This window comes from Cryptomeria japonica, chromosome 3 (genome assembly GCF_030272615.1).
Source record: "Cryptomeria japonica chromosome 3, Sugi_1.0, whole genome shotgun sequence".
Taxonomy (NCBI): domain Eukaryota; kingdom Viridiplantae; phylum Streptophyta; class Pinopsida; order Cupressales; family Cupressaceae; genus Cryptomeria; species Cryptomeria japonica.
In genome coordinates, this window is record NC_081407.1 from 775,708,708 (window position 1) to 775,852,886 (window position 144,179).

The following is a 144,179-nucleotide window of genomic DNA, read 5'->3' on the forward strand; positions in this document are numbered from 1 at the left end:
GATTACTCTATCTTCACTCGAGTCAATCAGTGTTGGGGTCTTGACTAGCCTAAGTCCAGGTGGCAATTTGTTTTTGATTTTTTTTTGGCACTCCCCTGTTGATCCTAAGAAATCTTGTTTTAGATGGCTTCTACTTCTGAAAAAGTTAGCTGTTGGTTCTTTTTTATCTGTTGTGGGTCCTAAACCTATTAGGTGTGGAGTGTGCAATGTCCAAGAGTCTTTTGAGCATCTATTTTTTGAATGTGAATTTTCTCGTGGTGTGTGGTCCATCTTCCTTGGCTCTCCTATTGTCTAGAACCATCGTCTTGGTCCTTCTTCGAGTGAAATCCTTGCTAGTTTTGTGGAGTCCTTTGATCTTAGGTTGAACCAATTCTAGTTTGTTTTGTCTTGTGAAATCCTATGGCTTCTCAGGAAAGAAATAAACATAGAGATATTTCAAAACAAGAGGAGGGGGCTTATTAGGTTTAATATTAAACTCACAGACTTTTACATTATGTCTCAAGTTTTTGTTGTTTTAGATATCTCAAAAGACAGGTTCATGATTCTGGTCCAGGAGGGTATTCTTCAAATTTGCAAGGCAAATATCCAGTCTGTTCAATACTTTAAGAAACACATGGACATGTTACACCCAAAGGAAATTGATGCATTGGCACAGTATATGCAGAGACTCGAGATTGAAGATGCAAATGGTCCTTCTCCTAGGACTCGAGAGAATATTTTAGGTGCTCGTTGACTAGTATTTTTCTATATTTATACTGACACAGAAGGAAATTTTGTTGTACAAAACCTCTTCTATATTGTATATGATATAAAGCTAAGTGATCTGACATATGACAATGGCCATTTTGGAATTACAAGTAATGATACTCTAGATAGTGAATGCAGGCCACCAGTCTGATTACATCCTTGGAATGGATATGATGTATATGAACTATATTAATATAAAAAAAAATCATGGGGGGGGGGGAGAACATTTCATTATTTTTTACAAATAAAAAAGAACCTAGCCAATGTTTGGAGAGAAAGTCCCTGTTCTTTCTTGTTTTTTGTATTTTCAAGAAAGAATTGTTTTGAGATTAAATTTGAAAGGGGTTTATTGGATTGGAGTAGGAATTTGGAGGCCTTCAAGTTGTCCAAGAATTGTACAAATTCGTTTGGTATGCTGGAAGTTCTTTGCTTTTTCATTTTGGAGAAAAATGAGGTAGGGCTTCTCATATCCTTTTTTTATTTCTTCATCTTTTGAATTAAAATTTGTTGTAAATTGATTATAGTGTGGTTTTAAGCATTCCCCCTCTTTAAATATTTTCATTTGAATGAGTATATTATTTGTATGTTTTATATTTGGAAAAGCATGGGTTTATACGAGGAAATGATGCTAAACTTTCATTGGATTATCGGAAGGAAATTTTGAATGCATTTTTGTGTTGTTGGGTGCATGGAGACCAATGAGTTCTCTTAGATTTTGGTTTTTTAATCTTTTGAGGTGTATCAATGGAGGATGGCCTCTTGGATTGGTTTTTATTCAAAAAGTGAATTTTATTCAAAAAACAAAATTTGGGTGTTTTAACAACATAGTTTAATGTGGAATGCTATATTTATATTTGACATTTTTTTTTATTTGGATTGATTTGATTTTGTCTTCATTCAATTATGGTCACGATAGGATAAACTTAAAATCAAGGGAAAAGGGTTAATCAAGGTTAGTAAAATGATGTGTAATTTATGTACCTTAAGTATATAGTTTCAATTTGAATGCAATTCAATATGTCATTATAGATGCTTTATTCTATCTAAAAATTTATGGAAAAGGATTAACATCAATCTAATAAATTATCTTCAATGTTATCTACACAATTATTGGCATGAAATAGATAATATAGGCAACTCTATAATATCTTCATTTGACACCCTAGTTGTAGTATGGATATTAAGAACAAGGATAGATAAATATAGGATTACTTATGCCAAAGTTGTTCTTCTAGTGTTTGATTCAAGAGTACCTCAAGACAACTGATGATGAACCACTTATTTAGACTTTAAGTGACATAGATTAATGTATCATTTCAAGGGAGAACTATAATGCCATGATTCATGATCTTGGTCATTATCATATATATTTAGATATTTTTATATTACCAAGTAGTTTTATATTATTGACCTTGAGTAGTTGAGAATAAATTAGTACATTATTTATTGAAAAAATAATAGTGAGTGAGGCTAGAGTTAGGTTGGAAGTGATCTAGAGGATATGATGAGTTAGGGCCTTTTTTTAATTAAAATTTCTATCACAAATCCATAAGTTAACCTCTCGGTTGAACCAATTGAACCTAATATGATACATATGGCCATAGCTAATATTTTTTCTTTAAAACCCACTTTAGGTCACATTCAATTGATTCACCTTCTAGGAAGATGAAAAAAACTAATGGCAAAGAGATAGGGATGACATTGGCTCTATTAAATGTATTTAAGCACTAAGGTTAATTTTTTTTTGAAGCTTTTGATCCATTAACACTTCCATTGAGTCACAAGGATCTTATCAAAGATGAATAATTGGAGATATTTTAATTACTAATGAATAGGCATAGTTTCACTATTAAGCATTATGTAGGAATACAAATCTTCTCAATTGAATTAATACATGTGTTGGTTAAAGTATTAATCACTACAAGTCCATGGTTTTTAGAAAATTATTCATTGATATTATAGAAGGTGAATATAAATTTAAACATGGATATATATATTTTCATATGTATAATTTAATGAAATGCTAGTGATTTAGGAGTTCCTTTGTCATGTTGCGAGCAATTGGTACAAATGAAAACGTTAATACAAATTAAATGTGAATGATCTCTTAGCATGTTCTTACTAATTGAATTACTTAATTTACACCTCTTCCATATCGCAGTTTGGGTACATTAGTATCTTAGAATGTAGATACACTATGTTGTACTAGATTTCATCACCTTGCTGGTTTTGAGTTGTTGGATGATCTCGAGCAGATTGACGGTTCTTCGTGTCATGAAGAACTTCAAGGAAGAAAAATTTCTTTGTGGTTGGGTGAAAATGTGTTCTATTAATGTTCTCACCTACGGTGTGCTCGTGGGAGATAGATGTCAGAATCTCCTATCAGGATTATCACCATCTATATACATTGTGTATTGTAGTAATCAATGTTATATGAAATAATTTCCTTATGTTTGCCTATCTCTTGGCTCATGTACTTTGACAATACATCGAAATATAATTATATGTGTCTATTATATATCTATTTGATCAAGTTGTGTTAATGTGTTATTAATTATGTGTGAGATTAAGTGCAATTATCTAATTTAATATTTTAACTAAATGGACGTCCTTACAAGCAATGTGGTTGAACTTATTTTTTATGTTACAATATTTCAATAACACAAAGAAAGGGTGTTAAGATTTGGAATTTGGAAGTGAGACAAATTTACATGAATATAATGAATGTGAAACTAACATCAACTAATATCTATCCTGATAATATATATTATTATTTATCACATCATAAATCTTATTGTAAAGTTCCTGTAAAGCAATATTTTATATTCCTTCTTGATTTTTTGGTTGTGGATGTCTTTTGTGGTACAAAAAATTGTTATGGGCCTTAAAATAAGTTTTTTTTTTAATGTAATGGACATAAATTTAGGTAAGAGATGTGATATTGATAGCATAGAGAGTAGATGAAGATGGTTTCTACTTCTTTTAAATCAATAGTGGGCGTGGGAGATGCAAAAACTTACACTATCTTGCATCCAAAGCTATGTTTTAAGTGCTTAAAAGATAATTATTTGGCAAATAAAATCAATAAGAAAGTCAATATGTGAGAGATAATAAAGTGTTTCAAGCATAACCAAGAGAGGAATACCACAACTATATCCTATACAATAGATCCTTAATAATAGTGTACAATTCATCAAGCTGGAATGTTGTAACGTGATGCATGGTAGTCATGGAGACGATTTCCTAAATTGTATATCATAGTTTTGTGTGCATGACTCTTTGAGCATTTTTCTTGTCTATAAATATCCTTTTTCTCTACTTCTAATGGGTGGTTATCACCCTTATAAATTGTCTAGGGGGTAAACTTGGAAAGGATAGCTCACTCGTTGCTTAATTTTATTTTTACAGATCATTACTATATGTAGTAGCATGTCTAATTTTCTTTCAAATAAGACAAATAATTATTTGTGCTTATGCTCATGAAAATATATGTTGATATCCTTGCTATTAATCATTGGACTATATTCTAAATTTATGAGGAATATTATATAATCTTTGGCAGATGACAAATTCATAATAACATGGTTTGTTCTTTGCACCAATAATCAAGATTAGTCGGTTACTATTTTACTAACTATTTTGGTATTTATTTGGTGATATTATACCCTCAAAATGTATAGTGCAAGTGTTATTACATGGATGGTGTAATACTTTAATAAAAAGGCTATCTTCTATGTGTCTTTGAATTAAAAGGGTGAAATATTAAAGTAGTTATTGAAGAATCAATATGACTTTCAATATTTATGGAAGAGTTCCAACTAGATACATGTAAAAGTATCATCTTACTTGAAATTGTTTTCTTTTTTCAAAGAATATCATTTCTAAATAGAGAAAAGCACATTGAAGATCACAGGCACCTCACCAAAGCGAAATTATTTCATCATAAAAGTTCTCTCTAGTTCCATCATAAAAGCACATATAAGATCATAGGCACGTTTTATATATTGGAATCTTAGTTATCAATTATTAAAACCCCTTTCCAATGATTTGATTTTAGGTGACTCCATTTAGGGGAGTATACATGACACCAATTAGTGGCTAAGTCCTAGATGTAAGAACTAAAAGGCACAAGACCTTTAGGTATTATATGCTCCAAATTCAAATCAATGATTGACCTTAGGTGATGCCATTGAGGGGTGGTGTGCATGTCAATGACACCATCTAGTGGCTAAATCCTAGTTTTAAATCCTATGGGTAGACATAAGTAAGTCCTAATAGGCATAAAATAAGACCTATTTAAGCATTAAAATGCCCTTTAAGATGGTTGGTAGGAATAAGTAAGTCCTTTATTATTTTGAATACTATAGGTAGGCATTATTAAGTCCTACAAGCATATTTGTGCTAAAGTCCGATAGGCATATTGTAAATTCTTCTCCTTGTAAATCTCCCACTTGTAAAAGCATTGAATTAAGTCTTACAGGTACTATGCAATGAACCTCGAGAGATGCTAATTTGATGGGATCACAACTCCAATATAATGTTTTATAAGACCTTGAATACCACCATTGTTAAAACCTTAGGATTATAAATTATGATAAGACGACTTTCTTGTAGTCTGGATTGCATGATCTCAATGTTGGTGTATATTTGGGTCCCTATTTATCATTGCCATAGAAGACGTACATTACCGATGTACTTCATTTTTTAATGGAAATTGGCATGTGATTCCCCCTATTAACATTAAGGGTGTGTGTTAGAAGATAATTTTATTAATGGTCAATACCCTTATAGCATTTATATAATGTTATAATACAAGATTATTAAACCTTGTATATTATATGTTTAATGAGCATATCCCATTTGAAATCATTATTAGATTATTAATTATTTATGAATGGGGGTTGTTGAAAAGTTGTGACTAATGTTTCCACCCTTCCTCCTATATTTTAAAAAGGTTCTCTCTCATATGAGACAGAGAGAGAGTAAATTTGGATATTTGTAGTGAGTTGTATCACTATGCACAAGAGGCATTAATGGCCACATGGAAGTATTCGAGGAGTGTCCCTAGGTTATAGTCTATTTTATGATAGTCTACATTTGTAATTATTTTAATAAAATGATGTTTATGGGGTTTTTTTAACCTAAAAGGATTCCCCATGTATATCTTGTGTAATGTGTTAATTAATGGTTTTATAATTCTTAATGCATTTATTTTGTATATTTTTTACAATGATTATTATCCTAAGACCCTAATTTCTAATTGGATTAGACCACCCCAACCCTTTAGAAGCAAACCAAGTAGGTGGGTCCTTTGTCCAACCAATAACAATGGACTTGTGTGTATCTATCTTAGACCCAAAGACCTCATGAAATATTTGTATCCTTTTGACAATGTTATCAAAGTTTGACTCCAAAAGCTCAACAGAAAGAGAAGCATCATCAATGAATTGCGCATGTAAGAGTTGATCTTGACTAGGAATCTTGATGCCCTTAATTGGTGGAGAATTTTTTTTTTATATGAGAATATAATGAAGTGCATCTATTGCTATGACAAACTAGGTAGGTGCAATGGGGCACCCTTGCCTAATAGACCTTTGAAGAGTTCTAAGGTCAGACAATTTACTATTAACTTCTACGATGGTGGATGAATCCTGGAAAAATATACTAATCCATTTTCAAAACTTTGGAGGGAATCCAAAATTTCTCAACATTTCTAAAATAAAGGACCATTCAATCCAATCATATTCTTTTTCAAAATCAATGAGAATCAGGGCTACATTCTACCCATCCTACTTAGCTCAATGCATTCCCTCCTATCTTGTTATCCGGTTTCTCAAGATGTCTAATGGTGGGATTAGGGTTTCAAAAATTAAGATAATAAAACCACTAATATCACTCAATTAATTAGTAATTAAAAAGGGTGGTAAATTCAATAGATCTAGCCATAATTCAATTAGGGAAAAGGGTTGAAATCCTAATTAAGTTTACTTATTAGTTGTCTCCCCTTTTAGATCGAAACTGGATTTGAATTCTAAATTTCTAGGGTAAGATAATAGATAAGTGAAGTAAAATAGTAATAAAAAAGTGTTCCAGATGTCAAATAGAGCCATAGGCAGAGATCTGAGAAGATGAAGTGAGTTAGAACCTATAGCTGAAATCTAGGCCGAATTGTCGAGACTAAGGCGGTAGGTTGTCCTACTCCTGCAACTTCTAGACAAGCAAGTGGGATATTTTCTAGATTAGGAAGAAATACAAGATCCACTATTGAAAGATCAAGAAAAACTCATGGGGCCAAGGTGATAGGTCGCGTCGGTCCTCCGCTTTTCGCTGCTATAAAAGTTGAACCTGTTTGTTGTCATCTATTTTTTTAGAATCTTCAATCACAACTCCTAAATCAATTTACTACATATAGAAAGTGAGGAAAAGAGGTTATGGATAAGGGTTTTCCTTGGGCCAAACCCCATTTTATGAATTAACCTTGAATTGAATTGAAGTAGAACATGTGATTACTGAAGTACATGTTGGGAGATATACCTCAGATTTACAATGGTTGATAGAAATATTGATTCAATGCAATGCTCTTTAAATGTAATTACAAACACTAAATGGAATAACATGACAAACACATGAACATGAATGGCCTAATTAAACATGCATGCTTGCATGAATATTAATGTGACTTTGCTCTATGATGCTTGAAGGATATGGTGGGATAAAATGTTGCCTTGAATGTCTGAGAATGTTGTTGGATGCACAACTAATAGGGTATGAGAGTGATCAATTTCTTCTAGGTCTAAAATGAGTTGATATAATGTCCTTATATATGGTTCCCTAGGTAAATTATTTATTATTCCAACCTCCAACAATCAAATGGAGCCATGGGGACCAAAAGTCATCGAGGGGAAATGTCCACCCTTATTTGAAATGGGTCATGTTTAAGGAGAACCAAGGTGGCATGACACCTTGGTCCAAACAATGGTACCACAATTCCCTTGTCCTCCAAAATTAGGACAAGCAACCAACAAATGAAAGGGGATAACCCTAGGATGGGGTCCACTTAGTTGTGCACACAAGTGACATCAGGTTTGGAGTAAAAAGGGGAAAAAACAAGCCTAGGGGAATGGAAATAGGACACACTAAAGTAGGAGCACAAATATGAGGTGTGAAATGTACAAGGTTACAATTTACAATATTGCATTTAGCCCCCACTTTAAGGGAAGTATGAGAATATACAAATACTCATGATAAAGTAGAAATATGACAAAGAGAGAGGTGAGCATCTAGGAGAGAGATCACAAGGAGATAAGTGTTGGCATTTGATTTTCATTGATGTGAATATTTGTTGGATGATGATTGTCCCAAAGTGAAGATCAGATTGGTTGAGATGGTGTTGTATCATGTTGGCAATTTGAGTAGATTTGATTGTATGTGTTCAAGTTGAACAAGCATGGATCTAGCAAAGAAATTTAATCAAAGGCCACATAAAAGATAAAGAATATAATGGAAGTTAACTATTGGACTTGTAATTGCATAGAGAAGACAAAGGCCATAGAGTTGGTAAGACATTGGGTGAAAAATATTGACTTAGAAAAAGTGTTGTTGTAGTATAACATAATACACTATGTTAGTCACATGCAGTTACAGGTATAGCATAACACCCAGTCTTAGTCAGACTACTAGAAACACTAGCTCGACACTCCACCCGACAGTCCACAGTGGATACCTCCTACACGCGAACCATTTGTGAGCACATGAGTATAATGATAGGTCCCACCATCCACTATGTTGTTGAGTAAGATATGAGGGTTAGATAGACAATAAAAAGCCTTTGTTGACTGGTATTTGAATCAGAAAGAAGCATACATATCAAAGAAGATTTCCAATCTAACCATATAATAAAAAATGGAGTAAATGTAAGCAGAGTTGCAATTGATCGATTACTCCCAGTATGGGGATTGTGTACCATGTCAAACCAAATAGTAGAGGTGGTTGAGTAAAGAAGGAATGTCTCATTTATTGTTAACTACTATCAGTCTAAAGAAGAGACAAGATAGATCATTTAGGGGCTCAAGAAGTTTTGTTTTTTATGAATTTCCTTTTGGAGGGAAATTTTGTGTAATACATAATTGAACAAGAAATGAAGTGAGTGGATAGGATAAGTTTGAGATGGAATATGTGTAGGGTTAGGTATGCACAGAGGTGAATCTGATGTAAAAATAGAAAATATAGAATAAAGAAAAGAAGTTGGGGCGTAGAGAAGCAGTCTTAGAACATGACTATTACATAGTGGTGAGTAGGTGCATAACTCGAGAAAGCTTTAGCACATAAAAGATCATCTAATAGTTTAAGAAAGATTGAATAAGAAGGCGTGTCTTAGTGAGAAAGGGATTTTGTGGAGAAAAGAGGTAGTGGAAGCACGTAAAAAGAAGGATGGGGATATTGTTGTATAGAGAGCTGTAAAAGGAGGTGTTGTAGAGTGAGCTCAAACTCTTACGTAGAACACATATACAATGTGTGAGGTGCAATAGTGAGAGGGAAGTGAGGAGGTAATAAGTGTGAAGGTGTTGTGTGTGAGTGAGAGATAAGGAAGGTAAAGGAGATATGTGAAAAAGGAGGATACATAACAGAGAGGAAAACAAAGCCATAAAGAAGCTAACTCAAAATGTGTGGATAACACGAAAAAAAGTAGGCATCACATTGAAAAATATTTCATGTAGAGTAATCAGAGGTGAAGAAGATATAAGACATAGCTAAGAACCAAAGTTGAGAGCAAAATAATAAAGGACCAAGAAGGATTGTCATTTCACTCTTGGTGAAGATCAAGTGAAATGTGTTGCAAATGATGAGTATAGTAGAGGAGAAATCAATGTAGGATTTGAGAAATACAAATCCACAGAACCCAAAAGAAACCTGCATGCAAGAAACCTGTCACAGAGAAAGAGAGAGAACGAATACAAGGGTTTTGGCTCTAACAAAGAGAAAAGATGTATTATTAGAGAAAAATGAATCAAGAATATGAATAATACAAGAGATCAATCCTTATAAAGGAGATCAACACCAAAAGGAAAACCTAACCCTAAGGTGTGTGCATTTAATAATTAAATATTAATTATTAAATGACTAATATGTGCATAAAGGGAAATCTTAAGAGGAGAGCAAAGTTAATTAATTACTTTACTCTAACACCCCCCCTTAAGATGAGCTACAATGCAGCTACAAACAATGCAGAAGAAAGCAAAGGAACTACAATGCAAAAGAGGGTCCTGGCAACAAGGCTTGATGAGGTACCCGAATACAAGAAAATCTCTATAAAGTGGAGTAAAGGAGAAAACCCAGTGGGAAAAAACTCCTCTCCAAAAAGAGATAAAGAATCATGCTGAAAAGAAAACATGAAGGAAGGAAGGCCTCACTGAGACCCCCCAAGGACAACTTCCTTCACTCCAAGCATTGAGCGCAACTGAAGATAGCGCGGAGATGCCAAAGGTTTAGTGAAGATGTCAGCAACCTGCTCCTCTGTAGGAATGTACTCCAAGATGAGAGAACCATCCTGAATCAACTACCTGATGAAGTGCATGTGGATTTCAATGTGCTTTGTCCGCTGATGCTCCACTGGGTTGCGTGAAATGTGAATGGCACTCTGGTTGTCACACCAAAGAATAGTGGGATAATCTGGAGGAAACCCAAACTCTGTCATCGACTGCCGAAGCCATAAAACCTCCTGACTGGCTAACACTGCTGCATGGTACTCAGCCTCTGTAGATGATAATGCAATAGCAGACTGCTTCTTGCAAGACCATGTAATAGGACCAGAACCAAGGCAAAAAATGAAGCCAGACGTAGACTTGCGATCGTTGACATCACCAGCCCAATCGGAGTCAGTGAAGCCAATGATATGAGGGGATCCTGAAGAGTAGTGAATACCATAATGTGTGGTGCCCCGAATATATCTCAAAATACGTTTGGCTGCTTACCAATGGCTCTCATGAGGATCATGGGAGAACCGAGAGACAAGGCCAACCGCAAAGGAAAGATCAGGACGAGAATGGGTCAGGTACAATAGACTGCCAACCAACTGCCTGTATAAAGTGGGGTCTACTGAAGGAGTAGAGCAAGTGGAAGACAAAACAACACCTGACTGAAATGGAGTGGGGGCAGACTTGCAATTAAGCATGCCAAATCGCTGAAGCATATCAAGAGCATACTTCTCCTGAAAAATGGAAATCCCATCCGAAGACTGAATAACCTGTAGACCCAGAAAGAAGTGCAAGAGACCAAGATCGGTCATCTCAAACTGCTCCATCAAAGCTCTCTGAACACTCTGAATCATGGAGGACGAGCTACCTGTAATGATGAGATCATCTACATATAGCACTAGAATCAAAAGATCACCCTCCTGACGCTGAATATAGACTGTGTGATCGGAATGACAGCGTGTGAAGTGCGAGGAAAGCAAGGAGGAGTCCATCTTCTCATACCAAGCCCTGGGGGCTTGTTTGAGACCATACAATGAACGTCGAAGTCTGCAAACCAAAGAAGTGTCCTGCACAAAACCCTGAGGCTGCTCCATATAGATCTCCTCATGTAGGTCTCCATGCAAGAAGGCACTCTTCACATCCATCTGAAACACTGTCCATCCCTGTGAAGCTGCAAGTGAAAGTACCAGGCGTATAGAATTCATCTTGGCAACAGGAGCAAAGGTCTCAGAGTAGTCAATACCCTCTACCTGAGAAAACCCCTTTGCAACAAGACGGGCCTTATACTTATCAATAGAACCATCGGCAGCATACTTGGTACGATACACCCACTTGCACCGAACCAACTTTCTTCCCTTAGGAAGAGGACAAAGATTCCAAGTATGATTCTTCATCAAAGAAGAATACTCCTCATCCATGGCCCTATCCCACTCTGGGTGTCCTGTCACCTCTGAAAACTTTTGAGGATCATCTGAAAGGGTATGACTCAAAAGACTAGAACCAGATGTCTGAGCACGAGTGCGACGAGTATCTAAAGGATCACCTGCCAAAGAACTAGCTGCATCAACAGTATCACGGGCCCACTTCGGCAAAGACAGAGCAACTGGTGGTGGTGGAGATGGTGGATCATGATCTACATCATCCTCAAGAGATAAGTAATCCTCAAGAGATGAAGAGGAAGGAGTAGGCAATGAGGGAGAAGCTGGTGATGGAGAATCCATCTGAGGATAGCACTCATCAAACTGGACATCCCACCGAAACAAGACATCTCTGGAATCAGGATCAAACAACCTGTATGCCTTAACATCCTCACAGTAGCCAACAAATATGAGTGGTCGGCTCTTCCTCTCCATGGCTATCCGCTGAGCATCAGGAATAAATGCCCAAGCCTCACTACCAAAAACTCAGAATGTAGAAACATCAGGCTTGACATGGGTCCAAGCCTCCTCAGGAGTCATATGTCGTAATGCCTTATGGGGCATCCGATTCTGAATATAATTGGCACAATTGACTGCCTCAGCCCAAAATGAAGAACTCATAGCTCGAGACTGTATCATACAATTTGCCATCTCCCGTAAGGTTCTGTTCTTTCTCTCAGCAACACCATTCTGTTGAGGGGTATAAGGAACTGTAAACTGATGTTGTAAACCATGCTTAGTGCAAAAATCTTTGAAAGCCTGATTTACATACTCCCCCCCATTATTTGTGCGTATCCTCCTGATAGAAAGTCCAGATTGCTTCTCCACAAATGTCTTAAACTTCCTGAAAGAGTCAAAGACATCAGACTTGTACTTAAGAAAGTACACCCATGTACGTCTGGAGAAGTCATCAATAAAAGTGAGTACATAACGGGCCCCTGAAAAAGGAGGAGTCGGAAAGGACATAAGATCACCGTGTACCAACTCTAGGGCTGCCCTAGCACGAGAGGCTCGACCCTTAGGAAAAGGATCTCGATGATGTTTGCCAAGGACACAACCACGACATACACCATTTGTACAAGAAATCTGTGGAAGCCCAATCACAAGTGCCTGTGTACTCATCTGTTGTAGATATCTGTAATTGACATGACCAAAACGCTCATGCCAAAGCCTGCTCACTGAATCTGCATGTGCTATAAGAGAGGAACCAACAGTGTCTGAACTCTCAAAGCCATCAAAACTATATAAGTGAGATGCAGAATCCACACTCCCAGTAGCCACAACCAAGTCAGGATCATGAAGATCTTGAATAACCACATCATGTGGAGAGAACTCAACTGTCTTACCAGAGCCAGAGTGGCAAATCTGATAAACAGATAGAAGGTTTGTCGAAATGTCAGGAACCAAAAGCACATCCTGAAGACAACCACCATCCAATGAAACAGTACCAGAACCCTGAACGGAAAGTTGTGCTGAGTCACCAACTGCAATATGTCTAGTGCCTGTAGGAGCAAGAGTGGTGACCAAATCCTGTGTGTGTGTCATATGGTGAGAGGCACCAGAATCTAGAATCCAAGTGGATGCTGAGGACAATGCTCGTGCAGAAAGAGCATGACCTTTCCCTGTGGGCTGTGAAGGAGGCCGTGGTGCACTAATATTATGCTGTTGCATGGCTTCCTCCAAAGCCTCTAAACGTTTCCAACACCTGGAAATGGGATGTCCTTCCTTGCCACAAAAACTGCAAGGATCACCTGATTTCTTCTTAGTCTTGGAGGAAGACTCACCAGACTTTGAAGATTTGCCTTGTTTAGAATTGGACTGTGGTTTTGAATCAAACTTAGGTGGTGGCTTGGAGGGATTCTCACTAGCCTCTGAATCTTTCTTAGGCTTCGGTTTCTGCTTCTGTTTTCCTTTGGAGGACTGGGCTACCAATGCTTGGTTCTGTGAACCTGAAAGGGAATCCAACTGCTTAAGCTTAGCTTGCTCACGAGTCAGACGATCACAAAAGACCTCAAAAGAAGGCATGACATGGCGAGCACCCAAGGCATCCATGGTGGAATAGAAGGTCGAAGAGAAGATCTGAAATGGACCCCGAAGCTTGGAGAGAATCAGGAAAATGCACTCTGTATCAGTCTTAGTCTTACCACAGCCCTGCAAGATAGATCTTTGCTATTTGAACTTCATCAGAAAGTCCTCAATAGAAGGAAATGAATCAGGTACCAAGGAAGTTAACTCTGCCTCAAGCTGCAAAGCTTTGAACTCGTTGACAGTACCAAAAAGTCCTTCAAACTTGATCCAAATGGCTCGAGGAGTGATACAACCCTCAAGATGAAACTGGAGACTGTCGGAAATGTGTAAAGACATCAATCCCATAGCCTGATCCATATTGTTCCTGTGCTGCATAATCTCAAAAGGACGTGTCAACTGAGGCTGAACCTCATCCAAACAGGACCATAACCCTTTTGACTGGAGAAGAGTCATCATGCGACCCTTCCAAGTGTGGTAATTATGCGGTGTGAGAGATTCAATAGGTCTGTCTGCCATCCTGTGAACTGTGCCTCAACTGCTCTGAATTTTTAATTATTATTAAGTGGTCTTTCAGAACTAGACAGAAGATGCAGAAGGGGGTTTGATTTTTTTTGTATTGGTGTTTGTAAATTCTGGTTTTCTGATGTAAATAACAGAAAGCAAGAGAAAACACCCCCCCACAATGCAAAAAACTAATCCCCAGTACAAACTGAAAGCCAGAAAATGATAGAAAGCAATAATGGGTTGAGACAAAATTTGGAGCACCTGAAGAATTTTCTGATGAAATAGACTATAGATATGGAAAAAGCATAGAACCACCTTTCCGACGCCTATTCGCTTTCGAAAAACGGAGTCCGTATGCAAAAGATATGGCTCCTGGAGTGCAAAAAACTTGTTCTGACTTTGACTGGCAAAAAACACTACAAAATGACAAAATCAGAGAAAAAGACATGCATCAATTAGATCGGGCTTGGAACCAGCTTTCCAACGCCTATTCGTTTTCAAAAAACGGAGATCGGACGCCCAAGTTATACCCGATTTTGTAAAAACAGCTTCAAAAGAACCTAGATGGGCCCCTAAGTCCTCAAGGGCTTAAAAAAAATCAGCCCCTGGTCCTCTGGGTGACCAGGGGCGGGCGCAGGAGGCGGTGGCGCGGGGGCGGCGCGGCTGGCGGCGGGCGGTGCGCGAGCTGGGCGTGGGCGATGTGCGGGCGGGGGTTCTCGACGGGCGGCGTGGGGGCGGTGGCCGCCGGGCTGCGCGGGCGGCTGCGCAGTGCTCCCAACTGGCTGCGCCTTCCTCCAAATTGGCTGCGCTTTTTTTAAAATAAAAAACTGCATTTTTTATATATTTTTTTTTATTTTTTTGATTTTTCACCTCGGTTTTTGTGCCCTAGGGCCGTACGGCCTTGGGGCAAAATTTTTTTTGCCTCCTGGAGTAACTGTGTCCAAATCGGACCAATTTTATATGGAAATAGGGGTTTTTGGGCGCTACGAGCTCAACGGTAAGGTCTGTTTGGGCTCAAAGTGCATCAATAAAAAAAAACCCCCCTATTCCAAAATAAAAAATAGAAGACAAACACAGATCTGATGCAGCCAAAACCTGGATCTCAAAATCTTTCAAAAGTCTGAACAAGCTGCAGCAGATCCAGCTCTGATACCATGTAGGATTTGAGAAATACAAATCCACAGAACCCAAAAGAAACCTGCATGCAAGAAACCTGTCACAGAGAAAGAGAGAGAACAAATACAAGGGTTTTGGCTCTAACAAAGAGAAAAGATGTATTATCAGAGAAAAATGAATCAAGAATATGAATAATACAAGAGATCAATCCTTATAAAGGAGATCAACACCAAAAGGAAAACCTAACCCTAAGGTGTGTGCATTTAATAATTAAATATTAATTATTAAATGACTAATATGTGCATAAAGTGAAATCTTAAGAGGAGAGCAAAGTTAATTAATTACTTTACTCTAACAATCAAGAGGTGAGTTAGGTGTGAGTAGCAGAGACATAGAACAAGTAATAGAGTAGAATATTGAAGAGATTTATGAAGTGCGAACTCTGTTTCTGAGCATGATATTGACAGAGAAAAGAAAATAAAGAAGATAGAGAAAGAAAGATTGTCAAATGTAATTTTATTGAAGATCAAGTGAAAGGTATTGATAGTAAGCATAGCAGAGGAGAGGTTACGAAATAAGATTACTGTGAGAAGATGAGATGCTAATAATGAGTCACAGATCAAAAGTTTGAAGAAGGAGATGCATAAAAGTGAATTTTGATTCTATGCACAATATTGGCAGTGCAAATAAGGTGAAAAAGGTAGAGTAAAGAAATGAAGAAGGTGGAGTGTAAAGAAATGAAGAAGGTGGAGTGAAGAGGTGTAGAAAGAACCCAGGACAAGGTGATACAACATGATAGAGAGAATGAAGTATAAATAAGAAAAGAAGTGAAGAAAAGATACAGTTCAAGGTATCAACAGGTTAGAGAGTTTAAGAGGGGTGTAGAGGAATGAAATTAAAGCATCAACATAACATAGAGGCAGACCGTGCGTAACACTATGAACAAGCAACAAAACAAATGTGTTACAAAACCTCATTTGTAACAAGGCGCTTAATTATAATTGAATGCCTATTTATTGTATGTCATCTGAGTGGGTGCTCAAAATAGTGGTTGGTTCTCCTTTGGGTTGGTGTTCATAAATGTGTAATCAAAATTTTACTTGTGAGGCTAGATAAAAGCAGTAGTCTTTAGCAACTTTTCTCACTAAGTTTTTTTCCCCATTGTGGGTTTCCCTTGTACACACTATGTTATGTGTATCTGATGTCCATGTGTGTTTAGTGTTTCATTTTGATATTCTTGCTCTTTGACTGAAATGTTTTAATAGTTTAATATCAAGTTTAAATATCCATTGATTCACCCCCCCTCTCAGTGGTCCATTTGTGTTCCTTCAATAATACATCATTAATTTCAAGGAACCAAGCCCCCAATACTAGGATCTTAACTCGTGTAATCATATGCAAGGATATACAAAATAGGACAAAGAGACAAAAAATCCAAACAAAGACAAATAAGGGCAAAAGACACACAATACAAGGGGTTAATACTAAAAACAAAAAGCTCCAAGTCAACTAGTTGAAGAGACCGCGATATTCAAAATTTCTTACTCACTAATGTCATTCTCAAAATGCTATTACAGGAACACAAGTGTTCACATGAAAATAGAAAGAGCATGCATCGAGTGGTGAACCATGATCCAATATGTAGCAAAGATATGAGCTCATGGGAAGGAGAAAGAAGGGAACATGGACGCCATAGGCTAGCAAGCTATATTATGATAGGTGATCCATGAGAATAAAAGAAAGAGAGACTATGGAAACCATAGGATAGCAAGCTAAATTATGCTAGGTGATCCATACGAACATGAATACCGATGGGACAATAAGTTGTGTTATGTTGTGTGATTCATGTACAAAAGGAAATTAGAAATAGTCTAGCAAGTTGTGTTATGCTAATTCCACTCATCTAAAAAATGTCACACAAGGAGGGTTGAATAGTCTAACAAGTTGTCTTATTCTAGTCAACCTACCTTAAAGAAGTTGGAAATGGAAGAGTGAAAGGTCTAGAAAGTTGTTTTATACTAGTCAACTCACCCTGTTGCATATGTCATCGTCTAGTTTGGACATTAAAACATGACATCTAAGACTTTAGGTCTAGTTCCAAGCATGCAACAACCTGTATAAGACATGCAATTGAAAATTAATATGTATGAATTCAAGAATGAAAACATTTTTTCTAAGAATTAGGTCTAGTTTTGAGCATGTGTACCCTATATAAGACATACAAAATGACTACTCTAGTTTCAGGAATGAAGCATACCATCTAGGAGTTAGGTCTAATTATGAGCATGCAATAAACCATATAAGACATGAAAAATGACAAACAAGCAAGGAAATCCATAATTTGAATTGAAAATATAGTACAAGGAGGGTGTTATGTATTCCCCCCTTAAGATGTCAACACAGTGCTATGTTGATGCCTTCAGGAGGCTAGAAACAAGGATACCCACCTTCATCACAAAAGAGATATCCATTAGTAAATAATGTACATAAATCCAAGATAAAGAGGCATGACTCTTATAATAAAGGAAAAGATGGTTGTGAAAGAGATATCTTGCAACCAATGGAAAGGGAATCCTTTGTAGGAGAAAGAGGAAAGAGATATTTACTCAAAGAGGATATTTTGAACAAAAATAAAATCATTGACCGAAAGGAAGGAAGGATAAGAAGAATTCATACCTCCCCCCGATTTCTAGGTAAATGGAGTCTTGATGAAGGGTAACACACTTTTGACCCTTGGTGAGGGGTTCGTTTATAATGGACATACATTGTGAAGTGAAAATGAGGCTTTACTCAAGGATACACACCTCTTGCATAAGAGAGAATCCTTGGTCAAACAAACAACTTCACATAAGGAATGATATCGTATCACAAGCAAACACCACTCATCCTAGGAAATGTTGATCCTTAAAAAGGATAGGAAATAGAAGATAGAATCAATGCCCCACAAGAATAAGGACAAAAATAAAGATGAGACTTCCTCCAAAGAGAGATTACACATAAAAGATAAAAAACTTCAAATAAAGAATAGGTCCTAACCAAGGAACACACATGTATTCGCATGAAGGACAATTCAATATGAGAAAGGACACCAAGTTATGAAAAATACAACTCAAAAGAAGAGGCAATCTTTGAAAAGGAGAGAGAATTGAGTATATGATCTTTGTCCCCCAACCAATGATACAAGGAAGAATTATGTTGTTGTCCAAGGATGAATGGAATTGATGATGCATCACCACACATGACAAATAGCTCCCAATAAAGTTAAATTATTGATGTCATAGGGTGTGGAGCAACATAATAAGGTCAATGGAGTACTAAGGCACTACCTCTTCACCAAGAAAAAATGCAAGATTGGTTGTAAGTGTTGGAATCTAAGAACATTGAGAGGGGGGGGGGGGGGGTGAATCAATGTTCTACTAGTAATGTTAGTTTTGAACTTATTCCTTATTAACTGATCGATAGTAAATAAAATTAGAATGCATACACCAAATAACACAAAGAAAGGAAACACCATAACATGAAGATTTATACATGGAAAACCCTGGAAAGGAAAAAATCACGGTGGGGCTGATACACACAATATCTATATACTTGATCAAGGTATACAAATATTACATAAGAGGGTATGCACATGCAAAAATACCAACCGCCTAGAGCTCACCACTCAAACATAAAATAGGAAGTCTCACTGACTTACAAAACATTTACAATGTTTATAAATGAAAATGAACTTATAAATAACATCTAACCATGTTGGATAAGTTCCGGTGAATTCTCTGATATCCTCCTCTATATATCGGTTCTTTGATGCTCTTTTCTGCTACTGGTTATGCTGTGCATATGAAATTACACACAGTCTCTTTCAATCGCTGACCAAAATGTATACCCAAAATCACTGAAATATTCGCTACCAAAAAATCGCATACCATCACATATTTGATCTATCGCTGAAGGGATCTTCTTAAATACCCTTCTATCTTTTCCATGTCAACTTCAATGAGAAATAAAACAAGTTGGATATCGGTTCATAATGAAAATCAAACATAAATCTAATGACCATGTAGGCCATCACATGTTACCACCAAAATCCATGAAGACATAATTGGGACCAAAAGGTTTCCTTAGTCGGGTCCTATCCACTATTGGGTTCGATATACATGTTATTGGGATGAGACTTAGTTGGGATGTAGTGAATGTCGGTGCTGGTGCCGGTGCCGGTGAGAAGCAATGTGAATACTAATACCGGTTAGTGCAATGAATGTTGGTTAACCAAATAGCGAAACTATTTACCCTAAGATGATGAGTTGCCATCAATGACAACCCATGATGCCATTAACCTTATCAGATGAGTGTCATTTTCCAATAGTGATAACTATGCAAGCTCAATCATATTGGTGTTGAAAAAATTCTTTAAAAGCTTTACAATTTTCAAGAGGATGGTGAAAATGAAAATACTCATCACACTATTTATTCTTATTATTATTTTTTTTGAAAGGAAATATAACATGCTTATCACACGTCAATCTCCAAAAGATTCTTGTAGCTAATTTTCCTTGATTGTCAATATGGCTAGGTCTTGTCTCTTCAAATGTACAACAAGGTATGCTAGTGGAAGGAGAAGTATTTTTTCTTAAGGAAAAAGAATTGGTAAAAAAGGATGATGATGATCGAATTTAGAAACATGTTTGGATGGACAATAGTTTCTATGTATTGTGAAATAATATTTAAGCATTTGAACCTTAAGCGCATCCTCAATAGATATTTGAGAGTTGTGATATCCTAGGCCTTCTTTAGTAAATTATGTGGGAGGGTCTACATGGATCTTAATTCCTTGTTCATGTTTTCCAAGTCCTTGTCCTCTATATCCTTGTTTTTAAATCACATCATATCCAATTACATAAGATGCTATCATACATATATTTAAAATGTGTCATGTGAGGATAATGCGAAGGGACAAAGGGATGACTAAGTGAAAAATGAATTTCCTTAGTAGTAATATTTTCCTTTCTATAATCATTAGTCATGTCTGTTCGATATTGTTACTGCTAGGATATATTGTTGTCATTAATGCCAACATATTCCTGTGATTTATTGCTTCAGTGATTGCAGATTAGTTTATTAGAATCATGGTTCAGGATATGGAGTATTTATAGTATCATTATATCTTTCTTTATTGGTTTCAGTGATTTGGAAGCTTAATTGATAATATCATATGATACGGTTTACAATTTTGTTCTTCTCATCAGTGCTTTGTAGAGTTCGATATTTCCTTTGGTATATTCCGGTGTGATCAGATCTTGAGTTGAGATTTTGGGAGATTGTTTGGGATGTTCATGTGTATTTTCATTTTAGATGGATCATGATTTGGTGCTACTCAAGTCATCTTTCCTCAAGGTAGTTGTTGTTGCTTGAGTGTTCTTGAGTTTCAGATGTTGATCGATGAAGATTTGATAAGTGGTGCAGGTGCAACTGTTATAGATGATTCTAACATGTTTGTTGGTGTTTACTAATTATTTCCTATTCGTTTTGATGATATACATTGGTTGTTGTGTATAGTTTTGATGTTTTGTTTATTCGTTGTTGCTATTCATGCTATATGAGACCTATTTGGTGGTGTAGCATGTTGCGGTTGATCTTGGTGTGATTTTCGGTGGTGTTGTGTATTTGAGAATTTGGTTTAGGTCCATGTTATGTCATGTATATCATTATATTGGTTTGGTGGTCGATCTTTGTATCGTGTGATGTAATTTTGTAATTGTGGGTTGAGGGTTTGGTCGACCTTGTTGTCAAGGTTGATGATCTATATATATATATATATATATATATATATATATATATATATATATATATATATATATATATATATATATATATATATATATATATATATATATATATATATATGGTATAGTCATCTAAATTTGGTGTTGAGGAAGTTTCTACATTATCAAATAATGGTAAAGGTGAAAACAAGTGAATACATCCTTTGGCATTGTGATTGATCAAAGATTGAAGTGTTACTAAGCAGACACATGTGCTTAATAGGGACTGTCATCAGGCATTTATAGATGCTATTCTTTCATGATGTGACTTTTGTTGGCTCTGCATCATTTTAGTTCATTTGATTCTGGATTGTTTTCTGAGTATTTTGTAAGTCAGTGCGACTTTTGTTGGCATTTGCATGAAGATTGCATTGATGATCTATTATGTTGTCATTGATGTCAATTACAACCAGTATTAATGTTGTAATATTATTGTTTTGCAATTGGTAGGTGAGCTAGTGAAGGAAACTGATATTACTTGAGAAAGCAGTGAGATCAACCGGAAACCCTACCTATTGATGTGCCAAACCCTAACCGATGGAGCTTGGTGAATCGGCTGTATTGGTTTATGATCAAATGATGAACGGTAATGATTATGCCATGTATGCATGTTGTATGTGAAGAGTTTCAAATGGTTTTTGGCACATAGAGATAACAGTTTTATCTTGGGATCGAGTGTGTGCATTGCATGAAGTGGAAACCGCGTGATGAATTACAGGGATCGATGAAGCGCTGATCAAGGAGTGATCGAGGTTATCTTGAACTATGTAAAATGATTGCTATGTAATCCAATGGTCATACTTGAACTGATTTATTTGTAATCTCTATGAGATCTTAGGTTTGTGATGTGTTACCGACCTATTGTTTTGTTTATAAGGTCGATGAGTTGTTTTGTTGTAGTGTTGGCAATTTTGGTTAAGTGTAAGAGTGATTGGTTGTTGAACTAGAAGGTGCATTTGTAGTATGAGTGAAGGCAGATAGAAGCATGAAAAGGATCTGATCAAGCAGAGTAGTGTTATTTATCAGATCAACAAACCCTTGTTGTTCTGTAACAATTACAACAGTCAAATCTCATAACCGGGTAAGCCTTAACAAGCTTAGTGCTATCAAAATCCTCCAACTAGGTGATCCATTAGCTTGGATTTCAAATCCTCTATCGAGGTTACTCCTAATAGGGTATTGCTTCTAATAGGGCATTATAGTCAGCCCCTTAACCAGGTGGTCCCTAACAGGATCTGTTCTTAACATGACTTTTTGTAAAGCTTTAATAGGCTTGACTCCTAACAGGGCGAACTTCAGAAGAGTTTAGAATACTTGTGGTTATTCATCCCCACTGTGGTTTTTCCCATTTGGGTTTCCATGTGAAAATCATTGTGTCAAGTGGTGAATGGTTTTTGTGGTTATGTTTGGTATGGTTAATTTGCTTAGCTGTTAAGTCCACTTAGATATGAAAATATGTCCGACAGTAATATGAAATGTGCTTTTACTTTTGTCAGTAAAGTATTTGGATGTTTTGGTTAAATGGTTTGAGAGTTTCAGATTTGTTTACTGTTATTTTGATATGCCAGTCAAACTGGTAAACTGTCAATGCTATTGAAGTTTGTAGTTCAATGTTTGAACTAGTTAGTTCTGAGATTGGCTTGGGAGGTTGCTTTTTAATTTGGTGAAATTTTAAGTCAGGTTTCTATCTACTGATTCACCCCCCCTCTCAGTAGTTCTCTAGATCCTTATTGATCCATCATACCATCAAATTCCTTGTAAGGTAGTGAACCTTCCCTGAGGGTTGTAGCCTTCTGTGTTATTGTATTTTCAGCAGTGAGATCTAGGCAGTGAGTTTGAATGCATGTGCATTCCCCCTTTGTAATCATATTTCACATACTATTGCAAACTATCATCTTATCGTGGGTAGGTTCCCACCGTGGTTTTCCCCTTGAATGAGTTTTCCACATCAAAATATTGGTGTTGTGTGTTCTGCTTTCAATTTGCTTATCTTTTTTGTTGATGCAGTTGATTTGATTTGCATTTGAGGTTAAGTTTGTCAATCTGGTGAAAATTGATTCACCCCCTCTCAATTTTTCTTTGTTGTTGTTGCCAACAATTGGTATCAGAGCTAGATCCTCTGGAAGAAGCTTGACCGCTTGAGGAGATACGAGATGGAAATTGGATATGTTTTCTTTAAGAAGGAGAGTTTGAGATTTGATGGAAGTAATTATGCTATATGGAAGAACTGGATGGAGGTGCACTTGAAATGTCTTGGAGAGGAATACAGGAAGATTGCAAAGGATGCCTATTATGTTCCTTAGAATGGATTAGTTACTTCTGCTAAGATCAAAGATGTTGAAAACAACATTAGAGCTAAGGAAGCATTGCTAAGTGCCTTGACTGACTCTTAGATGACTAATGTGATGGGACTGCAAACTGCTCATGAGATTTGGCAGAATCTTGAGACCTTGTATGAATGAGATAAACAAATCAAAGTTGCTAAGTTGCAGAGTTTGAAAGGGAAGTATGAGATGTTGAAGATGGGAGAAGATGAGAACATATCAACATTCATGGCTAAGATGAATGACCTTGTCCTAGGAATCAGATGTACTAGTGGAACCCTTGAAGAAGATGAAATTGTTGCTAAGGTGTTGAGATCATTGCCTCCCGCTTACAAACATAAGGTAGTTGTTATTGATGAGATCCAGAGTGTGACTATTACGACAAGGGATATGTTGGTTGGAAATATTGGTGCATTTGAACTGAGTGAGTTTGGTGAATCACATGGAAAGTCCAAGACAACATTTAGATAGTCTGTATCCGAAAGGAAGAGTATGATCCAGATGATTGCAAAATATCCAGATATGAAAGAGAGATAAGAGAGATGGAATAGAAAGAAAGAGAATTGGATGAGCTTGAAGCATTCATTGCTCAGAGATTGCCTAAAGGAGTTGGTAAGTGCAATGGAAAATTGCCTCTGAAATGTTTCTCTTGCAATAAGATATGACATTTTGCTTCTAGGTGTCTAGAGAGAATGGCTAAATATGATAGGCATGATAAATTTGATAAACATGATAGGAATGATAGATATGAGAAGCATGAGAAGCCTTACAAGCCTAACCAAAAGTATAAACATCAAAAGAACTGTTATTATGCTGTCGATGAAGGTGTTACAGATGAAGAATCAGAAGGAGATGAAATTGTGTTTATTGCTATTAAAGAGGATGGACTGATACCTATTGATTCTACAAGCTGCAATATTGAGGTGAAAGCTTTAGCTGCTAAAGTTGAAGAGAAAGATGAATGAGTGATTGATAGCGGTTGTTCACATCATATGACCGGTGATAAAAGCAAATTTGTGAGTATAGAGAATAGTAATATTTGGAGATGACAAAGCCTATGTAATTCGTGGTAGAGGTTCTATTTCCTTTGATGGTAAGTATAACACTGATGATGTATTGTATGTTGAAGCATAATATTTCAAGTGTTGGACAGATGGTTGACAAAGGTTATGATTTGCAATTCAAGAATGGAAAATGCAAGATCCTAAATGCCTCCGGTATATAGATTGCACCAGGAACTAAGACTGAAGGTAATAGCTTTCATTTAAATGTTGATGAGAAAAGTTGCTTGATTGCTCAAATTAATGAAAGTTGGTTGTGGCATAGGAGAATGTGTCATGTTAATTTTGATTCAATGATTAAAATTTGTTCTACTCAAGTTGTTAGAGATTTGCCTAAAACTGTTTAGTTTGTTAATCCGGTATGTAAGGAATGTCAAACGGGAAAGCAAACAAGAACTTCTTTCTAAAGTAAGAAATATACATTTGATGGATTGCTAGATCTTGTGCATATTGACCTATGTGGACCTACAAGTATAAGAAGTGTGTAGGGTGATAGATATTTAATGTTACTAATTTATGATTATTCCAGAATGATGTGGGTTATCTTTTTGAGGGAAAAAATAGAAGCACTGGACAAATTCAAGGTTGAAATGTATGAGATTTGACAAAGGAGGAAAATTTAGTTCCGGTGAGTTTGACTCATTATGTGAGAAGCATGGAACTAGAAGACAATTATCTGCTCCTAGAATCCCACAATAGAATGGAGTTGTTGAAAGGAATAACAAAACTATCTTGGATGCTACAAGGACTATGTTGATGGAAGCGAATGTATCGAAGATCAATTAGAGAGAAGCTATTAGAACTGTTGTTTACACTTTCAACCAAGTGCATATAAAAGGTGATACTGGTAAGACTCCTTATGAGCTATGGTTTGGTCATGTTCCTACTATGAGATATTTCAAAATTTTTGGAAGCAAGTGTTATATCAAGAGAGACGAGGATATAGGAAAGTTTGATGGAAGAAGTGATGATGGAATTTTCTTGGGATATTAAATAAAGAGAAAAGCCTACTGGTGCTACAACAAGAGACTAAAAAGATAGTGCAAAGTACAAATGTGAAGGTTGATGAGAACTATGGAAAAGAAATTAGAGCATGTGGATTTGATGATGATCAAAATGTTGTTTTAGCACAAATTGAGACAAAAGAATTGAAGTAGAATGATCTGGTAGAGGCAGTTAAGCCAGATGTTGTTGTTCCTAGTGAAGAGAGGAACGTGAAAATCAAAATAATCAAAAGACTCTAAGGTATATAAGATTGAATCACTTTGGAAATCAAATTAGTGGTGATAAAAGTAAAGGTGTAATGACCAAAAGAAGGCTAGTTGCTGAAGAGGTATGTTTGATTTCTAAAATTGAACCTAAAGATGTTGAATCTTGCAAAGATGAAAATTGGATAAAGGTTATGGAAGAAGAATTGAATCAGATTGAAAAGAATAACATATGGGAACTTGTGCCTAGACCTAAAGACAAGAATGTGATTGGTACTAAATGGGTATTCAAGAAAAAATTGAATGAAACCGTTGAAGTTGTCAGAAATAAAGAAAGATTGTTATGTAAAGGATATTCACAAAAGGAAGGAATTGATTATGAGGAGACTTTTTCTTTGGTAGCTAGACTTGAAACTTTTAACTATTGCTTGCATATGTTGCCTATAAGGATTTCAAGGTATATCAGATGGATGTCAAGTCAGCCTTTTTGAATGGTGATCTTAAGGATGAAGTCGACAGTGAGAAACTTGATGGATTTTCATTATGAGATGATGGAGTAGTCTATTGAGCTGGTTATAATCATGATTTGTTTGTTCTAAGGGGGAGGGTAAGTTTGGTTTTTTGTTTTGAGAACCTTTGTCATTTATGTCAAAGGGGGAGAGAAATCATGTGAAAAACTATCTTATCTGATGTTGGTGAGTGTGATCTTAGGGGGAGTTTGTTGGAGATGTTTTCTTTCTTTGCATTGATTATTTTTTGCGTCCATATATTGCCATCAATGCCAAAGGGGGAGATTGTTGGACATTGTTGCTGTTAGGATATGTTGTTGCCATTGATGTCAACATATTCCTATGATTTATTTCTTCATTGGTTGCAGATTGGTTTATTGGGATCATGGTTCGATATATGGAGTATTTCTACTATCATTATATCTTTCTGTATTGGTTTTAGTGACCCGAGAGCTTAATTGATCATATCATATGATTCGGTTTACAGTTTGGTTCTTCTAATCAATGTTTTGTAGAGTTCAGTATTTTCTCCGGTATATTCCAATGTGATTAGATATTGAGTCAAAATTTTGGGAGTTTTTTTGGGATGGTCACATGTATCTTCATTTTATATGGATCATGATTTTGTTCTATGCAAGTTATCTTTCCTCATGGTAGTTGCTGCTGTTTGAGTATTCTTGAGTTTCAGATATTGATCGATGAAGATTTGATAAGTGGTGTTGGTGCAATAGTTACAAATGATTCTAATGTGCTTGTTGGTGTTTCCTAATTATGTCCTATTTGTTTTGATGATCTATATTGATCGTTGTGCATGGTTTTGATGTTTTGTTTATTCGATGGTGTTGTTCATTCTATATGAGACCTATTTGGTGGTGTAGCATGTTGTGGTTGATCTTGGCTTGATTTCCAGTGGTGTTGCATGTTTGAGAATTTGATTTACGTCCATGTTATGTCATGCATATCATTATATTGGTCTGGTGGTCTATCTTTGTATCAAGTGATGTAATTTTATAATTGAGGGTTGAGGGTTTGGTCGACCTTGTTGTTAAGGTTGATGATCGGTATATATATAGATGGTATAGTCATGTAAATTGGGTGTCAAGGAAGTGACTACATTATCAGAGAATGGTAAAGGTGTGTTCACAAGCGAATACATCCTTCATTCCTATTGAGCAGAGATTGAAGTGTTTCTTTGAAGACAAATGTGCTTAATCAGAACTTTCATCAAGCATTTGTAGATGTTATTCTTTCAGTTCATTTGATCTAGATTGTTTTCTGAATATTTGGTAAGTTAGTGCGACTTCCTTGTAAGATAGTGAACCTTCCTTGAGGGTTGTAGACTTCCGGGTTATTGTATTTTGAGAAGTAAGCTCTAGGTAGTGAGCCTGAATACATGAGCATTCCCTATTGTAATCATTTTTCGCATACTACTACAGAGTATCATCTTATTGTGGGTGGGTTCCCACCGTGGTTTTTTCCTTCATCGGGTTTTCCATGTCAAAATCTTGGTGTTGTTTGTTGTGCTATAAATTTTCTTATCCTTGTTGTTTCTGCAGTTGATATGATTTGCATTTGAGGTTAAGTTTGCCAATATGGTGAAACCTGATTCAACCCCCCCCCCCCCCTCTCAGTTTTACTTCATTATTGTTGCCAACAATGTCCTCTTTGGTAAATTTGGAAGGGGGGTCATTTAAATCTTCATCTTTTCTTAATGTTATTTGTGGGGAAAGATCATGAATAAAATACATAACATCATCTTGTCTACAAATGTGTTGATTATTAGGATAAGCCCTTGGAGAATAAGGAGGATCTAGAGAGATTGATACACCCATATTTTGACCTTTCCCCCCTTGCACTAGAGTATGTGTATGAGAACAAGATGGTGTCACATTTTTCTTCAATGCTTGCTCTCCATTAGAGAGATCAATGATAGGATTATTGATTATTTTCTCATTCTCATGAGATACCCTAGGATAGGTAGAAGTGTTAGCCTTTTCAATATCATCGATAGGATTATCATTACCTACAAAATCTTTTATTTGATCTACATATGTAATGAATTTTCCTTAAAATATCATCATAAAACAACATACAACATTGATAAAAGCTTTAAGAAATGATTCAAAAGTAGGGAATATATTTGAAGTTCTAAAGATGTCATATGCAAGAATACTATGAATGGAAATAAGTAATGTAAAGTGAAACAAACCATTATCCAACACATGATTTTGATAAATTTAACTAAGAAACAATATAATCATGTGTGAAATAGCAAACCAATCAGATTTAGTGAATTCCATTATAGAACACCCCAAATCAGATCTGAAAATTAGAAGATGGAATTATAAGATACATTAGGTTCATGGAAATGTAATGGTGGGGAAATTAGGTTTTCACCAATTAAGATAATAAAAACACTAATCTCACCCAATTAATCATTCATTAAAAGGGAGGTAAATTCAATAGATCTAGGCATGGTTCAATGAGAGAAAAGGTTTGAAATACTAATTAAGCTTATTTATTTATTGGCCCCTCTTTTAAAGTCAAAATTGGATTTGATTTATAAACCTCTAGGGTAAAAAATAGAGAAGTAGAGTAAAATAGTAATAAAAAACTATTCTAGATGTCAAATAGAGCCACAAGCAAAGATTTGAGAAGAGGAAGTGACTTAGAACCCGTAGCTTAAAATTTAGGCGAAATTATTGGGACTAGGGTGGTAGGTCATCTTGAACTGCAACTTCTATAAGGAAAGTGAGATCTTTTCTAGATCAAAAAGACATGCAAGATCCACTTTCGGAAGATCGAGCAAAATTATTAGGACCAGGGTGGTAGGTCACCTTGGTCCTGCGCTTTTCATTCCTATCAAAGCTAAACCTATTTGTCATCATCTATTTTGTTGGAATATTTGATTTCAACCCTTGAATCAATTTATTAGAGACAAAAAGAGAGGAAAAGTGGTTGTAGATAGGCGTTTGCCTTGGATAAAACCCTGGTTTAGGAATTAAACTTGAATTAAATTGAAGTGGAACATGTAAATACTTAAGTAAATGCTAGAAGATATACCTCAAATTTGCAATGGTTGATAGGAAGATTGATGAAGAAATGTTGTTTAGATGTGATTATGAATGTTGAATGCAATAACATGACAAACACATAATCATGAATGACCTAATAAAATACACATGCTTGCATGAAGATTGATGTGACTTTGCTTCATGATACTTGAAGGATATGGTGGGATGAAATTTTTTCTTGAATACTTGAGAATGCTTGATGGATGCATGAACAATAGAGTATGAGGGTTATCAATTTCTTCTAGGTTGAAATTGAGTTGATAGGATGCCCTTATATAGGGTTTCCCTATATAAATTACCGATTAGGCCAACGTCAAACGGTCAAGTAAAACCATGGGGACCAAAATCAATTGAGGATAGGAAATTATTGCTCTTATTTGAATTGGGTCTTGTTTAAGGAGGACCAGGGAGATATGGCACCATGGTCTAAATAGGGGCATGATGTAACACCCTTGTCCTCCAAAATAAGGAAAAGAAATCAACAATTGAAGAAGGATAGCCCTAGGATGGGCTCAACTCAATAGTGCACATCTAAGTGACATTTGGTTCAAAGTAAAAAGGGGCCAAAATGGGCCTAGGGGGAATGAAAATAGGACATGCTAAAGTAGGAGCACAAATATGAGGTGTGAATTGTACAAGGTTAAAAATTACCACAATACAAGATGCATCTCTTTTTAATGAACCTAGTTTGAGTCACAAAAACAACTTTCCCTAACACAATAATCTTTATAGCCAAAATTTAATAAGAAACATTTAGTAGCGTAATGGGCCTCCAATTTCTAATCTAATTCTTGTCACCCTTCTTAGGGTTTTGTTTAATGATACCTTTGTTAATGTTCACCCCCAAGGAGTTGTTAGAGAATGAAGACTTATAGAGTTCAAGGAGATCTGATACTATCCATTCCAAGTTTCTTTTATAAAACTTTTTAGAGAGTCCATCTTGTTGGAAGTATGTGTTGTTGCGGTTGTCATTAATGTTAAACTTGTTGTTCCAGATTCCTGTATTGGTCCGAATTGTCTGTGGTGCAAAGATATCTTATTGTTTTGGTGATGAAATTGTTCTATTGGTTGTTTTGGAAGTGTTTTGGTTCAAAAAATGTTGCTAATGTTGTTTTTTATTGTTATCTTCTTTTTATATAGTCTTGATATCGTGGATATGATAATTTTGTGATTCAAAAGTATCGTTGCATTGTCCAAGTGTTGTGGCAGTTTTCATAGTTGGTTGTGATATTCTATGTTATATCTATCTTTGGGTCTAGATATGATTTGTGGATGATTTCTTGATGTATTATGGGGTTTCACCATAGCGTGTGAAGATCTATATTGGAGTTATTTGCATTAGAGAATATGTTTTGATCGTTAATTTCTTATATAGATGCGTAGCATGTTGGTATGTTATTTGTTATGTTCTGGTGATTGCAGATTGGTGAATTGATCTTTGGAAGATGTGTTTTGGTCCCCTCTTTCTCCTGGAGTGGATCAACGTGTGTTTTTTTGGTCTGGAAGGTATATTTTGGTTTAGGTCGACTTGGTTCAAGCTTTGATGATCTATCTTGTATATAAGTAATGTGTACTTGATTGAGTTGAGTGGGGAAATGAGTAGAATAATGAGTTGAGGTGTGGAGTGTAGATGTGTGATGTGAAGATAATCAAAGAGGTTTGGCGAAGAGTAAGGAAGAAGAGTTATGTTTGAATGATATGCAAGTTGTATTGAGACTATGACAAAGATATGAGACAAAGTGTTGGCAGTTGAGGTCTAAGTTGTGTGTGTTAATGTTGGTTGCTTGATGTAGAGTTCAAGCACAAATTTATGATCAGGAGATCCTTCTTTTCAAATCATTTTTTTTTATCTTCCTCTATTGTAGTTAGCTTCAAGTTTCCAGGTCCTCTTTTGTATCTTGCCCTGTTGCAATTAGCTCTAGGTTTGCAAGTCCTCTTTTGGATCTTTCCCCAATAGTAGTTAGCCTTGGTTTGCAAGTCCAGAAAAGTGAGCTCTTTTCATTGTAATATAATATACTCAGTGGATATGTTTTTGTGGGTAGGTGCTCACTATGATTTTTCCTTGTTTGGGTTTCCCACATAGAAAATCTTGGTTTTAATGTGTTAGATGTGTGTGATTGTTTAATTGTTTATGTGTTGCATTAATTTATATTTTGGACTAATTCATCCTCCCTCTTATTCTTGCATTGGGTTCAACACATATGAGCCTAGGGACTTCCCATTCACGAGGGATCTTATTGTATCTTCTATCTCTTGGCTTGAGATATCCCTATCCAATTCCTTGGCATCCTCTTCAACCTTTTTAAGAATCATTTTTAAGCAAAGATCTTTAGCCTTATGATTCTCTCCTTGTTGGTATGAAGTAAAGAGATTTTTAAAGAAGTTTTGAAAGGCTTTTTTCAAGAATTTTGGATCACTTGAGCTTTGGCCACTGTGAGAAATTGGTCCAATAAGCTCCCTATCTTATTTATATTTTATTACATTGAATAAATACTTAGATCCCCTATCACCTTCCTTAAGCCAATTCATTTTGGATCTAATTTTATACCCTTGAAATTTTTAGTCATGATTTTGTTTAGAAGAGTCTTTGCTCTTATAAATCTAGCCTCCATTAGCTGATCATGCTTATTGTTATGTATTTAACTTCCAAGAATCAAGAGTTTTGGATGCAGAAAATTATCAATTTTGTTTCTATCAAGAGCTTTATTTTTGTAAATAATTTGGATTAACTTTATGTACACCTCCACCAAAGAGGCCCAAACTTGAAAAGGATTCTTCTTCATATTGAGACCTTTAGTGATGAATATAACAGTTTTAATAGCACCTAGCCTATCCTCATCATTCAGAAGGGAGACATTAAGTTTAAAAAGGCTAAATGTATTGGCACTTAGAGGGGAAAGAGAATCACCTCAAGTGACAGTGGTAACAATGGGAGAGTGAACTAACATTGAGGTAGGAATAATAGAGACTGGATTATCCCCATTCAACCCACTGAATGAATGGAAAATTGTATTGGCATAGAATCTATCAAGCTAACAATATATTCTATTAGGAAAGGTTTTATTATTACACCATGTATACTAAATGGAGTAGGGGAGTCTATCCTCTTATATAGTGAATCAAACAAATTCGAGGACTTCTTCAATTTTTATCAAAACAATTTATCTCCTTTCCAGCAGGCATATTTTCTATTTTTCTTATCCTCTTTATTGTCTACCATGTTAAAGTCACCAATGAGAATATATGGGATCTTTGGAAGATTGGTGGCCATCCAATTCCAAAGATTATACCTTTCTCTATAGTCATTAGATGCATAGAAGGAACAAATGCCAAATATTTTTGCTACAATTGTTAAGGATACCCATACAAGTTTGTTACAAATAGAGGTACGATGTTGGTTAACATTGTTACTCCACTTAGGATTTATGAATATAGTAGTACTACCCTTCCCTTTTTCATAGTATAAAAATGATCATTTTTGCACCTCTCTAAATGAATTTCATGGAATTCTTTGCTTGGAATCCCACCACCTTGACTTCTTGCAGACATTAAAAGTTCATATTAGTCCTTGGATTATAAAACACCCTTATTGCATACTTTTATCCCTAGATTCCAACCCCCTAACATTCCAGTTGCAAATATTGAAATTCATTAAGGATGAAGAGGGGGGAGTTTTTTTAGATTTTTATAGAGTATCAAAACACTTAGGGATTTCCTTACCTTTTTTAGTAACTTAATTCTTAGACCTAGTGTAGTGTCTACCCTTGACTTGACTTGTTTTGACTAGAGTTGACTTTTAATTCATGCATGATAGACATTATTGGGCATAGGCTATTTCAGATGATTTATATGATGTTGACACTATTGTTATTGATCGTGTGATTTATTAGACACTATATACTTATTATGTGATTGACTATCGAAAGACTACATCGATCATGTGATTTGATGAGCATAAGTGCTGATGGATTTTACATGCCTTACTATAATCTTGAATTATACTAATCATGCACTTGATGATGTTTTTATGTATTGACCATATTTAATGATTATCTATGATGAGTTGATCTTATAGTGTGTTTGATTGTTGTATGACTGTCTTCGGGATAGAGACAATTCCACATCACTCATTGTGAGTGGGATGTGTCGTTGCAATTCTCTAACCCTTGTCTGCTATAATATATATATTGTAGTCACATAAATCTATCCAGTTTAATTAAATGAATATTTTCTATTTATTTGATTAAAAATCCACTAGCCATTAGTTAATTAAATTAATATTTAATTAATTCATCTTCAAACATTCTCCTATTATTCAAATAAATTATTCAATTTATTTTAATTAATTCATTAAATCAAATTCACAATCAATTAAATGAATAAATCATATTTATTTCATTTAATCCCCTTTTCCTCTTTTAAATAAATTAAATAAAACATTTATTTAAATCATTTACCCCCCCCCCCCACTTGCATTTTCCTACAAATGCAACTTGCACGCATTTATTGAAATAAATGAATTTTATTTTAATTAAAATCCTATTTTCCCTCACCCACCAAATCCACTTGCATTCCTAAACCCCCTTCTAGATTCTTCTAACCCCTTCCTAATTAGCCTAATCCATCCCCTAATTATTGTCACAATCCTAAGCAACTTGAAGTCACTTCTCAAAGACTTCAAAGTCTTTGAAAAACATTAAATGCTTTGTGTGTTCAACAATCTAACCTCTAAAGTCTTCCAAGACCACTAATGGCTCTTACATGACCATTTATGACTCTTACATAACCATTTATGGTTATTTCAACTTGCACTCATGTGTCTCCTCAAGCATTTATTGCTTTGACCATGGTTATCCCTTTTGCCTTTGCACAAGAGTTTATCCATTGGATAAAAGCTTTATTCTTTGAATAAAGAATTTATTCATTCAAACCAATCTTGACTTTAACCCCCAAGTTAACCTTCAAGTCATGCCAGGCATTAAATGCTTATTCCCTCTCCTCTCAACCCATCTCATGTTGACACTTGTCATCCTGGGATTGGGTTGAAAGCCTCACATGGATCTAAAATCATTCAATCCTGACCCTTGTTGAGATTACTCAATCTCAACCATCCATTGCTCCATTTTTCCTATAAATAGAGCCCATTTCCTCATAATCCAGATCTTGAAAACTTGTATGCATTTAATCTATAGTGAATTCTAGAGAGCATTTAGCATTTATATTTACTCTTTTTGATTAAAATCAACACTAGACTAGATAATAATCTCATTTTCTAGCTTGTTCACATTTGCATAGTATTTTAGAGTAGTCATCTACAATCTTGAACCTCCATAAGCATCCATAGTGCAAAAAGCTATTGAGAGCTACACTAATTTGGAACTTGGAGAGGAGAGGAACAAAGGAGAAGGAGCTAAGAGCATGTTAGGAGGTATTTGGAGATGCCTCATTATATTCACTTTCCTAGTTAAATATTCTTTCATGTTCTTGGTGTCTCTTTTGATATGCCCGCTTAGGTTAATCTTTGGTTGAATAATACTAACCTTAACCCTTGTTTCTTGTTGTTTGTGTGTGTTATGCGACCACAGGTTTTAATCTAACTTGTCAGTTTTGCAAAGCATCATTTGGTGAACCTGACGTGAATCTAAACACCTAAAAACTTTTTTTTAAAAACACAACTAACATGTTTGAATGTTGAACTTGACACACAGGTCGCGCTTTAGCACTTTTGATCGCGTTGTAGCACTATTGCAACTTGACATTCTAGCACTATTGTCTCAAGTTTGGCACTATTGACCTTTATCTAGCACTTTTGTGCTTTTTTTGGCGCATTTGTCATTGTTTTGACGTTGTTGTATTTGCTGTTAAAATTCTACTTTTAGCGCTTTTGTCTTTGTATTAGTGTGTTTGTGTTAAAATAGCGCTCCTGTTTTCACACAGACTAACGCTATTGTAATAGAACGTCGTAAGAAATGACATATAACCAATGAAATAAATTTGCTTAGGCTTGTGGAAGCCCACCATGTTTTCGGTTGTTTCTAACGGTTTGCTCCATGTACAGGTTTTAAACTAACCATTTTTAGTTTTAAAATCTAAAACACTTCCTTTTGGTGCTTTAAAAATCACAAAAAAAAAAAACAACTTTCATTTCCTTGCAAGATAGGATCACTTCTTTTTTTTGGTGCTCTAAAATTAACAAAAACAAACTTTGATTCTTGCAAGTTAGGCTCAATTTTTCTTTTGGTGCTTAAAATTAACAAGGCAAATTTATTTCTTGCATCAAACTAAAAATTCACAATCAACACTTCCCTTTTGGTGCAAATAAAAATTCACAATCAATTTGTCTTATTTTGCAAATGATTTTACTTCATGCATACGTGTTTCAAATTAAGTTGACCAGGATTTCAATATTCTAGTTTACTCGAGGATTTTTGCATTTGAAGTTAAAAAGAACACCATGATTGTTGGAGCAACATCTCCAATTAGATAGAAAATCATTGCAATGACAAGTTAAAAAGAACAAGTGAATTTCATGTTTGGCACACTTGTGCAAAAGATTTGGTCGAGTGGTCCTACTTCTAACACACACTATCCTCTCCCTTGGCTTTCGTGGTCCTAGGTGCAAGAGAAAAGTGTTAGTAACACTCAAATTTTTATATTTTTAAGAGAGGCCTGCCAAGGGATCGTTACTCTTGGGAATGACCTCGCACGCTAAATCCTTCGAGCTGCTATAGAAATCAGGTGAGAGTGAAAGCTGTAGCCTTGGGTATAGCTATTCCTATAGTGTAACTTGCTGAAAGGACAAATGAGCCCCACCACAAGTTACAAGGCTCTTAAGTGAGTCACTGTAGAATGAACTTATGTTCAAAGACATCAAAAATTACTAAACACCTTTACGTAGTAGCCCACCCATTCTATTGATTGAGGATATTTGTGATATAAATCAGTGCAAGAGCATAGATGGTTTTGCTCCCAAGATACTCACCATACATAGTTCCTTGAGTAGAAACATAGCTTTTTGAAAAGTCCCTTGTGGCTTGATGAAAGTGGTGACTCCCCCATCATAGGGATCATCTATTTTTTATGCTCGTGCAAGACTTAGTATATCACATCCTTACCTGCCACGACGGGATTCATAAGGTATGTAGTTCCAAAGTTGAAGAAATATCAAGACGTGGGCTGAATTTATCGCAACTGGCCATTTGACATTAGGGATAAAAAGTGTTTGAAGTGTTTTCATTTTAATCAAGAACAAGTACAAATTGAGCTGACTTCATGCTTTGGAAAGAAAAACACCTTAAATACACTTAAAGGAAAGGGTCATAAAAAGTCCAAAGATTGGGTTGATCTAGACCCATACTCATTTGTGCCTTTTGAGGCAACATTCTTATGTTTGTGTGCTTGCTTTGTTTTCTTGTCAAAGAAACATCATAAAATCCCAAATTCAGAACAAGTATTCATCCAACCAAACATTTTTTAACAACCAAAAGATCAACAAAAAAAAAGAGAGCAAAGAGTATCAAACTATATGACCATTCTTCACATCTTGAGAAAGAAGAATCTTCATCAACACATCAACTAGAAAAGAATACCATTGAGCTCAAAGGCTTTGATCAAAAGGAGGAATTTCTTCTATCTAAATAGACAAATATTTGTCTCTCATAGAGCTTTTCTACGTCACATGTGTCTATACTTTCAAGGGAAATCAAATGAATTTGATCTAGAGGCATTAAACCGCAGAGCTTTTATGCAACATAGAGCTTTGATTTATCACAAAAACCAAGGAGGCAAGATCAATCCCAACTTCTTCCCAGACATTTGTATCACATACAACATAGCTCGAGAAATGCCACCAATGCCCGAAATAGAAGAGGTAGAATTTGTTCCATTTGTGACACAAAGCTTTTATTGAAGTTAAGCATTCCATCCGTTTCTCACCTTCACCTCATCACTTCATTTTCAACTCTCAAAACATTAAGAGGTTCTTGTCCTAAGTTCTCTTTTAGATATTGCTTGAATCAAACACAACAAATCACTTTTTAGATTGTTTCTACATCTAGGATAAGCTCATCCTAAGAGACATATCTACGCAGGTTAAAACTAGTTTATGAGTGAATCCTCTCATTACTAGGTGGTTAAATCTATAACACATCTTAGATTTCTCTAAATCTTATCACATAAAACCTTATCAAAAACAACAAGCAATTCAAGAAGAAAACTTTGGTAACATCCACCTTTAAAGTACAAAAACAACAAGCAATTCAAGAAGAAAACTTTGGTAACATCCACCTTTAAAGTACTAGAGATCCATATGCAACACACCATACCAACCATAAATCTTTCATTTCATCAAACTCATCATCATTTTCACCCAACTTCAACAAAAGCTTGTAAACAACATGGCTCATACCAGGTCACGATCTAGACAACAAGAAATTGAAGAGGAAGAGGAGGAAAATATCAATGAGTTTCAAGAAGCCCTTGGAGGAAATGTAAATGATGACAATCCAGGCACTCCCACTCCTGCGGCAATAGAGATGTCACAACACAACCCTCTCTTCAATAGGCTTTTTGATGAGATACTCAAGAGTAATGCTGACGCTCACTTTTTAAAACTTGCTCAAGAAGGAGCCAAACTACCCTCTGACTTTGATGTTGCACAACTAAGACAAGCATCAGAATGCCAAAGTCGTAATGAGGATGAAAGAGGTAGAGAACACATCAGATACAACCTTCATCGAGGTAATCCACCTCCTCCTCCTCCAAATGAAATAGACAAGTTGCGGCAACAAGTCAAAAATCTCGCCCAACAACTTCATAGTGGTGTGAAAACTAATCAATTTTCACTCAATGACATTTGTCCCTATCCCTTTGATAGGAATCTTCATATGCCACCTTTTCCACGAGGGTTCGAAACACCCAAGTTTGAAAAATATAGAGGAAAAGGAGATCCTAGTGATCATGTTAGAGAATTCCATTCAGCTTGCCTCGAAGTGGCATACAAGGATACATACCTAATGCACCTTTTTCCCCAAAGCTTGGGAGGAACAAACACATCATGGTTTTCTCGACTACCCGATGGCATTAGGACATTTGAAGAGCTAGTTTAGAAGTTCTTGGCACATTACTCACATAGCATTGAACTTGATATCACCATGGCTAATCTATGTGACACTAAACAAAAACCAGGTGAACTATTCTCAATCTTTCTGCAACGATGGTGTCAAATGTCTAGCAAACGTTCTCTTCAGTTACCTGAACAAGAACTAGTGGAAATATTTATTTCCAACTTAAACAAAGAAATGGAGTTTCACCTGGATGTCAAAGACACATACTCTTTCAAAGGCATGATCACCAAAGGCTTAAAATGTGAGCGGGCCCTCATCAAGAATGGACTTATCAAAATCTACAATGAACCAAAGGATGGCCCTCGTCCACGCTTCAATAGTGACAAACCAAGTTTTTGGAACAAAAACAAAAATATCGTCAATGACGGGGTTGTGGATGCAAGAACTATCGAAAGTGCACAACCTGTAGTTCGATTTGCAGGACAAAATCCCCCACCTCAGACTAACACAGTTGCTCCTCCAAATCAAGGCCGCATCACATCTCAAGATGAACCCAGACCACGTCAACAAAAACCAAAGCAAACATACACTCCCTTAGGGGAACCCATCGAAACAGTATTACGACAACTGGTTTCCCAAAATCTGGTAACCCTACCCAAAACATCAAATTATGAACCTCAAGTCAAACCTTCATGGTGGAGGGATACTGAACATTGTGATTTCCATCAAGGGAGAGGACATAAGACAAGCAATTGTCACAGATTGAAAGATCTTATTCAAGATCTTATTGATCGAGGTGAAATTGAAATCGAAGGACATGACCCTAAAACAACAAACAATGATCATCTTATGTTTAAAAATCCACTTCCATCACAAGATCAAAGAGGTCCTTCTACTTTAGGGAGACACATAGATACCACCAATTATACGCAAGTTGCGTATAATTATACTGTGAATCACCTATATGATGCTAATGAACAAATTGCAACTATAACCATAAAAAATCCCAGCTCTGCTTGCAATGTTGTTACACGTCGTAGCAAGATTACTATAAAAGCAGCTCCACAAGGCACCCATCTATCCCAAAGCAATATAACCTTGTGGAACAGTTAGACAAAACACCCACACTAATAGCTATCTTAGAGCTATTGCGCCTATCTGCATTCCATAAAACAATCTTGGATCAAGCTCTCCAAGAGGCGTCAATCCCTACAAACCTAAATACAGATCAGTTCCAAGCCATGGTTTGAAATCTAAGGTCATCACCTTGTCTCACTTTCTCTGAAAGTGACAACACATCCTCATAATGCCTCACTCCACATTGAGGGGTTTATCAACCAGCATAGGATCAAGTGCATCTTGATCGACAATGGAGTAGGCCTGAATATTTGTACTCTACAATTAGTCATAGCTTTGGGATATGCAATTGAATCAATGGATCCTCGTAAGAAGATCACAATCAAAGCCTATGATGATGCCGAGCATTCATCCAAAGGAGCTGTGGTACTACCAATCCGAGTGGGCCTGGTGGTGAAACACATTATTTGTCAAGTCCTGGACCTTCCTCTGCCATACAATTTATTGTTAGGAAGACCTTGGATACACGCCATGCAAGCTGTTCCATCCACCTACCATCAGTGTATCAAGTTCCCACATAACGATGCAGAGATCACAATCCCGGGCAATGCAAATCCCTTTGCATATTGTCATAATATAAGTCATCTACTAGATATTACCATTCCCAAAAATAGAGAAGCCATCTCCTCCACGTCATACGTAAGTCCAGCCTCTCTTTTCAGTTCAAACACCACTATACCCAAGCAAGAAAAGATCAAAATGAAAATAGCAGAGGAAGGTCCTGGGGAATACAATTTGAGCAACTCTTTTGTGTGGGATAAATGCCTACTTCTCCTAGAATGCATGGTAAACCTCAACAGTTACTTCAAACACCACCGATCACGCCAGCATGTACTTTGATGCCTTTCATCCTTGGAAAGAGTTAAGAAGAAGAAACTAGAGATGAGGACTTAGCAGAATGGATCTATAAAGATCCCATCACCATAGATATTCCACAAGCTAAGCTTCCCACAGATCAGTAGGGAAAAGGCCTTCTCATTATGCAAAGAATGGGTTATGATGGTCAAAGTGCTTTGGGACCTTGCAAACAAGGAAGACATGAACCGCTGTAGCTGGAATTAAAGCCCAAGGATAATGCAAGACTAGGCTTTCAAAAGGAGATCCTTCCTAAGCTCAGATTCAAAGGAAAACCCAGCCAACCTCTATATCAACCTATTACAAAGAGGTCACCTCTAATTATAAAAGCAGCATCAAACGCCATAGCAACTCCCCCACTGAGGCTAAAAATTCCAACACAACCATCTACAACGCCAATCATCCCACCAAACAAACCAACAATCCCACCAACAACAACCATAATATCAATAGCACCATTAGCATCAGCAATTGTATTGGAACCCACAACAGTATCAACAACATCAACAATTCCAACAGAAGAAACAGAGTCAACACTACCGATACTTCCCGTATCAGATTCGTTGATCCCCATCATCCTTCCTGCAGCACTGCTTATTTCATCTACACAGGTACATCAATCGATCACACCTACAGTGTTTAACTCAAAGGACATCCCAGTATGGTATAGTAATTGGATACTGGAAAGTGACTAAGAGACCGAATCACATGAATGGGAATTTGATTCCATCCAGCTTAATACTTCAGATGAGGAAGACACATCACTACCTCCACCCCGCAAAGACATCCCTGTTTACAGAGAAGCACAGATAAAGACCTCTTGGGTTCCTGAGCTGGAAACTTCTTACACAGACCCTACGTTACATCCTATGCCTGATTCTGACAGGGAGAGTACCATAAATGACCTTCACCACAACGTCTTAACCCTCACTGACACATCTAACGAACTTAGCCTAATTGATGAGGTAATGCCCATTATCCATCCTGAACTCATCGAATGGAACTAGCCTAATCCCCATGTCTTGACCATTTCCAAAATGATGAGGTGATCATTGACTTTTTAGAACTACGGGATAGCATACCAAGCGGGGATCACAAAGCTGGATTCACCATTGAACTTAATAGTGCAACATACTTCGGGGCAGATGCCATACCTTTCAGCTACAAAAATATAACAATAAAACATGGATCTTCCAGTGAAAACCACACCGTGGCACTGTTTGATCCAACAAAAGTAAAAAGAAAGAGCGTATCCACTGGTGAAAACCTCTTTGAGGCGCTTGAGGATGAAAGGTTTGACATTCTCCCTGCTAGTACACAATAGGAACGAACAACGATTCTCATCGAGGAAACAAAAGAATACAACGTGGGGACTCCTGAAACTCCTCACCACATACATCTGGCATCTCTTCTAACTCGAGATGAACAACCTAAATTTGTAGAGTTCTTTCAAAAGTGTCAGATCAACTTTGCATGGTCATATGCAGACATGCCTGGTCTTGATCCAGATTTAGTCATGCATCACCTCACCATAGCAGAAGGAGCCAAACCTGTCAAGCAGAAGCTTCACAAGATGCATTCTCAGATTGCAGTACTAGTCAAAGAAGAACTTAAGAAACTCCTGGATGTTGGTTTCATTAGACCAATTGATTATGTAGATTGGATATCCAATATTGTGCCTGTCGGCAAGCCAAATGGGGGCATTCGTATTTGTACTGACTTCAAAGATCTAAATAAGGCATGTCCTAAGGATGACTTCCCCCTACCAAACATTGACATCATAGTGGACCTAACAACAGGACATGCCATGCTTTCACTCATGGATGGCTTTTCAGGATACAATCAGATAAAAATCACACCAAAGGATCAACATAAGACAACCTTCACATGTCCATGGGGCCCATATTGCTGGAATGTAATGCCTTTCGGTCTCAAGAATGCAGGAGTGACCTATGAACGAGCAATGACCACCATCTTCCATGACATGATGCATACTATAATGGAAGATTATGTTGATGACTTACTAGCAAAATCACTCACCAAAGCCAGTCATCTAGACATATTAGATAAAATTTTTGATAGACTGGAACAATATCATGTTCGATTCAACCCAAAGAAATGTGTCTTTGGAGTAACCTTAGGGAAGCTTCTAGGATACATTGTCTCAAGCAAAGACATTGAGGTTGATCCAGCAAAGGTCAAAGCAATCATGGACATGCTACCTCCAAAGAACATCAATCAACTAAGGACATTACAAGGACGACTACAATCCATCCGAAGATTCATTACACAACTGGCAGATAAGTGTCACCCATTTTCACACCTGCTACACAAAAACATCCACTTTCAATGGGATACCAGATGCTAGCAAGCATTCTAGATGCTTAAAGACTATCTCATGAATAAACCATTGCTGATCCCACCAGATCCGAGCATACCTCTGTTACTATATATATCAACAACAAATATGACATTGGGTGTACTATTGGCACAACACTATACAGAGGGGAAAGAGTGTGTTGTTTACTACATCTCTTGCACACTGGTTGGATATGAACTCAATTACACACCTATTGAGTGAGCTTGCCTAGCAGTAACCTTGGCATCCACTAAAATGAGGCACTATCTGTTGACCCATAAAGTATAGCTCATTGCAAAGATTGATCCACTAAAATACTTACTCAGTAAAGCAGCATTAACAGGCCGCTTGGCAAAATGGGTGATGATTCTAAGTGAATTTGACATCGAGTATGTGGACCGTAAAGCTATCAAAGGATAAGTTATTGCAGATCAGTTGGTCGATGCACCACTCATAGGCGATCATCCTCTCATTTCCAACTTTCCAGATGAAGAGATATTCATGATCACAACAACACAACCATGGAAACTATACTTTGATGGTTCATACACTAGGCATGGCTCGGGGGCAGGCATTCTGTTTATCACACCTCAAGGTGACAGTATCCCAAAGTCTTACAGGCTCACATTTCCATGTACAAACAACATAGCAGAGTATAAGGCCTTGATCATAGGACTCAGGCTAGCCGTACAATGGAAGTTACAAGAACTACAAGTATATGGCGACTCCCAATTGGTCATTCGACAAGCAACAGATGAATATGAGACCAAGGATGATAAACTCACGCCATACAAGCAAATGGTGGACAATCTAAAGGCATCATTTACTACTATAACCTTTGAGCAGATACCCAAAGATCAGAATCGAGCTGCTGACGCTATGGCTACTATCGCATCTCTTCTAGATCTTCCGCATAATTCAACATGCTACAAGTTCTTGGTTGAACAACTTTGGATTCCCGCTTATGATATCCCCAAATCCAAGATGATATGTCACCTTATCGGTTCCAAATCCCCATGGTACGGTGAATTCTACACCTATCTCCGCGATCACACACTTCCTCCTAACCAACGCAAAACCTTCATTCGCCAAACCGCTCGATATACCATTATTGCTGAAACCCTATACCGATGCAGTCTTGATGGTACTCTCCTTCAATGTTTGGAATAGGATGAGATAAAAAAGGCCTTGGAAGAGGTACATGAAGGAATTTATGGAACTCATGCAAGCGGTCCGTCACTAGCCAAGAAACTCCTGCGCACTAGATACTATTGGCCATCTATGGAAGAAGACTCCTACTACTTTGTCAGAAAGTGCAAGAAATGTCAAGTTCATGGAGACTTGATACATGCACCAGCACAGGAACTGCAACCAATCACAACACCATGGCCTTTTTGTCAATGTGGTCTTGACCTTGTGGGTAAAATTCATCCATCTTCATCCAACGACCATAAATTCATTATTACCGCCACCGAATACTTTACAAAGTGGATTGAAGTTGTTCCACTTACCCAAGTTACTGACAAGCAGATTGCCTCATTCATCCTCAATTACATCATCTGCCGGTATGGTGTACCCATGTCCATCATCACAGATAACAGACTTCCATTCAAAAATCAAGATGTCCGTGAACTCTGTGAGAATTTTCACATCCAACACCGCTTTTCCACCCCCTATTACCCACAAGGCAATGGTTAGGCTGAAGCATCAAATAAAAACATATTGAGAATCCTCAAGAAGAGAGTCAATGATGTCGGTCATGATTGGCACGTTCAATTGAATCCAGCACTATGGGCATATCGAATTAGCATTCGAACCCCTACAGGCGCAACTCCCTACTCACTCGTCTATGGTGCAAAAGCTATCTTACCTATTGAGGTCGAGATACCATCTCTATGGGTTTCCTTGCACAATCTCATTGATGATGAAGCATACAAAGTATCACGTCTCCAAGATTTAGAGTTACTTGATGAGAAGCGACAAGCTGCATACAATCACCTCAAGGCCTATCAGCAGCACATGAGCAGAAGCTATAATCATCGAGTTAGACCTCATACTTTTGAGGTAGGTGATCTTGTTCTTCAAGAAAATCCTTGTAACCAACCCAATTGCGAACATCAGGGAAAGTTTGAATCAAACTGGCTGGGTCCATATGTTATCACTATTGTATTTGGGTCCGAGGCATATCAGTTGGCTACTTTAGAAGGAGAACCGCTAGCAGATCCGATCAATGACATGCACCTCAAACGGTTTTATACATGAACTGCATAGAGCATCAGGCTCCCATACATATCGGCAAAACACCAAAAACATTCAAAAAAATGTCCTGAAGAAAATACAAAAACATCAAAATAATAAAGAAAAATCATGCATCCAAATAGTGAACAACCACTCCAGTGGCACCTTGGGTATTTACGATGGTGAAAACCTGGCAAATAGGTGCCACTCATAGCAGCTATGGCTCCATTGTCTTTTAGACTTGTGGTGATCACATTCATTTCATTCACTCATCCATCCGCCCAAACCATGGCTTGTCATTGATCTGCAATCAAGAAAGTCCTTCATGCGTCTGGCATCCCGCTTTCTCATAGTCAAGTCTAAATTGGGCGCAATGCCCTTAACCTATTGATGGAAGTGGATTCTACATTGTTTTGTGATTCATTGAGTTCTTCATTCAAAACTATCTAACAAAATACCAAAAACATTCAAAAACAATCACAAAATCTAAAAACATTGGAAAACAATCATCAAAGTCCAAAACATTCAAAAATCACAAAATCCAAAAACATCAAAAAACATCAAAAATCAATCAAAAGCATGGCACCCCCCCCCCTCTCCCCCCCTCGTACATACATTTTCAAAGTAGATACCAAACAAACATTGTGACATACTCCGAAATGACCACTTCTCAATCAACCACACAATCAACATCAACACTCAAAAACTGTCTTCAACAAGGATGTATCCTTCCTTACCAAAACAAAGACAAGATGACATTTTCTTTGACAAATTTTTTTTGTTTAAGCTATCAAATACTTGGTTGCTTTGTGGGTTATTTATATCAGGATCTTACAACATTGTTTGTGTATCTTCTGCGAATTGTTCCAATGAAGTACTGGGGCATGTACTAATGGTGTCTACATGGGAATTTCACTAAGCTACGTGATCTTATGCACAATATAGTCACAGATCACTACGGCTTGCTGACTACAACGTATACCTTGACCATATCAGCATGAACCATTACCAAGGATCCATATTCTTTATTCTTTATGTATATACTATTTGCTTACAGGAACAATGCTCTTTCTTTGGTTCCTCCTACCTCACCCAAATTTGGATAAAGGTTTTTGTCTCTTATTAAGGTATGAACTTGTCTCAGGATATGATCAACCCAAGATCAAGGTGGACGATCCAAGTCATGCATGAACGGAAATGATCCTTGTCTGTTTCACAAGCAATACTCTGGTCAACTTGACCCATTATATCAAGTTGTTTGTATTAACTTGCTATATCAAATCCATGTAAGCAATACTCTGGTCATCTTGAATCATTATGTCAAGTTGCTTGTATTTCCTTACAACATTTTAAAGCTCGATGATGAAAAATAAAGCACTATGGATTGTCATTTCATCTCATCTGTTTATATTGCATTCTGTTGCATATCGCCCATCCATTTACTCATTCATATATGTGATTTTTGTATGCAAATGTGAACAAAATTACTGTAAGCAGTTATACAAAAATTGAGCTGGTTTTTGGATACAATCGCAACTGAGTACTCTGATACATCATCAGTGCATCATGGAAAGTATAAACAGCCGTGCATTCATCTATCATGATCATATCATCATCATTACATTTAGTTGCATTCACATCAAGTACATTTCATATCATTTTAGTGGTTTAAAAAGCATATAGTTCATTATCATTTATTAACATTAGTCTTCTTATATCATTTCATCATTGCATAATCATGATGTTTAGATTCATTCATATAATCCAATTGTCCTTGATTGTATTAGCCATTTACTATGCATTCATTTAGTGTCAGTTATCAATTATCATTTTATCATCCTTTATTATCCTTTATCATTTATCGTTGCACACATTCATTTATCTATTCATTAGTTAAAAAATGCATTCATTCATCCATTATTAAGTGTCTTATTATACTCATTTTAGGATTCATTTAAATTGCATTCATTATCCCTTTTTAATTTCATTAAGGTGCAATTATTAACCATAAGTTGCATTAGCATCCCATTATCATTTTACTTAATCATATTTGGGCATTTGGAATCATAAAAACCATTTGTTTCCAACATTGGTTCGTAAATTATAAACATATGCATTCATTTAGAAATCATCATTTAAACATTTGTACTTTACATATGTTTATCCATGTTACATTCATTTTTCAACCATATAGATGCATATCCATGAAAGAATCATTCATTCAAAGCATTGCATTAGCATCATTGCATATCATTATCTCATCCTTGTATTAATATAAAGTACAAGATACTATCATAATCATCATTTTTTATGCATACATCATCATCATGGCATTACATACATAAAGAAATACATCAAACAAATCATGCACGCATACATAAACCTACATCCACATGATTAGCATCCAACATCATACAACGAATGCATCTAAACATCATAAAGCATAAATCATCATAAAAACATGCATATAGAAATCATCTCATAAACACATACATATAGAAAAGTACAAGTATCCATCTAAGCATAACTCATAAACTCATCATCCTGCATAACATCTATATCATCACAAAAATATGGGATCTCCTCATATATATCATCTCATGTATCAGAATACAATGAAGTCTACAAAATCGGCTACCAAGAGCCATCCAAGACATAGTCCAAAATGACAATGTAAATACATGCATACAAAATGCTCTCTTAGATGCCACTTTGACCAGATGCTGCACCACCATCACCACCTGCTCCCCCACTCATCCCTGCACCATCCGATCTATCTCTCTGTGGAGGCCCCATCAAACCCCCACTAGCTTCTGCATCCCCTGACCTATCTCTCCGCAGAGGACCCATCACACCCCCACTGCTCTATATCCTCTGAGACCGCTCTGACCTAGTTTGCTGCATCTATGAATAGCTCAGTGCTCACTGACTAGCTGGCACCACCTGCTCATATAATCCCCACCAATACTCTATCTCAGCCTGTGCCCATCCAAAATGTCTCATCACCTCCCCAGTAGGACACTGTGCTCCTACTCCAACCCGGACTCTCTCCTACAGCTTTGCTAATCTCTCCACCACACTATCCTTCTCCCGCAGCACTACAGTCAGCTCCGACTCTCATGCAAATAGCTGCACATCTCTAGCTGCAACCTCCACCTCTAGATCCTCCACCTGTGTCTCGGCTGTTGTCAGTCGAGTCTGCAAATATAATGGCATATGATCCTGCAGATCACCACCCCCTATCGCTCCCTCCCCTCTATCCATCGGTATCTCCCTCTCCATACTGATAACTCAATGATGAATGAATAGTACCAAATTGGTACTGAGAGGGGGGTGAATCAGTACAGGCAAAATACTATCAAAAACTGGTTTGTCAGCAAATACTCCAAGTGACTGGCAAGCAGTGACACTGGTTGAAACAAAGTGCAACCGGTAAGACCCTGAACAACTAAAACAATCATAAATTGGTTACTCACTAGGCTTTCCTCTTAACTCAATACTATAGTACCATTACACCCTCATGCACAAGCAGGTAAACTATCACCGGATCTTCACATAGTTAGTTCAATATGTTTTGTAGAGAGGCATAAAACATAGAACCATCATATGCTCAACAGGTAATAACAAAGCATCACAAGATAAAAGCATCACACATGACACACATATTTTTCACGTGGAAACCCAATTGGGAAAAAACCACAGTGGGGATGAATACCCACAAGCTTCTTTTTGAACTCTTTAGAAGTCCGCTTTGTTAGGAGCCTTGTCCTGTTAAAGACATTACAATAGGTTCTGGTAGGAACCGATCCTGTTAGGGATCACCCAGTTAAGGGATGGCTATAATACCCAGTTAAGGGTTAAACCTGGTTAGAGTTACCTTGTTAGAGGATTTTAAGAACTCAATAGCTAAAGGATCTCCAGAGCTCTATAGCTTCCCAGAACTCAATAACTTCAAGTTACCCTGTTAAGGGATTTGTATCAAGCCAGTTAAGGCTGCCCTGTTAAGGGATTTCACAACTGTTGAAGTGGTTAAAGATCAATAGGAATTACAATGATCTGGTAACAACACTCAATGCCAATGCAGATCCGTTTTGGCTCCTCTCCACCTTCTGCACATTCACTTTGCAGGTATCTCTTCTCTCCTTTGGTCTGGCAAGATTTACGTATCACTTCCATAGGATACACACATACAACTTTTGCCAACAACTCTGGAGAGAAACACAACATCGATCTTATAGGAAACAGACAGGTCGGTAGCAAAAACCCTAAACCCTAAACCTGTTAGGTTAAGCAATTCAAACGGTTCAATCCTGACTGTTGAATCATACTACATTAAATGCAACACTCTTGAATCGATCTCAAGACATTCTCCATCGTCCATTATCCACCGATTTCATGGCCGCTGATAACCCATCACGTGTTATCACCGTTTGACAAACTTCACACATTCCCAAGGTGGATAGGGATAGTCTTCTTCATGCAAGATCCTTCCCGCGCACAGGGCTTATGTGGCAACACAATCTGTTCTCCGTTATATTGCTAACTCATCACACAAAGATCACTGATTGAGTTGCACAGGCTTGAGGTACTCCAACCGAAAATCCTGAAGTGGAAACTACCTACCAACCGGTAGTCACACAATGCTTCCATGTGCCGATTCCCATAACTACATGCTGGTTCACCTTGACATGCCAGTTCATCTTGAACAAATATACCACTTCACTTTGGCATATATACCGATTCATACATATGCCAGTTCTCTCTTCTCACATATCACATGTGCCGGTTCACATCATGTCACATATTGACATCAATGACAACATACAATATCATTATGTCTTCATACCTATTCACATAATGCCAACAATCTCCCCCTTTGGCATTGATGGCAATATACAAAGATATCTCTCTGCTTCACATCTTCTCCCCCTTTGACAACAATGCCAAAGTGGAGGCACAAGCATCCCTGTTCCATTGTGGTGCTCCCCCTGAGGAGTAGCATCCTTCAACACATCAATCAACAAAAGTTTGACTATGCAATACCTGACTGATGTGGAACAAATACTTTTAGTTCACCACCTGAAGGGGCAGTACCCCCAATTCACCTCTTAAATGCACAAATGTAGTCTTTGGAAGAGGCTTGGTGAATATGTCTGCTAACTGCTTCTTACTGGAAACATGTTCCAGTACAATCTCTTTATTCTGAACCTTTTCCCTCAAAAAATGATACTTAAGCTCAAAATGCTTGGTTCTAGAATGTAAAACTGGATTCTTTGAAATATTGATAGCACTTGTGTTATCACAGAATATACTTACCAGTTCAGATACAGGGATTTTGAAACCATTTAAAACATGCTTAATCCAGATTGTCTGAGTGCAGTTCATAAAAGCTGCAACATACTCCGCTTCCGCTGTAGACTGAGAGATACAACTCTGCTTTTTACTCATCCATGAGACCAGTCTACCACCGAGAAAGAATGCACCACCGGTTGTGCTTTTCTGGTCATCCACATTACCTGCCCAATCAACATCTGTGAATACTTTCAGAATGAAATCATTGCTGTATGGGTCACAATCCATAGTCAACTATTCCCTTCAGATACCTAAGAATCCGCTTGACTGCAACCAAGTGGGATTCTCTTGGACTTTTTTGGAACCTTGCAGTAATGTCAACTGCATGTGCAATATCCGGTCTTCTATGCACTACATAATGCAACTTACCAATCATTGATCGTTATTGCTTCTCATCAACCAATGCAGAATCATCCTCTGTTGACAATTTGCAACCGGTCACCATCGGTGTACCAACCGGTTTGCTATCTTCCATGCCAAAGGTCTTCAACACCTCTTTGACATATTTCGACTAAGTGATAAAGATTCCATCTTTCATCTGCTAGATCTGTAGTCCAATGAAGAACTTAATCTCCCCTATGAGTGACATTTCAAACTCTTCTTCATCTCATCAGCAAACTCATGACTCATCTTGTCATCTCCACCAAAGATAATGTCATCAACAAAAAACTCACAGATCAGGATCTGATCTCCTTCAGACTTTAAGTAGATATTGCTATATTCACTTGTTCTTTCAAATCCAATCTTCACAAGATGGGAATGTAGGTGCTCATACCATGCCCTAGGTGCTTGCTTTAGACCAGATAACGCTTTATGTAGCCTACATACCATGTCACTGTCTTCATATACGGAAAACCCATCTGGTTGCTCAATATACACCTCTTCTTCAAGTACACCATTTAGGAATGCAAATTTTACATCCATTTGATATACTTTGAACCCTTTAAAAGCTGCATATGCAAGAAGCATACAAACTCCTTCCAATCTGGCTACAAGAGCAAAGGTTTCTCCATAGTCTTCTCCTTCTTCTTGAGCATATCCTTTGCACACCAATCTGGCTTTATTCCTAATTACTGTGCCATCCTCATTCAGCTTGTTTCTGAACACCCATTTGGTGCCAATGACATTTTTATGCTCCGGTCTGGGTACCAAGGACCATGTACCATTTTTCTCTATCTGATCAAGTTCCTCTTCCATTGCCTTGATCCAGTCTTCATCTTCATGAGCCTCTTTGAATGATTTAGGCTCCAATTCAGAGATCATACATGAGTTTTCTCTGATCTTTCTTCTTGTAAGAATTCCTGCATCCTTATCTCCTATGATCTGCTCAGGATCATGATTCAACTTGACATACCGAGGAATGGTCTTGACTGGTTCTTCTTGCTTTTCCTCTTCATCCTCATCTTCATCAGTATCAACATTCACCGGTTCAGGAACACTGTTACTGGCACTTGGTTGATTGACAACCGGTTCCCAGAAGGTTGCAACCGATTCATTTACAACTTTCTCACTGTCAGTTTCCTCAATTTTCTTAGAGGATTCATCAACTCTTACATTGATACTTTCCATAATTCTCTGAGTTTTGTTGTTGTAACACTTGAGAGCTTTACTCTTGGTGGAATATCCTAGGAATATTCCCTCATCACATTTAGCTTCAAATTTGCCCTGATGTTCACTCCTCTTGATGTAACATTTGCTACCAAATACCCTAAAGTAGCCAACCACAGGTGTCTTACTGGTCCAATACTCATAAGGAGTTTTGTCCTTACCTTTCTTGATGAGTACCTGGTTCATTGTATAGACTGTAGTGCTCACCGCTTCTCTCCAAAAGGTGTGAGCTACCTTTCCTTGAATCAACATGGTTCTAGTTGCTTCAACCACAGTCCGATTATTCCTCTCTGCTAGGCCATTTTGCTGTGGAGTCCGGGGGGCAGACAGTTGACTCTTGATGCCAAATTCTTCACAATACTTGTTGAATTCACTGGAAGCGAATTCCCCTCCTTGATCAGTTTTGAGACACTTGATTCTTTTACCGCTTTCCTTCTCCACTAATACTATGAAAGCCTTGAATTTCACAAAGGCTTCAGACTTGTCTTTCAAGAATGTGATCCACATCATTCTTGAGCAATCATCAGTGAGAATCATGAAGTACCTATCACCCTGCACACTTCTGGTTTTCATAGGACCACACAAATCAGTATGCACAAGATCAAGCAAGTTGTCAACAGTGAAAGATTTATCTTTAAAGGTTGAGGAAGACATTTTCCCCAATTGACACCCTCTATACAAGGTATTATCCGGTTTGCTTAGCTTCGGCAACCCTCTAACTACCTTGATCTTACTAGCCTTCACAATGTTATCAAAATTTATATGGCAAAGTCTCCTATGCCATATCCAACTATCATCAAACTTGGCCATAAGACATGTACTTATATTTGTATTCAGATGAAATAGGTTACCTTTGGTCTGCATGCCGATGGCCACCAATTCACCATCTTTTCCTTTGATTCTACAGACTCCATTCTTGAATTCTAGAGTGAGGCCACTATCATTCAGCTGGACAACACTCAGAAGGTTGTGTTTGAGACCATCAACCCAGTACACATTGTCAGCACTACTCTTTCCATTCAGAGAGATGGACCCTCTGCCTTTGACCATGCATGGTGCATCATTGCCAAAGCAAACCACACCACCATCATACTCCTCCAAGGATAGAAACTTGCTCCGGCCACCAATCATATGGTGAGAACAACCACTATCAATGATCCACTCATTAGAATTATCAAACCGGGAGACAAGAGCCTTCTTGTCTGACACATCTTCTTTCACAACAACAAACACAATATCTTCATTTTCTTCATCCTCTGATTCTTCATCTGTGACACCTTCATCAACTGCCACAAAACAGTTTCTTCGGTTTCCTCCTTTGAATTTCTTGAACCTTTATGGTTTGTCCTTTTTATCGCCATTAGGGCAGTTTATAGCAATATGTCATATCCGGTTACAAGGAAAGTATTTCAAAGGTAGCTTGCCTTTGTATTTACTGGTTCCTTTAGGAAGTTTCTTAGCAAGGAGAGCTTCAAATGCCATCAAAATCTCTTCATCATTCATTTCTCTACTCTGTCTAGGTTCACCACTAGTGCTAGCTTCTTTTCCTTTTCTGGATGGTATAGCAAAGGCTTTAAATGCTGATTCAGTCTTTTGAATACTGCCATCAAAACTGTTTAGCTCATAAGCTGTCAACTTGGCTATGATGGAGTCCAAGGATACCTTAGTCTTGTCTATTGATCTCAGCATCTATGAATACTTTCAGAATGAAATCATTGTTGTATGGGTACCACAATCCATAGTCAACTGTTCCCTTCAGATACCTAAGAATCCGCTTGATTGTAACCAAGTGGGATTTTCTTGGACTTTTCTGGAACCTTGCAGTAATGCCAACTACATGTGCAATATTCGGTCTGCTATGCACTACATAATGCAACTTACCAATCATTGATCGGTATTCCTTCTCATCAACCAATGCGGAATCATCCTCTTTTGACAATTTGCAACCGGTCACCATCGGTGTACCAACCGGTTTGCTATCTTCCATGCCAAAGGTCTTCAACACCTCTTTGACATATTTGACATCTATCAGCTGATCACGTAGCCCTTGTGTAGCCGGATGTCTCTCGCGCAACTATAAGACGCATAGATCCTCCTGCACACATGCATCAATCAATCATCATCAATTGTTTTGTTTCAAACTTTCTAAAAGTTTAAAGCTAGACTATCAACATATACTTTGATTAAGTATCTTCGAGTCTCAATAGGTGGGCAATCATGGCACACCTAGACTTCAACAGGCATTTATCCTAATGACCTAAGTCTCATTAGGGCTGCTACGGTTCAAAACAACTCTCACTTCACATCCCTATCTATCCATCATTAGCATCGGGAGATTTTTGTTCACACAAACTGGGACATCTTTTTTCCTAAACAAAAGCACTAATTTGCAAACAAAAGCGCTACTTTCTAAACAATAGTGCTAATCCCCTAACAAAAGCGCTTAATCAACCATATAAAAGCCCTCAAATTACAAACACGCTACAACGCGTATACGACAGCGCTGCTTCACAACGCTCAATTGACCCTTCAATAGCGCTACACAAACAATAGCGCTCAAACATGCATACAATAGCGCTCATATTTTCACAAGCGCTCAAACAATAGCACAATAGTGCCATTGTGGCACAAAAACGCTAATTCATTGAACAACAACACCAAAACATAGTTTCAATGATATTGTCCCGACTCAACTCAGACTCAGCGAAAAACATGTCAAAAATGCATAAAATTCAAAATTTCAAATTTGCTTACTACTGGTCCGTAGTCCTCTGGCCGCTGGAATCGATGGACTCGCTCAAATCGGTGCTCTTCAATGGGTACTAACATCCTGACTGCTGCTTGCTCCTCCAAAATGTCACTATCAGAGCTCTCAATTCCCTATGGTCACAGATTCAAATGACCCTGTTTTCACACCTTTCTCCCCATATAAACCCTTCGCTGTACCCCTAATTTTCCCCCACTCACTGCCGTGGTCCCCGTGAACTTCCCAAGCCTCCCATTTCTCCATTTTATCCCCGATTTCTTCCATTTTTCATCAGTATTGCTAACTTCTTCTCTTTTATCACCCTGCTAATTTTCATTCTTTTTCGAGAGATCGCTCGATTTTTTGAAATTTATCGGCCCACCTCTCGAGGGGGCATACCACCCATTAAATCTATATTTTATGGGGCATTTCTTCACACCTATTTTTCTTTCTTTGAAACGACGCGATAAACCGCACCGTCTCAAAGAGAGGCAAATGTAGTCACATAAATCTGTCTAGTTTAATTAAATGAATATTTGCTATTTATTTGATTAAAAATCCACTAGCCATCAGTTAATTAAATTAATATTTAATTAATTCATCTTCAAACATTCTCCTATTAATTAAATAAATTATTCAATTTATTTTAATTAATTCATTAAATCAAATTCACAATCAATTAAATGAATAAATCCTATTTATTTCATTTAATCCCCTTTTCCTCTTTTAAATAAATTAAATAAAATATTTATTTAAATCATTTATCCCCCCACTTGCATTTTCCTACAAATGCAACTTGCACACATTTATTGAAATAAATGAATTTTATTTTAATTAAAATCCAATTTTCCCTTACCCACCAAATCCACTTGCATTCCTAAACCCCCTTCTAGATTCTTCTAACCCCTTCCTAATTAGCCTAATCCATCCCCTAATTATTGTCACAATCCTAAGCAACTTGAAGTCATTTCTCAAAGACTTCAAAGTCTTTGAAAATATTAAATGCTTTGTGTGTTCAACAATCTAACCTCTAAAGTCTTCCAAGACCACTAATGACTCTTACATGACCATTTATGGCTCTTACATAACCATTTATGGTTATTTCAACTTGCATTCATGTGTCTCCTCAAGCATTTATTGCTTTGACCATGGTTATCCCTTTTGCCTTTGCAGAGTTTATCCATTGGATAAAAGTTTTATTCTTTGAATAAAGAATTTATTCATTCAAACTAACCTTGACTTTAACCCCCAAGTTAACCTTCAAGTCATGTCAAGCATTAAATACTTATTCTCTCTCCTCTCAACCCATCTCATGTTGACACTTGTCATCCTAAGATTGGGTTGAAAGCCTTCACATGGATCTAAAATCATTCAATCCTGACCCTTGTTGAGATTACTCAATCTCAACCATCCATTGCTCCATTTTTCATATAAATAGAGCCCATTTCCTCATAATCCAGATCCTGAAAACTTGTATGCATTTAATCTATAGTGAATTCTAGAGAGCACTTAGCATTTATATTTACTTTTTTGGATTAAAATCAACACTAGACTAGATAATAATCTCATTTTCTAGCTTGTTCACATTTGCATAGTATTTTAGAGTAGTCATCTACAATCTTGAACCTCCATAAGCATCCATAGTGCAAAAAGCTGCTGAGAGCTACACTAATTTGGAACTTGGAGAGGAGAGGAACAAAGGAGGAGCCAAGAGCATGTTAGGAGGTATTTGGAGATGCCTCATTATATTTACTTTCCTAGTTAAATATTCTTTCATGTTCTTGGTGTCTCTTTTGATATGTTTGCTTAGGTTAATCTTTGGTTGAATAATACTAACCTTAACCCTTGTTTCTTGTTGTTTGTGTGTGTTATACGACCACAAGTTTTAATTTAACTTGTCAGTTTTGCAGAGCACCATATATATATATATATATCGTTGCTTTGTGGATGTAGGATTTGCGGGTATCAGACACCAACTCCACCTGGCTCCACAGGTCTAAGCGTGTCTTCAAATCCCAATGGTATGTAGTTCGGAGTTGGCACAAGTTCCCCTCACATACTCTAGGTCTAAGTTGTTCACTGTGAGTCGTCAGCATCTTGGCGCAATTTCGCCATGTCAGTTAGTAAGCTTGATTTCTCTTGTGTTGTGAGTATGTTAGTATTGACTGGTTAATCTTATTATGTTGAGGTGGATTGATTATTGATGCGAGATTAAATAGTTAATAATGTTTATTTTAATTATGTTGATTAATAGCAATTTGATTATTTGGAACTATATAATGTTTAATTTAATTTATTGGATTCTTGCCTTTTTGGTTATTTAATTATTTGATATTTATTTATTTTAATGATGATTTAATATTTATTTAATATTTATTGTTTAGCTTATGTTGCGGTTTTATATTTATTTGTTATTTGACCTTTTATTGGTATTTAATTATTTATTTATTTATCTAGTCGTCTATTGTTTAATATTTATTTGGTAATTAATGTTTATGTGGTTCTTTAATTCATTTATGAGCCTTTGGTTTATTTAATTTATTTTCCTCATTTGATTTATTTAATTGTGACTCATGTTTTATTTATTTGTTTGACTTTTATATTAAGTGGGCTGTATAAATACACTTTAGAATAAAATAATAAAACATTCCCACCTAATTTTAAAAGCATGATTTATATTTATCTTACCTACCCTCTTCTCTTATTGGTTGAATTTGGAAAGGGAGGTAAAACTATATTATATGGTGGGGTTGGTAAAATATATTATAGATTGGAATATTTTGATTGGCCTAGATTGAGGCTAGGGTTTTTGGTTAATGCTTGTCTTTTTATTTTCTTTCCCGTGAAGTTTTTGGGGTTGATTTCTTCTTTGCAAAATTATTCTCTGCAAGATTTTCCTTTGGGTTTTTGGCTTGGATTGTTGCTGGAGCTTGTTGGTTTTGGCTTTTGGATTTGGGGAGCTCTTCTTCAGCTTCTTTCCATCACACAGGTTACAGGTTGGAGATGTATTCCTCCTTTTGTATTTTGTTTTACAATTTTCCTGTATGCTCCGTGTCTACAGATTTAATGTGTGAGCTTTGGAAAATAAATCTATAGTTGTATAGTATGGAAGGAAACATGTGAATGCATAAATCTGTTGCAAGACTTTATTCTATAGTTTGTTGAAAATACTTATATTCTGGATTTTACTTGGTGTCTTTCTGAGTCTGTGTCGTGAATGGAGTTTCGATTGAATCTTGGTTTTTAATTGTTTATTGTTTAGTTCATTTATGCCCTTTAAATCTATTGTTCTGGGCGACTCTATGTATATACTTTTTGAAGCTTAATATTTTCAAGTTTAATTTTTAAGGTTTGCCGAAAGTTTTGTGTTTTTCCGTCTATTTTATGCAAAAGCATTGATTCTGCATATGCGTTGTCCTTTGTTGCATATGCGATGTCCTTTCATGCATTTGCGCTATCTTTCGTTGTATTTATGTTGTCTTTTGGACAAAAGCGTTGTCTTTAACTGCACAGGCGCTAAACTATTAAACACAGGTGCTGACCTGCAATGCATAAGCGCTAAACATAAGTGCAAAAGCATTGTTTTGCATCACAAAAGTGTTGTTCTGCTTGTTTTGGTGTTTTTCATTGCTTTCCCAATCAGTTTTGATTTTCGAGTTTCGTTTCATTCCAGAGGCTTTTTGGGATTTTTGCAGACAATTTCCAGCTACTATTATTTATCAGTTTGATGCGATTTTATGTTTTCTATTTTGCAACATTCTTGACTTATTTATTGTTGAAGATTTGAGTCTTTTCTTATATTAAGATGTTGCAATGGAAAGATGGTATTGTTGTGGAGACAACTAGATGTTAGTGTTGTGGAGACAACAAGATGTTAATGCTGTGGAGACAACAAGGTGATATTGCTGTGAAGACAACATAACTGATATATTTTATTGATAGAATATTTCTTATATGATATGGATTTCTACTTTGAGGCTCATTTTGCATTATAATGGATTTAAGCCCTTTGCGCTCTTTAGCTATGGTTTTTCCTTGCATGTTTTTATGTGTTGTTGGACTGCATGATGAAGTTATGGATCTCTTCTTGGAGTTTGAATTGGAGCCTCTTTTTAATTGTTGTTTTTGGAGCATGGTAGGGGGAGTGGGCTTCCATGTGATGACTAGAGTCATGAGAGATAGGCTTGCATGAGGATTCCTAGTAAGGATGCATGAAATCTAGACTGCCAGGGCACATGGGGGTTTTCCTTTGTTTTAAACAAGTGATAACATTAATAATGAATTAATTAGAATGGGTAATTAGATATCATTTAAACAAGATAATTAATAGTTTGAGCCTCATGACTGATTCCTAGGGAGGATGTTTTAGGATAAGTATGAGAAGGCCATGAAGACAGTAAGTCAAATCTCCCTTGATTCTCTCCTGGGTAGAAATGGCTCCACATGTCTATCGGGGTTATGTCATGAAGAGTTGTGTATTGGCAATATTATGGGGGAGGATAGCATGTGATGACACTCCGCTCCTACATGTGTCCTTTGCTTGAGATTTATTTATGCCTTGATGATTTGTGCACCTCTGGAAGTTTTCTATTTGTGGTATCTTGTGATGGGTTTTTGTTTGAGTGTCCTTGCATTGGTTAGTCTCTTTGGCTTTAAGTGTCAGCCTAGATGTAGAGCGTGTGTTGGGACCTTGTGTCATCTCTTATCATGGGGGGTGGTTCCTTTGGTTCCACATGGTCGGGTGGTTGGTTCTTTTAAACTATTGGGATGTTCCTGTCTTTGGATTCTTCTTGCGTGGATGAGCATGCTTCTTCATATAGTTCATGCATAATAAGTGCAACAAGAATGTAAATGATGATGTCAGTTATGTAATGAATTCTTATGTAATGATCGTAAAAGGAATCATGCTTATGAGAATTGATTATGATGTTCTAGTTATAGTGATAGCTTGTGATTATGGTATATGATTGTAATGTTGAACCTTGAGTTGTATTGTAATGTATTTATATTAAATGAAATGGATGCATAAGATGTGGATAAGTATTATGGTTTGGAATTAAATGATGCAATTTGTATTCTTGATGAGCCATGTTAAAAGGAAATAGTATAAATGTTATGATAATGGTATTAGACTTAAATGATGTCTTTAACTAATGCATTAAGTGGAAGAAATGTTATGCCTTGGTAAGATGTATGAGTATGAGTAATATTGGAAGGTATATTAGGACATGATTATGTTTGGTGATTAAAGTTTTTGGAAGTATAGTATCATACTTCGTAGACAATGATCCAATGATTGAATTGAAATCTTATAATGTTTGGGAAGTAATTGAAGGTTGCTTATGAAAATATTGTATGGATGTTCTTAATGAATGAATTACTAACCTTATTAATGAAAATTATTAGTGGGTGTATGTGTAGACGGTAAAATGAATGCTTGTCTTTTAGGGAAGGTTTAGGATGTATCATGTGTTATGGTTTAAGATTATATCTCCATTTGGAAGATGCTATTAGTGGTTATGGAATTAGGATATTGTATCTTAGTTTGTGTTGAGGTGAATTCGTGGAGTTTCTTAATTTGTAATAAGATAATTGTTGGTTAATTGATATAGTGTAAGAGATGTTATGAGTATTAAATGGGATATGGTTTAAATGTTTAGGAGAACTTTGTGATTATTGCATTATGTGCTTTTGGAATCATGATGAAGTAATAAGTATGCTAGGAGCATAGAAGCATAAATGATTATGTGGAAGTTAATCGTAAATGAAAATTATGTTAATACAATGTAAGGGTTAATCTTGGTATGTGAATGGTGATGTTAATAGTCAAAGGTTGGTTGATGGTACTAGGAACATTTGGACTTGGTGTATAAAATGAACCTAATAGAAAAAGGGAAAAAGCTATGAATTTAAAGATAGAATCTCATATTAAATGAAAGATTAAGTAGGTTGCATATCATGAGTGTTAGGTATTTCTATGTTGCACCTATGTGTGTATAATGATTAAGATTATGAGGTATTGATCTGGATGAAAGTAAATGCTTATTGCTTGTGTAGGTAGACTAAGTAATGGCGTTGAGATACCCTAGGGAGTTAGTAGAAATGACTTATTGTATTCCGCTTGCGTAATTGTTTGAATAGCTTGAGTGAATTATTCTATGTTCATAACACTTAAATATTGTTGTGTGCTCACTGCATTGCTTAAGTGATGTTATGTGTTGTATTAAAAAATAAAAAAAATAAAATTAGTGTGTATTTAGCTATATTTCTTTGGGGTATTTTGGTGGGCATTACACCTAGAGTTTGAATTATTAGGCATATCTTTATATTTCCTCTTCTTATTGTTCTCTTTGAATAAGGACAAACTTTGAGTCTTTGGAGGGTTAATAATACATGATTCATCCATTATGAGGCTCATATTAACCATCAAAATCTCTTTACCAAAAGTTTCATCACCAAGTTTAATGCTAGAACCAATTATCAGGTGTACATCTAACCCTAAATGTGGAGGGCATATTATTTTCCTAATTATTTTTGTCTTGGTTTGAATTGATTCCAAGGCTAGTTGTTGAGCATTCTTCCTATTTTGTGAGGTATCAATATCCTATTTTAATTGAGGGCAAGGGTGGGATATGTGAGCAGTTGGTCCCTTGGCATGGATAACTTATAGCTCACCCTAAAAAAGGGGGTCCTCTAAGGACAACATGATATTTTTATCTTGTAAAGCCTCTGACTCATTGTCTACATCCTTGGGAGGCACTGATTTATCAACCATCTCTATATCATTAGAAATTATTGCGTTAGGCATATGTTTTTCCACTTTCTTTTCATCCCTTTTAAAATCTTCTTTAAGTAGAGAATTATGATTTGGGTTTTGTCATTTTTTGTTCTTGTCTTTGTATTCATTAGGTTTAAAGGCCCCAACATGTCTCTATTTTATAATAGGGCAATAAATACCTAGTTTTTTTATAATAAAAGCATGCAGTTTGGGTTCCTAGAATTTCAACATCCCAAATGACATTCACATTATCAATATTCATAGATACCATGTTCATAATTTTAGCCTCTTGATCTAAGGCAATTAAAACCCTTGCATTTAGTTGAGGAAGAGTTAGTCTCAACTCCTTGATCTGCATTGCATTATCAATAGGTTTTAAGATTTGTGTAATTAATTTCCAATATCAGGGAGGTACATTCTTTAATTTGAGCTGGTCAGGGGTTAACCTAGCAACCACTTCCTCCAAAATTCCTTTTTGGGTCCATTGGAATGTCATAAATAGGGTTTTCCCAATATTCCAAAACTTTTTTCTAACCACATGTTCTTGCATAACATGGTTCGTAAAGAGTACAAAAAAATAGACCTTTTTGTTTCATTTTGCAAAAATCTACATGGATTCCTATCTTTTTTTACCCCATACTATTACAATCCAATCATAAAAAAGTCTACGAGAAGGCAACAAATTAGAATCAAGAAATACAAAAAACATTCTCACATTTTTCAATTTAGTTTCCTTTGTTTTCAAAGCTTTAATCATTTCTTCATTAGGAGAAATGGAAATAATTTTTGGATTAGAGGAAGGCTCCTTACCATATTTTATTCCTTTGTTTTCTTTTCCTTTAATGACACTTCTACTTCAACTTTCAACTAATCCAACTCCCAAAAGTCCTTTGCCTCCCAATGATATATGCATGGCCACTTGAATTCCTCCATGGAAAGCCATTGAAGGAAGGTATGGAGTCTCGCTAGTGTCTACAATTAGGGCTTCTTTGAAATATTTTTTTTGCGAAGAAGGATCCTGTTTTTGGCTTTACAAAATACTACTCTATGGGAGTGCATTAATTATCTCTTCACTACTAACCTCATCTCCAACTACCTTTTCTTCTCCCATGAGTCAAAAGGCTTGGGAGATACCACTTACTTACCACCAAGTACAATAAATAAATGCGAAGATTTAGAATCCAAGGGCAAGGGTAGCCATGTGGTTAATAATAAACATTGTAGGAAAAAATAATACACATTGCAACATAACAATAGAACTACCTAGGCAAAACTCAAAACCAAGGAACCAAAAAGATAAATATATATTATAAAAATGAAACCAAAGAATGTTAAAAGTAGGAAGAAGGATATCAATCACGACAAAGAGCACTAATATGAGATCCCACTAGTGATAACAACACTCTGAGAGTGTCAAAGGCAGCAAACTTTTCAACTCCCCAAAGCATTACACTCACCTTCCTCATATATTGTTATTGTTTTCTAAATAAACACAATGATTAGATCTAGAACTCTAAAATTCTAAACTCAACACATAGACATCAAAATTTTGTGTACCACACCCCAATAGACTTCCTTCAAACCAATTAAATAATTTTTCAACTTTTAAACCATATTTTGGTTGTGTCATATAGATTTACTCCTCCAAATTACCGTGAAGGAATCTTGTCTTCATACTCACATTTTCAACTTCTAAGTCATAAGTTCTAAAAAGTGACAACAAGAACTAATTGGATGTTAGCTTTGCAATAAGAGAGAGTATTTTACCATGATAAATTCCCTCCACCTATGAATACCCCTTCATGACCAATCATTATTTATGCTTCTAAACATTACCATCAAGACCAAACTTTATATTAAGCACCCATTTGCAACAAATGGGTTTACACCCTTCAAGAAAAGGTACTCAAACCCATGTATTATTTTTCTTTAAAGTATTCATTTCTTCACCCATTCTTTCATCCAAGAATATAAATCACTCATACCCATGACCTCTTTCATAGTCCTAGTCTCATTAGTGTTAGCAATCAAATAAAAAATACAACTGGAATCTAAAAAATGAACAACCATTTCCTCTCCAATTTTTGCCTTATTTTTTTGGACCTCCTTAAAGGTTAAGTTTGATTTTATTCATCTTCTTTATAAATTTCAAAGCTTATAGATTTCTCCTCATTATCAAATCAAATAGGAGTACATAGTTCCTCTTACATCAAAGTAGGTGGAAACTAAACTACCTATTTTTTCACCTCTTCTTTCTTTGTTTATAGTTTAATAGAGTAAGGTTTACTCTATCTAAAAATAACACTTCTATTGAGAAGCTTATCATCCACTTGATCCAAAATCTTGTACCCTTTCACACCAACACCATATCAAATGAAAATACACTTAACAACCTTGTTCTCCAACTTTGACCTTTTTTCATTTAGCACATGAGAATATGCCTCACATATATATACTATGATATGTCTCATTTAAGACATCTTTCTTGACCACACCTCCATAGTTGTCTTACTAACAAGCCTTGATGTAGGAGATTTGTTTACCAAATAGCAAGCAAGGGCTCCAACTTCAACATAAAACTTTTGTTCAAGGCCAATACCACTAAGGATACTCCTAACCCTATCCACCAACATCTTGTTCATCTTCTTTGCAACTCCATTCTGATGAGAGGTGTATGGATTTGTCTTATGTCACTTAATCCCATGGTTTTTAGAAAACATATTATTTTTTCTGAACAAAGTTCACCATTAATATCAATATCTAAACACTTAATCTTTCTATTAGTCTAATTTTAATCCAAGACAATACACTTCTTAAACGGATTAAAGACTTGAACTTTACTTAGTATAAAATAAACAAATTTTCTTCTACTGTAATCATCAATAAATGAAACAAAGTGACCAAAAGCATCAAATTCTACCAAATCCAACAACCTATCAGACTTATGAGAACTAGAATATTGAACATGGTTTTGTTTACCATAGGTGAAATGTTCATGAAATTCAAACTCAAGATTACAATGATCAAGCTCCTCAATAATGCATTTATTTTTCATGGCTCTAAGATCTATCTTACCAACCTGACCAAGTTCCTAGTGCCATAACATTATCTTATATGTTGTAAGTTTCATTTCCATGGAACGAGCACCCTTATGTACTTAGAAATCATGACCAATAGAGGTAGATGCAACAACTTTCTTTATTGCTTGATTTCATAATGAGGATGAAGAATCCAAATCTCTCTTATTTGGAGAACTATTGTATTGAATAGTATATGCATCCAACTTATACAAAGTGTTAGTTTGAAACCCTTAGCAAGTGCCTTAGCTCCTCTTATCATTTCACATCCTTATTTTGAGAAAATAACCTACACACACATCATTCAATTTACTTATATAAAGTAGATTCCATTCCAAACATAGGATGTGCACAAAACACCATTGATCCCCTTATCTCTATCATTAATCAATCTCATCTTGACTCTTTCATGACCAACAATTAGATGGGATTCATCATCTAGATACACCTTCCTACCATCATATTTTAAATATTTAGTGAACCAACTCCTATGGAAGGTCATGTGAAAGATGCACTTGAATCTATAAACGATAGATCATAAGATCATGCATTTCTAAGGATTCAAAAAGGGCATTTCTTTCATCCCAAGAAGATTTATTTGAATCTAAATTGGAGACATTCTTCTTATTTTTATTTTTTATCCTCCTTGCATTATTTATGTAATTGATTGGATTTACCATTGTTCCAACACTTCACCTTGGACTTTCCAAGAAACTTAGGATAAAACATCTCATATTAATTTACACATGAGACACTTAGGGAAGTGTACACATAGGGAAGTTGCTTGTAGGAGAAATTCCACCATTTGTGGTCTTATTTTGTTGTTACATTCCACCTTTTGTGGAATATTTTATTGTTACTCCTCCCTACCCTCACCTACCCTTGTATCTCATTGAACCACATGTCATGCTTGTGTGCTCTCATAGCCTTGCCTTTTAAAGCAACCTTATTTACATTGTATATAAATTTCAATCAATCAACTCAGTTAGTTGGATATTTCTTGTCTTGATAGGAACACAGTTTATTCTTGTCACATATTTTGTTCTCTCTTGTTTTTGCTATCAATTGGATTCTAAATCTCAAAAAAATCTCACATGGTATTAGAGCCATTAGAGTACCATTGGTTTGCTATTTGAGAGAAATTTGATGCATATTTGGGGTTTTGTACTTTGGAGCTTTCTATTGCAGGTTATTATTGGAGATTATTAGGTCAAATCTAAGGTTACCATGTACATGTACACACACACACACACACACACACACACACACACACACACACACACACACACACACACACACACACACACACACACACACACACACACACACACACACACACACACACCCATATATACATATACACATTCATATGCATATGCATATGTATATGTATATGCATGTATATATACATGTACGCATATATATATATATATATATATATATGTTTATGTGTGTGTGTATACACACATGTACATGTTACACACACAAGCACACACATGCATATATATACACATACATACATGTATATATACACACACACACATATATGTATATACATACATACATATGTGTGTGTGTGTGTCTATATATATATATATATATATATATATATATATATAGACACATATGTATATACATACATACATACATATAGATGTATGTATATATATTTATATCTATGTGTATATATGTATATGTATATGTATATGTATCTGTATGTGTGTGTGTGTGTATATATATATATATGTATGTATGTGTGTATGTGTGTGATGAAAAATGCGTGTGCAAGTACAAAGGGTTAAAAGACGAGCTAAATAACCAAGCAAACACAACACGTCATACACCTTAAGATTAGAATGATAAAATCAAAAGCGTAATTAAAAGAGCGAAAACAATTCAAACCACAATCCTGCTTTGATTTGATAGTTCCTCGATTTTATGCGTGCTTGATGACGTTTTCAAATACTCAATTGTGCTCCATGGTTATTTATGCAATGATGGTTGATGAAAAAGGAAGTGTGAGATGGGTGGTGATTTCAACAACGTAATGATATGATTGAGTGAAAGTGGATCATTTTGGTATTATGACGATATGATGTATGAAAAGTGGATGAATGGCTTATAAAAAGAAGGGATTAAATAGAAAATGAGAGGAAGGTGAAGGGTTCTCAAAATGCAACACTTGTCCTTAAGGAGGACAAGTGACACTCCAAAGGAATCCATGTGGAAGAAGATTCCACACTGGCTCAAATGTAAGAGACAAGTGTCCCAAGGGAGGAACACATGTCTTGGGAAGGAATGACATGTGTTCTCAAGGACACATGTCTTTTTGGGGCATAACCACCCAAAAATAGAATATTTGCCAATATTTGGAAAATAGGGAATGTGCACACATGTGTGAGGAAGTTAGGATAAGGTTGGTTAGAACCCAAGGTTTAGATTGGAGGTTAGGTTAGAAATGGGTTAGTTAGGTAGTTAGAAGTTAGAAGACACGTGATCATAAAGGAATATTTGAATTTTATTAATTCAAATAAAAGGGATGAAAAGGGGAATTAATGAATTTGATTAATTAATTCATGGAATAGAAAGAGATTAATTAATTCGAGGGATTGGAAAGGGAGAGTTAATTAACTAGATTAATTAATTCAATGGATGGGCTTAATTAATTAAGATATTTAATTAATTAAATGGCTAAAGGAAATAAATTTGACTAAATTGATTAGCCAAATTTAAGTGTCTACAATATGTATATGTAGATATACATGTGTAACCCCCCCCCCTCCTCTCTCTCTCTCTCTCTCTATATATATATATATATATATATAAATAATTACGTGTGTATATTTTCATTGAGTATGAATGGATTATTATATATAAATATATATTTGTTGTTATATTATTCTTGTTTGCCTTCGAAGGCATTATTATGGATTCATAAAACTATGTATATAATAATACCCACACATGTATGTAGATAGTGTGCATGTATGGATATTAGTTATTCATTATTGATTGAATGTATGCATTATTGAAAGTGTTACATTATTTATCTTGTTTCGTGTTTAACACCATTGACGGTGGTCGTGGTGGCAACCATCTTGGCGGTGGAGTATTCTTATAACTATTGGACATTTTGTTAAAGACATTAGTGCTTGAGCTAGTACCTTGATAACAAGTTTCTTAGTTAACAAGCGCTGCAGTGCAGCGTAGTTCCTGCTAAAGTTGATAGGGCAGTTTTGGAAAAGGAGATTGATAGGGCAGTTTTGGAAAAGAGATTAAGGTGGTAGAATTTGCATGCCAAATGACCTCTAATAGGTTTGTAAAAAGAGCAATATGAGACTTTGACACCAACTTTCAAAAATGTTACGATAGGAGAAAATAAGAAGGGTGGATGCAATTCCTGATAGAAGTTAAAAGGATAAAAGAGAAAGAGAAAAGAACTTTAATATTAAATTTGGGGTTAAGAATGGTTTGATATCTAAATTAGGTAAGTAGTTTGACTCATAGGTGTGACTTCTAGTCTTTTAATTATTTGTGAATTCTATGTATTCCTTCTGTTCCCTTTTGCATATATTTTGGGGACAATTCTATGCATCCCCCTTTCAAGTTGCCATATTACATTGTGAGGATTGGAGAGAAAGATTATTCTATGTGTATATGATCAATTATAATTTATAATGGCCTAGGGAATCAGACCATTTCCTGAATCTTCATTGCCAAAATTGCAAGTATTTCATAAAATTGAATGAACCAATTTTCAAGCGATTAATTTTGGTGATATTCTGCAAAAGATTACAATTTTTTGAAAGCTCTAACCCCAACCCTAATCTTATTTTTTCTCTTGTAAATCATAATTTTTGAGAAAATCGTTAAAGATTTACTAGATAAAAAGTTAGAACTTGCGTTGGCTTGGATATTTTCAGTGTTGTATGAAATGAATGTGATATGATGGAGAACCACTTCCATTGATACGTTTTGCCAATATTTTTCTTCATGCAATAGAACAATTCGGTGGAATATACCTTGTTACTGCAGATCATGGGAATGTTGAGGATATTGTGAAAAGAAACACCAAAATAAGAAAACCACAGGTGGATAAAGATGGAAAATTCCAAATTCTTACTTCTCATACTTATCTCCTGGAAGCTTGATTTTTACCTATATATTTCAGTTTTGTGTCTTGTGTCTTGACAATATAGAGAGAAATGAACTCTCGTTTTCCTATAAGAGAAAACCTAAAACAATAATCATTTCTTCTTTTTGAAAATCAGAACTCTTAAAGATATATTTTTGAAATTAAAATTCAATATTTTGTAACTCACTTTATTATGCTCAATATAATCATCTTTGCCTTTTTAATAATCCAAAAGCGTTCCTAAGATATATACACATATGAACCCCTTTATTTTTGCATAGTTAAAGTGAAAATAATATTTTTCAACACCTTTAGTTATCTAATTTCAATTCCAAACTTCTTTTGTAATAAATCATTTGTTTTTCACCATTTGACTAGATTATTTAATCATTTTCATATATAGTAAAAAATGTGGACATGCAAAATAACCACATAGAAGGAATGAAGACACACTATTATTATATACAAATGGGGATCTAGAATTGGACATGATTTGGATAGGGTTTCAGGGTTTCACAAGCTTTGATATCATACATCTTATTAATCCACATGGAGCAAGATAGGTTTACAATGCCAAGCAAATCATTTTTCCACCTTCAAATTAAGCACTGGTAGCTTAAACCTTGTACCTGCACAATCGATTAACATGTCAAGTGTAGTTACATGATATAAATAGCCGAAGCAAATGATTTAATAACCAACCGAATGTAATTCAAACAAGTTATAATTGACATGTGACAACATCACATTTGTCTCGATTCTAATCTACCAATTTAAATATAATATACAATTTATACAAGATGCATTACTCTATTGCATATAAGCAAATCATTGAATCCAAAATTTGCAATTACACCCAATCCTTGTATAGACAAGTAGCAATATATTGGGTATTACACCCAATCCTTGTATAGACAATGTAAAAAATAAAGCTTGTTTCCTTATCAGCATCTTTGTAACTTACAAAATTTGGTAGAAATGGTTATTTGATTAGAGATTCTTTCTGTCTAAATGGGAAAAAGTAAAAAGGTTGAAAATGATTTTTGATTGTCTTCTAGTCAGAATTTTAGTGATCTACTTGATGCTTATGTGATATACACATGAGTAGCGACATAAAATCTTATTAATGGTCAAATGTTCTACTTTACAGTTTACCCAGACTTATATTTGACAAAATATTGAATGCTAAAATTTGTATTTCATAGACTGTTTAAGGTTAAAAGAATAAAAAATTTCCTTCTGATTGGGTATATTTTTTTGAATTAGTTGTTACTGAGATCTCTAAGTTCAGTACTACCTACTTCACCTTTGCATTTATGAAAGCTGATTTATTGATGGTACAACCAACTTGTCTCGTGGACCAAACATAACACTTGGATGCAAAGCACATGTTAAAAGACCATCTCTGCCATTTGATTTCAAAATCATTGCCTCTTCTTGTGCTTTCATCTCAGAATAATTATCATTATGCTATAGTCAAATTAAAACAATAAATAGGAGTTCCAAAGGCTAATCATGTTGCACAGTTCATCCTACATTGTATGTGTAATGCTCCTTTCTAAAAAGACGCAATAGACCAAAGTAACGTATCAAAAAGAAGTCTATTTAAGATTTTGTTACAGTTAAAAATATATACCTTATCAAGATATGGTAATATTTTATCCCCATTTATGATTTCATGGATTCCATCACAGACAATGCTTGGAGAGCTTTCATAAATAAGCTTCTTGACTTTGCATGCAAGACAAGCATTGATTAAGAAGTTGTGATTGAGGGGTGGAAGCCAATTCGTGATAGGTAGGGCCTCCTAGATGATTAATGGAACCCCCTTCAATGTAGCTTTCCTCCTCTTCCTCGTGATTTTATAACCATGTTGTAATTTAGCAATTTGACCACTTTTTTCTATCTACTTCTATTTGAGGATTTTCCTTCCCTAGACATTTTAGGGTCTAATTTGTTTCCATTCACTTGTTTTGTGAAAATATATATTATATCTCATCAAGTAATATAATAGACACTCATTCATACAATGAAAATTCATTGCATTCATTTCTATGATACCCTACTCTTGAAATATAGTCATTCGATCATGCGTTTATCATAAAGATCCAAAATTGAAAGGTAAAATCATTCACATTTTCATTGAAATTAAGAAAAAAATATAATCAAACCTATCCTAGTGTTGTGAATCACATAACAATATTTCTAAAATTCATGTGCATATTTGAAGCTTGTATTCCATCAAGATGCTCCTAAATACTCCAATTTTTAGACGAGAGAAAACTTTTGATAGCATGATGTAAAATATCATTTCTTAGCAATCATCTTTCTTTATAATTCACGTAAGAGAACCTAGAATCAACATAGCAAGAATTTATGGATATAAAATACAAACTTATAACTTTCATTTTAGTTCCAAGTTCACGAGGTCAACCAAACATCCAAAAAGAAATATTTTGATTATGATGCACATACAAGACTACTCGAACATCAAAAAAATTTAACCATACAAACTTCATTATCTTCATCAATCAATAGGCAATCTTTAATCATAAAATTAATAATATCATATTTCATTAGTTACTATTTTGTGATATGATTAAAATGACTTAATATTTACTATTAATTAATCTTTTCTAATTCATTTCATCTAACCCTCATCAAAACAACAAAAAAAAAAATGATTCCTTGGATTAATTCATACTTGAATATTGCTAGTTAACTTGAGAACCCATATTCCAAATAAATATAACATTGCCAATACAAACATATGAAAATATATATTATATCTCATCAAGTAATATAATAGACACTCATTCATACAATGAAAATTCATTGCATTCATTTCTATGATACCCTACTCTTGAAATATAGTCATTTGATCATACGTTTATCATAAAGATCCAAATTGAAAGGTAAAATCATTCACATTTTCATTGAAATTAAGAAAAAAATATAATCAAACCTATCCTAGTGATGTGAATCACCTAATAATATTTCTAAAATTCATGTGCATATTTGAAGCTTGTATTCCATCAAGATGCTCCTAAATACTCCAATTTTTAGACGAGAGAAAACTTTTGATAGCATGATGTAAAATATCATTTCCTAGCAATCATCTTTCTTTATAATTCACGTAAGAGAACCTAGAATCGACATAGCAAGAATTTATGGAAATAAAATACAAACTTATAACTTTCATTTTAGTTCCAAGTTCACGAGGTCAACCAAACATCCAAAAAGAATATTTTGATTATGATGCACATACAAGACTACTCGAACATCAAAAAAATTTAACCATACAAACTTCATTATCTTCATCAATCAATAGGCAATCTTTAATCGTAAAATTAATAATATCATATTTCATTATTTACTATTTTGTGATATGATTAAATTTATGACTTAATATTTACTATTAATTAATCTTTTCTAATTCATTCCATCTAACCCTCATCAAAACAACAACAACAAAAAATGATTCCTTGGAATAATTCATACTTGAATATGGCTAGTTAACTTGAGAACCCATATTCCAAATAAATATAACATTGCCAATACAAACATATGAAAGAGCAGATATAAATTCTCCACAAATTTAGACATATGAAAGAGCAGATATAATTCTCCACGCCTAAAAATTCTCTCAATCATATAGGAAAAATACAAAATTTGAAGTAAAATTAACCTCAGAAATGCCTCTCAATCACAAAAATTAAATACAAATCTTACCAAATTCCAGTGTAATTATGCATACCAATCATAAAGACCAGATTCAAGTCCTTACTAAGTTAAACAAACCAAGCCAGATACAAATCATAAAGACCATTACAAACCATCAAGAATAGATACATATTGTTGCTCAACTCATATAATAAACACAGCCAATGACACAGAAAACGCTCTGACATTTGGTTGCAAGTTTCGAAAACCCTTTCAACAAATCCATTTTGTACATCTTGGGATAATGGCATTTTATCAAGCAATTCTTGAAGGCATTCTGTCAAACAGTTCATGTTTCTTTTCTATGCTTCCACGTTTTGGATATAATCTACCAAGCTAGTTGCAGCTACAAAATCGTCTTTGCTTTAACCTGTAACAGATTGCAATAAGGGTTAATCATGTGATTGAATTATGTACAGCTCTCAGTCATTAACCCGCATGGCTGCATGAAAATACACAAGCAAAGCTTACAATGTTAGAATGTGTTTCAGAGTACTTTCATTGAATCAAAGAATTAGAGAGCATCCTTGCGAAATCCATTTTTAGCATATCCTGCAATCATTGAGTTCCATGGAATGACATCGCTGAGGCATTCTGTCAAACAGTTCACGCGCTTCACCCATGCTTCCACACTTTGCAAACATATATACCAGAGCGTATGAACTTTAAAATCTGGAAAAGAGACCTTCTATTAAGCTTTGAAAGATGTCCATATCCTGATCGAAATCTTCTGTTTTGGGACAGGCAAGGAGAATGCTGGAAAAGGCTGCAGACCATGGCTTTACACCAGCCAATTGCATTTGCTTGAAAGTTTCTGAAATCCTTTTTGCCTATATCCTGAATTATCGGGGAACCATTATCAGAAGCTCCCTTTGAAGTACGGGCTGGAAGCGACTGGGCTCGTGGAGTACTGCAGCGCGGGAAGAGTAATGAGTTTGAATTTTGTTTGGCTTATGCGCGCGATAACGGGACTGCCCACGGGAACGGAAAACGGAAAAGGACGTAGATGATTGAATGGACCCCACAAGAGCCACCTAAGCAGTCTGTCAGCTTAGTGTGCGCTGTTTAAGCCAGCCTGAGGATGCACTTCAGAAGAACGCCCCTGTCGACGCCATCTGTCTTCTCTTCATGCAAAACCTGTCACTACGTCAACTTGTCAATATAGTTAAAATCGTAATTGCCAACTGTCAAGATCACTGATTACTTGTATAGGTTTTCACACCTTCTCCTTGAATATTTGCGCCTTCTCTTGCCTGCAACTACCACGTCTACTTTTGAGCAGACGCACAGATTGCAAAGTCTGACAAAATCTAGATTGTCGAGCGTTCTCTTTGGGAATCCGTCTGCAAGTCTCTTGCAAAGCCAATCACAGACGGGCAAATGCATAAAAAATGAGTAAGTTGTCCATAATACATAGCCAAATATGAATTCATATAACAAATCCAATAGTCTGATTGGTTGAACAAAGAAAGATTAATCACAGTTTAAAATTGCTCCCTCCACTATAGTTCTATGCTACGCAGGAACTAATAATATGGCATTTGATTATGTTTTTGGGGTGGTTGTTTTGATCATCGACAATATTGCATTGTTACTCTGCGAAACTTGAGTATTTTATTTTACGTTCTTGGATTTTGGAGACGTATGGTGATTGTCATATTGGTCTTGGTGATATTGTTGTTCTCTGCAAATCTATGAAGCTCTTGTTATTAGGGTCATTGGGATATTAAAGGGTATGGGGGGTGGTATATTGTGTTTTTGTGGAGTATTTTCTACTTGAGAAGCCTGTTGTTTGTGTGAGGAGTCTGAGTTGATTTTCTCAAGTTGTGAGAATTCTCGAGACATTCTCCTTCTATCATTCCAGAGACAAGATATATAACTCTACTTTGCAAATGTCATTCTATAATTTCTTTTATCATCTGATGTTGCATTATTCTAAAAAGGAAGCATGCAAAAATATGCTTCGTTGTTGAATATTTTGTTTGATTGATACTTTGATTTGTATTATGAATTAAATAACTATTATATGGAGGCTCGAATTGTAGAGTGCCTTTCAGCATGTACTATACCATACTATCATTGGAAGGAAACTTTTCTAACTCTATAAGACACATGAATTAGACAGATGTGTCTATTATTTGTGATTAAGCTGAATGTATTATGTCAAACTTGATTTCCTCTGTTTTGAAATTGAGTATTCTGATTTCAGCAGTCATATATATTGTTTAGCTGCATTATTTTCTTTTAATTGATTTAACTTGAGATAGACTGTGTTCTTGGACTATGTTATTTTGATTGTCTTATTACATGTCATCAGTCCAAATGTGAATATGGGTTAGATCTATTATGTAGCTATTGAATGGAACTAGTAGTAAACCAAACTTGATCAATGTGAAAAATCTTTGAATAGTTGATTAACTTGATAAGAATCCATGCCTTGTGTGATTAAGATAGTTCCCTTACCTAAGAGAGTATAGGATATAATTTCTATATTTGGAGTCAGTCATTACCCTTCTTAGTTATAGTCTTAAAAAGGTCAATAGAGTGACGATGTTCTTTAGGTGTTGTAATATCCTCAATGGAACTTGAAGGACCACTTTGTAGTGTTTTTGAGACTTAATACCAAGTAATTGCAAGGGTACATATCCAAGTCCTCTAACCCATTGTTTCTTTTGTAATAGTTTTGGTTGAATTGGTTCCATGATTCCCTATTTTTCTAAGCTAAGAGGACCTTTACCATTATATCCCATTTTTTGTAAAAAATTGAAGCCTTTTCCATAGTTCTAAATGAGTATCTTGATGTGGTCTTGATTTGATTGCTCTTCTAGATCTTTCTATAACATTTTATAAATATCTTCTTCTTCCATTTCACCCCATTTAGTAAAAGTGATAGGATCCCATTTGATGGTTACTTTTGATATTTCTTGTGATGATTCTTGTCTACCACATGAATTTGGTGTGTCCATAAGTTGTCTAAGATACATGTATTGTTGTAAGATGTATACTCCCATTCATTTATCTTGGACCTTAGCCTTGATCTCAACTTGTTTAGAAGTGGAAGCTTTTAGTGACTCGGGGTCAACATATGACGAAAATGAATTATCTTCACAATTGATAGGTATTGCTGCTTCAATTCTAGGACAGATGTTGTTACAATATAGATAAAGATTTGGATCACCCTTCACTTTAACCTCTATTTCATTATGTGGAAATGTTATGCATTGATGGTATGTTGAAGGAACTTCTCTTATAAAATGTATCCAAGGTCGTCCCAAAAGTATGTTATATGTTAGATCAACATCCAAAACTTTGCAAACCACACCTCTTACAACTGGGCCTACTTTGAGTGGCAAGGTGATTGTTCCCTTAGAGGAGTGATCTTCATCATCATATGCATTTATTGTTATCTTCTTTCTAGAATTCATAACTCCTCCATAAAATCCTAATGTTAGAACTACTTTTTAACGTACAAATCTTAAGAATTTCTCCTCCATCTATCAAGGCTCGCTTTATTCAATGTTTAGGACGAATAACTCAATATGGAGTGTTGCATTATGTGGTTGTTGTGGGGATGAATCATCTACTTTGGTTAATGTAAGACTATAAGGGGTAGAAAGATGTCCCACCATGTCTTGAAATTGCTCCATATTTAGATTGGTAGGCATGAAAGTTTATTCCAAAGTCTTATCTAGGATAGCCTTATGTGAGGGTGATATGCACAAAAATTCAAGGGTGGATATGAGGATTGGTATTCTACCAAGTTGATTGACAAGGTCATACTGATTTGTTGATGAAGTAGTTTTGGACATAGTACCTTGTAGAGTGATTTTACCCTGATGAGTGGTAACATTACATTCAGGGGTTTTATCTTTAATGGTTATGGTAGACACATGATAGTCCACTTCATAAATATGGTTCACTGTATACTCATAAGATGCATTAGGATAATTGGCATTGTTATTTGCATCAATTTTAGGAGCTTTTCCTTTTTCATGTTTTAGGAATGGATCCTTATTAAACATCACATGTTCTTAATTGGATGAGTGACCTTCAACTTCAATTATTCCATTGTCAATAATATCTTGAACAAGATTTTTCAACTAGTGATAATTACTCATCTTATGACCTATTCTCTTGTGATACCCATAATATTCATTACCATTCCACCATGATGGTTTCACTCTTGGTTGAAATGTTCGATTTTCAAGTAATGTAATAAGCTTTATAGCAATGAGTTTCTTCGATGTTGATTCAATTGGTTCTCCCAAAGGTGTACACTTCCTTTGCATTGTGGGCCTTGGCACCATTTTGGTATTGACTTAATTGTTGATAAGCTAGCACCAGGAAAAATCACCAAAGGTTTGACCATATTTGCATCTACAACCCTATCAATCACCATGTTCTTATTTTTGTTCCAAAAATGGTGTTTTTCTTTCGAATTTAAATTATCTTTGTCTTCCTTAAAAAAATTTAATCGTTCCTTGCTCAAGAAGGACTCTCTCAATGGATAGACCTTTTTCAACAACTTATTGAAATATGGATAAATATAACTTATGGAGGTCATATCCAATGTCTCAATTTGATTTTTTTGCAATACTTTGACTAGTCACTTTTGGGGAATGTTACAAGGGTAACAAGTAGCCAAATTTCTCCATCATTGTATAAGTGATACAAATGACTCTCCATTTTGTTGTTTCATAATGTACAAAGTTGTAACTGAAGCCTCATATATGATATTATAAGAGAAATGTTGAATAAACACTTTGGCCAAATCACCCCATGAACTAATACAAGGTGGAAATTTTGAAAACCACTCAAGTTTGTCCACCTAAACTTTGTGGAAAAAGATGCATTAAGTAAGAATCTATGTGAGCCACTTCTATGCAAGCCATGAAAAATTCTTTGTTGTGTGCCTTATGATCACCTTTTCCTTTGTACTTGTAAAATTTGGGCACAAAGAAATATGGAGTAAAAGGTGGCATGGGTATGCTCCAATCTCAATAGATGTGATGTTATTAAATTATTCTTTATCATAAGCTTATGTATCCATGTCTTGAGATCTTGGAGATTCTTTGGCTTGTTTTCTAAATATTTGGAAGTTTCAACCATGAAAGTGAAAGGACTTGATTTGGACACAATGGAAAAGAATGTCAAGATTGATGATGGAAGCTAAGGTAATGACAATTACATGGAAAAAGTATAAAATCGTCTTGTAAGATCCTAAGATGATGTTCCAAATGGTAAGATTAAGACTATGATAGATAGACACAAATTGATAACTTAAGCAAGGTATGACTTCCTAGGAGATGAAAAATTCCAATAGGTAAGTTGAACTAGCTCAAGAGACTAAGATGGCACCCAAGATGATAAATTTGATGTGGGAACTACCTAGTGAAATCAAGATATGCAAGGACAACAAAACAACATTTAACTTTTTTGTGTTTTAAGGTAGCCTTTGACGTTTTGAATGAATGGGAGTCTTAAGGTGTTTGCAAATGAAGGGAAATAATTTCAAAATAATGGTTGACTAACTAAGAATTATGAGGAATCAACCTAGACTCTCTTTCAATCTTTGTAACCATACATGCAATAATAAACTGCAAACGAATCATAAAGTCTCATGCAATAATAGAGTCCAAATAAGTACTTTCTAGTTTATTAAATGTTCAACAAAATTATCCAAATATGTAGTAAGATTATGCCAATACATAGTAAGATGTTCCAAATACGTGATGGAATATTTCAGATATGCAATGAGACTATTCAAATAAGCAATAAAATTAACCAGATACGTAACATGTAATGCCCCGCTAGGAACCTCGAAGGAAAAACCCACAAACAAGGGTGAAACATTTTTTTTTAAAGTATAAACTTCATAAGTGCATTTACACAACATGCACGATAACACAAGCGAAAGACTTACACCAGAATTCCTTAAGGGTTACCAACGAAGAATTAACTTCATAAGATAAATTCGACAATAACTATAAATCCAGATATACATTATTAACTCAAAGATCACAAGAAGCCATGAGAAAATAAAGATGCACCATTGAAAGATTGAAAGGATACATTATAATTCCACTTCAATAAGCATGTACAAATATCATAAAGGAAACTGATAAAAACAACCCAATCTTAGGATTACATTGCTCTTCCAATACATAGCTTCTCAATATACATATAAAGATACAACTTAACCAATTACAAGGTTACATAAGATCAATATTACAATGACCACACGGGTCTCCAAATAACAATAATCTCCAAACATGGGATGAATCATGAGCCACAAACCACAGGAACACCTGCGAAGCCAATCCTTGCATGAAGGTACAAATCCGAACATCCAATGGGAGGTGGCACTATCACTCGACCATGTAATTCCCAAAATGGAATCACCCCACCGTGCTAGGAGATAGATGAGGACCCTCAATCAAGCATAAGCATAACATGGTCGACAAAACAATATGACTCCATGATAGCGACAAAATAATATGACTCCATGACAGCACAAAATCCAGGTGACTCAACATCACAAATACACAAATGACTCGATATCACAAAACACAAGTGAACCGACATCATACACACAAGTGCACCTAAAGAGAGAGTGTCATCACATAGCTTGATGGTTACCTCGGTAGGCTCTCATAGGTCCCAACTCTCTGTCCTAGTAACCTCTCTCGAACCTCCGACTCCAACTAAGTCTCATGCGTACCCTTCCAGCCTTTCGTGCAAACAAGGTGTTCGGTTTTCCATTCCAGGCCTTCTCACTACATTATGAGCCCTATCCAAGCACTCACCTATGCGCGAGGTACCATTATCTTATTAATGTTATGAAACTACCCACTTAATCAATTCATAAGATTACCAGTTATTATCTGACTTTCGTTGGGTCGTAATGCCTACCACTTTGGGCGCAACCCCCAAGTGGAAGCCACTCTCTCAAAGGACACTAAACAAACAAGGTCACTCCTTGAGGACCTTATGGCGAAGTAGACAACCATAACCACCACTATCAGAAACAAGTGGTTAACAAGGACATACTAACTCTTGGCTAACCATAAGGAAAAGACACTAGATGGTTATGACAACGAAGCCAACATATATCACTTGGTCAAGGCACCAAATACGTCACCACAGGATGACTGAACCATAGACCAGAAATAACACATTATACACTTGCAAGGACAACTAATTTCACTAAGTCCGCACTCAGACAATCTTTGAGAAAAACAACATCATAAACACTTGCAACATTATTGATTGAAAATTAAATAAAACACTCTTTCTAGCAGTCATATTATTCAATTTCCAAATCAATATGCCATCAGAAATGAAATCCACATTAACATTCAACTGAATAAAAACATGAATTCCAAACAGGCATTTTAATTCGTTTCCAAAATATACCCAAATTAACCAATTTGAATCCTTAAACATGTCTTGATTTCCATTGATAAATTTATTAACCACATAGTAAAAATCAGATGAAAATCACCTTTTATTTTTATTCGACACAAAATTCATTCTAAAATATATTTCATTTAACACCAAAAAACACTCTAAAATATATTTCATTTATTAAAAATTTACTTTATAGAAATAACTGATTTGAACCGGTAAAGTACATGGTTACGCGGGGTTAAACCAACCTGCAGCAGTGCCACTGTCGGGAGCCGCAGGCACTACTTGCCAGTAGTATTGTTGCCGACCGGTAGTAGGCACTACTGTCCGGTAGCAGGCACTACCGTCCGGTAGCACTACTACCAACCGGTAGCGGTGACTACCGACCGGTAGCGGTGCTACCGTCGATAGTACTATTACCATGTAGCAGTACTATCAATCGGCAGTACTGCTACCTGCGCGCAACAAAGACTACCGACCCGTGTGGTGGGACTAGCCCGCCACAAGGTGGGGTAAGGCAAGGAAACAAAAAAATTAATAAAAAAAATACATGCCTCCAAGGCATTAAAAACAACACTTCACCCAATCGTTTAAAACAAGAAAATGATTCATTTTCAGAACGTTTCACGAGCACACACATACACAGTGCCAAATCCAATTTCACATGAAAAAAAACCAATATGGCAAATGGTGAAATAAAATCCCACGGAAACCCCAAATCTAGGCAACGTGAAACTAGAAAGCACACAACAAGCTAAATCTAGTTCATTCTTTCCAAATAGAAGAGGTAAAACAAGAAATTGATTTTCAAGATCAGTCACACAACAGATAGAGAAATAAACCATTTCTTTCCTACATGCAACCATATGATATATATTTCACAAAACCAACAATAACAACCACTCTTTTTTCCATTCCAATCATTCCACAAACATCTAGAGGAAGATTTGCATAATTTCCACACACAGGAAGCAAACTGAAAATTTCAAATAACAAATTCAAAACAAGAAGAGAACCTCCAACCTTGAAGCAATAGCAAGCAAAGAGATGAAGAATTTTCCAGTCTTGCAAACCAGGTCGAATTTCCAGTTCCTCTAGGAAGTTTTCCAGAATTTCTCTCCAAAATTCCCCTCTTCCTTCTTCCCGTGAAATTCAGGAATAGCATGAAAATTATCTTTTAACCTAAACTTTCTAGGTTAGAAAATTTCCCAACCAATTAGATTTAAATATTTTAAAAGGTAAAAACAATCATATTTACTCCTTTATCAAAATAATTCTTTTCCAACAATTAAATGAAAAAGATCAAATGGAAAAGTAAAAAGGAAATCTTTTATGAATTTCTATTTCCAAAAATACTTTCTTTCAACATAATCATTTATCATTTAAATGGCTAGGCAATTATTTATTTCCTTTATCAAAATTATATCAATGCACTTTACAAAATAAATAAGCCCTTTAAACATTTAATCTAGCAATTCATTAGTTTAATTAAATCAATAATCATAGAGCATAATAATCGACTAATTACGCCAACATAAGATAGCATCATCCATTCAATTATATAATCATTTAAATAAATGGAAACACGCAAAACCAAGAATGATCAAATGACGACTCGCAAATGACCAAACCAAGGCACCATGACTCGCATAATAGCCAAATGGGAAAGACAACCGACTGAAAACACTCACATGAGTGTAACTGCAGGTCAAACTAGGGTACAACAACTATCTCCTCAACTCCCATAGGATATATAAGGCATGCTTAGACTTGTGAAACCAGGTGGATTCAATACCCCGTACCTACCCGGTACTAGTACCTACAATGTCCTACACCAAAGAACCACATGTGCATATAGACCTATATATATACAGACATGCAATGCACGTCGATGAAGGAGAATCATGACGTTCCCTGTCTCACCAGAGTGAGTGAAGGAAAATCATCCCCTCGCATCCCAATAAACTTGCAAACATGCAACATAATAATAACGTGTCGCAATATAAGGTAAAAGTGTCAGTCCATGATAATGATCCATAAAATAACATTAATCATAAGCATTGAGATACTGCATAAAATCATACCCCACAGATCTAGATAAAGCATGGAATAACATCGCATAACATCCGAATCAATCAAAATATACAAAAAGAGGCTGATCGAGGAGGGGTACTACATAACATAATTAGCCACAAATGTAAAAAATTATTTGTCCAAGTTTTATTTTAGATTTTCAAAGTCTCAAGTGTGATCATATTTGATTGTCAAAATGTTTATTATAGCAAGAAAACACTGCAAACAAGAAGACACAATGGTTGTTGTGTGATTTGTCCAAAATTTTGAGCATAAAGTGTATGTTCATAGGCCAAATTCAACCCAATTTCCATGGCTCTCAACACAATCAAAAACATTTCAAACACTTCCTATCCCTAAGGTCAAAGCTACATTACAATAAATTCAAACCATAACTTGGAATCTCCATCAACACAAATGTAGGGACACCTAAAATGGGTGTGTAACTCTTGTCTTTGCAAGAGATGATAGGTAGGGGCCTCTAGGATTGGAAGGGTGACCCAATCATCATCTCCCCTATAATCTATGTGTATCTTATGCTAAGTCAAGGATTTCTATCTCATCCTAAGGGAGTCACATGTTGAGTATCTTGGGGACAAAACCAATTAGGACCTTGCATTGGAATTACCATAATGTTCTATCAAAATAAGGGTGAGCCACTGAGAAGGTTTTTAGTTGCAATTCAGGGGACTAACACCTTGCAATCGTTCAACAAGTCACTTAAGACTTTGATTAATTTTACTTGGACTCTAACAATACCTCACATAAATATGGGTAAGAGGTCTCCTTTTAGATTGACATTATATGACAAAGGCTAATGTTGGTTAGATCTTGACTTTAGTCTCAATCGATTTATATAGCGATGAGAAAGAAATATTTTCTTAGGGTCGTTCCCTTGGAATGATTACTTCTCCAATACAGGCCCTTATATTAGAAAAACAAGGTGTTTAATGATTTATTTTGCACCCAAGATCCACAAAGGCAAGGGGAGGGGATACATTCATAAAAAATCTTAGGGTTTTAGAATATAGAGTGTGCAAGTACACAAGACACTTCAAACAAAGTTCTTTTTATGCACCAAATCCAAATGTTAGCAAGTCTAGGAAATCACAAACACAATCCTTTGATACTCCTGCAAAATCAAGGATTAATTGTTTCATAAATCACCCCAAACATACACACACAAAGATTAGGACAACAAATAATCAAAGGGGGCCTTTTACAAATGGATAAATAGCTTCCAAGGTTCGAGATACATGCAAAACTACAAAAGAAATATAACAGAATAAAAATGTGTAAAAAGTAGCATATATTCGTCAGAATATAAACCTTAAACGCATCAAAATTAAACATATACATGCTAGAAATCAACAACAAATGTCTAAGAAGATAAAATCTGCAAACAAATTTAAAAACCTTAATGATACGAAAATGCATTATACTTGGACAATAACGTGCTAGAATCGAACATAAATGCGTCAGAGCAAAACAAAAATGCATAAAAAATGAGCAGAAATAGACTAAAATATAAATACAAAAATCTTATACACGACCAATACCACCGTATACGTTCCATAAACCAACACAAATGTGTAGGAAGAATATAAAATACAGCATAAATCCAAATTTGATAAAAGCAACAAAGATGCTATAGAAATCGACATAAATGCATAATCACAATAAAATAGTCGCAAAATTTGGTCTTGCAAACCTAAAAATGCGAAATTCAAATAAAATGTTAGAAACAAGGGACAAGAGTCCCACCAAGAATGCCAAAATATTTATGTTAGATTTGGATACTTCTAATATTGTAAATCTAAATAAGATTCAACCACAAAAACCCTAGATCTATAATGAAATCCAACACAACATCAATGAAGAACCAAAGAACATTTAAAACCATAAATTAAATTAAATTATACCATTCACACATTCCATGGGCTTGACTTTCATTTTCCTCCTATCTCCATTGATCTTGTTTCTTATAGTTTCTCTCAGATTTGTTGTTTGCAAAAGAGCTCAATGGCTAATGAATGTGGCTGGAGTGTGCAATTTGATAGAGTTTAGGTATGCTTGAACTTGATTAATGGAACGAGAAAGGAGGAAGCCTCTTTTATATAAAACATCCTAAAATAGAGGGCTAAGATTAAGAGGTAAGATAAAAGATGGTCAACTAAGATTGAAGGGTAGGTAAAGGAAATAATAAATTATTAGGGAGGTGGTTAGAGGTAAATTAAGAGATGAATGTCACTATCATGCAAATAAAAAGCTAAATTATGAATTAATTAAATAAATAAATATTTAATTAATTAATAAAAGGATGGGGCCAGATCGCTTAGAAAAGGTTTAGTGAATTAATTAAATAAATACAAATTTATTTAATTAATGGAGGAAAAAAGGATAATTAAATAAATAAAAATATATATTTAGCAGCTTTGCAATTTCCAAGCCACACTTTCTTAGGGTTTACCCTAATGGAGAGGTCTTCTTCAAGGCTATGGAAAATTTTGTATGGCCTCCTCTACCAAGTTAAGTCATTCTTTGCCTCCCTATTTTTTCTTTGCATTCAATTCTCACTCTTTTTTGGTGGATTTGTTTTAGTTAACACATAAGTTAATGCACTTGTATGGATGGAAATCGAATTAATGGGGACATTAATTCGGGTCACCATGCCAATAATAATGAGGATGCCCTTGTGAACAACATCAAGTCATTCAAATCAAAATTGATTGAAAACCCCTTTTCCATTGCTGAATTTGTGAAGTTTGACACAAATTCGACTACCCTCTCCATAGGTAATGGTGAATCAAGAGGAGGAGAGAGTAAGCAGCCTATCCCTACTATCTCTAGCCTTGCTACTTCTCCTAATTATGAAATGATCAATGCTCTAAATAATGAAAAATCTCATTTAAAAAATGTTGTCATGTTTCTTATGATTGTGGATGTCATTGAGTGGCCAACTCGCAAATTTTTAGAAGAATGGTTTTAAAATATTTGGATCAAGAAATTAGGGTTTCAGTTTTCCTCTACGAGATGGTTCAAAAAAGGCTTTTAATAAATTTTTTCAATCAAATAATAGGTAGAAGTGATTGAGAAACAATTTTGGTCCATCAGAAATTGCAAGTTTAGGACCCTAAAGTGGTCACCCAATGTTGTTTTAGATGAGATATTGGCCTTAGCTTTGCCTAGATGGATTGTAGTTAAAACAATCCCTCTTCTGTTATGGAATTTTGTTCTCGAGTTATTGGAGTCCATAGGGAAGGTTCTTAGGGTGGATAATGACCAATCTTGGTTTCCCCATGTGGATGCTTGGGTGTTAATTTCAGTTAACTCAGGTAAAGATCTCCCCAAGTTTTTATGAATTAATGTCGATGATGATCCCATGTTCTATGTTATCAAAACCATTGGCGAGATTAATGTGTGTTTTCTTTGCAAGCACAAGGACCATATTCAAAGGAATTTCCCTATTATGTCGAAACACATGCCTCCTAATAAACCTAAGGGCTTGTTTGAGGAATGTCTCCCAAAGAATGAGGTCAATGAGCCTACCCTTTTTGTTCAGGCTCTACTTGATGGTACTTCAAGATTCTCTCAAGGGCCTGTGTTGGAGTGGCTCAACTCCTTAATGGAGGTGATGAGGGTTGGGGTCACCACTTTGCCTATTAATCTTCCCTCCTTTGATGAGTCACTTAAAATTGGGGAATTAAATGCTCACCCCTTGCCTCACTTTGTAATCTTGTTTTATTATCTCAGTTAAGAGATGCCAAGAAAGATACCCATGACTGATTTATCCAAACTAGAGCTCACAATTCTAGAAGGAAGAATGCTCAACAACTTGTTTTGGAGAAGATTAAGAAGGATAGGGATTGTATGATCGAGAGGTTTCACAATCCCCTATCAAGATCTCTCTCATTGACCCTACCTCCATTGCAATTGATGATGATTCTGAATATTTGTTGTTGATGGTTAGTGTGACTAGAAAAAATAACTGCTCTCTTATCAAAACCATAGTTAGGGGTATCAAAGAAATGAGACATTCTAATGTGATGTTGGGTGAGTCTATTAGTCTACCTATCCCCAATGGGAGAATCTACCCCATAAAAATCCTAAACAATTTTAGTATTCTTGTATAATATTAGAATGAGAAGCCTCAAGATAGTGAGATTGAGTGTGATTAATCCCCCATTAGGGATATGCAAGCTACCCCCTTGTCCTAACCATGTAGGAACACAGGTCCTTCTATCAATAACCATAATACTAGTGTTGACAAGGATAATGACTTTTTTGATATCATTAACGTCGATCCAATTAGGGGAAATGAGGCTTCTACTGAGAACCATTCCCTGGCCATAGTTCCATATGATAATACTAGAGTGAGTCTCGTATTTTACAACTCCAAAACTCACCCATTAGAGTGTAACCTAGAAACTGGGTCACTATCTAGTGAGTTAGTCTCCAGAGAGGAGAAATTGCTAAATCAGGTAAAAAAAGAATATAAATGATGAATAGGAGGTGTTGATTCCAACTAGAAATGGCCTTTTCACTAAAGTTAGAAGGAAGAGAGGGAGACATAAAGGTAAGAAAACTCCTTTTCCTAATAAAACGCACAATAACAAAGAGCTCCATAAATGCTTTGACAACTTTATGGTTGCTATGGACATTGTTCAATAATGTGTCGCATGGATTTGAACTACGTATCTTGGAACATTACAAGTCTTGAATCCCTAGACAAGAAATACATTGTCAAGAGGTTTTTGATGCAACATAAACAAATTGATATCATGTTGCTATAGGAAGTTAAAGCCACTAAGTTCACATTGTTGGAGATTGTTGGTGCTAGGATATGTTGTTGTCATTGATGTCAACATATTCCTGTGATTTATTGCTCCAATGGCTGCAAATTGGTCTATTGGGATCATGGTTTTGTGTATGGATTATTTATAGTATCATTATATCTTTTTGTACTGGTTTAGGTAATCCAGGAAGCTTAATTGATCATATCATATGATCCGGTTTTCAGTTTAGTTTTTTTGATCAGTGGTTTTCAGAGTTCAGTATTTCCTCCCTTATATTCGGTGTGATCAGATCTTGAGATCAGTTTTTGGGAGATTATTTGGGATGGTCATGTTTTTCTTCATTTTAGATGGTTCGTGATTTGGTGCTTTGCAAGATATCTTTCTTTATGAAAGTTGCTATTGTTTGAGTACTCTTGAGTTTCAGATGTTGATCAAAGAATATTTGATAAGTGGTGTTGGTGCAACTGTTACAGATGATTATAACATGCTTGCTGGTGTTTTCTAATTGTGTCCTGTTTGTTTTGATGATCCACATTGATCATTGTGCAAGCTATTGGTGATTTTACTGAACCGGCGTTGTTGTTCGTGTTATGTGGTATTCTTGGTGGTGTAGAGTGTTGCAGTTGATCTTGGCGTGATTTCCGGTGGTGTTGTGTATTTGGAGATTTGGTTTAGGTCCATGTTATTTCATGTATATCACTATATTGGTCTGATGGTTGATCTTTATATCATGTGATGCAATTTTGTAATTCGATGTTGAGGGTTTAGCCGACCTTGTTGTTAAGGTTGATGAATTGTATAAATAGATGGTATAGTCATGTAATTTGTGTATCAAGGTTGTGTCTATATTATCAGAGAGTATTGTATGTACAAACTAGGGATTCATCTTTTGATGTGGTGTATTGAGAAGAGATTGGTGTAGACCAGACAAATGTGCTTAACCAAAAATGTCATTAGGAATTTGCAGATGCTATTATTTCAGTTTATTCCTTTCGGATTGGGACTAAATCTTGTTGTAACTCAGTGAGACTTCCCTGAGGGTTGTAGCCTTCCGGGTTATTATACCTTGAGTTGTGATCTCTAGCTAGTATTCTTGAATGTTGGTGCATTCCCCATTGTAATTATTTTCACATACTACTACATAGTATCATTTTTTGTGGGTGGGTTCCCACTATGGTTTTTCCCTTAACCGAGTTTTCCACGTTAAAATCTTGGTGTTGTGTGTTGTGATATCAATTTGCTTATCTTTGTTGTTGTTGTTGTAGTTTATCAGATTTGTATTTATAGTTGAGTTTGTTGATCTAGTGAAAACTGATTCACCCCTCCCCCTCTGAGTTTTCTTTCATTGTTGTTGCCAACAATTGGTATCAGAGCTAGATCCTCTAGAAGAAGCTTAACCACTTGAGGAGATCCGAGATGGAAATTGGAGGTGTTATCTTCAAGAAGGAGAATCCAAGATTTGATGGAAGTAATTATGCTATATGGAATACTCGGATGGAGGTGCACTTGAGATGTCTTGGAGAAGATTACTATAAGATTACAAAGAATGCCTATTCTATTTCTTTGAATGGACCAGTTACTGTTGATGAGATCAAGGAAGATGAAAATAATATTAGAGCTAAGGAAGCATTGTTGAGTGCATTGACTGATTCAGAAATGACTAATATGATGGGACTTAAAAATGCACATAAAATATGGGAGAAGCTTGAGACCTTGTATGAAGGAGATAAACAAGTAAAAGTTGCTAAGTTGCAGAGTTTGAAAGGGAAGTATGAGATGCTGAAAAATGGGAGAAGATGAGAACACAAATTCCTTTATGGCTAAGGTGAATGAACTTGTCCTAGGTATCAGATGTGTCGGTGGAACTCTTGAAGAGGATGAAATTGTTGCTAAGGTGTTGATATCATTGCCTCCTGCTTACAAACATAAGGTAGCTGATATTTATGAGATCCAGAGTGTGACTATTGTGACAAGAGATATGTTGGTTGGAAAGATTATTGCATTTGAGCTGAGCAAATTTTGTGAATCACATAGAAACTCTGAGACAACATTTGGAGCATCTATATCTAAAAAGTAGAAGTATGATCCCGATGAATGCAAAATATCCAAATATGAAAGAGAGAGAAGAGAGATGGAAGATCAAGAAAGAGAATTGGATGAGCTTGAAGCATTGATTTCCCGAAGATTACCTAAGGGAGCCGGTAATTATTTTTCAAAATTGGCTCTAAGGTGTTTCTCTTGCAATAAGATAGGACATTTTTCTTCTAGATTCCCAAAGAGAATGTCTAAATATGACAGACATGATAAATTTGATAAGCATGATAGGAATGATAGATATGAGAAGCATGAAAAGTATGATAAGACTTACAAGCCTAACTAGAAATATAACCATCACAAGAACTGTTATTATGCTATTGATGAAGGTGTTACAGATGAAGAATCAGGAGGAGATGAAATTATGTTTATTGCTATCAAAGAAGATGGACATGTACCTGTTGATTCTATGAGATGCACTATTTAGGAGAAAGCTTTAGCTGCTAAATTTGAAGAGAAAGATGAATGGGTGATTGACAATGATTGTTCACATCATATGACCAGTGATAAAAGCAAATTTGTGAGTATGGAAAGATATGATGGTGGAATAGTAATATTTGGAGATGACAAAGCTCATGTGATCTATGGTAGAGGTTATGTTTCCTTTGATGGTAAGCATAACACTGATGATGTCTTGTATGTTGAAGGTTTGAAGCATAATCTTTTAAGTGTTGGACAAATGGTTGACAAAGGTTATGATTTACAATTCAAGAATGGAAAATGCAAGATTCTAAATGCCTCTAGCATAGAGATTGCATTTGGAACTAAGACTGGAGGTAATATATTTCAATTGAACATTGGTGAGAAAAGTTACTTGATTACTTAGATTGATGAAATTTGGTTGTGGCATAGGATAAGGTGTCATATTAATTTGGATTCAATGATTAAGATTGGTTCTACACAAGCTGTTAGAGATTTGCCTAAAATTGTTAAGCCTACTAATCCGGTATGTAAGGAATGTCAAATGGGTAAGAAAACAAGAATTTCTTTCAAGAGTAAGTAGTATACATCTTATGGATTGCTAGATCTTGTGCATACTGACCTATGTGGACCTACAAATATTAGAAGTGTGGAAGGTGATAGATACTTTATGTTACTAATTGATGATTATTCTAGAATGATGTGGGTTGTCTTTTTGAAGGGAAAACCAGAAACATTGCTAAAATTCAAGATATTCAAAGAAAAGGTTGAGATTGAGACATGACTCAAGGTGAAATGTTTGAGATCTGACAGAGGAGGATAATTTTGTTCTGGTGAGTTTGATTCATTCCATGAGAAGCATGAGATTAGAAGATAATTATCTGCTCCTAAAACCCCACAACAGAATGGAGTTGTTGAAAAAAATAACAAAACTGTCTTGGATGCTGCAAGGACTATGCTAATTGAAGGAAATGTTCCAAAGATCTATTGGAGAGAAGTTGTTAGCACTATTTTTTACACATTCAACCGAATGCATATAAAAGGTGATACCGATAATACTCCTTATGAACTATATTTTGTTCATGTTCCTACTATGAGATATTTCAAAATTTTTGGTAGCAAGTGTTATATCAAGAGAGATGAGGATATACGAAAGTTTGATGCAAGAAGTGATGAAGGAATTTTTCTTGGGATATTCAAAAAAAAGAAAAGCCTACTGGTGCTACAATAAGAGACTGAGAAAGATAGTAGAAAGTGCAAATGTGAAGGTTGATGAGAACTATGGAAAAGAAATTAGAGCATGCGGATATGATGATGGTCAACATATTGTTCTAACACCTATTCAGATTGAAGAATTGAAGCAAAATGATCTGGCAGAGACAGTTAATCCAGATATTGTTGCTGTCGATGAAGAGGTACAAGAACCTGAAAGTCAGAATAATCAGAAGACTCTGAGGTATGTAAGATTGAATCACTTTGAAAATCAGATTATTGGTGATAAAAATAAAGGTGTGATGACTAGAAGAAGGATAGTTGTGGAAGAGGTATGTTTGATTTCCAAAATTGAACCTAAAGATGTTATTGAGGCTTGAAAAGATGACAATTGGATAAGAGCTATGGAAGAAGAATTGAATCATATTGAAAAAATTAACACATGGGAATTTGTGCCTAGACCTAAAGATAAGAATGTGATTGTTACTAAATGGGTATTCAGGAACAAATTGAATGAAGTCGATGAAGTTTTCAGAAATAAAGAAAGATTGGTACACAAAGGATATTCAGAAAAGGAAGGGATTGATTATGAGGAGACTTTTTCTCTGGTAGCTAGACTTGAAGTTGTTAGACTGTTGCTAGCATATGCTGCACATAAGGATTTCAAGGTATAACAAATGGATGTCAAGTCAACTTTTCTAAATGGTGATCTTGAGGAAGAAGTCTACATTGAGCACCTAACGGATTTTCATTATTAGATGATGGAGACATGGTATGTAAAGTAAAGAAATCTCTTTATAGATTGAAACAAGCCCCTAGAGCCTAGTATGCTAGATTGGATAAGTACTTGTTGAAATTAGGATTTAATAAAGGTACTGCTGACAGTAATTTGTATTTCAAGATTGAGAATGATAACATCTTTATTGTTGAAGATATTATCTTTGGAAGAGATGATAACTTAAGTATGAAGTTTGTTGGTGATATGCATAAATAATTTGAGATGTCTATGATAGGAAAGATGATTTTTTCTTAGGTTTGCAGATTTCATAGATTGGAAAAGGTATTTTTACATCTCAAACTAAATATGTGAAGGAATTATTGAATAAGTTTTGGTTAGAAGACTAAAAAATTATTGAAACTCCTATGTTGACTGGCTACAAATTATCTAAAAATTATGAATCTCCAAAATCTAATCAGACTTTATATAGATCTATGGTTGGTGGAATGCTATATCTAACTCAGACTAGACCAAGTATTATGCATGTTGTGTGCATGGCTACTAGATATCAAGCTGATCAGAAAGAGAGTCATGTCACTGTTGTAAAGAGGATATCCAAATACTTGAAAGTAACTGTGGATTATAGTTTGTGGTATTCGAGGAATGGTGATTTCATGTTATGTGCTTACACTGATGTTGATTGGGCTGGTGATGTTGATGACTGGAAGAGTACCTCAGGTGGTGCATTCTTTTTGGGTAAGAAATCTTTTTCATGGGCAAGTAAGAAACAAGGTTCAGTTTCCCTATCTATTGTTGAAGCTGAGTACATTGTTGTTTCTAGTAACTACACTCGGGTATTTTGGATGAAGCAAATGTTGAAGGATATCAGAGTCATATATGATGATCCTACTATCATATATTGTGATATTTCTAGTGCTATTAGTATGTCAAAGAACCCTAGCTCGGATAGGTAGCAGAGTTGGCTTGGACCGTGGGTTTGCTCCCCATTGGTCTCGAGTTTGACTATGAGGCTTGGATTCAACCGATGGGCTTGGATGACGGGCTGCTTAGCTCATCTCCAAGGACTAGTCTCACCTCAGCTCACCCCATAATGGGAAACCAGTGTTGCTGGGCTAAGTCGCGGGGCTACCCTGTGTGACTAAAAAAAAAATATGTCAAAGAACCTAGTGCAACATTCAAAGTCTAAACATGTATAAATAAAATATCATTTCTTGAGAGAATAAGTCAATGAAGAGGAAGTGAAGTTGGAATATGTGTCTACAAAGGAAAAAATTGCTGATATTTTCACTAAGCCTTTGCTTGCAGATACATTTGTCTATTTGAGAGACAAGTTAGGGTCTACCCCTTATGATGAGAACTAGATACATTGACTTGCATCAATTTGATGGACTTCAAAATCTTATCCTCTCGCCTAGATTGATGAGTTTATGTTGTTCCTCTAGTGGAGTAGTCTTCTTATGGTTGGTTATGTGTCTAAGAGAGAGAAAATCATGATTTGTTTATCTAAGGGGAAGAGTAAGTTTGGTTTTATATTTTGAGAATATTTGGCATTGCTATCAAACGGGGAGAGAAGCATGTGAAAAATTGTTTTATTTGCTAGATCTTAGGGGGATTTTATTGGAGATATTTTCTTTCTTTACATTGATTATTTTTCACATCCATATGTTGCCATCAATTCCAAATCAAGAGATTGTTGGAGGTTGTTGCTGCTAGGATATGTTGTTGTCATTGATGTCAACATATTCCTGTGATTTATTGCTCTGGTGGTTGCAGATTGGTTTGTTGGGATCATGGTTTGGTGTATAGAGTATTTCTAGTATCATTATATCTTTATGTATTGGTTTTGGTGATTTGGGAAGCTTAATTGATCATATCATATGATCCGGTTTGCAGTTTAGTTTTTCTGATTAGTGCTTTACAGAGTTTGCTATTTCCTCCGGTATATTCCGATGTGATCAAATCTTGAGCTAATTTTTTGGGAGATTGTTTGAGATGGTCTTGTGTATCTTTATTTTAGATTGTTCATGATTTAGTGCTCCACAAGTTATTTTTTCTTTATGACAATTGTTGTTATTTGAGTACTCTTGAGCTTCAAATATTGATCGATGAAGATTTGATAAGTGGTGTTGGTGCAACTGTTACAAATGATTATAATGTGCTTGTTGGTGTTTTCTATTCATGTCCCATTTGTTTTGATCATCCATATTTATCATTGTGCAAGTTCTTGGTGATTTTTCTAAACCGGTGATGTTCTTTGTGTCATGCAGTATTCTTGGTGGTGTAGCATGTTGTGGTTGATCTTGGTGTGATTTCTAGTGGTGTTGCATATTTGGAGATTTGGTTTAGGTCTATGTTATATCATGTATATCATTATATTGGTCTAGTGGTTGATCTTTGTATCGTGTGATGTAATTTTGTAATTGGGTGTTGAGGGTTTAGCCAACCTTGTTGTCAAGGTTGATGAATTGTATAAATAGATGGATAGTCATGTAATTTGTATAAATAGATACTTGGGTATTCCTTTTGCAGTCAAGCCATGTTTGAAAGATATGTGGATGTGAATAAAACAGAAAATTGAGAACAATTTGGCTAGATGGAATAAGCAACACCCATCCATGGCTGGAAGGATGTGGGTATACCAAAATATTCTCTCCTCTTATAGAATTCACTATGCTTTTGTGTGGATGTTAAACAACAATTTAAAAAAATGATATTTAGATGGTAATTAGGAATTTTCTTTGGTATGTTGGTAGAGGTAACAAGAAATGGCATTTTTTCAAGCACAATTGGTGTTTCCTAAGCAAGAAGATGGGCGACTTGGGTCTAAAGGATCTTAAGGTGCAATGAATTGCATTAGAAGCTAAATTGATCTTTCATGTCTTGGAGGGTAATGAACCATGGAAGGTTCTCATTAGGAATAATTTTAGATTTGTTGTTCTTGAATAGGCCAAGACTTGGAAGTTGACCTCATTGCTTGTAATTTCCCAATCTCCTTGGCCAACTCTAATGTTTGCAAAGTGATATGGAAGGCATGGGAATGTATTTTAAGCCTTATTACTCAAAATAGAATCCTTAGCAACAATATATTTTTATGTGGTGAGAGGTCTATTTGGTGGAACCTATCCCACAAGGGTAGGCCTCTTGGTCTAATTCAAGGGTGCTCTGCTAGGAGTTATAATTCTAAGGGTATTTGTTATTTTAATGATATTTTTTTTAACGACCAACTAATTTCTTGGAATGCTCTCAACCCGAAGTATCAACTACCTCCCTCCAACTAGAGAACATATTCTATGTTGCAAGAAGCTAGTAGCAACTTACATCTACCCAAGAAGTGTTCGGTTGTGGATGACAAATTCATATCATTCACATGGGTGGATGGTACCTTGCTGATAAAAAATAAGACTAATTTTTTTACAATACTATGTTGTAATATTGATTTGATTGCTCATGTTAAACCTGTTTGGAACTTGAATTGTAGCAATGATGACTAGCAAAAAGTCTTTACCATTCCTTGTGGTAGCATTATCATGCCAAAAAAGAAAGGCTTAAGTGGTTGTTTAATCTTCATAAGCTGCCTACTAAAAATAAGAAATAGGTTAATGATGTCTATAGTATCTACAAAGTTACTAAATCTATTATGCATTTTTTTTTTTAACTGTATCGTGGCTAAAGAAATTTGGAACATCTTTGGGATCAATTTTTCTTATAAAAAGTCTTACTATAATGTTGTTTTTGGTTTTATTAATCGTACTAAAAAGGGAAATATTTTTTTTGGGCACTTTTATCATATGAAATACTTTGGACTATTTGGTCACTTCAGAATGAAGAAAAATTTCAGGGTTAGGGTTGGTTGCTTACTGATTCTTTAAAAAGACTCATTGTTTACAATGTTGAAATGCAAGTCACCATTGTTATGAGGCTTACAAAGAAGAAGTTTGAGAGGTTCATTGAAGATGACACAACTAGGATTTACCTCTAAGAGCTATTGCATGGATATGCATGGTCCAAGTTTAAGATAGAAATATCTATGTTTGTCAATGCATTGGAGGCCTTCATGAATGAGATCAATGAAGGCAACTGGGTGGAAACGGAATATGAATCTTAACAACTTGTTGTAGTAGAGGTGGTGAAGAGTAACAAAAAAATCATCTAGATGGAATGCCCCTTGGGGTGGACAAATTGGGTGGAAAACTAAATCTTTGTCATTGTTTATGAGTCAGGCTCTTAGTTTTTGGATATTCATGTCTTTAGCGATTTTTTGGTTTGGCACCATATGGATGTATAGGTACATACATACATACATACATATATATATATATATACATATATATATATACATATATATATATATATATATATATATTTATATATATATATATATTATTTATATATAATTGTATAGGTATATGCATATATTTATATATATGTATAGGTATTTATAATTCATTTTTTAAAATTTTTAAATTTTAAAAATAATAATAATAATAATTTTAAAAAAGAGAAGAAATTGACTTGTATCTTTTCTAATGACTTGTGTTAGTGACCATACTACCAAGGGGGGATATTTTTTCTCATCTCTAGGTTCCCTTCTTAGATTTAGATGAGTGGACAATTAATCTTGGAGTTTTGGGGCATTCGGAAAGCAATGGTAGGGTTGATTTTGGCCCAAAATGCTTAGAAATTGTAGATGCCACCTAGATCTGGTAACCACCTCTGAACTTCAAAGTTCCATAGATTTGGCCTTCAAAGTCCAACTTGGATGAAACAAAAGGTGATTCCAACTTTCTCAAACCTCCCGAACGGAATGGTGACCTCTAATTTTACCCAACAAGCTCCAATTTTGACCTACAATAGAAATATAGGAAAAGGAAACCCCCAAATTGCACCAAAAATCTCTCAATCAAAAGACTAACCAATGACACTTTAAAAGCTCTGATACCATATAAGATTTGGCTATGAAGGTATTCACTCAAGATCTAGAGGCCTGATAGAAATGACAAGAAGAAGAGAGAAATAATATGACAAAAATAAACTATATTCTTATCAAGAATGCGATAGAATCAACTAGAATGAGAGTAAATATGAGACCCCTTGCTTAAATAGGCTAAGGTAAAACATACGAGTGCATAAGATTATGATAAGTACATTTAATATCATGAAATGATAGATAAAATTGATAACTTATCACCCCACCTAAAATAGAAAAGTGATACCGTGATAACACCACTAAAGGAGGATCACACAACTAAGGTGGAAAACTGAAACCATGAAAGGTGGATGTGATAAAACCAAAAAAGGTGGAGACACCACATAAAGTGCAATGTGATAACACCACCTAATGTGGAGATGCTCCTAAAAGCCCCTATGTGGTCCTTAAGTAAGCTCAAGTGGCTTGTAATTAGGACTTAGGTGAAGAATAGCCAAGGTACAACACCTTAATTACACCAACACAAGAAAATGGTTTTATATTCTTTCTAGTTGACATGTGTTATATCCTAGTTGTTTCACATATCATTTGGGTTTTCCTTTTTGTTGTAATAGAAGGAAAATTGATTTAACAAAATAATACCACTTTTAATTTGCATACTTCCTCTATTACTTAAAAAAAAAATCTACAAAATACTCCTAAAAAAAATGTAAATGAGAAAGTCTTTTCATGATTATTTAAACATTGAAGAAATTATCTAAACGCTACGAGATGATTAACATTCAGATTTATTTACAAGTTCTATTGAAAAAGACGTGAAATAAGCACAAAAAAGATCTCGAAAACATATGAACACTAATACATCGTGCAAATGTCTATGTTGTACTATTTTTCATTTCAAGTCATGTAAAGACATCCCAGAGTGCTTGACATTTTTTTCAAACCTAGACTAACCTAGAAATACATAGATAAAGAGAAAAAAATTGGAGTTGTGTAGGGGATTTCCTCAGTCAAAACCCTTTTTTTGGTATTTTGACTTCCAAAATCAACCAAAAGGAGAAGACAATAAAAGTATGTGTTGTTACTCCCAAGTGCATTGAATAATAACTCTATAAGTAATTGTAGCACCGTAAATTATCACTAGTCTAATTTACACCTGATGTTTGTGCTTCCACCTTAGCACAATCTATCCCCATCCCCTCTCTAGGTCTGATTTGTGCTAATTACCCAATTTTGATGTCATGTAAAACTTGTTGTGCATCCCATAGAGTGGTACCCACCTCCCTAGCACATTACTTTAGTCCCTTTTGTAGTGTAACCAGAGCGTGGTACGTCCTGGTTTAGACCATGGTGCCCTAAAATGCCATGATTCCCCTCAAAGGGGCCCAAATTTGAAATAGGGTGGGTGTTGTATTTCCTTGATGAGAATCATCCCCTTGACTATACATGATTGTTGGAGGTCAGCCTAAATAGTAATTTACCTAGAAACAATCTATTTTCATCTAACAATCTAAGCAATCTAAGTTTCCATTCCTAACATTCATGCATCCATGAAGAATTCATCATCAAGCATTTTTTAGAGATCTTCAAGGCTACATATTTTGAGAATTCAACCATTGTGGAGGAAAACTACATCAATCTTGTGAAAACATCTGTGTGTGATTAGGGTTTTGTGTTTGTCATGCCATTTCATACAACGTTTGTGATTGAAGAGAAAACCACCAACATCAATAATTACAGATTTGAGGTACATCTATTCAATATTTATTTCAGTATTTGCATTATTTCATTCAAGGTAAGTTCTTAAACCAGGGTTTGACTTAGGCAAACCCCTTATCCCAACAATTTCCCCTTTTCTTTCTATGTGCAGGAAATAGGCACAAAGCTGTGTTCGGGAGGGTCAAAAAAATTCACAAAGATGAACATGTTCAACTTTCGACGATGAGAGATTTGAGGGACCAAGACGAATCGATTCTACTTGGTCTTGAAAGATCAGGCCGAACTTTTTGGGAACAAATCCACAACATGTTATTTTGCCCAAAACCAGGTTGGTGGCTTTGTACGACATTCGTAGCTCACTATTTCTGACAGATTACTTTCATAATCACCAATTTTTCCCTAATATTCTACAATCCAGATCAATTCAATTTAAGGAGGAGAAAGCCCTATCAAAAGGAACCTGGAATATTATTAAAATCTTGGTCTTGCAAGACTATATCAATTAGATTCTTCTCCTCCCTAATGTAATGGTTAATTAGGTCATTTAGTGGTTTTATAATCTTAATTTAACCCTAACCCTAATTTCCCATCATTACTGTAACATAAAATGATATTGATAATGGTGTTAACTCTGGTCTTTAGGGAAAACCACCATTACGAGTGATACAATAAAAGCAATAATAAAAAACTTTCTATTTGCACTAATAAGTTTTGTTCTACAACTAAAGAACTCACGATAACGAAGAACAAGTATTAATACTTAACAAACAATTTACCAATAATAAGAAGAGTCCTTATCTAATATTTATGATATATGCATGTTGTATGCTCTTTTTTAGGGCTCCAAATGACTAAGAAGAGCAAGAGAATATCGAGAATCTAATAACTTCAAAGATATTCAGAGTTTCCCCAAGGCAACTATGACAGAGTTGAAGAGAGTTGTAAAAGTAAGAAATAATTTCAAATAGCAAGGCCAAATACTTTTTTTTATCTTGTGCGAGAGAAAAATGTGTGTTACTTTTTTAATCAAACAATACAACAAGTGTCACAAGCAAGCCATCAAAAAAATACGTTTTTGAATTTAATAATTTTTGGGACACCAATACATTATGCAAACATATACAAGTCACATTATTGTCAAAATAAACTATTCTAAAATTTTGCACATTTCTTCATAATAGTGATTGGAAGGGTGTCATGATATTTAAATGTGATCAAAATATTTGGTGATAAAAGGTAAATTTAGATGTTCTATTAAAGTGAATGCTAAATCGAATTCACCATATAATGTGAAATTGACATAGTACAATTTTATATATTACATTTTGCCCCCACTTTAGCATGCTAATAGCATTAAGTAAAAAGATACATTGAAGTAAAAAAAATAGAATATGAAAACATCAACATGAAAAAGGATAATTTAATTTTGGTGAATTTTTGACTGATTCCGCAAGCTCAGTATTGGGGATTGGGAGATTTCTTTATTGTCTAGTGGGCTTCTTCGATGTCATCATTCTCCTTGTAGTATATCGGTGTATTCTCATGTGTAGGTTATTTTTTACTATTGACATGCTAATGCTTCCTTGGTTTTGAATTGGAGTGAGCTATGTATTCAATATTTGTTCCTATGTACTAGGCGGAGGTAGCAGTTGGTTACCCATACATTTCGATGTGATGGAATACATACCATATAGACACTCTTGCATTCCTATTTCTGGAGGCGACCTTCCATTTTTCATTTGATCAGTTCTTTAGACTATTGGTACTTGTGCCATCTATATCTTCGAGTTCCACATGTTTTGCCTATGTTTGCCATCTGATTTAGATTCGAGTAGTGTCATTAAGGGCACTCATGCAAATTCATGTCTTCTTGATATTGATCATCTTTTGTTTTAGAGGAGGTTATTATTTCAGCATCATAGCAGTCATTATACGATAGAGTATGCAACTTCTTCATGCTTCAGTGATTCTTCATGCTCGTCTTTTGTTCCTATCTTTTGGAACTTTCTTGTTTGGAGGCTTCTTAGTCCTTCACTTGACCTTTAATCTCTTCTTGGAGAGGATTTTTGTTCCTAGAGGGATTTCTCTTTTTCTCCACTTTACAGAGATTTCATTGTACTTGGGTACTTCATTAGGCCTTGTTGTCAGGACCCATTTTTTGCTTTCATGCATCTAGTCCTTAGTTGTTTTTTTAGCTTTTCCCTAACTTCATATAAGGGGGGTGTTAGAGTAAAAGGTATTAGTTTACTTAATTAATTAAATCATATTGATTTAATAATTAAGTCACCTTTTCTCTATTTCACTTAAGCTAAATTTACGAAGCTTTTTATAGGAATTGTTATTTTAATAATTCCTTTCTTTTAAACATGCTTACTTTAGGGTTGCATTAGGGTTTTTTGATATCCTTTTTAAGGATTGATCCCTTTGTAATTATTCATTTAGTCATTAGATAATCAATATGACTTATCTTTCTTGATCAACAATCTTTTGGCCTCCATAGATATTTGCTACTCTCTTGTTTTGTGCAGGTGTTTGATTACAAGTGATCTTCGGAGCTATTAGGTTGAGAAATCAACTCCAATGATAAATACTATAAAACCAAGGTTATATTAGTTCCAAAATCTAAAGAAAGATAAAATGGTGAGAGGAATGTTTCAAAAATAATTTTTTTATGAGAATAAAAATAAAGGTGAATATTTTCCCCCTCATGTTTTTTCCTAGTTTATAGAAGGCAAAACCAAAAAGATTAATTCAACTTTGATGAGTTTTTACAAAGATACAAAAATGAATTCAAAGAGCTACTTTGAGAGAGTTAATTTTAATACAGATTATTTCAGAATGAGGAGGATGTAGTTAGGATTTGTATGAAAGACGGAAGATCAAAATTGGATATTGTAAGTGAAAGGTATGAAGGTATTTTTAGTAAAATTACTTGAAAATTTGAGTTTTTTTTTCTATAATTATTATTTTTAAAATTTACCATTCATTTTTACTATTTGCCTTTCAAAAATTTGAGCACCCAAAGTGCTTAGAGATCTTAAAATGTCACAAAAATGAGACTATGGACCCCCCCACTAAATGATATTTGAGGCTAATTGAAGAGGGGTATAACACTTCGAGAGGCAAGCCATTTTAAAAAAAATCAGCTCAATTTGATTAAAATATTATTGTTTGAGGGTCCTGCAAATGGTCCACCTAACACATTGGTGTCCAGAACACATGCTAACATCCATTTGACACACCATGGTTCAATTTGCACACCAGCATCCATGAATGCACAAATTTGTAAAGTAATTATATTTTAAAAAACTTATTTAGAATTGTTGTAAAATTTTATGCCTATTAATAGTGACATTTTTTATTTTTAGTAATTTTTAACCCCTTCTTATGACATGAAAGTGTTGGGAGGAGTTTTTATCTACTAAAAATCCCTATAATCTCTTTGTCAATAAAGGAGCTCACACTTCTATAATAGGTAGACATCTGCTAAATGTTTTTGATGTATGATATGTGATTTCATAATTACATGCTCATGATGTTGATGGAGAGGAGGGAAGCAAACATCTCAACTTTGAAGGATATATATATATACACTCTCAGATTGCTTATTTGTGGTTACACAATTACTATGTAAGAGAACATACCACTAGTTTTAGTGTAGGAGGGCAACAATATACGTGCGATGGCTAGAATAGGGAGTAGTACCAATCTCGTTTGTTTAATGGATTTTCATTACTATTATGACATTTGCATTTATTAGAATGAGAAAATAACACATCTTCACAGTGGTCTAATTCATAGCATAAAACTATTTGATCCATGTAATAATAGCATATCATCTTCATTTGGAGATGTAGCTTTGCTTTCCCATTTATACCATGACTTAGGTAAGTTCATTTTTCATAAAGGCTTGAGTCTCATGACATGTACATTATTACAAGTGAAAGTGTTTGAGCACACTATCTACTCTCAATAAGTCAAGTTTATAGAATAGGAGGGTTGGGATACACCCAAATTACATGCATACCCATTGTGTCATGATTGTAGCTTTGGTGATTTATTTTTTGTGAAAAAAAATTGATAGGTTGTGCAATAATGACATAGTTTAGAAGTCTTATAGGAAAATGTTAATTTGAAAACTAGTATTGACCAAACAATGATCAAGATGACAAGGGACATGCTATTGGTGGGTTGATATGACCACATATACATCTATTTCTACCACATATTAGTGATAAGGTAGTTTGGGAAAGTATAACAAGTTCCTATTGTTGTGCCTACTTGTATGAAATTTTATCACAATGTTATTAGATCTAGTCTGATTAACTCCAACCTACCATCATATATATTGAATTGAGTGAAAAAGGTAGTAAGGTGAAGGATATAGTGATAGTTCTTGATGTGGATAATATTGGGTTGATTCCCAATTCATTCAATGGTAACATGTAGTAGGGATACCTCTTATATATCTAGAGGACACACTTTGAGGAGACCCTAGAACATAATCATTACAAGGGTAATAGAGTATTAGAGAGGATGAACCCAAAGAGGAGGATAGGGAGGAAAGGATCAAGGGATGGGCATGGTATCTGAACATAATAACCTGACCAAAATAACCCTAGACACAATAACCCCATCATAATAACCCAAGGACAAAATAACCTAAGGTCATAATAACCCATGGACAGAATAACTCGTAGTTAAAATAACCCATGGAAAAAATAACTAATGGTTAAAATAACCCATCGACAGAATAACCCGTGGTTATTTTAGATCAAGCTAGTAAACTAGAAATGACATAAAATCAATTAGAACATTAGAATTTAGATCATGTAGAAGGAATTAAACCAAGTTGAGAGAACATTTTAAATGGAGGTCATGGAAACTGCAAAAGTGAAACAATATTAAAATCCATCATGCATATGGTTCTATCTACAAGGGAATAATATGAATGGTTGCATCCCCAATGTTTGAAATGTGGATATTTTTCCAATTCTTATGCCAAATTTTTGCTCCAATTTGCACTGCTATCTCTTCATGTGTCCAAATGACCATAAATAGTCACAAAAACTATTTATTAAACTAAATTATAAATATCATTACAAGGAACATAAACAAGCACGATAAAAGATTAAGTAACATTAATCTTTAAGATTAAAAAAAAGGGTGAGGCACCATAGAGGCTATTTAGGTAATGTTTAGACCTTATATCCATTATATACCCTAAAATAGCCTTAAAACACCTTTAATATGCTTAAATAACCTATAAAATGGTAAATAATTACAAAAATAAAGGCAATTTTGTTGGAATAAGCTAATTAAGAGTTGTTATGAAAATAAATAAGTGAAAAGTCATTATGAAGAGTCATTAAGAAGATATATAAAGTGGTAGAATTAAGAGAAGTAAAGAAAGGAAGAAGGGGAGAATAAGAGTGTGTAGAGTGATAAGAATAGGAGAAATCCAAATTCATAAAAGAAGATATTTTGTAATATTTTTTTTTGAACGTTATTTTAAATTTTCCTAGGGTTTTTTAAAAGAGTGTACAAAAATAAATAAGCAATACATTCTTCATAATTTTCAATATTTAGAAGGCCTCTTCAGTTTTTAACAAGTCAAAAAACAAGAATTTACTTATTTTAAATGGTTACACATTTTTGTTTCTTTGACAAGGCATCAATAAAATGATCTAGCATTATGTAGAATATTTTACAAATAAATTTTCAAGTCGATGCTATACTATGACAAAAGCAAAATTTGGTGATGTGGTTAGTAGTACTGAACATAATCATGCTCCAAAACTTGAGTTGATCAATGTCAAACACAAAGTGAATGAAATGAAAGACATGACGTGACCGACTCAAGATTCTACAAGAAATATCATTGCTACTTCATGTTCTAATATTTCATTACCCATAGTAGGAGTAATACCATCGAGCAGTGTATTATCCAAAATCATTCAAAAAAAAAGATTAAGATTTGAAGCATCTCCACCAAATCCTCAGACATCAACAAATCTTATCTTACCAGTTGAATATACAATTACAAATAGAGGGGAACAATTTCTTTTTCGTGACAGTAATGATGAGAATCATTTTTTAATATTCACCATCACACAAAATTTGCAATTACTAAAAGAATATGAAATTTGGTTTATTGACGGTACATTTAAAACAGTGCCAAGTATTTTTCAACAGTTGTACACGATTCATGGCTTGAAAATAATGCATTATTTCCACTCATTTATATTCTTATGACTAACAAAATAAGAATCGCTTATATGCAAGTACTTGTCGAATTAAAACAACTTCAACCTAATCTAAACCCAAAAAATATACTTATTGATTTTGAATTAGATTCATGGGAGCTATTTGTTTTCATGTATAATTAGTTTTTTGGATATATAAAATAAATATAATCTTGTGATCATCGAAAGACTTATTACAAAACAACTTATATAAAAACATTCACAAGACTTAATTAAAAATATATAAAAATATTTATTATAAATATATAAGAATAATATGATTATTATCTTTCAATGATTGCATATTTTATTTCATCACAATATCAAACTCTATTGACTATGGGTCCTTTTTTTTCGGTATGGCTATGCCTTGTGATTTAATGTTTTTACTGTCATCTCTAGATTTAATCGTTGTCTACCATTAGAAGATCCCAAGCCCCACACTTCAAAAAACAACATCCTATGTTGTCTTATAAAAGTCGAAGAGCTCAATTGTAAACATAAGGTAAACTATCTTAAAGTCATGACCTTTCCTCATTTGATTTCATTAGTTTTATCTTTAGCTATAAATGAGTGGAATATCAACCATTTTGACTACAATGTTATGCTCATGGACGTATCTTCATTCAAACGTAAAATCTCCTCTCTGATAGCGAGCTTGTTCTTTACTCAGAGCTTGGAACGTAAATACATTCAATATTTTTTTGGGTTCCATGATATACAATTTCTCAATGTTGAAGAATGCATACCCTTCTGATTGGTCAACACTACAAATGGAATAACAAGAACGACATTGTGAACTGAGACACAAAGCAGATATCTTCCACCATTTCTGAGACCCAACTATTATCTCATCGATATTACGAACCATTTACAACATTGTTTCTTCTTACTCATATGATCACCATATTCATCTTATTTATTAGTTCCAAGTCTATATGTTGACCAGATATGGGAACAAAAATGACTAATTTCTTATTCAAGAACTTAACCATTTAGATTGTCGCTAGCCTGAGGCCTCTTAATATAACCAATTGCATTCTCTGTCCTGAGATCGCATTCTTATGTTTTCTATCAAACTCAAGAAACCAAAAGTAAATGTTGTTTAAATTGATATACCTAATAGATATGATTTCATCTATTATGAGGTCTTGATTGGTTTCAGAGCTTCTCGTCTCTTGGATTGTATTCTCACAGCCAAGGTTATGGAAACGATATGCTTGTCCATACATTAACTTGGTGAATTCAATAGAATTTCCAAATAGTATCTCTGAGGACCTATAATGCCACTGAAATGGTTTGTATGGGTTACCTGCAAATACTATGGGCTCATTGTTTCTCTACCTTAGTCGATTCTCCTCCATCATCTCGGTATATATCATATAAACCAATGCTCCTCCAATAAAATAAAAAGGTTAATGTACCCTAGTCGACATACATGCAAGCCACAGAAGCATAAACAAGGAATGCAAGCAATTTTAATACCTCCAAGACAACATAGACTTTCATTAATCCCTCACAGGCACCCTGAAAGAGAATGGTAATAGGGAAATGTAACAGAATTCTTGACTACAAGAAAACAAGGACTGTGTTGTAGCGTAGTTCCTTGCAACTTCAGGGTGGGGTAATTATTTAAAATAGGGTATTATTCAAACATGCTGAAAGGTGGCAGAATCTGCATGCTGAGTGACATAAAAAAGAACTCCAACAGGTAAGTAAGATGAGCACTATAAGACTTCACAGTTGACACCAATAGCCCATATGTACAACCTAATCTCTGCTTTCAAAAAAGCCAACTATACACAGTATTAGGTAATGGCTCTAAGGCTGGCTAAAGTGAAAGGAAAATCAATAACTTATATATGGAGACTGCGAGAGGAAGGAACATTGGCTTTTATGGTCAAGTGGCATACATCGAAGAGTAACCCATCCTTGTACCCCTCTTGTGACCCCTCATTTCCACTACAATAGCTAACTTTAATAATCAATCAGTATACATTAAGAATCTAGTATTATACATATGTTCTACACAATAATCAACCATAATAAACAACATATCATTGATCAGTAATGAGCAAATACTAATAATATTCACACTGCTATGTCAGTAGTCGTAAACAGCAATACCTCATCAATAAACATTGTGCAGATATATATATAGTATTTACTATGTATAGAGAACTCATACCAAACCATAGTATTGAATTGCACTACAGTAAATTTTAATATCTTATGAAATGCCCGATCAGATTCAATGCTCCTTCGTAATATATCATTTAAACTAGTGCTCTTGAAACCACAAAGATAGTCGATAAAGAAAATAAAACCAATATCATACTTAGCTGAACACGTGATCAAAGTTCGCTGCCAGAAAACGTGAGAGAGATGCCTATCAAAACCAGTGAGGAATTCACGTACTTCCACATGTTCTTCATAGCTTCTTTTGTTTGAGTGGCATTTTCTTCATGTCAAGTGCGATTCTCTTGACCATAGAATAATTGATAAAAGCATGTGGATCATTCCTCTGGTTTCTTAATCTTCCTTCCTTTGTCAATGCAAACACATTTTTATTGGCTCACTTATAATGCTATCTATATATTAAAAATGGATCAAAAGAGTTGGCAAACATTCATTGGTAGGGTGTGTCATTTTGAACATTCCAACCACATACTTGAATTCCTAATGTTATGAAAATTCAAGAGAGTGTTCATATAGAAACTTTTGGTGACTTTGGTAAGGTTCCAATCACACACTAAATTTGCTTTTCTTACTCTCCACCATGTTATACTACAATGTTAAGATTTTATGTGTCACATTATACCTTAAATGTCAAATATATTTTAGTTGTACACTTCACATATATGTAAATAATCTTATCATTAAAAGTTGTCAATATAAGAAAACCACATTGTCTATGATTCATGTGAGATTATTTTTTGTCATCAAACACATTCTTTGGAATAAATGTTTACAGTATTATTCAAAGGGGTGATGTGTAATACATTCCTTAAAGAATGTTATAAGAGGTGGTGTAGACTTGTACTTTCCTAGACCATCCATTATAAGTGTTGATACATCACAATTTCCTTATTAAAGACGTCTTATAATATTTTTTTTATGAAATGTACAAGCTAGTTAATATGCATAAGTAAATTCAAATTGATAAATTTCTCACTAGCATCCTTTTTTAGAGATCAAAGAGATTTGTTATTCTATTTTGTATTTGATCCATTTTTTTAATCATACTATAATAAATAAAACACACTATATTGATCATTATAATGGGTGGCTATCACCCTTATAAACTGTCTGGGGAGCAAACCTAGAAAGGATAGCTCACCCGTTGCCTAATTTTTTTATTTGTTTTTATTTTGGATCATTACTATATGTAGTAGCATGACTATTTTGTATTTTAAACTAAAAAACTAATTATTCATGTTTATTCTCAAAAAATTATATTGTGATCTCCTTGCTACAAATTATTGGACCATATTTTACATTTATGAGGAATATTATATGATCTTTGGCAAATGACAAACGCATGATATTATGTTCTTTCTTTGCACCAAAATTCAAGTTTAACTGATTACTATGTTACTAACTATATTGTTTCTTTTATGGCAAGGTTATGCCTTCAAATATATGTGCAAGTGTTATTACATGGATGATGCAATACTTTAATAAGAAGACTATCTTCTATCCGTCTTTGAATCAAATGGGCAAAATATGAGTGTAGCTCCTGAAGAATCAATATGACCTTGAAGATTTATGGAAGAGTTCCATTTGGATACATGTAAAAGTACCATCTTACTTGAAGTTATTTTACTCTTTCCAAATAATATCATTCCTAAAGTTCAAATTGAACTTTGAAGATTATGGGCACATCACTCAAGTGAAATTATTTTGTAACAAAGGCACCTTGAAGATTACGGGCACATCACTCAAGTGAAATTATTTCATAATAAAGACACCTTGAAGATCATGGGCACCTCACTCAAGTGAAATCATTTTATAATAAAGACACTTTGAAGATCATGGGCACATGCTATATATTGGAATTTTAGCCATCACTTTGAAATCCTTTGTGCTATGATTGGTTTTAGGTGATGCCATTAAGGGGGAGTGTACATGACACCACCTAGTGGCGAAATCCTAGATTTAATACCTAATTGGCATAAGACCTTTAGGCATTATGCTCCAAATTTAAATAATGTTTGGCCTTAGGTGATGCCATTGAGGGGGAGTGTGCATGTTAATGACACCATCTAGTGGCTAAATCCTAGTTTTTAAATCCTACAGGTAGGCATATGTCCTAATAGGTATGAAATGCGACCTATATATGCATTAGTAAGTCCTTTAAGCCTGCATATAGGCATATATAAGTCCTTTTTTGTTTTAATTACTACAGGTAGGCATTAGTAAGTCCTATAGGCACATTTGTGCTTAAGTCCTACGGACATCTGTAAATTCTTCTCCTTGTAAATCTTCCACTTGTAAAAGCATTGTATTAAGTCCTATGGGCACTATGTAATGAACCTAGGGAGAGGCTAATTTGAGGAGACCACGACTCCAATATAATTTTTTTAAGACCTCATAGCATCATTTTTAAAACACTAGGATTGCAAATTATGACAAGATGACATTCATGTAGTCCGGAATGCATGATCTTCATGTTGGCATATATTTGTGTCCCTGTTTATCACTATCAAAGAAGTCCTACATTACTAGGATACTTCATTTTTTCTTTTATGGAAATTGACATGTGATCCCTATTAACATTAAGGGGGAGTGTTAGAACATAATGTTATCAGGGATCACATCCTTATAACATTTATATATAATATTCTAATATAAGGTTATAAAACCTTATATATTATATGCTTTATAAGCATATCCCATTTGAAATAATTATAATCTAATAATTATTAGATTATTAATTATTTATGAGTGGGTGTTATTGAAAAGGTGTGACTAGTGAAGCCACCCTTTCTCCTATATTTAAGTAGGTTCTCTCTCATTTGAGAGTTGTGTAAATTTGGAGCATTATGGTGAGTTGTATCACTATGCACAAGAGGTATTATTGGCCATGTGGAAGTATTGGAGGAGTATCCCCAAGTTCAAGTCTATTTTACAATAGACTATATTTGTAAGTGTTTAATAAAATGATGCTTTACGGGGTTTTTTACCCGAAAGGGTTTTCCCCATGTATATCTTGTGTAATGTGTACATTTATGCATGTATGTTTCTCATTTCATTTACTTTATGATCTTGTTTATGATTATTAGTATCCTAAGATCCTAATTTCTAACAATTATTCTAAACACGGGTTATTTTGGCCTGGGTTATTAAGACCTTGGGTTATTTTGTCCTTGGGTTATTTTATCCAGGGTTATTTTGGTCAAGTTATCATGTCCTAGAATCGATGGGCATGGGTGGTTGGGTCATTCACAATAGGTAGAGTTCAGTGTTAGATTGAAGAGGGAGATTCAAGTATTAGTGTTATTGCAAGATCCTCTAACATGCCTGTGATGACTTTAAAATTACACCTATGAGGCTATTAACACCATGAGATCCTAAATGATTGGTTGGGGACCTAGGTATGATGTTATTTATGTTTGTGCATTTAAGATTTTTTGTATAATTTAAGTTGTTTATTGTATAATTTTAGTTTATCGTGAAGTAATTCTAAGCAAATAATTCTTTTCACGTTAAGTCAAGGAGTGACAAGGGCAAAGAAAACAAACTTCCAACAATCAAGATAATTTAAAAGAAGAAGAAAGATCCTTGGTCCAACTGTAGACTGAGGCAAGAGAAATATGGGCCCATGACATGGAGCCATCAATCAAGGTTCCAATGTAAAAAAAATGCACTACAAAGGCCACAAAACATGCATTCCTTCTAGAATCATTATGGAAGAGAAAATACATTAACGAAGATATGATTAAATTATTGGATTTTATGGCATCATTAAGGAAGGATATCTTATATTGGTATAAGAATGCATATACCAAACAAGATAAGGATTGGGAGGAGGTAAAGAAATATTTACTAGAAAATTTTGACACTTTCAAAGTACCATCTATGAATGTAAGTAAGATGAGAGATCTTGTACAAATAAAATGAGAATCAACGTAATAGTATGATAAAAATGTTTAAAGAAGTCTCTCACAAATTAGAGGAACCACTAACAAAGAAGTAAAAGATAGCATGGTTCATGAACAAGCTCAAAAAATGCATTCAAGCATAATTAAATGGTCAAATGTTGTAACCCTAGACTACCACATCAAAGCCTTGCCATGGAGAAAAATCATCAAGGAGAAATAATAAAAAAAATCATAGTTGGCGGTGGAAAAACTCAGCTTGCACTAGGATATAATGAGAAGAGAAGAGTTTAGTAGTAATAAGAAGAACATATAGTTGTCCCATTTCTCATAGGAAGGTCATAAGAAATTATTTTCTTGCTAATTTTAAGTAATAAATTAAATCTTACATGAATAAATTTACAAAAATAATGAAACCATAGTTTAGATTCAAAAAATTGAAAACATCAACTCCAAATAGCTTTAGACTAAAATATGAGTTAGTCACACATTTATGCTTGACAATATTTTAAAACTACTTTCTATTTTTCTTCAAAATTTGAATCTACGCTCTCTAATAAAAAAGCTCCCTAGACATTATTTGTGTCATCTCAAAAAATTTTAAATCTTATATTTTATCTCTTCCATTATTGAAAATTTTGGGAACTCCAAATGTGATCAAGATGGCTAAAATGCAACCAACTGAATTAATCTAGTTTTTTTCTTGTCCCTGTTTTTCCATTTGTTGCCTAACGATATGATTATTTTTTAGATGTGCATTTTAGTGCAACAAATTTCAAGTTGTGTGCATTGCAATGATTAAATCATTTTTCTTCTCTAGTTTGTGTTTCCTTGTATTGTTTTGTTGTGTGGCTATCAAGGACTCTTCCCTCTTCTTCGTCTTTTATCTATGCTTTATAATAAAAATAAAAATCTTAGAGAATTGATTTTAACAAAGAATTGAAAATCTCTGAATAAATTTTATTTAAAGACATTTTACCATCATTTTTAATAGGTTTGGTGTTTGTTTTGGGATTGTTTACTTTTATTTTTTTATTTGTTTTAATTGACAAGTAATTCTTAGTGTCCGATCACTTGATTCTTCCAGGAATAGGTTTTCCAAGGTTATAAACTAATTGTGTCTAGTGCAAGGTTCACTTTGTCTGTGTTTGGTTGGACAAAGGTTAGGAAAAAAATTCAAACCCTAGATATATTATATTATTTAATTATTATTTTCTATTTAGAAAGTTTTAAAGATGTTGCGACTTTAGGATTGATTAAATTGATCTTTGTTCCACCTAAAACTAGGAGGTCATAAGAGCAAATTTCAAGCTTCTTTTTCCTTGTTGGATACAATGGATCACTAAGAGGAGGGGGGGGGTGGTGAATCAGTGATTTAAACTATTTTCACTTGATCAAAGCAATATTGGTTCTATATGAAATAACCAAACTACAGACCAGTTACCAAGACTATGCAAACAAAGTGTTTAGAAGAAATATCTAACAGATTAACACAACACACACATGAAGATGCAACACATAACACGGGATGTATGAGGAAAACCAAATGTGGGAAAAACCTTGGTGAGAATAGTTGTTGGAGATCTTATACTCCAATCCAGCCTCACAATGAAATGATTCGATTACAAATTTTAGGGCACCAACCCAAGGAGCATAAACCCCTGATTTATGAGCACCAACCCCTACACTGTTTATAGAATACAACTTAAAGGACCTACAACCCCTGCATTAAGTATCAACTTAGTGAAAGCAATATGAATATTTAAATACAAAATGAGATCTTTGTTGCAAATGAAGTTTTGCAACCATACAATATTCTGCTTTGCCGATTTCAACCTTACCGGTCTGTGTTTTCTCCACACACTCTGCAACTTTGCTTTGTTGTTGATTCTAAAATTGTTAACTCCCCTCTCCCTCTGTCTTCCCAATTCAAATCACACTTGATCACTCTTTACCAGGTACAACTTTTGTTGGTTTGTCACCTCTCTATTCTATGCTCACTCCATCAGTTTTTCTCTCTATACCGGTTTACTCTGTTCCTTCTTACTGATACAACCTTTGCCCTTAACCACTTGAGATATTTATCTCTTCGCCTCTTAGACAACAATTTCATTCACTCCTTCACACTTCACCAGCATTGATTGCAGACTCAATTCATCATATTTAATCTTGAGCTTTCCTGCCAAAAATCAATTCAAACTAAGGGCAATTAGGGTTTCCTTCTCCCGACTAAATTTGCATCCAATCTGATCCGATCCACCTTGGATTGTGCACCTGCATTGGAAGATTAAGCCATCACATGTTTTCCATTTATCCAAAATTTGTTTTCCAAAAATAGCAAACTCGACCATGATTTCCATCCTTGAAATCTATCCACTCATTTACGACCCAGTTGTTTCCTTCTCAAGGTCCTCTTGCAATTCAATTTTCTTGCTTCAATCTAGGCACCAACAACTCCCTGATCTTTTTGTATCATTCATTCTTCATCGAGCCACAAATACTTGTACTTAGTTTGTGATTTTTCCAATCACATTTAATGTCAACCTGTCACACCTACCATGCCTTAACAATGCACACACCAACCTCTACCATATTTCCACTTAGCACTTGTTCTTTTCACATGTTGGTATCCAACTCGACATTCAACTTACCGACTTGGGTCAGTTCATACTTGATCATCCAACAAACCCTCTTACCGATACAAACCCTTACCGCTATGACTAGTACACTATGAACATTCACTTTTATAGACAACACATCACATCGACAACTCACCCTATCCTCCATTATACTGCTCCAATTGACCTTTGGTGTTTGTGATTTATTTAATATTCAACATCTTCATCACAAATAAGAAACCATCCTTTATGTCAGTTTTATACCTTATCGGTTATCACTCATTGTGTCAACACACCCCTACTTATCACCACATACCGGTGATATTGATTAAATACCCAATACATGCGAGTCTTGCACAATACCTAGTTGATATGCCTTCATGTTAATCCTCATCATGTTAGGTACATCCTTTTGTCATCAATTTGACCATACCAACAATCTTGTAGGATTTTGCCAAGATCAAGGGCACAATGAAAAGCATAAAAAGAGAGACAATAGAATGACAAGAACAAAACTGTATTCTCATCAATATGCAAATGATCAACTGGATTAACCAATACAATGAATATAGGCCTGCTTATATAAGCAAGGCCATATGGATGTACGAGCACACAATTATGACGTGTGGCTCAATGAGAAACAAGGGTAGGTAAGAAATACTAGGGGTAGGTAGGAGAAATAATATAATATTCCACAAGAGGTGGATGACCCACCGAATGTGGAGTGTAACAGCAAAATAAGACCACAAAAGGTGGAATTTCTCCTACAAGCTCTATCCCTATGTGCACACTTCCCTAAGTGTCTCAAATCCAAACTATGAAGAGATGCATTATCCTTAGTTAACTTAAGTAAAGCGTAATCATATCCAAAATGAATATTTATTTACACCAACACCCCCCCTTAAGTGCAACTTAGGGGAATGAAGACTCAAGTCAACAATGCAAGATGTGTCTCGGCTACTAGGCCATGATAGGTACCCATGTACAATATGCAAATGCAAGAAAAACCATGCAATGCAATCTCTCACAAATGGAGAAAGGAAGAAAACCCAGTGGGAAAAAACTCCCCCCCAAAAGAGAGATGAAAGTACAAAAGACTCTCAAAGAAGAAGGACAAAACCCCAAAGAGGAAAAAGTCCCCCCCATAAGAGAGGAAGGAGAAGTCAGCTGACCCCCCCTAATGACACATCCCGCACCCCCAAGAGAGTTCACAACTGCTGGAACTTGCTCGTAGTGAAAGGCTTGGTGAATATGTCAACAACCTGCTTCGCTATAGGACAATACTGCAAATCAATGACCTGCTCCTGAATGAGTTCTCAGATATAGTGCATATGAATCTCGATGTGTTTGGTCCCCTGGTGCTAGACCAGGTTCTTTGAGATTGCAATAGCACTTTGATTGTCGCAATGTAGAACTATCGGTCGTGGAGTGGTGAATCCAAACTCTATGAGAATCTGTTGGAGCCATATGGTCTCATTCGCTGCGTTAACAGCGCCTCGATACTCAGCCTCAGTCGAAGAGAGAGAAATAGCATGTTACTTCTTGCTCTGCCAACAAATGGGGCCTGAACCAAGGTGAAAACTGTAACTAGAAGTAGACTTACGATCATCAAGATCGCCAGCCCAATCAGAGTCTATGTAACCAACCAAGCGAAGTCCTGTGCCTGCTGCATAGTGAATCCCATAGTGATGTGTACCCTAGTTGTAATGAAGGATGCATTTGGTGGCTTTCCAATGAAGCTCATGTGGTTCCTGCATGAAGTAGGAAACCATGCCAACTGCAAATGAAATATCAGGGCGTGTATGGGTCAAGTAGATGAAACTACCCACAAGCTAACGATACAAAGTGGCATCAACTGGTGGAGAAGAAGACTCAGCCTCAAGCTTGACTCCTGAAAGAAAGGGAGTCGGGTAGGCTTACAATCAGCCATATGAAAGCGTGCAAGTAGATCAAGAGCATACTTGGGCTACGAGAGTGTAATCCTGGAAGGTGACTATGAAATCTCTATCCCAAGAAAGTAGTGCAAAAGACCCAAGTCAGTCATAGCAAATCTATCATGCAAAGCAGATTTGACCCTGCTAATGATGGATGTAGTACTCCCTGTAATGATCAAGTCATCAACATAGAGCACAAGTATCAAGTGAGAGTCATCCTATCACAAAATGTAGACATTCGGATTGGAATGACACCTGGTGAACCCTGCGGAGAGAAGAAAGGAATCCATCTTGGCGTACCAAGCCCTGGGGACCTACTTAAGGCCATAGAGAGATTTTTGTAGTTTGCAAACCAAGGAAGTATCCTGGATGAAACCCTGTGGCTGCTCCATATAAATCTCCTCATCAAGATCACCATGAAGAAAAGCACTCTTCACATCCATCTGATGTACAGCCCAACCATGAGCTGCAACAATAACAAGTGTCAAACAAATGGAGTTCATCTTGGCTACGGGTGCAACAGTCTCAGTATAGTCAACACCTGCAACCTGAGAGAAACCTTTCGCAACAAGCCGAGCCTTACACTTATCCACACTACCATCCGCTGCAAACTTGGTCCGATAGATCCACTTACATCGAACCATCTTTCTCCCCTTAGGTAGATGGACTAAATCCCATGTGTTGTTCCTCATCAAGGAACTATACTCTTCCTCCATAGCTTGGTCCCACTCAGGAACCCCTGATGCTTCCCTAAATGTCTGTGGATCAGAAGTGGTAGCAATGAATGCATGTGGTAGATCCTGATGCTATGATCGAGTTCTCCGTGTATCTGAAGGATCCCCAACAAGAGAACCCACGGACTCAAGTGTCTGTCGAGCCCAATGAGGTCTAGGTGGAGGTGGAGAACAAGGCTCCTCAACTGCAAGTGGACCCTACGGAGGTGTAACCCTGTGAGTCGGAGTTGAAGGAGTCTCATCATCTGAATCACTAACATCACTATCCACAATAGAGGAAGGTGGAGGAGGTAGAGAGGCTAAGCTAGGAGAGCTTTCCTCAAAGTGAACACTCCTCTCAATGAACACCTCATGTGTCTCAAGATCCATCAATCTATATGCCTTAACACCCTCAAGATATCCAACAAATATGCAAGGCCGACTCTGAGGTTCCAATGCCTTATGTTTCTGTGGAGGTATGCGAGCCCATGTTGGACACCCAAAGACTCTCAAATGTCTCACAATTGGTTTCCTACTAGCCCAAGCCTCAAAAGGAGTAATACCTTGTAAAGCTTTGTGAGGAACCTGATTCTGGATGTGTGTGGCACAACTGATAGCCTCTGCCCAAAAAGCGGGATCAAGAGAACGTGCATGTATCATATAGCTAGCCATTTCTTTGAGAGTTCTATTCTTGCGTTCTGCAACTCCATTCTGCTGTGGAGTGTATGCAACAGAATGCTGAAGATCAATTCCCTCAAGTGTACAAAAATCCTCAAACCTCTTGTTCACATATTCCCTTCCATTATCTATACGAAGAATCTTGACCACTTTCTCAGATTGCTTCTCCACACGAGTCTTGAAGTCCTGAAATCTATCAAATACTTCACTCTTATGAATAAGGAAGTAGACCCAAGTGAAGCGAGAGTAGTCATCAATGAAGGTGAGGACATAGCGGGCCTTGCTAAATGAAGGTGTTGGAAATGGACCTGCTACATCGCTGTGAACAAGTTGAAGAACTTCCAAAACTCTCCAATCTTTCCCCTTATCAAACTTCTCTTCGGGATGCTTTCCCATGGAACAACCTGAACATACACCCTCTGAAAAACTGATTCGAGGTAGACCTGTGACCATGTCTTTAGTGCTGAGCTGCTGAAGATAGCGGTAGTTGAGGTGACCAAACCACTCATGCCATAGCTTACTTTCTGAATTTGAATGAGTAAGCAAGGCCCTAGAAGGTGAAATTGGCACAAAGTGGGAGAATGAATAAAGCCTTGAGTTGTCATTGACTTGTCCCTCTGCTACCAAGGCATCATCATCAAGTTCCTTTACCACAACTGAATCTGGTGTAAACTCAACCTTTTTCCCATTTACATAGTGAGTGATTTGGTAGATAGAGATAAGGTTGGTAGACAAGTTAGGAACATAGAGAACATTCTCAAATGTTCCATCATCCATGTCAAATGAACCTTTCCCTTCAACCTCTACTTGTGTATCATCACCTATGTAAATGTGAGGTACCTTAGATGGCTCCAATGAAGAAAAATGCTCCTTTGTAGGACCCATGTGATATGAGGCACTTGATTCAAGTATCCATTGCTATGAAGACTCTGTTGTAGCCACAAATGCTTGCCCTTTTCCCTTAGAATGTGAGGAAGAGGAAGGAGATGAATCCATCTTTGTGTAGGCGAATGGCAAGTTGATGTTGTTTTTCTTAAGAAGATTAGTTAACTCATCAACTTGCTTTGTGTGGCATCGATGCTCATCATGACCATACTTCTTGCAATATGCACAAGTTGGTTTATCCTTCTTAGGTGGTGTCCCCTTCTTGGAAGAGGATGAAAAATCGCCTTGTGATGGAGAGGATGATTGTCCTTTTTCCTATTGTGGCTTAGACTTAGAGTGCTTCTTCTTCTTGTTGGAATCTTTGCCTTGACTTCCTTGATTCCCTTGATTAGCCACCAAAGCCTTGGACTTTGAAGACTTGAGAAGTCTCATGTTCAACAACTTAGATTGTTCCAATATCAACATTTCTGTGAAAGCATCAAATAAAGGCATAACATAGGAACTCCCCACTGCCAAACGATGAGTTTGGAAGCTAGACACAAATGCTGCATATTCTGGTGCAAGCTTGTCCAACAAGTTGAATATCAACTGAGCATCCTTTTTGTCAATTCCACAATCCTTAAGCTTTGCTCTTAGCTCATTTTATTTGGTGACATAATCTTGGATTGTATCAAAACTCTTGGGATCCAAGTTGGTGAGCTCATTGTCAATTTTGTAACCTCTGATTTCATCAACTTGACCATACAATTTCTGAAACATATGCCAAGCCTCTTTGATTGTTGTACACTTCTCAATGTGAAAAATGAGGTCATCTGATACATACTTGCGCAAAGTTCCAAGAGCCATGCAATTCTTTTTGAGCCATTCTAACTGAGCATTTGGATCAGCCTTTGGATCAGGTGGTGCTGCTATTGTTCCATCTATGTAATGCGTGAGACCCTTTTCCATTAATTTACTCCATACTTTAATTTTCCATGATGCATAATTATGTGGAGTTAAAGGTGGAAATTTATGAGGACTCATTGCAACAAAAAAGAAAGAGCACAAAGAGAGGCACAATCACACAAGACACCCCCCCAAAAGTGATGATTTGGCACTTTATACTTAGTGCGTATACAAAGGGCCACTTGCAAAAAAAGGCAAAGTGGGCTTCTGATTTCAATTTTACAACTGCCTCCATAAGGCCAAAAGAGACTCAAACTAATAATGCAAGAGATCTAAACTAAGATCCAAGCACTTTACAAGTACCTAATAGGCCAAATAAGACCAATATCTGAAAGTACAATTTCCACTCAAAATCTCTGAAATCTTATCATAGATTATGAAAGTAGACAAAAAAACATGCACTTTCAAAAAACACGACACCTGAAAAGGAGGTCGTATGAGCTCAAACGAGGCCTTTGAAGTTGCAGAATTGAGGATTGGACAGGTACAGCTGAGAGAATCCAAAATTTTTGAAAAACCTGTGCACCAAAATTAGAAAATAACCACACCAATGCAAAGATCACGAAATTTTAGCCCATTTCAAAAACAATTGCACCAAAAAAGGAGCAAAAATGAGCAAGATATGGCCTTTCAAAGTTGAACTACAAAACTAAAAAGCTCAATGAAGAGGGGGTCAAAATTTTTTCAAAAAGTCTGCTGATGTGGCGTGGATGTCAGCAAATGACGGGCTTAAATTTAACGTCTGTCTGGCCGTCAAAAAAACTTCACCCCTTGTGTGGCATTCGTACTGTACGGACATGATGATGTGGCAAAAAAATAGGTGACATGGCGGTCTGCGTCTTCTCTATGTGGTGGGGTTCGTGGCTGTGTCTGCTTCTTCTCTGCATGGCGGGGTCCGCGTGGGAGTCGGCGGCCAATGCCAGAGGAGCCGTTGGTGCCAGATGTACCGCCGGTGCCGGTGACGGAGGTTGGTCGCCGGGGGGAGCCACCGATGCCTGGAAGGGTTGCATGAGCGGCGGGGCGGGCGGCCTGCACGGGCAGTGGTGGGGCGGGCTACTGGGCAAGGCGACGATGGGGCGGCGACGGGGCAATGACAGGTGCAGCGGCAGGGCGGCGCGGGGGAGGCTGGGAGATCTGGGCGCCAGTGTCGGTGACTGTGGCTGGTGCCAGTGACAGAGGCCGATCGCCGGGTGTTGGAGGAAGCTTGGAAAAAGGTGCCACCGGGTGCAGGTACAGTGACAGGAGCCACGCAGACCTGCAGGCATGGAGATCATGGGGGGGGGGGTTTGCGGACCCCCCAAAAAACAATTTTTTTTAAAAAAAATTTGATCACCTTTTTTGAAATTTTTCTTTTCTCTTTTTTTTTTTCGAAAAATAATTAAAAAAAAAATTCGAAATCCGTACAATTAATAGCCAAAATGGGCAAAAAAAATTTCTCACCAAAATAAGTCAACTGAAATTCATGGAAACAGCCTCCCAAATTCAACGGTGATGTCCAAATCGTTGTACGACGCCGCCAAAAAATGAAGATCCCCAAATCCAAAAATTGAAGCCTCCAAAATGTCTCCAAAAAACTAATCAATGAAGCCCTATAGGCTCTGATACCATGTAGGAGTTTGCCAAGATCAAGGGCACAATGAAAAGCATAAAAAGAGAGACAATAGAATGACAACAACAAAACTGTATTCTCATCAATATGCAAATGATCAACTAGATTAACCAATACAATGAATATAGGCCTGCTTATATAGGCAAGGCCATATGGATGTACGAGCACACAATTATGACATGTGGCTCAATGAGAAACAAGGGTAGGTAAGAAATACTAGGGGTAGGTAGGAGAAATAATATAATATTCCACAAGAGGTGGATGACCCACCTAATGTGGAGTGTAACAGCAAAATAAGACCACAAAAGGTGGAATTTCTCTTACAAGCTCTATCCCTATGTGCACACTTCCCTAAGTGTCTCAAATCCAAACTACGAAGAGATGCATTATCCTAAGTTAACTTAAGTAAAGTGTAATAATATCCAAAATGAATATTTATTTACACCAACAAATCTCCTACTCACTGGTTGACATCAATGACAACTCAATGCCAACAATCTCCCCCTTTGGCATTGATGTCAACACACACTATATCGGTCTTTCTCCCCCTTGTGACAGCAATGGAAAAGGGAAACCTTGATCTGACACAAAATGTGGACATTGTGAGTAACAAAGTTCAGCTACCTGTAAAAATCACAACTTATGCCTGCAACCGGTAGGACACATTCTCCCCCTGTGTCTGTGCCTCATGATTCAAGGGTCATAAGGTAATAACAATTGTTGCCTCCCCCTGAACCAAACATTTCTCTACATTTAAGTGATGCATGATGATGGGACAACGCCCAACTTTTATCTCAAGTACTCAAATGTGCTCAAAGAAAGTGGCTTTGTGAATATATCAGCAATCTGGCCACCAGTTGTAACATACTCTACCATTATCTCCTTGTCTGCAACCTTCTCCCTGAAGAAGTGATATTTGATTGCAATGTGTTTTGTTCTTGAGTGCATTACCAAATTCTTGGAGACGTTAATTGCACTTGAATTCTCACACTGGATTGGTATAGGATCTGGTATCTCCACCTATATGTCTTTCAATGTTTGCTTCATCCATAGTACTTGTGAAAAAAATGTAGCAGCAGCTATATATTCGGCCTCAATAGTGGATAATGATCCTAAATCTTGCTTCTTGTTGTGCCATGATACTAACCAGTCACCTAAGTAGAAAGCACCACCACTTGTGCTCTTCTGGTCATCAATACATCCGACCCAATTTGCATCAGTATAAGCCTGCAAAGTGAAGTCTCTGGTCTTTGGATACCACAAGCCATAGTTGATTGTCCCTTGCAGATACCTGAAAATTATCCTAACTACATTCAAGTGAGACTGTTTAGGGGAAGCTTGGAATCTTGCAATCATTCACACTGCTTGTACTATATCCAGTCTAGATGTTGTAAGATACAACAAACTACCGATCATAGACCTATACAATGTCTGCCCTACTTCTATTGACTCATCCATCTTGCTCATTTTACATCCAATTATCATGGGCGTACTTGCGGGTTTTTTGTCCTCCATTTGGAATTTCCTCAACATGTTTTTAAAATACTTGGTTTGTGAAATGAAAATTCCTTTCTCCTGCTGTAACATCTGCAAACCAAGAAAATAGGACAACTCACCTAGCATGGACATCTCAAATTCTGTCTTCATTTGATCTGCAAATTCTTTGTACATGATTTCCTTGTCTCCACCAAACATGATAGCATCCACATACACAACAATTATGATCATATGGTCTCCATTTACCTTGATGTATAGGTTGTTATCTGCATTCCCTTTCTCGAATCCTTTCTCCTTTATATATTTATCTAACCGGGAATACCATGCTCTGGGAGCCTGCTTCAAGCCATACAAGGCTTTCTTTAACCAACATACAAAACTCTCATCTTCATGCAACAAGTACCATTCCAGTTGTAGACACCCAAAATTGTCATGTCTAATTAAATAAATATTTTATTTATTTATTTATCTAAGCTTAATTCTTCTATTAATTCAATAAATCTTTATTTATTTAATTAATTCATTTATCCTCTTCTAGCCTTATTTCTCATTTAAATAAATACATTTATTTATTTAAATTATCCTTTTCCTAAATTAAATAAATATTTTATTTATTTAATTGATCCCCTTCTTCTATAAATTAAATAAATCTTTATTTATTTAATTAATTCATTAACCTTTTCTACCCATGACACATGTCATTCATCTCTTAATTCCTACACTACCTACCTCTTTCATTATTTTATTATTTCTTCTACCTACCCTCTAATCACAGCCGACCTCCTTTTACACCTCTCAATCTTATCCCTCCATTTCATATCGTGTCTTCTATTTAAGGAGATGCCTTCTTCATTATCAAACCCTAACGACTGGAGCAATTGACTACACTATGATCCTACTTGCAACCACATTCCATTCTTTGTTGAGCTCTTGTGCACATAAAATCTGAGAGCAAATATATCAAGCAAGATCAATGGAGATAGGAAGAATGGAGATCAAAACCCTATTGGACATGTGATGGTATCATCTTTGTGATTTTGTTTTATTTACATTGTCTTAGGTTATCTTCATATGTTATGGTGGATCTTTGTTGTTGTTAGGCTAGGGTTTGGTGGTTGAATTCATTTAGCCTTTCAATATTGTTATTATTGTTATCCATTTTCACCATATACATTTTGGCACGCTCGGTGGGACTCTTGTCCCTTTGCATTTAACCTCCTTGTTGCAGATCTTGTGTTTTTGGAAGTTGCAGATCAGACATTTTCAGCAGCATTTTTGGTATTTTCGCGTTTGCGCACTTTCGGATCGCGTTTTTGATTTTCTGGCGTGTCTGAGACAGCTGGATCTGTGTCTGTGTTTTGGTAATATTTCATTTTGTAGGTTCCAGGGAGGCGCGTCTGTGTTACTAAAATGCGTCTATGTCATTTTCACTCGCGTCTGCGTACAGAAAGCACGTCTGTGGTTTTTAATCACGTCTGTGTCTCACAGGACAACATTTGTGTCTCGGAGTCGCGTCTGCGTAGGCGGTAATCGCGTCTGTGTATTGCCTATTTCAAAATTTTGGAAATTTTATTGATTCAGTTTTCGGATTTTGCATTTAGGGTTTCAGATCTGGTTTATTTTGAGCTAACATTTTCAGATCTAGCTAACACAAAAGTGGTGCAGCTTGCCTTGGAAGCTAAATCGTTTGGTTGAAGGCCCCTATTTCACAAATTCTTTTGGGTTTTAAAAATTTACCTAACTTGTGTGTTTGCAGGAAGGGGTGATTATTTCAAACAACCCAAACTACTAACAACTCTTTGTTGCAGATCCTTGGCAAGAGTTTTTGGATTTTTATTGTGTGCCTTGTTTTTATAGACTAGCAAACACTTCCATTGGTGCACTAAAATTGAATCATTGTCTTTTGTGTCTTGAGCAATAGGCTCTTTTTGTTTAATCTTTAGAGGGCCTGTCTTCCCGTGTGGTCATTAGGACTACTAGTGAGAAGAGAACGACCCAAGTGGTAGCGAGGAAAACCCACCTCTTCCGAACCACTATAATCAAATGTATTCATGGTGAAAACTATGAATAACGTGTGCCGATTAGTTCATACCGACACTATGTCTCCCCATAAACCTGTTTGATCAAATTTATTTGATCATTTGTAGGGCGTAACCCCTACCGGCTGGGAGCCTTCTGTATTTACAGACCTGAAAGTGCTACATGTATGGCCACACGAGCTGATGCCCTTACTAGCACCTTTTTGTTTTAGAAGCCCAAATCCTTCTAGTTGTTGGGGCAGGAGGTCGGACCTCTGGTAACGGCCCACACACATACGGTTCTTAGTAGAGATACAAAGTTTGCCATGGGGAGTTTTCATGGGGACTGATGCTTGGCTGACCCGAGAAGTGAGTGCCGAGGGTGGAGCCAGTGAGGTCAAGCATCTAAGTATCCGCTCTGAATAGCATAGCCTCGGGGGTAAAACCCTATGTGGCCAGCCATTTTAAACATTCAAACTTTCAAAACCAAACAGCAAAACATTGTGTCTTTTGTGTCTTCAAAGTGTATGCAAAACAATTTTACATCAAACACCACACTTTACTTGGAATCATTGTCAATCTAAACACTTGCAAACATTGAGTCCTCATCAACATTGTGTCCTTTTGTCACGAAAAATAGTCAAACAGTCAGATTTGGTCACAATAAAATGACTTCACAGATTGGAAAAAATTGCACAAATTTTACAGAAACGTGTCTGTGTCTGTTTTAACTGCGTCTGAGTCATCTAAACGCGTTTGTGAAGGGAAGAATAGTGTATGTGTTTATAATAGCGTCTGTGTTGAATAGAAACACGTCTGTGTCAGGTAACCGCGTCTGTGCAGTATACAGGCGCATCTGTGTTCAAAATTGCAAGAAAATTTCACAGTCCAGCAAACAAAAGAAATCAGCTTCGGAATACTTGAGCTTCCTAGGTCATTTCTCCAGGTTTTCATCTAGCATTCAACTTGTCTTTGGGTCTCACAAAATCCATCATTGCTTTACACCTTACATTACATTCACATTTGTCTAAACTTGAGTCAAAAGGTCACTTGCTTGTCCTCATCATACTTTGTCAACACACTACATACAACAACACTTTGCTAAGTGGTCCCTCATCAAGGTTTCTTACCTTTGGGTCTCATTTGGTTTTACTTAGAGTCAAGGTCAACTTACCTCATCAAGAGAAACTATCCTCTCTTTGGAAGCCACACCTACTCTACTACATACATACTTGGTCTTACACTTTGGACATTTGCAAGTACACCTCAGATTCATTTACACTCCATCCAACTCTTGGTCTTCCATACTTTTTCCATTTTCATCTAGTCTCACACATCTTGGTCAATACCTAGTTCATGGTTGAAACTCATCTTCAAAAATCTAGGAGAGAAACTAAAGAGGCTCAAGAGTCCACAAACATGAGCTCTTATGAGTATGACAACAATATCTTTTTCAACACTGATCACACTACATTACCTGACATGGATGTCTATAGAAACATTCCAAATGTTGAAAACATAGGCACTACAAACAACAATGTTACACACAATGACAATTTGGACAACGTATCAATACATTCAGCAGATGTGGAAGAATCCATTATGAATCCCCATTTCAATCGACTGATTGAGGAAATAATGAGGAGAGATAGACAATACTTCTTACACATGATGGCCCAAAGTGGAGCCAAGATACCTCATGATTTTGACATGTCTCAAATAATGGAAAACCGACCTTTGCAACAAGCTCACTTCAACATGGATCAAAGGAGACCTAATAGTGGAGGAAATAGAGGACCATATATGGTACCTAAATCACCATCATCTTTGCTTCAAAAACCAGAGGTCCCACATACACATGGTCAAGCATATGATACTCACCTTCACAGACCAACATGGAAGTCTTATGCAGATAGATATGCTCAAGCTATGGATCAACCAAAACAATTGGATATTCAAAGGCATGCTCAAAATTTGGACACAAGGAAACCCCGTGTCAAATTTGGGGGCAACACAATAGAACATGACATACCTGTAGAGTATGGCATACATGCACAAAATAAATATGGTGTTCCTCAACATGAATCTATACCAAGTGCTCCATATATGCCGCTTCAATATAGACCTCCTCCATATGAACATGTGTATGATCAATATCATCCATATATGCAACAAGCTCCTCCTCAAATTGGTGCCTCAAACATGGGGTATGGTTCAAGAAGTCGATCTCCACCTAAGAGCAATTTGGAGCAACAAATCAAAGACTTACAAAAGAAAATGGAGGACATAAATGCACCGAAGCCAACATACACAATGAGAGACATATGTCCTTATCCATTTGACAAGAGCATTCCAATGCCTCCATTTCCTACACACTTTGTGACGCCTAAATTTGATAAGTATAGAGGAAAAGGGGATCCTAAGGCACACATAAGATAGTTTTTCATAGCTTGCATTGAAGTAGCTTCAGAAGAGACATATTTGATGAGATTATTCCCACAAAGCTTAGGTGATCAAGCTATGGAATGGTTCTCCCAACTCCCACCTGGTATTAAGTCATGGGGTGACTTAGCAGAGGCATTTATTCAACATTTCTCCTACAATATAGAGACAGACATATCACTCACTACTTTATGCAACACCAAGCAAAAAGAGGAAGAGTCTTTTGCATCATTTTTACAAAGATGGAGGAATCTAGCTAGCAGATGCTCTTGTGAAATTCCACAAAAACAAATGGTAGAGATGTTCACACAAAATGTTAACAAAGACATTGGCTATGATCTAAGGAAAGCTTGTTTGTCCACCTTCAAGGACGTTATTGAAAAAGGCTTAGCGATAGAGAAGGTCCTAATTGAACAAGGAGTCATTAAGATATTCAAGAAGAACAAAGATGACTTTAAAGGAAAAGACAAGCCAAGATTTTGGAATAAAAACAAGAACACGGTCAATGATGGTGTTGTTGATGCCAACACGGTGCGACCCAAATTCATCTTTTTAGGATCAAGTTCTACAAACAATCAAGTGAATACTCAAACAACTTCTAGATCACGAAGGAAGTACACTCCATTGGGAGAACCACTTGAATCAGTCTTCAAAAAGCTGGTGGCAAGCAAGGTAATCACAGTTCCAGATTTTCCTCCATATGAACCAAAGGTTAAACCAAATTGGTGGAATGATGATAAGTATTGTGAATTTCATAAGAGCAAGGGTCATAAGACAGGAAATTGTCATCGACTAAAGAACATCGTACAGGATCTCATTGATAGAGGTGACATTGAGATTGAGGGACACTTATCCAATCAAGAACATGAGATGTTTAAGGAACCATTCCCAAAGCATGACAAGGGAAAAACTAAAGTCACAGATGATCAAGCCAACTATACTAGAGCACCTTACAACTATGATTCAACTATCAATCACATCTCGATGGACTGTCATATCTCTACTATTACCATCAAGAACAAAAACCCTGAGAATCTTCCTCAGAGACCCAAGATTGTCCTAAGAGGTGTTGGATCTTCTTCCGAACCTACCTCTGAATTTCATGTTACAACTCATCGAGGTAAAATTACTTTGCCAGGTGCTTCAACTAAAAACACCACTTCTTCATCAACCAAACCTGAGTATGACCTTGTAGAACAGTTAGGGAAGACACCCGTGCTCATCTCCATCCTTGAACTCTTACGCATATCCCCCGCTCATAAAGCTATTCTTGACAAAATCTTGAGAGACACTACCGTTCCTACTGATCTGAACGTGGACCAGCTTCAAGCCATGGTGGGATACCTTTCCGTTCCACACTCCCTTACATTCACAGAAGCCGATGACGCCTTCGTAAATCAGCCACATAATGCACCACTACACATTGAAGCCTTCATACACAAACATAGAATAAAGCGAGTCCTGATAGATGGAGGAGCTGGTCTAAACATTTGTACATTGAGCACCATTAAACAATTGGGATATTCTGATAAAGCTGTGAATTCAACAAATCAAATCACCATCAAGGCATATGATGATGAAGAGCGCTCATCCAAGGGCACGGTCACCTTACCTCTAAGAATTGGGCCAGTTACAAAGGATGTGGTTTGTCAAGTCCTGGATCTAGATCTCACTTATAATATATTGCTAGGACATCCTTGGATTCATGAAATGAGGGCAGTCCCATCGACATATCACCAATGCATTAAGTTTCCTCACAATGGAGTCGAAGTAACAGTTAATGGTGATCCTAATCCGTTCATATATTGCAATAACTTGAGATCACATACGGAAACCATCATTCCCAGTAATCGTGAAGCTATCCCTTCTTCGGCATACGTTGATCCTGAGTCATTAAAACCTTCGACATCAAAACAAGGTGAGCTTAAAGGCAAATTTCAGGACAAAGGCATGGGAGAGTACACTTTAAATTAGACCATGTACTTACGACAAGTTATGAGTTCTCCAAAAGAATATGGAAGACTACATCCTAACAAACAAGTATCCATCATGATACTCGAATGGGACCCTACTGTCTTTCAAAGATGGGGTAGATTGGAAGAGGAAGATCAATACAAAATGCTTTACAAAGACATTGAAGATGACACACAAGATCACATCAATATACCCTGTGAGAAATATGGCAAAGGCTTCAAGATTCTACAAAAATTTGGGTATGATGGAAAAAGCCCTCTTGGGTTACGAAAGGAAGGCATCATTGAACCTTTACAACCGGAATTGACTTTCAAAAAGGAATGCTCGAAGGGACTTGGTTTTCTGACTTCCAAGATCCACACTAAAAGGACAGAAGAAGCATTACAAATCAAAGCTGCCAAAGTTCAACAAGAGGATCGCTATTCCACAGACTCCAACGAATGGGAATGGGGTTCAGACAAATCCTCCAGTGATTATGAGCTCACCGAGACATTCAGAGAGCCAGATGAACCCACAAAAGAAGAGGAATTTTATAAAAAGTTCAGAGTTGGTCAAGAAACAACCCATGAGGATTCCGCACAGTCTTCATCTCAAGGTTCTAGGTCGAAATCACATAGGATGAGAACACCTATCCCAGAATGCGCTACTAGTGATGATAATTTGGATTCGCTTGCGATCGAGACTGATGAGGAGAGTGCCATTGATGACCTCGATAATTACCTCGACATACCCGAATATAACCACATCTTCACTCTTAACCCCGCAAACTCCAAAAACATTAAAGGCCTTCCCCTTGTTCATCACCAACTCATTGACTGGGATCATGAAGGACCAGCATAGTTTGACACATTCCAAAATGATGAAGCTGTTATTGACTATCTTGGCATACGAGATGATCTTCCCCTCGGGGACCATAAAGCAGGATACACTATAGAACTCAACAACATGGCATATTTTGGTGAGGGTGTCGGACCTTCCAGTCGCAAAAATGTGAAAATAAGAACAAATCAAAGGTTTTATGGCGAAACCACACTGTGGCACTATCTGATCCCAAAAAAGTAAAAAGAAAGGACGTATCTGAGGGTGAAAACCTCTCTGAGGCACCCGAAGATGGAAGGCTCGACATTCTCCCAGCCTCATATGAGGAAAAGTCATCCATGTTGGTAGAGGAGACTATCAAAACAAACATTGGTACGGAAGAGGTTCCACACAACATATTCCTGGCTAAATCATTGACAGAGTCCGAAAGGTCACAGTTCATAAGTTTCTTCAAGGAACGACAAATCAACTTTGCATGGTCATACGCTGATATGCCTGGACTAGATCCGGATTTGGTAATGCATCATCTGATAGTCAAACCGGGGGCAAATCCAGTGAAACAGAAATTAAGAAAAATGCATCCACAAGTGGCATTACTAGTCAAAGCAGAACTTGAGAAATTATTGGATGTCGGATTCATACGCCCAATTGATTATCCTGAATGGATCTCCAATTTAGTACCTGTCAGTAAACCGGATCGCAGCATCAGAATATGTACAGATTTCAGAGACATCAACAAAGCTTGTCCAAAGGATGACTTCCCATTGCCAAATATTGACTTGATTGTTGATCTCACGGTAGGTCACGAGATGTTATCATTGATGGATGGATTTTCTGGTTATAATCAAATAAGGATTGCACCCGAGGATCAACACAAAACATCATTCACTTGTCCTTGGGGAACTTTCTATTGGAATGTCATGCCCTTTGGGCTAAAAAATGTAGGTGCTACATATCAAAGAGCCATGACTACTATCTTTCATGATCTCATGAACGTAACGGTGGAAGATTATGTTGACGATCTCTTGGGTAAATCAGTAGACAAAGATACACATTTGGACATACTTTCAGTCGTCTTTGATCGGTTGGAAAAATACAAAGTAAGGTTAAACCCCAAGAAATGTGTCTTCGGAGTAACCTTTGGGAAGCTCCTAGGATTCATTGTGTCCAAAAGAGGAATTGAAGCTTATCCAGCAAAAGTCAAGGCCATCTTGGAAATGCAACCACCTAGAAATATCAGTCAACTTTGATCCTTACAAGGGAGACTCCAGTCTATATGAAGATTCATAGCACAACTTGCAGATAAGTGTAATCCTTTTCAACACCTGCTACATAAAAGTATCAAATTCAAATGGGATGATAATTGTCAACAAGCTTTCCAGACGCTCAAAGATTATCTCTTGAATCCGCCCATTCTGATGCCACTAGTTCCAGATTAGCCTTTGCTACTATACATATCAGCTACTCCAATAGCACTAGGGGCACTCTTAGCGCAACAAATTGCTGGGGGCAAGGAAAAGGCCGTATACTATATCAGTCGCACATTGGTGGGATATGAGCTAAACTACACACCAATCGAGCGTGCATGTCTCACCTTGGTCTTTGCTTCACAGAAATTATGATATTATATGCTCACTCATAAGACTAAGTTGGTTGCAAGAATTGATCCATTAAAATACCTTCTCAATAAAGCAACCCTTACGGGGCGACTAGCCAAATGGGTAATGATCCTGAGTGAATTCGACATCGAGTATGTGGACAGAAAAGCAATAAAAGGACAAGCCATCGTGGATCAATTAGCAGATGCCCCCATGATTGATGATGTTCCTCTAAATTTAGAATTTCCAGATGAATCCATTTTAACAATATCACATGCAAAGCCATGGCAACTGTACTTTGATGGTTCATACACACAGCATGGGGCAGGAGCTGGTATTCTCTTTATAACTCCTCAAGGGGATTCTATACCAAAATCATACTGCTTATCATTTCCTTGCACTAACAATATAGTGGAATATGAGGCATTAACAACGGGACTACGGATGTTAATGCCTTACAAACAAATGGTGGATGATCTGAAACAACACTTCACAAAGATAGATTTTGAGCAGATACCAAGAGAGCAGAATCGCGTCACAAATGCCATGGCTACAATTGCTTCATTGATCGATCTACCTCCAAATGAGACCTACTATGAATTCTTGGTGGATAACCTTTTGGTTCCTTCATATGAGATCACTCCTACTAAGATGATATGTGTTGTTGGTCCCGAGTCCCAGTTATATGGTTCCATTTTCACATATCTTCGTGACAATACTTTACCTCCTAATCTATCAAATAACCAACGTCGCACCTTCATTCGCCAATCCTCTCGATATGTCATTTTAGCTGATATCCTATACCGACGAGGTCTAGATGGCACTCTTCTTAGATGTTTAGAAAGTGACAAAGCTCAGATTGCGTTACATGAAGTGCATGAAGGGATATGTGGTCTACATGCTAGTGGTCCTACCTTGGCCAAGAAACTCATTAGGACTGGATATTACTGGCCCAATATGGAAAAAGACTCATATCAGTTTGTCAAGAAATGTAAGCAATGTCAAATTCATGGAGACCTCATACATGCGCCAACACAAGAACTACAACCACTTGCGTCTCCTTGGCCCTTTTGTCAGTGGGGACTTGATCTCATAGGCAAGATTCACCCTCCTTCTTCCAATGGTCATAAATTCATTATCACAGCCACAGAGTATTTCACAAAATGGATTGAAGTCGTGCCTCTCACACAAGTCACTGGAAAACAGATTGCTACCTTCATCCTTAACTATATCATTTGCCGATATGGTATCCCTGTTTCCATTATCGCTGATAACGGGCGTCCCTTCGAAAATCAGGATGTTCGTGAACTCTGTGACCGCTTCCATATTTCCCATCATTTCTCCACACCATATTACCCCCAAGGTAATGGCCAAGCTGAGGCGTCTAATAAAATAATCCTTAAAATCCTCAAGAAGACAGTCGACGACACTGGCCGTAATTGGCATAGCCAACTCAATCCTGCACTTTGGGCCTACCGCACAAGTGTCCGCACACCTACAGGAGCTACACCCTATTCACTTGTTTATGGCGCTAAAGCCATCTTGCCTATTGAGGTTGAGTTACCCTCTTTACGGGTCTCTTTGCAAAACATCATCATTGATGAAGATTACAGGGTCTCTCACTTACAAGAACTAGAACTGCTGGATGAACGGAGACAAACTGCTTTTAATCATCTCAAGGCTTACCAACAACGAATGAGTCGCAGCTACAATCACAAGGTCAAGCCTCGCACATTTGAGGTAGGTGACTTGGTTCTCAGAGGAAACCCCAAGAATCAGCAAGACAGAGAGAAGAAGGGCAAGTTCGAACCAAATTGGCTTGGTCCCTACATCATCACAACAGTATATGGCTTTGGGGCATATCAGCTCTCAACTACAGAAGGTGAACCTTTGGAGGATCCTATCAACAGCATGCACCTTCGTAGGTTCTACACATAGCTCTTCAGAATATCCTAATTCAAAAATACAAAAAAAAATCAAAAAATTCAAAAATACAAAAAAAATTATAAAAACAAAAAAAATCGTTACTGGGTGAAAACCTGGCAAACAGGCACCTTGTGACATAGAAAACATTGAAAATTGAAAAAAGTAAAGAGAAATAATTTCGTCCAATGGTGAAAACCACTTCAATGGCACCCTGGGCAAGTACCATGGTGAAAACTGGGTCACCAGTGCCATGTGTAGAGACATTGCTCCTCCCTCCTTTAGGATCCACTTTCATCCTTTCACTTTGCACACACTCACAACCAATTCGTTCATAATAAACTTACCCATTCCCATCATGGCTTGTTATTGATCTACCTAAGATTGGTTCGCCATTCATAATAAACCTCCCTTTTCATCCCTTTCCATCCATAATAAATCAGATCCTATCTGTGGCTAAGGCAAATCCTACGTCTAGTGATGGGTGTGGAACTGAGAACATCACATGTTTCGAGGAGTACAGTTTCTTCCAGCTTCCTTCAGTCTATTCGCACACAATCCGCAATAAAACAACATTTGCATCACAGATCCGCAATAAAGTTTCATCTTCTCCGCAATAAAGTATCAATTTCATGGATTCAGTCAGTTTCAGATGAGAGACAGCAACAACAATGGGCTTCAACAAATCAAATCTTTCAACAGACTCAGACAACATATGGTTCAGTGCTATCTATCCTTTTTGTGAAAGTAAACATTGTGACCACAATCAAATAAGACTTATACAAGTGACAAGAGACACTAAACATGAGGACTACAGTGGATGTTGGTGTCGAGTCTTGGTTTTCTTTTGATTTTCTCTTTTGGTGACATGTCTTTTAGCTTTTTCGGGATGTCTCTGACTAGAGATTCTATCTCCAAGATGTCTTTGACTAGAAAGGCGAGGATGGGGTATCATCACCTATTTGTATTTGCTGTCTGTGGATTGTCTCTTAGTAATGCTATGACTTGTCCAAGGATATGAGGACACTGTGAGCCTAGTATGAACTGGGGCATTCCTTGTTTGTGACTGTCTTATCTCCATGCAAACAAGTACAATGACTTTCTGGGTCAAACATATGCCTCGATTGTCATAACCTACTTGCCATAATAAAGCTCAATGATGATAACACACAAGAAGATCTTTCACTTTCATATCTTCTGTCTTTCATCCTCCTTTCTTGATTGACTTCCATCATCCTTCTCGAGTCCGCGTAGCCTGCTATCACATGACTGAATATAATGACACATCAAAAACATTTGTATTTCATGTAGTTGCACCTGCATTACCACATATAAGCATTTCATACATACATATAGATATCACAATTACATTACATCCTGCACACAACACCTGTTAGCACAATTTACATTTGCATTATTATATTCATCTGCATTACATACATTCACATTTGCATCATGCATACGCATATAAAACAAAAAAGAACAAAAAAATATATTGCATTGCATCATATACATATTTGCATCCATATCATAAGCATCACATAGAAACATACATCACATAGGTATGCATGCATATAGCTTCTGCAAAGATGAATCATCTCATATATAATCAAAAGTGTTATGATACAATGATGTCAAAATACATATGGCTACAAAATCACCTGAAGGTGTCTACATCATCATACAAAATGGTACAAAACCGATACACAGGAACCCACTGATAACTACTGCCAACACTGTTGGTAGTGCTAATCCTGTCCATGTCATGGTATCCCATGCCACATGTCCCACCCTCATCTCCAGTCCTGGATCCTAGAACACTCGTCTCAGTGCATCCCTATCTCCATCTCGATCATAGGGTACTAACTCCCCATCGATCGGTATCCGCAGAATCCTGTATACATCCTCCAAGGTGACTGTCATCTCACCCATCAGCAAATGCAAACTACAAGTCTCTGAGTGCCATCTCTCAGCCAGTGCAGTCAGCAATCCCATGTTCGCCCGAAACTCAGGCACGTACAGAATGTATCTCAATCCCATAGCCTCAATCGCAGCTTGGTCCCCAAGTGTCAACTCAGGTCGCAATCTCTACGTCGATGGGAATCTCTCCCATGACTCCAGCATCGGCAAGTACTCCTGCAGTCAAGCAAATCAATCATGTCAGTCATAATGGCATTCACTGTTTATCACAAAATGCTACTTTTTATCTAAATGCATATGGCTTCTATCCTAGTGACACTCATTGTTCATCACAAAGTGTTGCTTCTATCCTAGTAGTACTCCCTATTCATCACAAAGTACTACGTGTGTGACACTCACTGTTCATCACAAAGTGTTATTCACATTTGCACTCCCTGTTTATCACAAAGTGTTGCTCATACTTTGGGTACTCCCTGTTCATCACAAAGTACTCTATCTTGGTACTCACTGTTCATCACAAAGTGCCTTGATCTATCCTAGTCTTCCTAGAGGACCTACTTGAGTGTATCCTCTTAGCATCTTATCCAATCGACAGCGTATGTTCATCACAGAACTGCCGATTTGACCTAGAAGACCAAAACTTGCATTTTTCAACGCAAACACGCTTACATTACATAAACGCGCCTACAGACTGCACAGACGTGCCTGTACAACACAGACGCGCCTGTATAACACAAACATGCTTATGTCGAGCATAAACGCAACTATACTACGCAGATGCCCCTGAATGACATAAACGCGCCCGCATTCGACACAAACGCAGTTCCAAACGCAGACGCGCTTGGTACCTACACAGATGCGCCTGGTGAACACAGACGCGCCTGGCACCGACACAGATGGGTTTCAACAGTTTTTGACATTTTTAAACTCTACTTCTAAGCGCATTTATTGCTTTATTCGACATGCATTAATGACAAAATTAAATGCATCAAAGTACAAGGAGGTTTGGTGGTACTTACCGGCTCTCCTGCCTCTGCTGGCCTCTGAAATCGGCGAACACGGTGGAATCTATGAATGAAAGCCATCACTGCTGACTGCTCCTACTCTTTTCTCGCTCTGCACTTTGATCTCATGAAGGTGTAGATGACAATGAGGATGTTTTCCCCCCGTGGTCTATCTTATAGCATACCCTAGCCTTAGCCTTCATTTCCCGAGTCCATCTTCTTTATCCTGTGACTTTGTCACTTTATCCGGTCAGTCCATTCTATCCCGTCTTTCTTATCGAGAGATTGTCTGCGATCTTTTCAGACATTTTCATCCAATCTCTCGAGGGGGCATATCATTCCCATCTTGGGGCAACTCTGTATCAGTTCATCTTATCTTCTTTGAAACAACGCGACAAGCCGCATTGTCTCAAAGAGGGGCAAAATGTAGACACCCAAAATTGTCATGTGTAATTAAATAAATATTTTATTTATTTATTTATCTAAGCTTAATTCTTCTATTAATTAAATAAATCTTTATTTATTTAATTAATTCATTTATCCTCTTCTAGCCTTATTTCTCATTTAAATAAATACATTTATTTATTTAAATTATCCTTTTCCTAAATTAAATAAATATTTTATTTATTTAATTGATCCCACTTCTTCTATAAATTAAATAAATCTTTATTTATTTATTTAATTCATTAACCTTTTCTACCCATGACACATGTCATTCATCTCTTAATTCCTACACTACCTACCTCTTTCATTATTTTATTATTTCTTCTACCTACCCTCTAATCACAGCCGACCTCCTTTTACACCTCTCAATCTTATCCCTCCATTTCATGTTGTGTCTTCTATTTAAGGAGATGCCTTCTTCATTATCAAACCCTAACGACTGGAGCAATTGACTACACTATGATCCTACTTGCAACCACATTCCATTCTTTGTTGAGCTCTTGTGCACATAAAATCTGAGAGCAAATATATCAAGCAAGATCAATGGAGATAGGAAAAATGGAGATCAAAACCCTATTGGACATGTGATGGTATCATCTTTGTGATTTTGTTTTATTTACATTGTCTTAGGTTATCTTCATATGTTATGGTGGATCTTTGTTGTTGTTAAGCTAGGGTTTGGTGGTTGAATTCATTTAGCCTTTCAATATTGTTATTATTGTTATCCATTTTCACCATATACACCAGTTTTTCCATATACACCTCTTCTTCAAGATTACCGTTGAGAAAGGTAGATTTTACATCCAAATGATACACTTTATATCCCTTATAGGCTGAGAAGGCTAAAAACATTCTTATTGCCTCTAACCTAGAAAACGGTGCAAAGGTTTCTTCAAAATCAATACCTTCCACTTGAGCATACCCTTTGCAAACTAACCTTGCTTTATGCCAGACTATCTTACCTTCTCCATTCATCGTGTTTTGATAGACCCATTTGGTACCTATGACATTCTTGTCTGCTGGTCTAGGAACAAGTTCCCAAGTCTGATGTTTCTCAATTTGTCTCAACTCTTCATCCATGGCATCTACCCACTTCTCACTTTTTCTAGCTTCATCAAAAGTTTTGGGCTCTACTTCAGTCATGAGGCAGAAATTTACCTGCTCACTTTCCCTGGCTAATCTCCTTCTGGTCTACACACCTTCATTCCTATCTCCTATGATATGTTCTTCTGGATGATTCTTCTGCACATACTGATTGGGGATCTTGTTTGGTGCATCTTCTACCAATCCATTGTTACATTGTTCTTCATATTCAACATCTAAATCATCAATGTAAGGTGTTGGTGCAAATTTTCCTCCATGTGAGTCTTCATCTATTCTCACATTTATACTCTCAACCACCTTTCTCAATCTCTTGTTCTAGCATTTATAGGCTTTATTATTGATTGAGTATTCCAAGAAGATTCCTTCATCACTCTGGGAATCAAAACTTCCTAATCCATCAGCATCTCTCATGATGAAACACTTACTTCCAAACACTCTGAAGTGCTTAAGTGATGGTAACTTCCTTTCATACCATAACTCATAAGGAGTCATTCTATAGTTCACTCTTAACTGTACCTGGTTTAATGTGTAGATTGCAATATGAACTGCTTCCTTCCAGTATATATCTGGTATGTTGGTCTCATTCAACATTGTCCTAGCCATCTCCTTCACTGTCCTATATTTTCCTCTCTACCACCCCATTTTGCTGAGGTGTCCTTGCAGCTGAATATTGTCTTCAGATTCCATGTCTCTCACAGTAGTCAACAAACTCATTGGAAGAAAATTCTCCACCCCGGTCTGATCTTAAGCATTTTAACTAGTACCCACTTGGAAGGTTACCCAAGTCATTCTTGAGTAATCATCTATGAGCAACATGAAATACCTTTCACCGACCAAATCTCTTGTCCTTGTTCGCCCACATATGTCTGTATGTACCAACTTCAAAGGTCTTGAGGTGTTATATTCCTTTGTTTTAAAGTTGACCTTTTCTTGCTTACCTCTGACACATTCATCACAAAATGTGCTAGCCGGTTTTATGATCTGGGTATGTTTCTCACACACCGGTTCTTGCTTATCTTAACCAGATTATCAAAGTTCACATGGCCTAATCTCTGGTGCCACAACCAGCTTTCATCAACCTATCCCATCATGCATTGGGACTAATAGAATTCCTCTAGATTGTAGAAATTACCATCTATCCTCTTTCCTTCTGCCACAACCTGACCGGTACTCTGTTTTCTTATTTGACAAGCGCTAGAGTCAAATGTAAATGTGTACCCTTTATCACACATCTGACTTACACTCAATAGGTTATGCTTCAATCCTTCTACATAGTATACATCATGAGCCTTGAGCTTGCCATCAATACTTGGTGTACCCCGACCTTTGATCTTGATGGAGGAGTTGTCACCAAACCGGATTGAAACACCATTCCAATCATCAAGCTTGATGAAATTTTTCTTGTCTTCGGTCATGTGATTTGAGCAACCACTATCAACTACCCATAGATTCCTCCTTTCAACATGTAGAGCAGTCTGCACAATTAGGCTGGACTCTGTCTTGTTTTTCTCCATCTTTACCCAAACCTGTTTCTCTTCTTTCTTTTCCTCTTTTGTCACTTTGTGTTCCTGTTTTGTTTCTAACTTCTCATCCGGTACTATTTTCTTTTGATTTTTAGTTCTCAGCTTACAATACCTTGCTATGTGACCAAAATTTTGACACTTATAACATTTCACATTAGCATTGTAAGATGTACTCAAGGCATTCTTGTAGGACATTTACATATTACTCCTACATTCATAACTCTTGTGACCAAACTCATTGCAATTATAACATGAAACATTTATACTTTTTAATGCAACAAATGAGTTTCTACTCTCAAAACTAGGGTTTAAATTCATCTTCCTACAATCTACCATTTTATGACCAATTTTATTACACCAGTGACAATAACCATGGAAATTTGGTACATATCTGTTAGGTTGTCTTGAACCTGCAAACAACTGTCTCACTAGGGGTCTTCCTTTCATTTTTCTAACTTTGGTGAATCCTTCATGATCAACACTTGCATTTCTCCTTGGATCTGCATGTCGATACATTGAGTATGGTCTCTGGTTCATTGATTGAGTATACTGGTTTGTGTGGCAGTTTCTAGCAGCATCTGCATATGTCTTCTTGTCAGTATCCTTTCTTACCTTGAATGTCTTCTTCTCTTCACCTTCAATTGGAGAAGTGAATTGTATCTCCTTACCAGATGTGTCTTTGTTGTTTGAACTTTGACCTTCTTGAAAACCTAAGCTATTGGTATCTTTACATTGCTTCTGTTTGCTCAGCATCTTATCTGAGGCTTCAATGTTGCCTTCATATTTGCTTCTCACTTTTATTTCTTCCTAACTTTTCTCTAATTGCTTTTGGATCTTCACTATTTATTCTTCCAAATTCTGAGGCTCCTTTTCATTTTCACACAGACTGATACTAGTGGCTTCACAGATCCTTTTGGCTTCTTCTAGTTGGAGTTTTAGATCTGCAATAGTTTTCTTGGACTCTTTAAGAGATTGCTCCAACAACTCTTGTTCTTTAGCTGCAACCCTTTTTACCTTCTTCAAATCTCTTCTTGTTTTATTTAGCTCATCCAAGGCACTAATGAGTTCAGCTTCTATATCTACTTCTACTTCCTCTTCTTCTTCTTCTTCTTCTTCTTCTTCTTCTTCTTGTATCAGGACATTTTGGGCCATGAAAAGGTTTGCTTTGAATTCATCCTCACTATAGAAATCATCAGAGGCACTATCATTATCTGAGGTATCATTTTCATGACTGTAGAGACTTCTCTATTTCCAGTTTCCTCTTTTATCATATTGGTGAGCACTCTTCTTCTTGTCTTTACTGGTATATTTGCTACCACTTGATTGATCATCTACACCGTAAGGACATTTGGCAGCAAAATGTCCAATCTTTCCACAATTGAAGCATTTCAAATGTAGTTTCCCCTTGTACTTCTCGGAACCTCTTTTCAGTATTCTCACAAAGTTGGCCATAATTTCATCAGAGTCTTCTCTGGTTGCATCAGGGACAAACTCTTCTTTTCCTTTCCTTGAAGAATTGAATGCATCTTATTTCTTCACAGCCTTTGTATTTGCAGTCCTCATCTCATATGCAGTTAAGGAACCAAAGAGCTCATCCATAGTGAAGGTTTTCAGATCTTTAGCTTCTTCTATGGTAGATACCTTTGTATCATACTTAGATGTGAGAGATCTAAGTACTTTCTTCACTACTACCTCATCTTTCACTTCTTCTCCAAGCCCTCTAATGGTGTTTGCAGTCTCATAAATCCTTTGGAGATAGTCAACAATCTTTTCTTCATCTCTCATCTTCAATCTCTCAAACTGATCTCTCAAGGTCTGTAACTTGGCCTCCTTGACTTTAGCATCGCCTTCAAATATTTAATGCAATTTATCCCATGTTTCTTTGGCTGATGAGTAATGCATGACTTTGACAAACTCATTGTTAGACAAACCACTAAGAATGGCATTTTTTGCTTTGGCATTATTCTCATATTCCCTTTTCGCATTTGGATCGGTAGGAGGAACATTTGGAGCTATATACCCATTCTTGATTGACATCCAAACATCAAAACCTAGTGAGGACAAATAGGTTTCCATTCTTCCTCTCCAAAAGGCATAGTTGACACTGTCAAAGATAGGGGCTTTTAAGGAGGCAGATTCATTTCTTGCCATTATGAACACTTGACAGGATCAACCCAAGCTAGAGAACGCTTTGTCAAAATAGGGAACCTATGCTCTGATACCAATTGTTGGACACACTGGATCACTGAGAGAGGGGGGTGAATCCATGATTTAAACTATTTTCACTTGATCAAAGCAATACGGATTCAATATGAATTAACCAAACTGCAGACCGGCTGCCAAGACTATGCAAACAAAATGTGTAGAAGAAATATCTAAGAGATTAACACAACACACGCATGAAGATGCAACACATAACACAGGATGTACGAGGAAACCCCAATGTGGGAAAAACCTCAGTGAGAATAGTTGTTGGAGATCTTCTACTCCAATCTAGCCTCACAATGAAAGGATTTGATTTTAATTTTTAGGGTACCAACCCAAGGAGCACAAACCCTTGATTTATGAGCACCAACACAAAGGAGCACCAACCCCTACACTATTTATAGGATACAACCTAAAGGAGCTACAACCCCTGCATTAAGTATCAACTTAGTGAAAGCAATATGAAGATTTAAATAAAAAATGAGATCTCTGTTGCAAATCAAGTTTTGCAACCTTACAATATTCTGCTCTGTCGGTTTCAACCTTACCAGTCTATGTTTTCTCCACACAGTCTGCAACTTTGCTTTGTTGTTGATCCCAACTTGCTAAGTCTCGTCTCCCTCTGTCTTCCCGATTCAACTCACACTTGATTACTCTTTATCAGGTACAACTTTTGCTGGTTTGTTACTGTTCACATTAATTTTCCCCAGTCTAAGGTTTGTCGCGGGCCTGGTTGGTTTTGCCCTTTTGTTATCCAGCAATGCAGAGCGCTTAGGACAGTTGTGGGCATGACATTGTTCCCTCGGTCCATTTTTGGCATCCAGTTTTTGAAGCAGCATGGTAGTGACAAATGACAAGGCGTGCCGACTGGTTTCTCTTTCGGGGCCCACCTTTTTGTGCAGTAAGGAAGCGGTTACCTGCATTTTTTTCTTTTTCTAGCAGCCCGTCTGTGGTTAGCAAAATCTTTGTAGTTTGCGGTAGTGTGCGGACCATTGCAGGCGAGGAGTGGAATTTTAGGGGCCGTTTTGCTAGGTATGATCTTCAAAGCGACACGACATGTTTTTTGGTTCAGGGAGGTTATGCCCTTTTGGCGTATTTTGAGGAGTTGTTTTCAGGAGCCGAGGGCTCTATTTATGTTGGTTTTTTCCCTGTTGTTGGGGGTTCAAAACTTTTGAAGAAACAATTAAGTTTGCTAAGTAGAAGTTTATTTTCAGCCTTTAAAACTATTATGGTTTTGCCTGAGGAAGGTTATTCAAATTGTGCCTGAGGCCTTTATGATGCCTCTTTCAGTATGCTTTTGATGGTATTTTCTATGCTATTCTGTTAAAGTTCTAATAACTTTGGGAATATATCTATCTGAGATTTTGCTAATTGAACTATGTTTCACACTTGTTATCTGGTAAATGCATGATGAGTATTTCCTTATGTCGCAAAGAAATTTGATTGTATCTTTTGATTAGGTTCTAGATCTGGACTTGTAGATTGTTGAATGGGCTTATGAAAGTCATATGTTTTATGGATTTTGTACGCTCATGTCTTTTAATGGTCCGGCGTATCGCCTTGATAGTCTAGTTGTATTGTTTTAAAGGTGTTTCTTTCTTTCCCTTTCCTCAAAACACCAAGGAAGAGTCAGCTTCACAATCCCAGAGGTCATTCAGTGTAACCTGCGCAATCGGTCCCCCAGCACTGAATTTCCCATAAGACTGTTTATTTCCAAAGAAAAATTTAGAGCCAACAGTTCTTTTTCTGGCACGCCCGGTGGGACCAATTACTTGAAATACATTTCAGCTAGTTTATGAGTCATAGGCCAGTCACCAAGAGTCAAATGACCCTAAATCCTCACCTTCTTTTTCCTCCATTGGTGACCGTCCATTCAGCCATAGCTTCGTCTTCTCAGGGTTTCCCTACAATCATACATGTTGTGATGGCACAAGTTCCTCCCCGAAATTTTGTGACTTGGGATAATGGTAGCCCCCTCATTCCCCCAGTTTCACCCGTATTTTAGGGAGCCATTTCGGCTGCCGCACTTAAGGTCATTCCTAAGTTCATAGGAGAATGTCATAAAACCCCTGGGGAGCATCTGCAAGATGTAGCTACTGTCTACATTGTCCATGGCATCACCGAGCATAACGTAGCTTTGAGGTTGCTTGTAGAATCTTTCAAAGGAAAAACTCTGGACTGGTTTAGATCCTTAGGCCCTAGTACTATAGGGGATTGGGATCAGCTGGGGGATCGTTTCTTTCAAAGATTCTCAGATAAAGCTGACAAATCATCCTTAATGCACCAACTCATTACAATCAAGAGAGCTCCTACAAAGGCATTAATCGATTTTAATATGAGGTTTCAGCGAACCTAGCAAAGGATACCGTTGTCTACTCACCCTCCGGTAGATATAGCTTTTGTATTCTATCTAAAAGCTTTCAATTCTAACATATCAGTGATGATTCAATCTTTAGGAGGTAACACCCTTCTGCAAGCATTTGATATAGCAATCCAAGCTGAAAACAACCTTATTGACGCTAGAAAGCTAGCCCCTTGCCCTATAATGCCAGTATTCCCTGAAATATCTACCCAAGTCATGGAGGAAGCCGCTCCTAGTACTTCCACTCCACAGTCTATGTACTCGTTCCCTACTCCCCAAACCGCTTCTTTGGCTGCTAAAGTTAGTGATATGAAAAATCTCCTGAGATCCTTCTCCAATGAAATTGTTAACCTAAAAAGAACCCAGGTCTCGCCCACCAAGCCCCCTTTTCAGCAAAATTTCCAAGGGAACCAACCTCCATACCAACATATGAATCATCGTGTTGAGAAATCTCTTCCGCCAAATGGCCAAATAGTCCCAGTCCCCAATCTATTGCAAGCCATGTACCCCACTGCTGGTAGAGAATTGACAATAGGTCAAAATAACTTAGCGAACGACACCTCTTGGTGTTTCCCATGCAACAATGCTTATACTCTGAGGAATTTCCCAAGGGGAAATTTGCAATAGAAGGTCGCAGAACAAAGGAACTCAGGCATGACACTGAATGAATCTGCATACACATCTCCGGGTATGGACAATGCGGCTTTTGTCGCTCATATGCAAGGAATGTCATTACAACAAGAAGCAGACATCGCCCCTGACCATGCGCTTTTTTCATGGATGGAGGAAAAGGACATCGTACTGATGAATGATGTAAGCACCCCAAAGGATGGAGCCCCTATTGTGCACTCAGATTACAATCTTCGCTCTAAAAGGCATTTGACCGGCGAGGATGCCAAAAATATGAGATCTGTGCTCGTGAACAGGCCCCCGGAACCATCGGTCGTCAATTCCACCTACCCAAGGAAAGAGTTCATCCCTTATAAATCGAAAGAGCCAAAGGTCCTCACACCTCAGGTGCTGGATGTAGTTGAACAATTGAAGAAAGCTCTGGCTCATCTCTCTGTATGGGATCTCCTGAGTATCCTAGAATAGAAGAATAGACTAAGAGAGGCCTTGTCTCGTGATCAAAAGGATGCAAGTGTGGTAGCTCCGCCATCCTTTCAAACTGACAGGGCGAGTCCCCACTCAGCAACTGGTAAAACATGCTCCCCGACCATATTGACAAATGAAAGCACATCCCCTGCTATCCAAAGAGAAGGTAAGCCTAAGCAGAACCCTTTTTACCTTACCCTTATAGTTGGAGATAAATTCTTGCATAATTCCATGATAGATTTCAGGGCTAGCACCACAGTCATGCCTAAGCAAATTGCCGAAGTGTTAAACATTAGGTACGACCCTTTAAATAAAGGAGTAATGCAGCTCGATGGGAATAGGGTTCAAATAGTAGGCCTCATCAAAAACCTCTTCTTAACATTATTTGCATGTCCAAGTGTAACAGTGTCCCAAGAAGTAGTGGTCATCGATATCCCCCTGTCTTTGGACTTTGTCTATCTCGAGATTTTACTGCTAAAATAGGAGGCTATATGTCCCTAGATTGGTCTCATCTTATCCTCCATACCCGGCATGGCGCCAAGATGAAAATCCTTTCAGAACCCCTTCACACCGAGCACATAGCTGACCAGGCCTTGATTAATTTTGAACCTACTCACACCTCTATATCCAATGATGAATGAAAGGTGGTACAGCTTTTAGAAGACAAATAAGTAATGGGGGGGAAATACCGCCTGAGCAATAAGCTTTCCTAAATGAGTTTATAAATTCGGACCCCTTCTCTAATTACCATGCCATCGACCTAGGTATCTATTGCA